This window comes from Coregonus lavaretus (assembly GCF_964263955.1).
Source record: "Coregonus lavaretus genome assembly, chromosome: 30".
In the NCBI taxonomy this organism is placed as follows: Eukaryota; Metazoa; Chordata; class Actinopteri; order Salmoniformes; family Salmonidae; genus Coregonus; species Coregonus lavaretus.
In genome coordinates, this window is record NC_140017.1 from 33,195,604 (window position 1) to 33,339,782 (window position 144,179).

At 43.7% G+C, this 144,179-nt stretch overlaps 7 protein-coding genes and 1 pseudogene across 14 annotated transcripts; 4 read left to right on the forward strand and 4 right to left on the reverse strand.

The window, feature by feature from the left end:
- Nucleotides 1-2,954: 2,954 nt before the first annotated feature.
- Nucleotides 2,955-13,384, forward strand: LOC311106213 (period circadian protein homolog 2-like; annotated as a pseudogene). Its single transcript has 14 exons — nucleotides 2,955-3,279; nucleotides 5,236-5,328; nucleotides 5,713-5,867; nucleotides 6,182-6,291; nucleotides 7,434-7,559; nucleotides 7,736-7,787; nucleotides 10,602-10,744; nucleotides 10,916-11,049; nucleotides 11,147-11,252; nucleotides 11,381-11,532; nucleotides 11,613-11,858; nucleotides 11,965-12,301; nucleotides 12,748-12,851; nucleotides 13,185-13,384. The product of its transcript is annotated as a period circadian protein homolog 2-like (transcript).
- Nucleotides 13,385-24,507: 11,123 nt separating this feature from the next.
- On the reverse strand, nucleotides 24,508-26,255 carry LOC311105543 (transcription cofactor HES-6-like). Its single transcript, XM_084147720.1, has 4 exons — nucleotides 25,947-26,255; nucleotides 25,743-25,829; nucleotides 25,561-25,636; nucleotides 24,508-25,414 (listed from the first exon to the last, which is right to left on the reverse strand). Exons 1-4 carry the CDS (start codon nucleotides 26,028-26,030, stop codon nucleotides 24,951-24,953), a joined length of 711 nt encoding a protein of 236 aa, XP_084003846.1. The 5' UTR covers nucleotides 26,031-26,255; the 3' UTR covers nucleotides 24,508-24,950.
- A 4,263-nt stretch (nucleotides 26,256-30,518) lies between these two features.
- Nucleotides 30,519-31,925, reverse strand: LOC311105437 (transcription cofactor HES-6-like; the record flags this gene model as incomplete). Its single annotated transcript, XM_084147587.1, has 4 exons — nucleotides 30,519-30,916; nucleotides 31,418-31,496; nucleotides 31,614-31,709; nucleotides 31,863-31,925. 4 exons carry the CDS (start codon nucleotides 31,923-31,925, stop codon nucleotides 30,519-30,521), a joined length of 636 nt encoding a protein of 211 aa, XP_084003713.1.
- A 14,347-nt stretch (nucleotides 31,926-46,272) lies between these two features.
- Nucleotides 46,273-60,078, forward strand: LOC311106287 (calcium-binding protein 39-like). 7 transcript variants are annotated; one of them, XM_084148577.1, is made up of 11 exons: nucleotides 46,273-46,420; nucleotides 46,925-46,993; nucleotides 47,234-47,295; nucleotides 51,775-51,935; nucleotides 52,647-52,811; nucleotides 53,469-53,587; nucleotides 56,174-56,342; nucleotides 56,489-56,548; nucleotides 57,009-57,074; nucleotides 57,476-57,619; nucleotides 57,725-60,078. In XM_084148577.1, exons 4-11 carry the CDS (start codon nucleotides 51,822-51,824, stop codon nucleotides 57,911-57,913), a joined length of 1,026 nt encoding a protein of 341 aa, XP_084004703.1. In that variant the 5' UTR covers nucleotides 46,273-46,420; nucleotides 46,925-46,993; nucleotides 47,234-47,295; nucleotides 51,775-51,821; the 3' UTR covers nucleotides 57,914-60,078. The 7 variants fall into 7 exon arrangements, with proteins under 7 accessions (XP_084004703.1, XP_084004702.1, XP_084004704.1 ...); XM_084148576.1 differs by lacking the exon at nucleotides 47,234-47,295; XM_084148578.1 differs by lacking the exon at nucleotides 46,925-46,993.
- Nucleotides 60,079-64,299: 4,221 nt separating this feature from the next.
- On the reverse strand, nucleotides 64,300-65,217 carry LOC311106214 (lysophosphatidic acid receptor 4-like; the record flags this gene model as incomplete). Its single annotated transcript, XM_084148518.1, has 1 exon — nucleotides 64,300-65,217. One exon carries the CDS (start codon nucleotides 65,215-65,217, stop codon nucleotides 64,351-64,353), a length of 867 nt encoding a protein of 288 aa, XP_084004644.1. The 3' UTR covers nucleotides 64,300-64,350.
- Nucleotides 65,218-67,514: 2,297 nt separating this feature from the next.
- On the reverse strand, nucleotides 67,515-71,800 carry LOC311105450 (lysophosphatidic acid receptor 6-like). Its single transcript, XM_084147604.1, has 2 exons — nucleotides 71,637-71,800; nucleotides 67,515-68,742 (listed from the first exon to the last, which is right to left on the reverse strand). The coding sequence occupies exon 2, from the start codon at nucleotides 68,736-68,738 to the stop codon at nucleotides 67,716-67,718; it is 1,023 nt and encodes a 340-aa protein (XP_084003730.1). The 5' UTR covers nucleotides 68,739-68,742; nucleotides 71,637-71,800; the 3' UTR covers nucleotides 67,515-67,715.
- Nucleotides 71,801-114,025: 42,225 nt separating this feature from the next.
- Nucleotides 114,026-114,985, forward strand: LOC311106216 (olfactory receptor 8D1-like; the record flags this gene model as incomplete). The annotated part of the gene is made up of 1 exon (XM_084148520.1): nucleotides 114,026-114,985. The coding sequence occupies one exon, from the start codon at nucleotides 114,026-114,028 to the stop codon at nucleotides 114,983-114,985; it is 960 nt and encodes a 319-aa protein (XP_084004646.1).
- A 2,228-nt stretch (nucleotides 114,986-117,213) lies between these two features.
- LOC311106217 (olfactory receptor 4C11-like) lies at nucleotides 117,214-128,045 on the forward strand (the record flags this gene model as incomplete). Its single annotated transcript, XM_084148521.1, has 2 exons — nucleotides 117,214-117,863; nucleotides 128,006-128,045. 2 exons carry the CDS (start codon nucleotides 117,214-117,216, stop codon nucleotides 128,043-128,045), a joined length of 690 nt encoding a protein of 229 aa, XP_084004647.1.
- Between the last annotated feature and the right edge of the window lie 16,134 nt (nucleotides 128,046-144,179).

A 144,179-nucleotide genomic window follows, 5' to 3' on the forward strand; every position in this document is an offset into this window, starting at 1 on the left:
TGTTGAGAGACTCAGCTCCGTGCTAGTGTGTTGAGTGACTCAGCTCCGTGCTAGTGTGTTGAGAGACTCAGCTCTGTGCTAGTGTGTTGAGAGACTCAGCTCCGTGTTAGTGTGTTGAGTGACTCAGCTCCGTGCTAGTGTGTTGAGTGACTCAGCTCCGTGCTAGTGTGTTGAGTGACTCAGCTCCGTGCTAGTGTGTTGAGAGACTCAGCTCTGTGCTAGTGTGTTGAGTGACTCAGCTCCGTGCTAGTGTGTTGAGTGACTCAGCTCTGTGCTAGTGTGTTGAGAGACTCAGCTCCGTGCTAGTGTGTTGAGAGACTCAGCTCCGTGCTAGTGTGTTGAGAGACTCAGCTCTGCTCTCCATGAAACTCTGCTGGGCCAAGGGAAAGCTCCTATAATCTGATAGGCTTATGTATTGTGTTTTTGTAAAGTGTTTTATGTTTCTCTGTTTTGTAATGTTTCAAAGGTTTATTGTTAAACCGGAATCTACGTGTGCTATGTCTAGCTGGTTAATGTATGTAATGTAAGGTTGAGGTAATTGAACCAAATGTCAGACCAAAATTCTCTTCATGCAGCTATGTCATATTTCACATTCAAATAAAATCTCGGAAATGGGTGTGTGTGTGTGTATGTAACAGGATAGCTGTTGTCTCACCTTTAGGACCTCTCTTTAGAAATGGTTGAACTGGATCGAACCAGTCTGAGACTTAGTCTCGTTGGAAAGGGCAGGGAATGGTAAAAAAAATATACACTGCTCAAAAAAATAAAGGGAACACTTAAACAACACATCCTAGATCTGAATGAATGAAATAATCTTATTAAATACATTTTTATTTACATAGTTGAATGTGCTGACAACAAAATCACACAAAAATTATCAATGGAAATCAAATTTATCAACCCATGGAGGTCTGGATTTGGAGTCACCCTCAAAATTAAAGTGGAAAACCACACTACAGGCTGATCCAACTTTGATGTAATGTCCTTAAAACAAGTCAAAATGAGGCTCAGTAGTGTGTGTGGCCTCCACGTGCCTGTATGACCTCCCTACAATGCCTGGGCATGCTCCTGATGAGGTGGCGGATGGTCTCCTGAGGGATCTCCTCCCAGACCTGGACCAAAGCATCCGCCAACTCCTGGACAGTCTGTGGTGCAACGTGGCGTTGGTGGATGGAGCGAGACATGATGTCCCAGATGTGCTCAATTGGATTCAGGTCTGGGGAACGGGCGGGCCAGTCCATAGCATCAATGCCTTCCTCTTGTAGGAACTGCTGATACACTCCAGCCACATGAGGTCGAGCATTGTCTTGCATTAGGAGGAACCCAGGGCCAACCGCACCAGCATATGGTCTCACAATGGGTCTGAGGATCTCATCTCGGTACCTAATGACAGTCAGGCTACCTCTGACGAGCACATGGAGGGCTGTGCGGCCCCCCAAAGAAATGCCACCCCACACCATGACTGACCCACCGCCAAACCGGTCATGCTGGAGGATGTTGTAGGCAGCAGAACGTTCTCCACGGCGTCTCCAGACTCTGTCACGTCTGTCACATGTGCTCAGTGTGAACCTGCTTTCATCTGTGAAGAGCACATGGCGCCAGTGGCGAATTTGCCAATCTTGGTGTTCTCTGGCAAATGCCAAACGTCCTGCACGGTGTTGGGCTGTAAGCACAACCCCCACCTGTGGACGTCGGGCCCTCATACCACCCTCATGGAGTCTGTTTCTGACTGTTTGAGCAGACACATGCACATTTGTGGCCTGCTGGAGGTCATTTTGCAGGGCTCTGGCAGTGCTCCTCCTGCTCCTCCTTGCACAAAGGCGGCGGTAGCGGTCCTGCTGCTGGGTTGTTGCCCTCCTACGGCCTCCTCCACGTCTCCTGATGTACTGGCCTGTCTCCTGGTAGCGCCTCCATGCTCTGGACACTACGCTGACAGACACAGCAAACCTTGCCACAGCTCGCATTGATGTGCCATCCTGGATGAGCTGCACTACCTGAGCCACTTGTGTGGGTTGTAGACTCCGTCTCATGCTACCACTAGAGTGAAAGCACCGCCAGCATTCAAAAGTGACCAAAACATCAGCCAGGAAGCATAGGAACTGAGAAGTGGTCTGTGGTCACCACCTGCAAAACCAGTCCTTTATTGGGGGTGTCTTGCTAATTGCCTATAATTTCCACCTGTTGTCTATTTTTATTTGCACAACAGCATGTGACATTTATTGTCAATCAGTGTTGCTTCCTAAGTGGACAGTTTGATTTCACAGAAGTGTGATTGGCTTGGAGTTACATTGTGTTGTTTGAGTGTCCCCTTTATTTTTTTGAGCAGTGTATAAAAAAATCATGAATAAGCAAACAGTATGTCATCTTTTCCTTAACTGGAAAGAGCAGGGCCCTTAGATTGTTCAATGGCCTTCAAGGGTAGACTGAGGCTTCGACTGAAAAAGTATTTGTGTGTGTATTGAGTTTTCCTGATCAGGGCAATTTGAATACCTTTCTGACTGATTCTCCTGATCACAGCTCTGGTTTGCAGCTAAAGCTGTTGCTACAGTAGCTGTTAGTTTATGGATGAATCACCCCTGAGAGAGTGTCTCTGTTTGGCTCCATAGAGAAGCTCTAGTGTAACCATTTCGCTGCACTGGGTCAGAGGATCATGTTCCTGAACCTGCTGACCCAGGAGTCAGGTCTCTTCTCTCTCTAGTGGAAATACTTCACTAATTTCATTCCAACTATGTTTTCCTATTCACTTCCAAACCACAACGGCAACAACATGTGGAACATAGCCTAACTTCTCACTTTTAAAGTTTGACCTCACCTGCCCGCACCGATGTCTGAAGACTCCGATCCCAAGCGGTACCTGTACTCGGCCCTGGGGGGAGGGGCGGGAGAGGGATCAAAAGAAGCATGGGTTCCAGGTAGAGGAGGAGGAAGAGGAGGGTGGCTCCCCCTGTGGATCAATGTCCCAACTGCACTGCATGGCCGACTTCAAGGGAGAGGGCAGGGCCGAACTAGAACCTGAGCTGGGATTGGCTTCCGAGGGGAGTGACAGCAGCCACGACCAATCAACCTCTCCCGGCTCGCCCCACAACGACAGGAAGCGACCGCACACAGCGCTGCATGAGGACGTGGAGATGGGGGGGGTTCCGGGAGCGGGACCGAATCCCACGGTAATGAGTCTAATGGCAACGAGTCCCATGGCAACGAGTCGGTGGGCAGCTCCAACGACAATGGCAGTTCTGCAAAAGACTCTGCCCTGATGGAGTCATCTGAGAGCAACAAGAGGTGAGTCCTCGCTGTTCCAGTGCATTATGGTTAATAGAGTGTCACCTAGGGCTGGAAATAGCCAGGGACCTCACGATACAATATTATCACAATGTGATGTTCCAAACATATTGCTCACTATATATCTGCTGCAGAGAGACGAGAGAGCATGAGAAAATTAGTTTTGATCAGTCAGGGGAAATAAAAGTGCTGAAAACATGTTGGTCCACTATTGTTTTGAAAGATGGAGAATAAGCTATAGGATGTACAATACTGGAGTTTTGGTGCCGATACAGCCGACTAGCGCTAGCTTACGCTACCTACAGGAGCGCTATCAAAATTGGATATAATATCGACCATAAATAATATTACGATATGTAACTATCTTATTTTTTTTCATCACTTGTGTCGCCCCACCACCTCCACTGGTGGAAATACCCTGATATATAATGGAACTACGCTTTGTTAGGTAATTAGAGGTAGTACAGTGAGGTGTTCTGCTGGTAATGGAGGGTCATTTTGCTGTGACTAAGTCATTGTTGTAGTCCATTAGAGAGCACCAGACACAGAAGAGCAGGGGCACCACCACTACTTCTCTCCAGGAACAGAGATGTCCATCACACCCAGGCTGTAGCTGTGTCCCCTGGCTGGTCATGGAGGTACCTCTTATCATAGGCACATCTCACAGGGCTCTTATGTGATTGGTTCATGCTACAATTTGTTATACAACAGCCAATTTTGCAGATACATTTTGTCTTTTTGGTCAAGCATGTCGTAATGATCTGTTCAGAACCGCTGGAGCAACTAGATTAACAGATGTAACTGTGGTTTCTCCGTCTTGGCTTATTGGACTGAAAAAATGGAATATCGGCTGTTGTGTAATCGCCTCTCTCTGGCGCCCGTATCCATGGCGATAATGATGACGCTGTAACTTTATCACAAACGTCTGCAAGCTTGGCAGTGGAGTAAACAGAGGTGGTTTACCAGATACATCTCACTGAGCTGGTTGGGTCATTGATTCATTAAATGCAAAGATGGTCTGTGGAGATGGTCTGACAGAACAGAAGGGGTTCAGGAAGTGACCACATAGTAGAGGAAGTTCCTCTACAACGGGAAGTTGACGCCCCTCTCTGGGTGAACAGGAAGCGGAAATTAGTTAGTTACCTCTGGTTTGTTCAGCCATTCCAATGGGAAAAAATGTATGTGGAAAAAATATGGTCTGACGTTAACATTTTACATTTACGTCATTTACATTTTAGTCATTTAGCAGACGCTGTTATACAGAGCAAATAGGGTTAAGTGCCTTGCTCAAGGGCACATAGACAGATTTTTCACCTAGTAGGCTCGGGGATTCAAACCAGCGACATCTGTTACTGGCCCAATGCTCTTAACTGCTAGGCTACCTGCCGTCCTAACACAGGTTTAGGAGATCTTATCAGTCAGCATACATGACCTTTATGAATTATTAAGCCTTTTATATGCTTTATGTGTTTATTTTGATTACATAAATGCTTAATCGTTTGCTATTTTATTGTGTTACTATTTCCTTAGTTGTTTTTTTATTTGCAAAAAAAAACGTTTTAACTCTGCAATGTTGCGAAAGGGCTCGTAAGTAAGCATTTCACAGTAAAGTCTACACCTGTTGTATTCGGCGCATGTGACAAACCATGTGATTACCTCTCATAAAAGGAAAGAGGTTTGTGAGACCCCCCTTAGTCAAACACTGTGCTGTGAAGGTTATGAAACCAGGTGTAATCACTGAAAAACTGTCTGTCCTCAGCTCAACCACATGTTGTTTGTCAACTGAATTGAAGAGAGAATGAATTCATTTGTGGTCTGTTTTGTCATCATGCTATTGCCTTGTTTCTTTATGTCTTGTATGCCTCACTGTCCCTTCTCTTCTCAATTCCTCACTACTGTCTCTCTCCTACCTCTTGGCTAGTTTCTCATCTGTGGCTCGTTGATTTGTCATTGCAGCTCAAACTCTCACAGCCCCTCCCCTCCGAGCAGCTCTAGTGCCTTCAGCCGGGTGAGCTCTGAGCAAGACAACCCGTCTTCCAGCGGCTGCAGGTTAGTACTGTCCCCCAAATCCACTACAGTCCAAAACCTCAACCATAACCCCAAACACCCCTGTAACAGCCCTCACAAACTGTAAATGCATTTATACCCTGCCCCATACATTTGTATTATTCTGCATGTTTGGGGTCTACCTCCATACAATGTAAACAACTCAGCGACCTAGCGAATAACACTACAAATGCAATTCATATCCATCCATCCATTTAAACCCAAACCCTATTATAACTATTGTTAACAGCCCCTCCACTACCCTTCTCCTTACTGCATATCCCACCCGATCCGCCTCTTTAGGTTAAATTGCAGCCCTCCTGGGATGGCTTTAGCGGGGGAGCCGGATGTCTGATGTACAGTGTGTGTTTATGTCGTGCTCTGCAGTAGTGAACAGTCGGCCAAAGCCAAGACGCAGAAAGAGCTCTTCAAGACGTTGAAGGAGCTGAAGATGCACCCGCCGTCAGAGAAGAGGAGCAAGGGGAACGCCAGCACGGTGAACACGCTGAAGTACGCCCTGCGCTGCGTCAAACAGGTCAAAGGTGAGACACGCACCCACACATGCCTATACACACATACTCACGTACACTCACACACCTTCACGCACACCTACACACATTTACGCTTATACACTGATACTGATGTGCGTCAGAATTCTGTTTAAATTCGATAGTGTGGATGATACTGTAGATTGCCATCAATATGACCTACTGTGAAGGATCATCTAGTACACTTGGTAAGATCTCCGCAATTTAGCTGCGAGGTCGGTTCTGCAAACCGCAAGATTTCACTCTGTGTTTAATGTGTATATTAAATTGTACTGTGCTGTATGTATTAATGTGTTGTGTCTTGGCAGCCAACGATGAGTACTACCAGATGTTGATGATCAATGACAGTCAGCCTCCAGGCCTGGACGTGCCTTCTTTCATCAACAGCATCACCTCGGAGTACACCAACAAGAACACTGAGTACAACCTCACTAATGTTTGTGGAAATGCATGAACCAGCACGGAAAATAGTCATATTTATTTTCCGCAGTATCAAACTCCCAAAAGGGATTTAAAACAAAACACACAGCCAAATGAAAAAGTGTACTACATTCCTTTACCAACACATGGCATATGCTGCCTGCAACACATTTGAACAAACAACAGATCGTGCTGTTTGTACAATTGTTCCCACTGGAAAATGATTTTTTTAAATCACTGACTATGACACATTTGTCCCAGTGAGGTCACTTCTCTTAGGGCAAAGTGTGTTGTTGCCAGCCAAAATGTCTTTACCTTCCTTCTCTGGTTCCATAGAACACTTGAACCTCAGCCACTTGAAACCCCACAAAATAATACATCTCCTCTAGTCTGTCCAGGTTGAAGAGCACTGTAGTGAGGGAACATCATGTGTTCTTACACAGACAGACAGTGCGTCTATTTCAAATACAGACAGAGGAGTACCCTTGACCTTTCTGATAGTGACCAAGGTTCAGACCATTCTGATAATGACCAAGGTTCAGACCATTCTGATAATGACCAAGGTTCAGACCATTCTGATAATGACCAAGGTTCAGACCATTCTGATAATGACCAAGGGTCAGACCATTCTGATAAGGACCAAGGTTCAGACCATTCTGATAATGACCAAGGTTCAGACCATTCTGATAATGACCAAGGGTCAGACCATTCTGATAATGACCAAGGTTCAGACCATTCTGATAATGACCAAGGGTCAGACCATTCTGATAATGACCAAGGGTCAGACCATTCTGATAATGACCAAGGTTCAGACCATTCTGATAATGACCAAGGGTCAGACCATTCTGATAATGACCAAGGGTCAGACCATTCTGATAATGACCAAGGGTCAGACCATTCTGATAATGACCAAGGGTCAGACCATTCTGATAATGACCAAGGGTCAGACCATTCTGATAATGACCAAGGGTCAGACCATTCTGAAACAAACTGATTTATCTTTTTTTTTGTTTATTTGTTTGTATGTTTTTTTGTCAATAGCACATTTTTACAATTACAGTACAATTAATGCAATGTTATAACCAGGTTCAGGATATTTTTATTTATTTATATTTAATATGTTTTTGTTTTGTCCAATAGGATATTTTTGCCGTGGCTGTCTCTCTCATCACAGGGAAGATAGTGTACATCTCGGACCAGGCGGCGACAATCTTGCACTGCCAACGGGAGCGGTTCACACCTCCTGGAGCATGTGCACTGGAACAGGTACCTATGACCCTTCTATGCACTCAATGATACAAGCTGTTACTACAGTACACACGCATACGCATGAGGAAGCACATCTACACTCATATCCTGTGGATATTGATGAGCAGCAGGTAGGCTGTTGGAAATAGACTCAACTGGATTCATCTGCTTGGAGATATAGAACTCTCTCTCAGAATCGTCTCCCACGGAGTGCATGCAGGAGAAATCCTTCTTCTGCCACATCAGGTGAGTGGGAGGGAGATAGAGCAGGAAACCATCGACCATAGGGGGGGTGATTAGAGTGGTGGGGAGAGAGGAGGGGTGATTAGAGTGGTGGGGAGAGAGGGGGGGTGATTAGAGTAGTGGGGAGAGAGGGGGGGTGATTAGAGTGGTAGGGAGAGAGGGGGGGTGATTAGAGTGGTGGGGAGAGAGGGGGGGGGTGATTAGAGTGGTGGGGAGAGAGGGGGGGGTGGGATGAGGGAGTCAGCTTTGGACTTTTAACACCAACTAGTGGTCAGTGACTCTACTAAGGAGCTCTGTATGATGTAAAGAATACATTTAGTGTTGAACAGGGGGAGGTAGCGTTGAGAGAATGCCAAGAGTGTGCAAAGCTGTCATCAAGGCAAAGGGTGGCTATTTGAAGAATCTGAAATATAAAATATATTTAGTTTTGTTTAACACTTTTTGGGTTACTACATGATTCCATATGTGTTATTTCATAGTTTTGATGTCTTCACTATTATTCTACAATGTAAAAAATAGTAAAAATAAAGAAAAACCCTTGAATGAGTAGGTGTGTCCAAACTTTTGACTGGTACTGTATATGCATGCACGCTAACACACTATTGATGCGTCGGTTGACTTATAACCCGCAGTCCCTGCAGTTATATACGCGGGGCAGAAGGTTTTAGGGTCATTAAAGGTCAATAAATATTGTGTGGCTGAAGGGCAGGTTGAATAAAGAGAAACAATCTTAAAAATCCATAAATGTAAATGCAATTTATATCTATCTATATGCTACATTGAGATGTTTGTTTAATTATTTTAGGCTATATAGGTATTAGTGCATGAGCCTAAGCTTTAGGACTTAACTGTACACGCGCCAAATAGTCTACACAGCCAATCGCCAAATAATGCTTTTGGGAATGGGCAGAAAAAGTTAACATCAATACACAGACGGCAAAAAGGACATTGTCGAAGTTTAATTCAGTAAGACGAAAGCTGCGAAAGGAGAGTTAAAAATAAAGAGAAGGGAGGGCCAGAAATGTAATGTTTGGAAATGATTTGGTGAAGTATTATAAGAGGATGATAGCAGTGCCGGCTATGTTCTGTACAAATTCAACAGTCACAAGACAGGGACTTCAAATAGGCCTATGGCATGTCAAGGGAACTGTAGCCTACTGTTTAGATGGGTTAAATGGAAACTGAAATCTGGACACTGACTGTAGCTCTAGAACTGCTCACACAGCATTAATATTACCTCCTGCAGAATGAAGCATTTCTTGCAGTAAAATGATACACCAAATGTAGGCAACATTTTAACTTGGGAACAGGAGTGAAGAAATGTGATTTATTTATTTCTGCATCTTGAGAGAATGCAATGCTCAGATACCATCTGTAGAGGTGCTATCTTCATCATAAAAGCTGATAGTACAGTATTTCAACCACATAAAATATGCATCCAAACTGAAATCTTAACAGAAACACATTGGGTCGTTTTCACAGCTTTCTTTTTCCTTACAACGGTCAAATTGAATGTTATTTGGACATTTAGCATTGTTTTGCATGATTGTATTTTCTCCCCAGCCCCTAAACGTCTTTGCTTCGCAAAAATGACTGAACTTTACCGACATCAATTGGTTTGAAGCATTCAATCTATTGATCTATGACATTATTCTGTTGAGCAAGGGTTTATTTAGTCTTCATACAGGTGTTTATTTAGTTCACATATAGTCCAACAGTTGCGGATGGGTTATTAGCAAATGCGGGTGTGGGTGAACAAACAGCTGACCCGCGCACCACTGTTAAACACACACACACACACACACACACAACACACACTAAGTCTCACTTACAAACTCTCTCTCTCACTCACCCATATATGCACATAAGTATACGTGTGTATACACACACACACACAGACACACACAGCGTCATGTTGGCCTGAGGCTGTGTGGGGACAGAGATGGTAGGGGGGTCTATGGAGGTCCTCCAGGCTGCTGGCCAACCAGGCCTGTTCAGAGAGGGAGTCGGTCAGTGATAGTAATTGAAGGAGACTTATCCCATATTGATATTTTCCCTCTTGGCTCCAATTTTGTCAGATGTGATCTGTAAAAGGCTTTTGTCAGTAAGCGGTACTCAAAACAGACCTCAGGCGCTGGCTAGCCACACACCCACACACTGAAAAGCGCACACACACACACACACACACACACACACACACAAAGAAGCAGACACACACTGAGGGAGCACTGGCCAGCCACTCACACAGAGTGGTGGGGAGAGAGGGGGGGTGATTGGAGTGGTGGGGAGAGAGGGGGGGTGATTAGAGAGGAGGGGTGATTAGAGTGGTAGGGAGAGGGGGGGGTGATTAGAGTGGTGGGGAGAGAGGGGGGGTGATTGGAGTGGTGGGGAGAGAGGGGGGGGGGATTAGAGTGGTGGGGAGAGAGGGGGGGTGGGATGAGGGAGTCAGCTTTGGACTTTTATCACCAACTAGTGGTCAGTGACTCTACTAAGGAGCTCTGTATGATGTAAAGAATACATTTAGTGTTGAACAGGGGGAGGTAGCGTTGAGAGAATGCCAAGAGTGTGCAAAGCTGTCATCAAGGCAAAGGGTGGCTACTTTGAAGAATCTGAAATATAAAATATATTTGGATTTGTTTAACACTTTTTTGGTTTCTACATGATTCCATATGTGTTATTTCATAGTTTTGATGTCTTCACTATTATTCTACAATGTAGAAAATAGTAAAAAAAAAAAAAGAAAAACCTGGAATGTGTAGGTGTGTCCAAACTTTTGACTGGTACTGTATGTATGTATGCATGTTGTGACTTATATAGTGGTGGTAAAGGGAGAGGAAGGGACTTGCAGTACTTCCCTTTCCGTATGACCCCCTACCTGATGAAGGTCCAGGACGCTGAGCTGGCTGAGGAACAGTCCTGCTGCCTGCTACTGGCTGAGAGGTTACAGTCGGGCTATGATGGTAAGACACACACAGACTCTCTCTCAGCACTGTCGAACAGAGAGTCTCATATACACACACTAGAATACACATACTTTCAATCCTAATGCCCATTCACACCCTAACACACACTCACTCTACACAACATGTATTTTTCAGATCAATTCTAACTGTTTCTGTTTTCCTCCCCACCCCCCAGGATACCTTCTGACAAGCGCATGTTCACCACGACACACACACCCAGCTGTGTGTTCCAGGACATAGACGAGACGAACAGTCATAAACAATCATTCAGACCACCTCATCTGTTTGAGTGTGAGGCTGATGTGCATCTTTAACTTCTAGTGTCCCTGTTCTTGATCTCTGTAATAATGTGTACTGATGTTGTTTGTGATCAACCGCAACATCTGGTGTCTCCCTCAGGGCTGTTCCATTATTGGGTACCTCCCCCAGGACCTGATCGGAACCCCTGAGTTGCTTCACCTGCACCCCAGTGACCGGCCACTTATGCTGGCCGTCCACCGCAAGAGTGAGACTCTCTTTGATTCAGACCGATCTGATTGGTTGATTTGGTATTACTTTCAAAACAGATACACTATATAACTAAAGTAAGTCTAGATAAGTCAATTTCCACTCAGTGTGTGAATGACTTAGCAGCCCCTAAGAAGCCTCCCTCTGGCGCCGCCCGGTGGTGGGAGGGCCCCTGTCCCTGCCCAGCAAGGCTGAGAGCGTGGTGTCAATCACCAGCCAGTGTAGCTACAGCAGCACCATCGTCCATGTAGGAGACAAGAAACCCCAGCCAGAATCTGGTGAGCGCACACACACACACACACGCACACACACACTGTGTTAGGTTTCATTCTGATTGGCTGTTTCCTGTTATTTCCAGAGATCATTGAGGATGAGGCTGAGAATCCCGCCCCCCCAGCACTACCAGTCAGTGTGGTATCCCCGCCCACTCAGGAGAAGGAGGCCTATAAGAGGCTGGGGCTGACCAAGCAGGTGTTGGCAGTGCACACACACAAGGAGGAGCAAGCCTTCCTTACCCGCTGTTTGGAACTCCGCAACGCCAGAACCTTCCAGAAAGAATGCGCCACCTACCTGCACAGACAGAGAGGTCTGACCAACACGCAGAGTAAGGAAAATGCATAGTTACATACACACAGAAATGTGGCGATTTGGCTTTGGGAACATCTGAGCTAGATGATAACATCCATCTGTGTTGTGTCTTCTCTCCTCAGAAGCCACAGGGACCGGGGGCGTTGCTAAACAGAGTGCGGCCAGGCCCGAGGCCTCTCCCGCTGCAGCCAAGAAGGGCAGTCGAAATAAGAAATTCAAGAAGCCCCATATGAAGCGTCCTGATTCGTCGGACAGCGCTGTCTCTCACCGTAAATCCCGCCCTCCCCTGCAGTGCCTGAACCAGACGTCCTGGTCCCCCTCTGAAACCTCCCAGTCCCAGGCCTTCTCTGTGCCCTACCCTGCCATGGTGCCAGTCTACCCCCTGTCAGGCTACCCTGCTGCCCATACCGCCCCTGCCCAGATCACTCGCCCTGACCCCTCTGTCAGAAGGGGGTCATTGTGGGGATATTTTTGTAATGACCTGGTTTTTGATTGGTCTTTTATAACTGTTCCTATTGAATATTCCTTGAAGATGTTATCAAAGGCTGAAAGGAAGTGAATGTTTACTTGCTCTTTGTTTATAATTACCTCCTTTTTCATTCGTAGCTTGTGACAAAACAATGTTTCACCATGTTGGTCATCAGACAGCAGTTCTTATCAAGCCATACTAACAGAATGACCCCAAACCATAGAGACAATGATTTCTACTGACCTACACTAGTACATGTTATCTTTAGTTTGCTGATAATAATAAGAAGTAATGACATAATAATTATGATCGTACTAAGTAATTGGCTATTAGCTAATAAGGAAAGCCATGATGGTAACACTATGAAGAGTAGCTAAGTAGATGAGAAGCACAGTTGTTAATCATTTCTAACAGAGCTATCTCTCTGTGTGTACAGGGACATCCAGAAGGTTTTGAGGGAGGACCAGTGGAGGGAGCTAGTGAAGGAACAGCCCTGGGTGGGGGGGGGGGGGGGGTCTGCCCAAGGCCATCAATGTCAAGGTACATCAAACGCGTCCGGCTTCACAAACACACCTCTCACACATTTATCTCCCACTCAAACACACATATGTACACACAAGTCTGTCTTCATGTGGGTCAATAGTGTACTAAAATACACGTATCCTTGTATTTCATCAGGAGTGATTGTACTGTAAGGACTCGGCCTCAGCCCCTATTGAGGAGGACCTTTCTAACATGAAGGGGGACAGCCCCCCCCCCCCCCCCCCACCACCCAGAGGAGTCCTTTACCCTCCACCCTGACCCAGCCCCCCCACCAAGACAGAGGAGTCCTCCACCTTCCACCCTGACCCAGCCCCCCCCCCCACCACCCAGAGGAGTCCTCCACCTTCCACCCTGACCCAGCCCCCCCACCAAGACAGAGGACTCCTCCAACCCTGACCCAGCCCCCCCACCACCCAGAGGAGTCCTCCACCTTCCACCCTGACCCAGCCCCCCCACCAAGACAGAGGACTCCTCCAACCCTGACCCAGCCCCCCCACCAAGACAGAGGAGTCCTCCACCTTCCACCCTGACCCAGCCCCCCCACCAAGACAGAGGAGTCCCCCACCTTCCACCCTGACCCAGCCCCCCCACCAAGACAGAGGAGTCCCCCACCTTCCACCCTGACCCAGACTATGACTTGTAACAGATGACACGCTGAGCAGCAGAGGGCGATATTTAGCCACTGACAATGGACCTTTAAAGTGTGGAGCCAGACACACACACACTCACTCACTCTGGGGCTGACTCAAACCAGTCGTGTGCCTAGGGCTGGGACAATTACAATGTAACCGACAGCTATGGATGAAGACCGTTATAAAAATAAAATAACTGTCATAACCGTGCAACGAACAGCTGACTGATGACGGGACGGCCGGGCATTTGTGCGGTTGTGTCCGTTTCTGTGGTAACGTTATGAATCTTTGTTGCTCCTTGCATCTGTCCGGCATCGCAGCACTGAGCTGGGCCATTTTTTGCCCAGTGGGCCTGTCTAACTTGGGTGTTTTTGCTCAACATTTTCATTATCTGGCTAAAAATGGGGGCCTCAATAAAATAAAATGGGCCAATGTGAGGGCCTCACAGGAAAAATTGGGCCGCATGTTATAAAAGGCCAGGGCCGATTTCTGGTCCCAGTCCGCCCCTGGCAGTCATACTTTAACAACAGTGACAATCAGACACATACATCCTCTAGCCTTCAAGGCTACCCCTATCCCTCATTTATATACAGTATAAATATATAATTACTACAGATCTTTTATTTTTCTTTCAACCAAAGCCAAATCAATGAATTCATCCAGCCTGCAGTCTCACGCTGTCTTGCATATGTAAAGTACTACAGGCTGATCCTCATAATTAATCAAAGTTACACCATTATCTTTTTCAGTTTGTGAATGTCCTTTGTAAAAGGCTGTGAATGTAGTAGTCTAGTGTTTTAAGGTTTTACCTATATGAGATTATGTGGACTTGGCTTAGACAATGGACAGTTCTGTTGGTTTGAAGGAATGGATGCCATTTTAAACTAGTAATTTATCGTTTTCCAAGAATAAGGCAGCTCAGTGGATCTTTATAAAACTGAGTTCCTATACCTCTGCCATTGTTAGTTAGCGTATTTCAGTGCTATCCTATGGACACATGCACCGTGCAAATAGCTGGTTGAGAGAATGCCAAGAGTGTGCAAAGCTGTCATCAAGGCAAAGGGTGGCTACTTTGAAGAATCTCAAATGTTTAACACTTTTTTTGTTACTACATGATTCCATATGTGTTATTTCATAGTTTTGATGTCTTCACTATTATTCTACAATGTAGAAAATTGTACAAATAAAGAAAAACCCTGGAATGAGTAGGTGTGTCCAAACTTTTGACTGGTACTGTATTTGGGGATAAAGCAACAGAGTTGAGATACTTCAGTGATTCCAATGAGTACAGTTTCTAATGGTGTTTCTGTCTTAGTAGTGTGAGGGATAGGTGCCATTATTTCCCATAGCCTACTCTGTAGGGAAAATGGCATCCCTGTCTCTGATATGTGACTATAAGAATAAATAGACAGAGACCAACTCTCTGCACCATTTTAGAGACCTCAATCTATTCTCTTCTTTTTGTGCAAAAATATGCTATATATACAAAAGTATGTGGACACTCCTTCAAATTAGTGGATTTGACTATTTCAGCCTCACCCGTTGCTGACAGGTGTATAAATTTGAGCACACGCCATGCATTCTCCATAGGAAAACATTGTCAGTAGACTGGCCTTACTGAGAAGCTCAGTGAATTTCAACGTGGCACAGTCATAGGATTCCACCTTTCCAACAAGTCCGTTTGTCAAAAGTCGGCCCTGCTAGAGCTGCCCCGGTCAACTGTAAGTGCTGTTATTGTGAAGTGGAAACTTCTAGGAGCAACGGCTCAGCCACGAAGTGGTAGGCCACACAAGCTCGCTGAACGGGACCGGCGAGTGCTGAAGCGCATGCCGCATAAAAATCGTCTGTCTTCAGTTGCAACACTCACTACCGAGTTTCAAACTGCCTCTGGAAGCAACGTCAGCACAAGAACTGTTCGTCGGGAGCTTCATGAAATGTGTTTCCATGGCTGAGCAGCCGCACACAAGCCTAAGATCGCCATGCGCAATGCCATGCGTCGGCTGGAGTTGTGTAAAGCTCGCCGCCATTGGACTTTGGAGTAGTGGAAACGCGTTCTCTGGAGTGATGAATCACGCTTCACCCTCTTGCAGTCCGACAAACGAATCTGAGTTTGGCAGATGCCAGGAGAACGCTACCTGCCCGAATGTGTAGTGCCAACTGTAAAGTTTGGTGGAGGAGGAATACTCGTCTGGGACTGTTTTTCATGGTTCGGGCTAGGCCCCTTAGTTCCAGTGAATGGAAATCTTAACGCTACAGCATACAATGACATTCTAGATGATTCTGTGCTTCCAACTTTGTGGCAACAGTTTGGGGAAGGCCCTTTCCTGTTTCAGCATGACAATGCCCCCGTGCACAAAGTAAGGTCCATACAGAAATGGTTTCTCGAGATCGGTGTGGAAGAACTTGACTGGACCACACAGAGCCCTGACCTCAACCCCATTGAACACCCAACATCAGTGCCCAACATCAGTGCCCGACCTCACTAATGCTCTTGTCGCTGAATGGAAGCAAGTCCCCGCAGCAATGTTCCAACATCTAGTGGAAAGCCTTCCCAGAAGAGTGGAGGCTGTTATAGCAGCAAAGGTGGGACCTACTCTATATTAATGCCCATGATTTTGGAATGAGATGTTCGACGAGCAGGTGTCCACATATATTTGGTCATGTAGTGTATATGGGGACACTTCCTATGGACCACCTGTATGTAATGCATTATGAATGCATTCATTGGCATTTAGAGATCTGTATAGGCAGTTACTGGGCGCTATGAGCTGTTACGAATGTTCATAGCAAGTCTTACAATGCACTATACCACCTTTTGTGTAAATGCATTATAAATATTATAAATGCATTTAAAGCGTTTGTGCATTTATCAAGCCTATAACTTGCTTTTATCGTAAGTCTTATGTTGAAAGAAGGCACCGTAAATGCATTCATACCATATTCACAGGTGGTTCACAGAAATGTATACTGGCGCCGAAGAGGATGGCGGCCTCGCGACTAGCTCTTAGGAAACTTTGCGACATTTTGTTTTTTATGTATTATTTCTTACATTATTAGCTCAGAAAGTGTTTTGTATCATTACATACAGCCAGGAAAAACTTTTGGATATCAGAGCGGTGGTAACTCACCAGGAATACGACTTTCCCGAAGCAGATCCTTTGTTTGCTCTCCCCAGGGCAATTGAACTGATTCCAGCGGCTGACCCAAAACATCGCCGGCGGAGGAGAGGCACTCGGAGCGGCCTGCTGGTTCGACTTAGGAGGCGCGCACACCACCCACCGCTTCCAAGTATACTACTCACTAATGTTCAGTCTCTGGTTAACAAGCTCGACGAGCTCCGGGCAAGGATTTCTTTCCAGAGAGACATGTAACATACTTGGTTTCACGGAAACATGGCTCTCTGGGGATTTTCTGTCTCAATCGGTCCAGCCAGATAGGTTCTCAGTTCATCCCGCAGACAGGAATAAATATCTCTCCGGGAAGCAGAAGGGCGGAGGTGTGTGTTTCATGATTAACGACTCATGGTGTAATTGTAGTAACAGACAGGAACTCAAGTCCTTCTGTTCACCCGACCTAGAATACCTCACACTCAAATGCCGACCATATTATCTCCCAAGATAATTTTCTTTGGTTATAGTCACGGCCGTGTATATCCCCCATCAAGCCGATACCACGACGGCCCTCAAAGAACTTCACTGGACTTTATGCAAACTGGAAACCACATATCCTGAGGCTGCATTTATTGTAGCCGGGGATTTTAACAAAGCAAATTTGAGGACTAGGCTGCCGAAGTTCGATCAACATATCGACTGTTGTACTCGCGCTGCTAAAATCCTCGACCATTGCTATTCGAACTTCCGGGATGGTTATAAGGCCCTCCCCCACCCTCCTTTCGGCAAATCTGACCACGACTCCATTTTGCTCCTCCCTTCCTATAGGCAGAAACTCAAACAGGAAGTACCCGTGCTAAGGACTATTCAACGCTGGTCTGACCAATCGGAATCCACACTTCAAGATAGTTTTGATCACGCGAACTGGGATATGTTCCGGGTAGCATGCAAAAAATAATTTAGACAAATACACTGAAATGGAGACTGAGTTTATCAAGAAGTTTATAGGAGATGTTGTGCCCACTGTGACTATTAAAACCTACCCTAACCAGAAACCGTGGATAGATGGCAGCATTCGCGCATAACTGAAAGCACAAACCACCGCATTTAACCATGGCAAGGTGACTGGGAATATGGCAGAATACAAACAGTGTAGCTACTCACTCCGCAAGGCAATTAAACTGGCAAAATATCAATATAGAGACAAAGTGGAGGCACAATTCAACGGCTCAGACACGAGACGTACGTGGCAGGGTCTACAGACACCGACGTCTCGCTTCCAGACAAGCTAAACACCTTCTTCGCCCGCTTTGAGGATAACACAGTGCCACCGACGAGGCCCACTACCAAGGACTGTGGCCTCTCCTTCTCTGTGGCCGACGTGAGTAAGACATTTAAGCATGTTAACCCCCGCAAGGCTGCCGGCCCAGACGGCATCCCTAGCCGCGTCCTCAGAGCATGCGCAGACCAGCTGGCTGGTGTGTTTACGGACATATTCAATCTCTCCCTTTCCCAGTCTGCTGTTCCCACATGCTTCAAGATGGCCACCATTGTTCCTATACCCAAGAAAGCAAAGGTAACTGAACTAAATGACTATCGCCCCGTAGCACTCACCTCTGTCATCATGAAGTGCTTTGAGAGACTAGTCAAGGATCATATCACCTCTGCCTTACCTTTCACCCTAGACCCACTTCAATTTGCTTACTGCCCCAATAGATCCACAGATGATGCAATCGCCATCACACTGCACACTGCCCTATCCCATCTGGACAAGAGGAATACCTATATGTAAGAATGCTGTTAATTGACTATAGCTCAGCATTCAACACCATAGTACCCTCCAAGCTCATTATTAAGCTTGGGGCCCTGGGTCTGAACCCCGCCCTGTGCAATTGGGTCCTGGACTTCCTGACGGGCTGCCCCCATGTGGTGAAGGTAGGAAACAACATCTCCACTTTGCTGATCCTCTACACTGGGGCCCCACAAGGGTGCGTGCTCAGCCCGCTCCTGTACTCCCTGTTCACCAATGACTGAGTGGCCAAGCACGCCTCCAACTCAATCATCAAGTTTGCAGACGACACAACAGTAGTAGGCTTGATTACCAACAATGACGAGACTGCCTATAGGGAGGAGGTGAGGGCTCAGAGTGTGGTGCCAGGAAAATAACCTCTCACTCAACGTCAACAAAACAAAGGAGATGATCGTGGACTTCAGGAAACCGCAGAGGGTGCACCCCCCCTATCCACATCGACGGGACCGCAATGGAGAAGGTGGAAAGCTTCAAGTTCCTTGGCGTACACATCACTGACAAACTGAAATGGTCCACCCACGCAGACAGTGTGGTGAAGAAGGCGCAACAGAGCCTCTTCAACGTCAGGAGGCTGAAGAAATTTGTCTTGGCACCTAAAACCCTCACAAACTTTTACAGATGCACAATTGAGAGCATCCTGTCGGGCTGTAACACCGCCTGGTACGGCAACTGCACTGCCCGCAACTGCAGGGCTCTCCAGAGGGTGGTGCGTTCTGCCGAACGCATTACCAGGGGCAAACTACCCGCCCTCCAAGACACCTACAGCACCTGATGTCACAGGAAGGCCAAAATGATCATCAAGGACATCAACCACCCAAGCCACTGCCTGTTCACCCCGCTATCATCCAGAAGGCGAAGTCAGTACAGGTGCATCAAAGCTGGGACAGAGGGAATGAAAAACAGCTTCTATCTCAAGGCCATCAGACTGTTAAATGGCCATCACTAGCACATTAGAGGCTGCTGCTGCCTATTGAAATCACTGGCCACTTTAAGAAATGGAACACTAGTCACTTTAATAATGTTTACATATCTTGCATTACTCATCTCATATGTACAGTGGGGAGAACAAGTATTTGATACACTGCCGATTTTGCAGGTTTTCCTACTTACAAAGCATGTAGAGGTCTGTAATTGTTATCATAGGTACACTTCAACTGTGAGAGACGGAATCTAAAACAAAAATCCAGAAAATCACATTGTATGATTTTTAAGTAATTAATTTAAATTGTATTGCATGACATAAGTATTTGAAAAGTATCAGAAAAGCAGAACTTAATATTTGGTACAGAAACCTTTGTTTGCAATTACAGAGATCATACGTTTCCTGTAGGTAAAATAATAATAATAATATGCCATTTAGCAGACGCTTTTATCCAAAGCGACTTACAGTCATGCGTGCATACATTTTTACGTATGGGTGGTCCCGGGGATCGAACCCACTACCCTGGCGTTACAAGCGCCATGCTCTACCAATTGAGCTACAGAGGACCACATTGAGCTACAGAGGACCAGGTCTTGACCAGGTTTGCACACACTGCAGCAGGGATTTTGGCCCACTCCTCCATACAGACCTTCTCCAGATCCTTCAGGTTTCGGGGCTGTCGCTGGGCAATATGGACTTTCAGCTCCCTCCTAAGATGTTCTATTGGGCTCAGGTCTGGAGACTGGCTAGGCCACTCCAGGACCTTGAGATGTTTCTTACGGAGCCACTCCTTAGTTGCCCTGGCTGTGTGTTTCAGGTCGTTGTCATGCTGGAAGACCCAGCCACGACCCATCTTCAATGCTCTTACTGAGGGAAGGAGGTTGTTGGCCAAGATCTCGCGATACATGGCCCCATCCATCCTCCCCTCAATATGGTGCAGTCGTCCTGTCCCCTTTGCAGAAAAGCATCCCCAAAGAATGATGTTTCCACCTCCATGCTTCACGGTTGGGATGGTGTTCTTGGGGTTGTACTCAACCTTCTTCTTCCTCCAAACACGGCAAGTGGAGTTTAGACCAAAAAGCTCTATTTTTGTCTCATCAGACCACATAACCTTCTCCCATTCCTCCTCTGGATCATCCAGATGGTCATTGGCAAACTTCAGACGGGCCTGGACATGCGCTGGCTTGATTAGGGGGACCTTGTGTGCGCTGCAGGATTTTAATCCATGACGGCGTAGTCTGTTACTAATGGTTTTCTTTGAGACTGTGGTCCCAGCTCTCTTCAGGTCATTGACCAGGTCCTGCCGTGTAGTTCTGGGCTGATCCCTCACCTTCCTCATGATCATTGATGCCCCACGAGGTGAGATCTTGCATGGAGCCCCAGACCGAGGGTGATTGACCGTCATCTTGAACTTCTTCCATTTTCTAATACTTGAACTTCTTCCATTTTCAGTTGTTGCCTTCTCACCAAGCTGCTTGCCTATTGTCCTGTAGCCCATCCCAGCCTTGTGCAGGTCTACAATTTTATCCCTGATGTCCTTACACAGCTCTCTGGTCTTGACCTTTGTGGAGAGGTTGGAGTATGTTTGATTGAGTGTGTGGACAGGTGTCTTTTATACAGGTAACGAGTTCAAACAGGTGCAGTTAATACAGGTAATGAGTGGAGAACAGGAGGGCTTCTTAAAGAAAAACTAACAGGTCTGTGAGAGCCGGAATTCTTACTGGTTGGTAGGTAATCAAATACTTATGTCATGCAATAAAATGCAAATTAATTACTTAAAAATCATACAATGTGATTTTCTGGATTTTTGTTTTAGATTCCGTCTCTCACAGTTGAAGTGTACCTATGATAAAAATTACAGACCTCTACATGCTTTGTAAGTAGGAAAACCTGCAAAATCGGCAGTGTATCAAATACTTGTTCTCCCCACTGTATATACTGTATTCTATTCTATAATATTCTACTGTATCTTAGTCCATGCCGCTCTGTCATTGCTTGTCCATATATGTATATATTCTTAAATTCCATTCCTTACTAGATTTGTGTGTATTGGGTATATGTTGTGAAATTGTTAGAAATTACTTGTTAGATGTTACTGCACTGTCGGAGCTAGAAGCACAAGCATTTCGCTACACCAGCAATAACACCTGCTAGACACGCGTATGTGACAAATTTAAATTTGATTTGATTTGCCCTCAGAACAGCCTCAATTCGTTGGGGCATGGACTCTACAAGGTTTCAAGCATTCCACGGGGATGCTGGCCCATGTTGACTCCAATGCTTCCCACAGTTGTGTCAAGTTGGCTGGATGTCCTTTGGGTGGTGGACCATTCTTGATACACACGGGAAACTGTTGAGCGTGAAAAACCCAGCAGTATTGAAGTTCTTGATACACTCAAACCGGTGCACATGGCACCTACTACCATACCCCGTTCAAAGGCACTTAAATCTTCAGTTTTGCCCATTCACCCTCTGAATGGCACACATACACAATTCATGTCTCAATTGTCTCGAGTCTTAAAAATCTTTCTTGAACATGTCTCCTCCCCTTTATCTACACTGATTTAAGTGGATTTAACAAGTGACATCAATAAGGGATCATAGCTTTCACCTGGATTCACCTGGTCAGTCTATGTATTCTTAATGTTTAGTACACTCAGTGTATATTTGTCTCATTGCCACTTTGATAACCTGATATTTTAGCACAGTTCATTGCGTTTTTGTAGGTGCATTAAAATGTTAACGTTTCCCTTTCCCCCCAGTGTTAATCTGGACAGGTAAGGGTTTGTTTTGTTGTGATGGTGGTCCATGGGGTTTTCTCCCTATATTTTACTTGAATGTAGGCTATACCATTTGAAGGCTAGAACCTGATGAAGAAGGCCAAAACAGAGATGATAAGATTGTGTGACTATTGTTCAAAAGCAGCAGGCAATTTCAAATATAGGCCTATTGGGATATTGGCTTCCCTGACTCAAATCAGTGTAATCTATGGGAGGGATATCTGTTCATGAGTGTTGTGTGTGAAAGCATCAAACACAGAAGGGAAAGTGCACAAGAAACTGTCAGAGCAGATGAAAGGCTGAAGCTTTCTGTTGTTAGATCAGTGATTCTTCTTCAGATTCAAAGACACTTGAGAGGAGAGACTCATCCAAGGATGGAATGGGAGTCCCAGGGGATCCATTTCAGAACCATATGCTCTCATCCACGTTTGAAAGCCTCATGCCAACTGGCACCAGTCACTAACCTTTAACCCCGGAATTCAAATGTGGATGCTGTGCAATTGTTAATTTGCCTTTATCATTCATAAAACACTAAAACGACTTCTGTAATATCATCGACACGTCATAAAACACCTTAGATTAATGGGGATTATGCGCCATTATGATAAAGATGGGAAACAGGCCCGGAGTCCCTGTATTGATGCAACAGACTGCTTTATGCACATTTTGGACCATGGGTTTACCAAGCAGCAACAGAGTTTGTGAAACTAATGAGGAAAATGGCTCATGATACAGATGTCATCATGACTAAAATCTATGAAATTGTCTTTTAATAAACTATCTATATCATCGTTTTGTTATGGCCTAAATTGTAGATATTTGTTTTCCTATTCTTGAACCTTTATGTCTAAATGTCTCTCCCTCCGAAAATTCCTTTGACAGGTGCAAAGACGAATCAAAGCTATAGGCTACTGTGTCTGTGTCAGTATCTCTCAACTCGCCGGCTTTGTCGCCATTCTGTCAAATGGTAGCCTGCCGATCCAAAGCATTGATCATTGCGTCCTCTGCTTCCATTTCCCACTGTTCACACCTTGTCAAATTTGTGGCCCAGTTGTAAACCGCTACAAGCCCCCTGCGGCTGCTCAACGCTAATCCGACTCGTTAGCCATTAATTCCTTCATCAAAAGATGAAAACAGTCTGTGAATCTATTAATGTGTATTTGACAACCAATTAACATCAGTGATGAAAGTATTTTTCAATAAACTTTATTTTGTATAAGAAATGCCAAAAGTGCCTGTAGTTGCAAAATCCCCCAGCTATTTCAGTGTTTTATCCAGTGGCACTCATTAGGGCACAGTCGGTCTACTGTAATTGTGATTGAAACATGTCTGTCTAAGCAAATCGATGAGCAAAAGATGTTGAACTTGTGCTCATAGTCCACGGTGAGCTATGCATGATAGCCTAGTCTAGCCTATAGGGCCTGTCATGTTCTTATCCGTAGTCTATATGCAGCTAACCCAAGTGCATTTTCATGGCCAAAGGGCCAAGTAGGCTAATGGCTTTGGATAGCTGTGCGAAATTATTATGGTATAGCGCTAATATTCCATTGGAGGCATTGGGAATGGAAAAAAAGCGCGCAATACTTTGCAGGCTACTTTCCGCACACGTTATTTCAAATCAAGATTTGGGCTTATGGTGATTAGAAAACGTACAGCAATGTGCTTTTTAAAATGATGTCAAGTAATGTTGTGGTGGTGCCTGTTTATACGACCGACCTTGGACAGGATCTAACGTTGCTCTGTTGGATATGGCCATTGTACCTGACGTGTTACCAGTAACACTTGGTGCTGCAGGGCCGTCAGAGGTGCGACATTAGTCATCTATTGGCGTCGCTTTCCACGGCATAGCGGTGCCTTTGTACTGTAGGAGAGGACGCCGGTGGGGGAGAGATTAGAAAGTGAAGGTGGCTGAACTGGACTCTACAGAGACTAATAATTTATTCGACTGAAATTAGATGATAGAGCGATTCTGCCAATCACAAATGTATCTTTCAAGATTGACTTCTACATGATTTGTGGACACTGATGTTTCCAGGTGCTTTAAAAATACTGAATGAATAAATGCCTCAAGCAAAGGATTTTGATGATGAGAGTGTGGCACTGGCCTTTCATAGGCCTATCGTTTTGTTTCAATGCGTTGTTGGCAATTGGTTAATTACCTGGCCAGTAAGAGGCCTGAAGTGTTGTTAGTTTATGCTTCAAGCTGCAGTTACTCTTAATTGCTTTGTTTGTCAATTGGGCGATTAAATTGCCTTGTGATATTAGGTACTCTGCCAATCGTTTAAAATGTTATGCAAACGGTGGTCAAGTCATTCTAGTCCGAGATGCCTTTTAATTGGTTTACTTTGAGTCATTCTGTAAGATGGTGTAAACAAAAACAATCAAATTTTACACATGAAGACTGTCATTTTCATTAAATTATTTTATTAATCACATTGACATTTTAAGGACAAAACATTCTACACATTGTTACAGCGTCAAGTGGTTGGGGGAAATATAAGCGTTTATTTTGAAGGTTACAGTGCCAAAAAACTATAGGCTACACCCCCAAGGGCCTTTTTTTTCTGTACGAATCTTCACTGGAAAAAATATTTTATAGCCTATTCAAGACATTGCCGAACTATTTCGGTCTCTAAATGAGCTTTTTCTTATGCAAATCCTCTATACATATTGAGATATTTACAAAAACAAACATTAGCAGTTCTCAACTGCGCAATAGCAGGAAGTGAATTTCCGGCGTCATGCGCTTTCCAGGTAACAGAAGATGTCACAACTTGGGGCCAGGTAGACTCCAAACTATTCTATTAAATCCCAAAGGCAGACAGTTGACTAGTACGGGCCACTACCAGGGCCTCCACATGGATTTGGAGTAGGTGATAGTGGGACTGTTCTGGGCCTCTTGGTTCTCCAGTGGGTCGGTAGCGCTCTGGTTATGCTCGCTGTCTGTCTCGTACAGGTCAGAGCACAGGTCCTCGGTGGAGGTGGTGGAGGCGGCAGGAGAGAGGGCCGAGGAAGAGCCACTGGATTTACTTCTGCATCCGGGTGATGCTAGGGCCGCGCACACCGCCTCGCCGGCTGGCCAGGTGCTGCCGTTGTTGCTGGAAGTGTCCGATACTATATCCATAACCATGTCCTGAAAGTGGTCCTCGTTCAAGGGCATACACTCCAACAGGTGGTTCAGTAGCTCGGCCGCCACCGTCGCGTCTATCCCGGGACAGTTGGACACAAACATATGGACCTCATGCATGCACTGGATGTAGCCTGCTGCAAACCTCTCGCTGGCCTCCCGGTTCATGATGTCAGTCTCTGAGGAAGAAGGGAAATTAGGCCTACATAGATTCAATTGCACTCCCACAGTGGCCGTTATGATAAGCAGCACCTGATATAGGCCTAAATGCACTTTGATGAGTGGAGGAAAGGGTCAATAGTGTGTGCCATTGCTCACAGCTTACCTTGGGAACGATCCTTGAGAATGTGCTCCACTTTTTTCACCGTCATCTCCAGAACCTCTGCGTTCTCCACCTTTGACTGAAACCGATTGGAGAAGAAGTGAAAAATATTAGATTTAATTCGTTTCTATTGTATGACAGGTGCGCCAGGTGAGTCTACAGCGGGGGAGGTGCGCCAAACTCACGTCCGTGTCAGCGAGCAAGGTCCGGAGCTCCTGAAAACTCTCATTGATACGAGCACGCCTCTTCTTCTCCACCAAAGGTTTTCTCGCCTGTAACAATGACACATGGAGCTGTTAGTGCGTTGTAACAATGTAATAACTGCATTACTAGGGTAGGCTACTCTATAGAATGGGATCAGCGACACTACAACCACAGATGCGCCGTACCTTTCTATCCCCTTTATTAATCCCGTAGTAGTCATCCTCATCCATGCCAAATCCGTTCTTGATGTGCAGAGCCGAGGGGGCCATGTTGGTTTTGAGCCCGAGCCGTACAGTCAGTCTGAGATCCCAGTTTGTATTCCACTGCTATTTTCCCGATCCGTGAAAGAGAGCAGCTGGCAAACGGACCCGGTCAGAGAAAATCTATACACGACAGGCGAGACGCCCTGTGATTATTGTACAATCTTCGCTAGACGTACTGCTGGCGCTAAAGAGCTGTTGTAGGTATTTATAAGGACTAATTTGCATATGAATGTGTGGTTTGTCTGCACTAGCCAGGGGACAACAGAGCACACACCCCGAGAGCCAATCAGAGCCCTCTCCTTTGTCTTCCGCCAGCCCTTGCTGCGCGGTGAGGATCAGTAGTGTGTGCTCATCTTTTGGGTCGCGTATCCGGCGTAAGTGTTTTTTGCTGTTGATTTTTGTAGGCTATCCACTTAGGCTACTGTTGAAGAGGCTGCTATCACAAATGATATATCCATTCATTGGGTTTTCAAAGCTCCAATGTGTCCAATGTATTTCACCAGGTATCCCTATAGGACCATGTATGGCATAACACAGAGAGATATTATGCAGATTCCATAAGTAGATAAACATTTTTCCCCCTATATTTTAGAGAGACATTTCTTTAGACGTGGAGTATTTGTAATATATATTTTTTAAATACAAATCCTGACAATATGCTGATTATCTCAAGACATTTTTTCTCTTCTGTTATTTTCTTGCCCTACCCAGTCCCATTTTTCGTATGTCCCTGTTCAAGGCTCTGAAGATTTCCCCAGCGCGGGTTCTCGGGTGTAACGCGATGCCTTCAGTTGGCAGCTGCTGGCGGAGGCCCCTTGGCCTAAACTGAATCAGCCGGGGAATTAAAGGCCCTTCCCCAAAGAAAGCGACAGGTGTTATCCTGCTCCTCATTTGTTCTCTCCCTTCTTTGGTGATTTCTGATTTGGATGCAACTGCACTCTCAGATGCCCCATCCCCTTAAAACGCACAGAACAAATAGGTTCCCAAAACCTGCTAAATAGACCCTACTTAGTTTTAAATATTGATCTTTAGAAGTCATGCATGTTTGTATTTGCTCATCCCTTACAGTTATACCTCCAAAATAGCTTCAGGCTTATGTTCAAGAACAATTGGGTTATTATGGTTGCGTTTACACAGGCAGCCCAATTCTGATCTTTTGCACAATTATTGGCGAAAGAGCTGATCTGGTTGGTCAAAAGACCAATTGGTGTAAAAATATCAGAATTGGGCTGCCTGTGTAAACGCAGCCTATGTTATGTCTAGAAATTGACTCTTATCCATTATCCCAATTTCGTTGTTTGGGTGTGTGCACTAGTTTTCTTTTACGCACAATTGTCTATTTGTTTATGTCTGATAAAAGTGTTCAACCATTTGGCCTCGTTGTGTATGTGTACAGCGCATTGTCATGCAAATGACCAATACACAATAGCGCATTTGTGTCTATCTAAACAAGCACGAAAATGTGTCCTGTCACCAGGTAAACAACATGATACCATTACGAGTGAGTTTTACACACAAGGTTTTCGCTACAGCAATTAGGCACCAGTCATATCTACAACCTAAATGAAGGCCGTGTCCAGAGGCTTTGAAGTGGAGGGGTTTGGCACCTCGCCACCCCCACGCTCCGCTCCAGATCTCCTCTTAATGGTCTGGACTGGGGAGAGAGCAGCTGTCTCGGCCCTCTTTTGTTCGAGAACCCGCAGAGGGACCGGGCGCCCTTCTCCATCTCCTCTCTTCTCTCCCCTCTCTGCCACCACACAGCGGCTTCATTAGCTCTGTGGCCAATTATTATGGGTTTATAGTCAGGAGGAGAGGGACCATGTACTACAGCAACGTTTTCCATTTTCGAATTCAATAATTTATTTAAAATGCACCAAGTAGGCCTATGCATAACGTTAATTTGTCAGGATTTTTTATTTATTCACTATTGTAAACAAATAATGGTTTGCCTATACTGTGATTGAAAATATTTACAGTGGGGGAAAAAAGTATTAAGTCAGCCACCAATTGTGCAAGTTATCCCACTTAAAAAGATGAGAGAGGCCTGTAATTTTCATCATAGGTACACGTCAACTATGACAAACAAAATGAGGGAAAAAAATCCAGAAAATCACATTGTAGGATTTTTTATGAATTTATTTGCAAATTATGGTGGAAAATAAGTATTTGGTCAATAACAAAAGTTTCTCAATACTTTGTTATATACCCTTTGTTGGCAATGACACAGGTCAAACGTTTTCTGTAAGTCTTCACAAGGTTTTCACACACTGTTGCTGGTATTTTGGCCCATTCCTCCATGCAGATCTCCTCTAGAGCAGTGATGTTTTGGGGCTGTCGCTGGGCAACACGGACTTTCAACTCCCTCCAAAGATTTTCTATGGGGTTGAGATCTGGAGACTGGCTAGGCCACTTCAGGACCTTGAAATGCTTCTTACGAAGCCACTCCTTCGTTGCCCGGGCGGTGTGTTTGGGATCATTGTCATGCTGAAAGACCCAGCCACGTTTCATCTTCAATGCCCTTGCTGATGGAAGGAGGTTTTCACTCAAAATCTCACGATACATGGCCCCATTCATTCTTTCCTTTACACGGATCAGTCGTCCTGGTCCCTTTGCAGAAAAACAGCCCCAAAGCATGATGTTTCCACCCCCATGCTTCACAGTAGGTATGGTGTTCTTTGGATGCAACTCAGCATTCTTTGTCCTCCAACCACGACGAGTTGAGTTTTTACCAAAAAGTTCTATTTTGGTTTCATCTGACCATATGACATTCTCCCAATCCTCTTCTGGATCATCCAAATGCACTCTAGCAAACTTCAGACGGGCCTGGACATGTACTGGCTTAAGCAGGTGGACACGTCTGGCACTGCAGGATTTGAGTCCCTGGCGGCGTAGTGTGTTACTGATGGTAGGCTTTGTTACTTTTGTCCCAGCTCTCTGCAGGTCATTCACTACGTCCCCCCGTGTGGTTCTGGGATTTTTGCTCACCGTTCTTGTGATCATTTTGACCCCACAGGGTAAGATCTTGCGTGGAGCCCCAGATCGAGGGAGATTATCAGTGGTCTTGTATGTCTTCCATTTCCTAATAATTGCTCCCACAGTTGATTTCTTCAAACCAAGCTGCTTACCTATTGCAGATTCAGTCTTCCCAGCCTGGTGCAGGTCTACAATGTTGTTTCTGGTGTCCTTTGACAGCTCTTTGGTCTTGGCCATAGTGGAGTTTGGAGTGTGACTGTTTGAGGTTGTGGACAGGTGTCTTTTATACTGATAACAAGTTCAAACAGGTGCCATTAATACAGGTAACGAGTGGAGGACAGAGGAGCCTCTTAAAGAAGAAGTTACAGGTCTGTGAGAGCCAGAAATCTTGCTTGTTTGTAGGTGACCAAGTACTTATTTTCCACCATAATTTGCAAATAAATTCATAAAAAATCCTACAATGTGATTTTCTGGATTTTTTTTCTCAATTTGTCTGTCATAGTCGACGTGTACCTATGATGAAAATTACAGGCCTCTCTCATCTTTTTAAGTGGGAGAACTTGCACAATTGGTGGCTGACTAAATACTTTTTTCCCACACTGTATGAACATGTTTCCTTCTTCTACAAGTCCAGTAGGCCCTACACAAATATGACCAGTGATTAACCAAACACTTGTTGATGTCTCTATGACTGCGTTTAGACAGGCGGACTAATTGGTATTTTTGCCAAAAATATCTGATGAGAAAAGATCTGATGTGATTGTTCAAAATACCAATCAGTGGAAAAAATATCAGAATTGGGCTGCTGGTGTAAACGCAGCCTCAAAACCTGGGCTGCTGGTGTAAACAGCCTCAAAACCATGACCCAATTTCCTCATCATATACAGGTAACTGCCAAAATAAAGGAAACACCAACAAAGTGTCTTATTAGGGCATTGGCCACCAGAACAGCTTCAATGCACCTTTTCATAGATTCTACAAGTGTCTGGAACTATGTTGGAGGGATGTGACACCATTCTTCATTGAGAAATTTCATAATTTTGTGTTTTGTTATTGGTTCATCTCATGATGTTATAGGATCAAAAGGGCCCTCTATATATAAGAGAGAGAGGAAAAATGTGTGTGTGTTCACATAAAGAAAATAGATAACTGTGAAGAAATTGCATACACATTTTTATTAATATTGGTTAATTATATACAACATAGAAGGGAGCAGTACAAAAGCTATTTGTGATGGACTAGAGCTAAGAAGCTAAATGTTTATCTTATTATTCAATAAATAAAGACGTTAATACAATAAATATAAGAAAAAGATTAATAAGCGCCTTCTACAATGCAGGCTACGGAAAGTAGACTTCGGAGTGGAAGTACTGAAAGGTCTGTACATATAGCACACCTAGATCAGAAACACAACCGCCCCACAATCCAACACAATGTCTTCTGAGTAGCATATCTATAAGATACATAACAGAGGAGGGTCTAACATAGAGATCCAGCGCACACCCAGAGGGCCGGTACAGTTTACCAGGGCCTCCACATCTCCAGCATGCCCAGGTGGGGGCTGAGGAGGTGGGGGCTCCCGGGCAGGAGCAGGGGCTTGTCCTGGGGCCCCACCACGTGGCACAGGGGCCCCTCCCTCTGGCCCTGCCTTCCAGACCTGGGGTCCTCTCTGAGTGGTGTAGTGGGGGATCCTGGCCCCTGGCTGGGTGGGTGGGCGTTGGACCTGAGATTGGGGTTGGCCTGAGAGGGGCGCTCTTCACTGGAGCGGGGCAGGGATTTGAGCAGGTGGTTGAGCAGGCGGGAGCCCAGCGTTTTGTCCATCCATTCGCAGTTGAGCAGCATGTTGTGGACTTCGTGCATGCACTGGATGTAGCCTGTGCTGTACTTCTGCTGTGCCTCCAGGCCTAAGGTGGGGTCTGCTGTGAAGGGGAGGAGACACTGGGTCAAACATGGGTCATAGCGCTCCCTGTTGGTGGCAGGATGTATTGCACCCAGACTGGCCTATTGCCCAAAATAAAATAGTATAATGCATTGCAGTGTTTCTTAATGCTGTTCCTGGGCATTCAAAGGGGTGAACATTTTTGTTTTTGCTCCCCTTTGAGTCCCCAGGACCAGGGTTAAGAAACACTTGACTAATCAATTGTTTAAAGTTGAAACCAAGAGAGAATATGGAGAAAAACGAAATTAAATAATACAACTATATGAGTACTAATACTCACAAAGGATTATTTGTATTATTCTTATTGACTGTTATTCAATCACTGATGAATACACCCACCAGTCTCCATAAGTGTGTCTAACTTTCCAACGTGCCGACACCGCCCCTAGCTGCTTATATAGAGTATTACACGCAGGCGCAACTTTGAAAACTCCTGGCACTTGCATGTTTCTTCAGTCAAGTCACTTGATCGGACACTTACCACTGAATTTATGAGTCTGAACATTCTGCAGGTGTTTCACTGTCATCTCTAGAATGTCCGCCTTTTCAAGTTTCGATTGCTGTTGGGGGAAATGGAAAGTTAGGGTCAAATAAATAACTTACATTGTGTATTTCACACTCCATATAATTGAGCATTTACAACAATTAAAATACAATGTGTATATAGGCCTACTCACATCAAGACTGAACGCCCCGACCACCGTTTCTTTCAGCTGATCCAAGCAGTTATTAATCCTCTCTCGTCTTTTCCTCTCAATGAGCGGCTTCCGCAGCTAGAGATGGGAAGTGATAGGTTAATGGCGACCAGATACAGTCACAAACTGGACCAGATAATCACTAAGTGTGAGCATATCCGAAGAAAGACACCTGTTGATGTTTAGGTTTATATATATATATATACACACACACGTGGACAAAGGCAATACCTTTCTCTCCTCCTTGGCACTCGAGTGTTTCCCCACGTTGTGCGCCATGGTGCTGGCTGTCATCTCTCCTTTACGCTCGGTATCGTTGTGTAGTTAGAGTATAGCTCTCCTCTCCCGGCTGAGTCTAGGGTCTGTAAGGCCTTTCGCACCGTGCACCGCTCTTATTTATAGGGCAGAATTAGCATGTGAATGCTCGAGCTCTTTGGCTGAGGTATTTTCCCACACACGGGTCGCTCCCAGTGCCCCGCACCCATCAGTCAGGGATGACAGGTCACTACCTCTTTTCAATAGCCGAGCTACCCGCCCTGGAAAAAAACACAAGAGACAGATGTCCAGCCTGAAACCATGCACGCCTCCCCCTCTCTCTCTCTTACTCTCCATCTCTCTCTCGTGACACAAAGCGCGCGGGTCCCCTCAGGGTTTTAATTCCCAGGGCCGAACAAGAGTGTGTAATTACCGTGGTTACACCAGGGACCCCCTCGACCATTCATGCCAATGAACTGGGACAGCATTAGGCTTACTCGAGAAAAGTGGCCCAGTGTAGCTCAGTTGGTAGAGCATGGCGCTTGCAACGCCAGGGTTGTGGGTTCGTTTTCCACGGGGGGCCAGTATGAAAAAATGTATGCACTCACTAACTGTAAGTCGCTCTGGATAAGAGCGTCTGCTAAATGACTAAAATGTAAAAGGCGAAACTTACCCGCTGAAGTCTCACACAGAAAATATACCATCAACGCCCAGTGGCCATGTGGTCATTGTTATCAGTCTGTATCATTGTCGATACAGGGAAGTGCTGATGATGAGAAACGTTAGTGACTAAATCCTGAGTGAAGAGTAGGCCTAAACAAATTGCTGAGAAATTAAGCCAAAAGCCTATAACGAAAAGTGTCAATATTTTTAATTTAATGTAGCCTATATGCTTTTCCTGAGATTTAGCCTAAATGATGTTCGCGCAATGGCAAGGGATATACTGTATATGTTCATGACTGAAAAACCTATGGCAATTACACTCAAAGTTAATGAAGCTTATTTCAAACTATTTTCAACTCTGCCCTGGTTCAGCAATTCGATAGATCTAGGCTACTCAACGAATTTTCAAAAGGTGGTCAGGTTTCAATCTAATTAATTGATTAAAATTCAATACATCGATTGAAAGTACGTGTTTCATGTTCTGACTTTCCTTGAAATAAAATGAAATCCCATCACCTAATGGTACTGGGCGGATATGAGTGGGGGTAAATAGGCCTAATTACACATGAATTCCGATGCTCTTTGGGTTGGCTAATATCAACAAGGACAAATGACTTGAACATCCTGTCGGATACTGATCATGGCTTATTATTAATCAATAGACGACGTTTTTTTTTTTTACGTACCACTTTGATTAGCCTAAGCCATATAGCGGAAGCGTTTGAAAACTGTAACCTAAACATATGTTGTCCATTTTTTCTAACTCTGAGTCAGGGAGAGCAGATGTCAAAGTGACCACGCGGACAGATGTCCCTCCCGCGAGCTGGCCCTTGGCTAAGGGATTCATGGCGAGGGCTCTGTGTTTGACTTGAGCCACGCGACAGCCAGGCGAACGCAAGAACATGGGAAACTCCACCGAACAATGGGAGGTATTCAGCCGAACCTAATCACCGTGAAGAGAGTAATAACCCTGTGGAGGGACAAGTGGATGGTCCAGCCTGGGAGAAGGCTCTCAGTGAGCCCCGGAGTAGGAGGTGACTAATGGGTAGTTAGGGCAGGTGTGCCCTGACCACTGGTTTTCGGGCAGGTGTGTGACCATCACAATAAAGCGTCATTATGAGCAATAGCTCATGTGTGGTCTTTGACCACTTTTATTTATTATTCATGAGATACATTTTGATATCACATTGTTATGCATGAGAATAGCATTTGGGCCTATTTGTGAAATTAGTGGTCATAACACTTGTTGAATTTGCTAACATGAAACAGTGTAGCCTAATGTGGTCAATTCGAATTGAAGGCAGTCAATTCAGGAAGTGATTTGAATTTATAATACAAAAATAAAAACACTTTTGAAAATAAATAGCTTCTACTTTTCAGTTTATTGAGAAGTCATTGGGGGAAAACATCTATAATTGAATTGGAATTTCAGTTTACTTCCTGATGCCTGAATTGGCTGCCATCAATTCGAATTGACCCAACCCTGAATGGTAGCCTATTAACAATACATGACATGTCCAAACAGGTTACCTGATTTTTGCATAGGCTATGGATGTTTTTATTTTATTGGATAGCTTCCTGTAGGCTAAAAGGAGTGTGGTCCTCAGAGCCTTAATAATTAACGAACCTTCAGTAGGCAGTTGGCACTGACAGGCGACAGGCAAGTGTGCAAGGCTTTGAATGAGTGGACCGGAATGAGTCCACTTTTTAAACCACTTATAAATCCAGACTGTAGGCCTATAGTCACAATGGGTGGCTTTCTGAAGAGGCTGTGGCTGATGAATACACTGAGTGGTGAGGTCTCTTTTGAAACTACAGAAAACTTGGGCGACTTTTGGGGAGGCCTTTGACCATACAAAGCGCAATGGGACATCTGGCCACGCGACCCACGTGCAGTCAGCTGCCTTGTCTCTCGTCACTAGGAAACGTCCTTCAGAGGGTCACACATAAAGACCCCACGGTCGCGGCCCATGCGTCGTCTTCCAGAGAGCAGCGACCACCGACAGATAAACGTGTTACATTCACAGGACTATATCTATATAGCCTAACAAGGCAATACGATTTTCGTGGATCACATTTGTATATAGGCCTACCTAATTGATCCAATTTTCACATAGCCTATCCTAAACTACATGAGTGTATTCTATGTTGGAGTGTCAATTTGTGCCATTTTTGTGGCGGCACTATAATGGGGACTTATAGAAAGTTCCATCTTGTTATGGGGTGGTGGCACAGAACGGCCAAAAATCAACTAATCCGTTAAAATCGTTGAGGCAACAAGGGAGAGAAACTATCAGAGAGCCCGAATTAAAAGGCCAACTTGTAAAGAGGGGCTCGCGCCCTTTCCTGCTGTTCTCTCTTACCATCTGGTCACGCGTCCCAGTGATCAGAATTAGTGTGAGAATGACAATTACACAATAGTTCCCATTCTCAGACGTCCTAAGCGTCTGGCTGCTAATTATTAGGAACACAATCACTCCTGTTGGGCCAGTGTGCCCGTCTACATCTGCTTTTTAAGGTTACTTATTCCGGATCAAGAGGCATATATATATGAGGCGCTTCATGCTTGCAACATCAGAATTTGTGAAATGCGCATTGAAAATGCATATAGAGGGACACGCACTACCACATCAGCGAGATGTATCTTATTTTTGAAGGTATTGTATGAGCCTTTATTATTGGCCACATTGGAATAAATAAATAGGCCTATACTCTCTGCCCGGCTAGTCTCCATCCCTCCAGCCATCCTTCCAATTAAATTATCTATTTTCCCTATTAGACTACTATCACTCTATTTTCTCGAACACTTGCATATCTATTAATTGAAACAAAAACATTATAGCCTTCTAAAGGTAAATATACCTCTTCATAATGTGAGAACATTTAAAACTTTAGTGGTGTATTATCACACTGTTATTTATAGGTATTTTTTATTTATTTGTTGTTATTTATGATTGTAATAAAATAAAATAAAATATATATATATATTTTTTTACTTAACACTTTTTTTATTTTCTTAAAAACTGCATTGTTAGCTAAGGGTTTGTAAGTAAGCATTTCACTGTAAGGTCTACACCTGTTGCATTCGGCACGTGTGGCAAATACAATTTGATTTGATTTGAATTTGGGGTATTATCAACAGTAAAATACTGTGAAACGTTTTACTGCATCATACTGTAAATTATGGTGCATTGTGGGAAAATGTTGTAGGCAGAGAAATAATTGCTGCATTTCAAAAGCTACTGTAATTTCGTCCCACAGGATACACAGTATTTTTGGAATGCCAAAAACATTTGGCCCTCTGGCCCTCTGGCCCTCTGGCCCTCTAGTGGGTGCATGATAGGCTGGCTCATTAACATATTTTGATGCGTGCCTTGTAGGAGGCTATAATTTGTTGCACTCGTTGGTAAGAGTGCTGTAGGCCCACCAATTTAACAGGTATGTCGTAGTAGTGCCCCATCACTTTAAAATGTATAGGGGACAGATTGGAGTGGCAGCAAGCCTTAAACCTTTAATGATTGAGCATTTTGCCATGTTCTTTTGGTCTGTTTTGCCCTGTAGTCGCTGCCAGTTTGGAAGCCTTTGTTAAGGCCTCTTGGAAGTGAAACACCAAATATCCCAGCCATCCATCCATCCATCCAGCCATCCATTAATTAATTCATTAAGACTGCGGTAGTATGTTCTTTTTAAACAAGTATAATACAGTCAATTCTACAGTATTGTACTGTGTCATTACACAGTACTTGCTTTGATACTGTATTTAGATTACATAGGTGTACTGCAATATGAAGTACAGTAACTTAGGCTACTTGCCACTTTGCTACCTGTAGTTACTGTCAAATTCACGGCAACCCCTTTACAGTGTTGCTGCCAGTAGTTCTTCAACTTTTTAAGCATGGTGATGGAATGATGGCAGGGGAATTAGGATCTTGTTTTCCCTAACATGATCCAGGCACATTTTATTTACCTAATGTGCAATAATTGGCGATTACACTTGTTTTCCATAGGCCTAACAATTAAATATGATGGAATGTCCAAGTGAAAATAACGTTGTGTGGGCAGTATTGCATTTGCACTGAAACCTTGCAAGTTTGCAAAGTCTATTGATCAAGTGAATTAGCATAATTGTTGCGATATTGCCAGCACAATCTGAAGATTTGGTGCAGTCGGTGTGTAGACCTAACCCTGCTTCAGTAGCCTGAATTATATGTTGAAACTTTAGACTAATTTGCTAAATTTGGTTTTACAGACAGCCCTTGTTTTGACGGAATAATAATGGGCTAAACCAGTTATAATGTAGACTACTAATTGGTCTTAATTGATAGGCTAGCCTAACCTTGGTATATTTGCCTAAGTTTGTAACAAATGTAGGCTAGATACTTTTCGGTCATTTTCTTGTTGGTCGCATTTGTTTTAAAGGCATTTTCAATAGGTGCTTGAAAATCACTTGACCCTTTGGCACGCACCCCAAGGCACAGCCTTACTGCATAATCGTCACAGATAGCATCTATTCACGACTATTCATTGCGCTGTTTTCTGCATTGAACCCCCAAATATATTTATTTCCCATACCTATTGTAGGTGGTCTCTTTTTATTGATAAATAAATACACATTGAACTTGTAAAGAACCATTAATTTCTGTTGTAATATACAGTGGGGAAAAAAAGTATTTAGTCAGCCACCAATTGTGCAAGTTCTCCCACTTAAAAAGATGAGAGAGGCCTGTAATTTTCATCATAGGTACACGTCAACTATGACAGACAAAATGAGAAAAAAAATCCAGAAAATCACATTGTAGGATTTTTAATGAATTTATTTGCAAATTATGGTGGAAAATAAGTATTTGGTCAATAACAAAAGTTTCTCAATACTTTGTTATATACCCTTTGTTGGCAATGACACAGGTCAAACGTTTTCTGTAAGTCTTCACAAGGTTTTCACACACCGTTGCTGGTATTTTGGCCCATTCCTCCATGCAGATCTCCTCTAGAGCAGTGATGTTTTGGGGCTGTCGCTGGGCAACACGGACTTTCAACTCCCTCCAAAGATTTTCTATGGGGTTGAGATCTGGAGACTGGCTAGGCCACTCCAGGACCTTGAAATGCTTCTTACGAAGCCACTCCTTCGTTGCCCGGGCGGTGTGTTTGGGATCATTGTCATGCTGAAAGACCCAGCCACGTTTCATCTTCAATGCCCTTGCTGATGGAAGGAGGTTTTCACTCAAAATCTCACGATACATGGCCCCATTCATTCTTTCCTTTACACAGATCAGTCGTCCTGGTCCCTTTGCAGAAAAACAGCCCCAAAGCATGATGTTTCCACCCCATGCTTCACAGTAGGTATGGTGTTCTTTGGATGCAACTCAGCATTCTTTGTCCTCCAAACACGACGAGTTGAGTTTTTACCAAAAAGTTCTATTTTGGTTTCATCTGACCATATGACATTCTCCCAATCCTCTTCTGGATCATCCAAATGCACTCTAGCAAACTTCAGACGGGCCTGGACATGTACTGGCTTAAGCAGGGGGACACGTCTGGCACTGCAGGATTCGAGTCCCTGGCGGCGTAGTGTGTTACTGATGGTAGGCTTTGTTACTTTGGTCCCAGCTCTCTGCAGGTCATTCACTAGGTCCCCCCGTGTGGTTCTGGGATTTTTGCTCACCGTTCTTGTGATCATTTTGACCCCACGGGGTGAGATCTTGCGTGGAGCCCCAGATCGAGGGAGATTAGCAGTGGTCTTGTATGTCTTCCATTTCCTAATAATTGCTCCCACAGTTGATTTCTTCAAACCAAGCTGCTTACCTATTGCAGATTCAGTCTTCCCAACCTGGTGCAGGTCTACAATTTTGTTTCTGGTGTCCTTTGACAGCTCTTTGGTCTTGGCCATAGTGGAGTTTGGAGTGTGACTGTTTGAGGTTGTGGACAGGTGTCTTTTATACTGATAACAAGTTCAAACAGGTGCCATTAATACAGGTAACGAGTGGAGGACAGAGGAGCCTCTTAAAGAAGAAGTTACATGTCTGTGAGAGCCAGAAATCTTGCTTGTTTGTAGGTGACCAAATATTTATTTTCCACCATAATTTGCAAATAAATTCATTAAAAATCCTACAATGTGATTTTCTGGAGAAAAAAAAATCTCAATTTGTCTGTCATAGTTGACGTGTACCTATGATGAGAATTACAGGCCTCTCTCATCTTTTTAAGTGGGAGAACTTGCACAATTGGTGGCTGACTAAATACTTTTTTCCCCCACTGTATAGGCAAGCCTAGAACTGCCCTGACCCAGTAAACTTGTAGGCTTACATAATTTGTCCATTAGCCTATCAGAGTCAGCTGTCCATTATTTAGAAAATGCACACAGAAATGTGATACATTGTTGCATGTTGCTATATTGGTCAAAACTCAACCATGTGATGACACTGCATCTGTGCATAATAAATACATTATTTAAGAGCGTCATAATAACAAGTAGAACATTACAAGAGTTCCAGAACACTACATTCTAGGTTACTGTCTTGATTTGTGATGGCAGTAGAGAGGGTACATTTTTAAAGGAAGGCACGTGAATGTATTATTTTTTGCCGAATTTGAACAAAGTGTCTTTAGAGAAATATCAAGTTTAATATCTCACAATATTTAATTAGGCTAATGTTTTTTTTTTTTTTTTCATGAACACATTTCTTCTGTCTGTCTGGAATGTAATTTGGGGCCTAATGATTTGAATAGGCCTTCTTCACTCCAGTGATGCAGACAGACGCAAGTAAGGAAGGGCCCTGTAAGCCCCGTCGTCCCTATATGGTCATTAGGGGCCAAATAACGTGGCATATAGGCCTAAAACAACAGGTTAAATACAGGATCGACTTCAAAATCATCATGCTTGTATTTAAAGCCTTGAATGGATTGAGCCCCACACATGTCAGTGACCTCATCTCAATCAGCGAGCCACCTCGCACGCTCCACTCTAGGCACTCCGTACTGCTACGTCCCCAAGACACGTCTCTTAACTAAGGGGGACCGAGCCTTCTGCTCCCTTGCCCCTCGCCTATGGAATGCTCTCCCTGACCATCTGAGAGCAGCTCCATCACTTGGAACTTTTAAAACTGGCTGTAAAACCCACTTCTACAGGCTATATTTTTCATAGTCCTAGTCCCATTCTAAAATGTATTTAGCACTTAGCCCACTATTGCTATTTTACCTGCCTTGATTCTAAATGTATGTTGTTGTTATTATTGTATATAATTTTTGTAATGTTTTTCCTCAGTAGAGCTTTGAGATAACTCTGTAATGAAAAGTGCTATACAAATTAAATGTAGCCTATTATTAAACATTTGGGATTTACGCATGGATTTCCTTATTGCCCTATCAGGTAAATGGACCTATGCTATGGCTTAAAAACAACAAAATAGCATTCAAATGCTAGATAAATGGATTTAAGTGTAATGTTCTCCTGTCATTGTGCTCCCAGTTAGGTCCTCTGTTCAGGAACCCAGACTTTGAACCCAGACAGTGTGTGTCCAGAAACAGGAACAGGAGACCTCAGGTGAGTATGACACCAACGGGTGTTCTGCAGCCCATCCCTGAGAACCGAGACCCAGTGGAACAGAGCCTGAGACCCCCACCACCTGAGAGGACCATCATCAACCTGCAGTTACACACACAGGTAGGACTCTAGTCCTGCAGCGTGACCTTCTAGTTTGTGTGTGTGTGTGTGTTCCACTGTGTTCGTCAACTATAATGTGGCTATAACTATTTGCATAACACCATAGGAATGTGTATGATTGAGTCTTTTTTAATTCTTATGTTATATCTGAAAAATCTCCAATGTTCTCTCTCGATTAGCTTGACCAACAAGGAGCGTTATCCCACTCTGAAGAGAAGAGAGGGAAAACCAACCCACTCTCTGGGATCCATGACCTGGTAAGTGACCTTTGTTTTAAGTGTAACCTTTTTTCTTAGAAGTGTTGTAGAACAGGGGTAAACAACTAAATTAAGCCACGGGATGATTTTTGTTGGAGCACATGGTCGGGGGTCCGGAACATAATTATAATAATTTGTACACTGCAAATTGACCACAACTAAACTCTAAAAGAGATTGTATTTGAAAATAACAATAATTTCATACAATGATTATATTGAGACACGATCACATCCAGTGCCTTCGGAAAGTTTTCAGACCCCTTGATTTTTTCCACATTTTGTTACGTTACAGCCTTATTCTAACATGTATTCAATCGTTTTTTTCCCTCATCAATCTACACACAATACCCCATAATGACAAAGCAAAAACAGGCTTTTATAAATTTCTGCTAACAACTAAAATATCACATTTACATAAGTATTCAGACCCTTTACTCAGTACTTTGTTGAAGCACCTTTGGCAGCGATTACAGCATCGTCTCTTCTTCGGTATGACGCGACAAGCTTGGCACATCTGTATTTGGGGAATTTCTCCCATTCTTCTCTGCAGATCCTCTCAAGCTCTGTCATGTTGGATGGGGAGCGTTGCTGCACAGCTATTTTCAGGTCTCTCCAGAGATGTTCGATCGGGTTCAAGTCCGGGCTCTGGCTGGGCCTCTCAAGGACATTCAGAGGCTTGTCCCGAAGCCACTCCTGCGTTGTCCTGGCTGTGTGCTTAGGGTCGTTGTCCTGTTGGAAGGTGAACCTTCACCCCAGTCTGAGGTCCTGAACGCTCTGGAGCAGGTTTTCATCAAGGATCTCTCTGTACTTTGCTCCGTTCAGCTTTGACTCGATCCTGACTAGTCTCCCAGTCCCTGCCGCTGAAAAATATCCCCACAGCATGATGCTTCCACAACTATGCTTCACCGTAGGGATGGTGCCAGGTTTCCTCCAGATGTGACGCTTGGCATTCAGGCTAAAGAGTTCAATCTTGGTTTCATCAGACCAGATAATCTTTTTTCTCATGGTCTGAGTCTTTAGGTGCCTTTTGGCAAACTCCAAGAGGGCTGTCATGTGCCTTTTACTGAGGAGTGGCTTCCGTCTGACCACTCTACCATAAAGGCCTGATTGGTGGAGTGCTGCAGAGATGGTTGTCCTTCTGGAAGTTTATCCCATCTCCACAGAGGAACTCTAGAGCTCTGTCAGAGTGACCATCAGGTTCTTGGTCACCTCCTTGACCAAGGCCCTTCTCCCCCGATTGCTCCGTTTGGCAGGGCGGCCAGCTCTAGGAAGAGTGTTGGTGGTTCCAAACTTCTTCCATTTAAGAATGATGGAGGCCACTTTGTTCTTGGGGACCTTCAATGGGGCAGAAATGTTTTGGTACCCTTCCCCAGATCTGTGCCTCGACACAATCCTGTCTCGGAGCTCTACGGACAATTCCTTCGACCTCATGGCTTGGTTTTTGCTCTGACATGCACTGTCAACTGTGGGACCTTATATAGACAGGTGTGTGCCTTTCCAAATCATGTCCCATCAATTAAATGTACCACAGGTGGACTCCAATCAAGGATGATCAATGGAAACAGGAATGCACCTGAGCTCAACTTCGAGTCTCATAGCAAAGGGTCTGAATACTTATGTAAATAAGGTATTTCTGTTTTTAATTTTTTATAAATTAGCAAACATTTCTAAAAACCTGTTTTCGCTTTGCCATTATGGGGTATTGTGTGTAGATTGCTGAGGAATTTTTTTCATTTAATCCATTTTATAATAAGGCTGTAACGTAACAAAAGTAAAGGGGTCTGAATACTTTCAAATTCCCTCAATTAAACTAAAATTTTAGCTGAATTCCTGATGATTTTACAGTCTTTTTTGAGCAAAAACTAAACTGCCTGTTGCCCACCCCTGTCGTAGAAGGAGACAAAGGTAAACACAGATTGTGTGTGTGTGTGTGTGTGTGTGTGTGTGTGTGTGTGTGTGTGTATGTGTGTGTGTGTGTGTGTGTGTGTGTGTGTGTGTGTGAATGATGCAGACAGTCCCCCTGTGTGAGAAAGAGAAGGCCCTGTTGGTTAAAGCCAGAGAGAGGACCATGAGATACTTGAAGGAGGATCTGTCTTACTACCACGAGAAGGTCACCAAAGACCTGGGATCCCTAGGCCAGACCCTGGACAGAGCTCTGGTGCTGAACCAGAACGAAGAGGAAGCTAAGCTGGAGGAGAGGATTGATTTTGAAAGGATGGTTAGGAGGTTTGGGAAGGGGGAGAGATTGATGAAGCCAGCGCTAGAGGTTGCAGGAAGAATAGACAGAAAAAGATCAAGACACCCGAATGTAAAGAAGGTAATGAATGGGAGAAGAGCCGGCCAACTAGTGAAGGTGGCAGAAGAGGAAGAGAGTAAAGGTGGTCAAAGTGCGAAGCCGGTGAAAATTGACAAGGAACCATTGCAGAGTTCATGGACAAGATCCAAAATGTGTTCGAGGGTTTTGAGAAAGTCCAAGACATCGACATGTGTCACATGATCAGAAAGCAGATTAAGCAAGACCAGATGATGTTGGAAGCTCCAGCAGGAGTTAGTAGTGGGCTCTTTCAGAAACTACTGGCGAGAGCGGGAGGAGAGCATTGAACCCATGCTAGACAGAGTGCAGAAAATAGCCGCTGTGGAAGCTGAGGTAACACCACACACCACAGCATGCTGTAGGTCAGCTGGTATAATGGCAGGAACAGGGAGGGAAGAATAGCATTCAGGTTTCTTTACAACTCACATTGTGCACTATAATAGCCTTCAGTATTGCCGCAGTATTTTGGATTGTGTTAACTCACGTTGGAGTCCTGTTAGGTTTTTATAAAAATGCATTGTGCATGTTATGTTTAGCCCAGCCAGGTCACCCATTATACAAGTCAGTATTCGATGTCCATCCAGGTCTGAGGATGTCAGGAGATGACGTGGAAACTGGCCACTAGGGGCAACAGTGAGCACTGTTACATTGAAGTAGGTTTAGGTTTTGCTAGGGCGTTGTTCCCTTCCAGTAGGTTTAGGTTTTGCTAGGGCGTTGTTCCCTTCCAGTAGGTTTAGGTTTTGCTAGGGCGTTGTTCCCTTCCAGTAGGTTTAGGTTTTGCTAGGGCGTTGTTACCTTCCAGTAGGTTTAGGTTTTGCTAGGGCGTTGTTACCTTCCAGTAGGTTTAGGTTTTGCTAGGGCGTTGTGGACGGGAATGGCAGATAGGTGTAAGTATCTGATTCCAAAGGTTTCAAGTTTGAATCCTGCGATAGAAATTAGTTTTTTAGATTTTTGTTTTAAGCCTATCCCAAACCTTACCCTTACATTAACCATTCAGAGTTAATGCCTAACATTAAGAATTTGGAGTTAATGCCTGAACATAACCTTAAAGACTTCAAAATGTGACATTTGAGAAACATGGACGAACGTCTAATTCTAACGTGAGACTGTGAGAGCTGGTAGGTTTAGCCACATGATCTAACCCTGCACCTCTGTCTCGTCTCTCATGCAGAATGACTTCGCTACTCTTGAGTCAGTGGTAAGTTGTTTACTGGATTCATACAGTATTTCTTCCAACATATATTAAATACTGATTAATTACTGCAGTTGAAATGTTCTCCCAGTATGTGAGACCTGTTAGGTTTTGATACATATGTACTCCCACTGGACACACACTGGTTGAATCACTGTTGTTTCCATGTAATTTCAATAAAATCATGTTGAACCAACATGGAGTAGACGTTGAATTGACGTCTGTGCCCAGTGGGCTGTATCTTGTCACTGTGATCTTGTGATTAATAATGTGAACTAATCTTGTACCTCTAATCTTCCCATCAAGAGTCAGAACTACAGTGACTATGACCTCCTTGACCTCTGTCTCTCTGACCACTGCTCCACTGACCGCTACCCTCCAGACCACTGCCACTCCCCCCCTCTCCCTCCCCGTTCGCATCCCTCCCTCTAGCCTCCAGACCACCGCTGCTCCACCCCTGCCTCTCCCCCATCGCCTTCCCCCACTGAAGGTTCCACTGCCGACCCTGGCATGGCCACAGACCATCCATCTGCCACCCATCTCCACCCAGACTGAGGGAGGACTGACAGGCAACTCCGACAGGACTGGAACCCCTGTACTGGTAAGAAGACTGATAAGAACCAGGCTCCCTCTCTCTCTGGCAGTCAGATCCACACATGGTGTCACATAGAGGCAAGCTAGTGTAGATCTGTAAGATTATAGCTGCGCTGGAAAGATGTTTAAATGCTGTATTATGTTTCTCAGACTCTGGACACTAATGGAGATAAGACAGGAGAAACCAATGAGATTGATTATGTTGAGGTAGAGGAGATTATCATCCTGCCTGATGAGATTGATTATGAGGAGGTAGAGGAGATTATCATCCTGCCTGATAAGATTGATTATGAGGAGGTAGAGGAGATTATCATCCTGCCTGATGAGATTGATTATGAGGAGGTGGAGGAGATTATCATCCTGCCTGATGAGATTGATTATGAGGAGGTAGAGGAGATTATCATCCTGCCTGATGAGGAAAGGTTCCAAGTGAAGCAAGAGGAGAAGGAAGAAGTGAAGGTAGAGGAGAAGAAGGAATGCCGAAAGACCCTCAAGAAGAGGTGAGTTTTAAGTAGACAGAAGAGAATGAAATAGTGGAGGGAGGGAAAAGCTAGCAGACAGACGGACACATAAAAGGAGATAGTAAAGGATGGTGTGACCACAGGAGATTGGTGGTAGCTTAATTGGGGAGGACGGGCTTGAGTTAATGGCTGGAGTGGAATAGGTGGAATGGTATCAAAGACATCAAACAAAGGGTTTCCATGTTTTTGATGCCATTCCATTTGCTCCATTCCAGACGTTATTATGAACCTTCCTCCCTTCAGCAACCTCCACTGGGTGTGACTCACAATTTTGAAGTGTTGCAGTAGTGTCCATATTGTTCCATTCATGTCAGTGGTTACTGTCTCCCTCACAGGTTTATCAGATGTCTGAGGAAGATGTGTTGCTGTGGAGGCTGCTCTCAGAAAAGCTGCAACTGAAATCTTCATCACACCGCAACCAGAGACTCCAAAACACACACACACACAGATGTGCGCACACAGACATACACATACACCAGGGGTTTTAATTTGATTTCATCCTATTTTTCAATAAACATAAAATCCCATCCTGTTGTTTGTTTTGTTCAGATTGGCAGGTCTTTAATATTTTGTCCAGGGTTGGTTTTGGGAAGGCTCCAAAGCTAGTAGAATACAGTGGTCCTATTCATTCATTACAACTTTATAAGATTTAGCCTCTTCACTCTGGGAGACCTGTACACATTAGTCTCCCGGAGCCAAGAGGCTTTATAGGGTTGTGCCTCAAGGGGAAGGCAAGAATAAAGAGAAAAAGCATGCATGCAGAATTGCTCACCAAACATACTTTTTGTCTAGGGTGTGCGGATTCAATGTAGCCCTCTTTAGGAGTGTGTGGATTCCAATGATTTATATATACACACCACAGGAGGTTGGTGGCACCTTAATTGGGGAGGATGGGCTTGTGGTCATGGCTGGAGCTGAATGGTATCAAATGCATCAAACACATGGTTTCCATGTGCTTGATGCCATTCCATTAGCGCCGTTCCAGCCATTATTATGAGCCTTCATCCCCTCAGCAGCCTCCTGTGATATACATACAGTATGTTTATATACATAATTGGTGGATTCATTCATGCACTCTTCCTGGTGCATGAGCGCCTCCCTGTGGACACTCACGAGGCCCCATGTGCAGATGCTATAGCGTTATACGAGCAGCGGGTGGCGGTAGACCTCGATGCCCAACCAGTCGCACACATAAAACGACAAGGAAACGAACATTTCAAGGGGAGGCGACAAATAAGGAAAACAAATGAGTTTTTAATCCAACGGGACAAACCGGTACATAGCCGTTAGCTGTTCAGACATCGGTGGAGAGTGAAAATATCGAGTTTGTAAGGTTTGATATTGTATTTGTCATTTTGATAACAATTAGCTGGGCTGCCTACATTGGCCAATGATGTTAGCTAACGCCAGGTAGTTAAATTAGCTGTCTAGCTAACGATGTTAGCCAACTAGCTAACGATGTTAGCCAGCTAGCGGAGGCCTGTCAAAGCGTTCGAGCGTATAACGTTATTTGTTAGCCTAGCTAGCTTCTCAGTAGATATTTAGCTAGCTGCTACACACGAGAAGTTAGCAAGACCTTGAACGCAAAAAAATAGCAAGCTAGTTGGGAGCATCACACAATTATCTTGAACTTAGTAGTTAGTACGGTAACTAGCTAGCTGGTGCTGTTGTGTAGTTAGTTGGCTAGCTAACGTTAGCTAGCAGTTAACGTTGTCGATAGTTGGCCAACTAGGTTTCTAGCTAGTTAGCTGGCCAGACAGCGTTGCCGTTGTGATAGCTAAGTTAGCAAGCGAGCTAACTAACGTTAGTCATATTTTAAGGCCTGTTGTGTATTTAGGCCTCCTGTATGGACCACAATATGAGAACGTCAGTGAAAGGCGGATTGACCACTTGGTGAAGTCGAAAGGTGCGTAGAGATTAATAATATCAAATTAGCCAGGGAAACTCAGTTCAAACCGGGGGCGGGTAGATGTCTGCGTTTATATTTGAATCCGTTAACATGTGACACAACAGATATGTGACCAGGCTAGGTCATGCTTTAGTGCTGGTTGGTTATATTCTTGGCTCCAGTGCTGGGTTCTAATTCTAAATGTAGATGCCATGCTAAGACATAGATCAGAGTCTGAGCCAGAGTTTTTGTTCACAGGTCAGGGGAAGATCCCATCTGGAAACAGGTTGCCAAAGCAGACAGACAGACAGACCGGGCGGGTACATCACCCTTTGTCTCACTCAATATCCACTATATTCTGGGAGTAATTTGACTGGTCTTGACTGTACACATTATAACAGTGCTATTGGAATCCACGCTGTCTTTCGATAGCTGAGGAACGCTCAACTCCGTTCTCTTATACCGAGAAGGAGTAGAGTATTTAATAACAGGTCGCGTGATTTGCTAGCAACAACATTGAGTCACTGTCAATCAATACTTTTATCGAATACATCCACCTACTTTCCTCATTTGTGTTGCTCAACTCAGCGCGAATGCACTTGTGCCAATTGAATCTCAGTTTACGTAATACGTCAAGACTACTACGTCTCCAGTTAAGCAACACAAATTAGGAAAAAGTCGGTTGTATTCAAACTTTTTATTAAAAGTATGAATTTCAGTACCCCGTGGGACCACAGTCGGGTACAAACTTAGGTACATATAGGCATTTTAAGAATTTACATTTTTACAAGTATTGACTAATGGGGACTCAATGTTGTTGCTAGCAAATCACTCGACCAGTTATTAATACTCAACCGCCTTGATATGAGAACGGATTTGAGTGTTCCTCAGCGATCTTTGGACAACCGGCATTGTCATGGCTGTTCGAAAATGGGGGACATTAAGCAAGTCTCCTTTCTGCACCCTTTCCATACAGACAGCGCACCCATCCCTCCATGGTGTGAGTTCAACTCTTCCTTATGTTCTTCTCAAATCAAATCAAGTTTTATTTGTCACATACACGTGTTTAGCAGATGTTATAGCGGGTGTAGCGAAATGCTTGTGCTTCTAGCTCCGACAGCTAACAAGTAATATCTAACAATTTCACAACGTATACCCAATACACACAAAACTAGTAAGGAATGGGATTTAAGAATATATACATATGGACAAGCAATGACAGACCAAGGAAGCCAAATTTAACACCACTGTTGTCAGATTGACACCTTGAACAGCGGTGATACAGCATAGATAACCCCACCTATGTCCCAGTCCCCTACTAGCAGTAGGGAGACCCAGCTAACATGCTGACCAGACCGCATGCACACGCATGTTGATTTTGTCCACCCACACCAGACGCGATCAGGACACACAGGTTGAAATATCAAAATGAACTCTGAACCAACTATATTAACTTCGGGACAGGTCGAAAACCATTAAACATGTATGGCTAGCTAGCTTGCTGTTGCTAGCTAATTTGTCCTGGGATATAAACATTGGGTTGTTATTTTACCTGAAATGCACAAGTTCCTCTACTCTGACAATTCATCCACAGATAAAAGGGTAAACCGAGTGAGTTTCTAGTTCTCTCCTCCTTCAGGCTGCTTCTTCTTTGGACTTTATATGGCGGTTGCCAACCAACTTTAAGGCGCATTACCACCACCAACTGGACTGGAGCGTAGACCTTTGTTCATCTTTCGATCCCCCACGTGGGTATATGCTCCTAAAAACCAATGAGGAGATGGGAGAGGCAGGACTTGCAGCACGTCTAGCGTCACAAATAGAACCATGTTCTATTGTAGTGCCTGGCTACGCTGACGCTCGCGAGCAGTGTGGGTGCAATGATTTAATAACATGTATGGGTACATTTATTTTGCAACGCGGGCGGTCTGGTCATCATGTAAGGCCTGTATAGGCGATATGCACAGGCGAGCATGACGTATTTCCGGTTAAATCTCAGGATGGATGTAAACTTCCGGTTATTGTAGAATGCTGTGTTACCATATGCTAGCATTGAATGCTTGTCGTCAAAAACATCCGAAACGGTAAATTTTCGTCGTTGTTGTTTATCTTAATGTTAATGTTTTTACTTGTAATACTTCGTCTTGACTTATAACACGATGACGTGTAAACGTACGAAAGTACAGGAGGGACGACAGACATGCCACATTCAGAGTAATGCGCAGTCTGATATAGTAATGCAACCAAATGATTGCATATCCCACACCCAGCCACACAGGAACAGTAGCTTTTAACAAGCACAACTGGCTGTGAATCACGCAATGTCATCTGAAATACACAGAAGCATAATTTAATGGGTTTTGAAAGACGAGGGTCTACAGCAGCAGGAGTAGGAGCAAAACTTGTTCTTTCTAATTTTTACTGGTATAAGCAACTTATCCACTGTCTCCTGTCACTTTCGTGCTTTCTGCATCACTTTCCTACTGTCTTGCACCACTTGGCTATACTGTCTCCCACCACTTACCTATTGTCTTGTGCCATTTACCTACCTTCAAACAGTATTGGCAGAGCAGTAGGTGAGTGGTGCAACATTGTAGCCTAGTACCAATAACAACAGTAGAGTGAAGGTTTTGCTCCTAATTCCTCTTGAAAAGTAGAAACATCAAGTACAAAAGCAAGGAAGTTGGGCCATATGTTTATGAGGAAAGAAGTAAAGATGACAGGACAGTTTTGAGTAGAACATCAGCAGTTTGAAGAATAGCTGAGTGGAATATGTTACTGTCATTGCAGTCATCAAGTCAGGAAAAAGTAGTAATCTCATTATTGTTTACATTTCAAACCAAACTCCAATTTGTTTACAACAGACCCAACAACAAAGCATGGCAATTCCCACTCAGCTACCCTGGTCTGTATTAGGCTACCACTGTTCAGCTATCGTGAAAACCACTAAAGTTCTAAAGTGTTCTCTTAGCAATGGCAACCAAAGCTGTGGTATTATTAAACGAGTAAAACATGTGTTGAACGGAACCTTGAACAAGTTCAACAGAACTTTGAACGTGTCACTTAATCTAGTCCTACTCTCAGCTGGTGTGGTGGCTTTAGTTTCTTCATTGAGCGGTAGCAGTGGGCTCTCACAGAGATCTCATTTGTAGCCCTGTTTTTTACCTGATACTTTCATAAAAGTACAAACACATGAAGTGAGAGGTATATACACATGAATAAACTTGATTTAAAGCATGATTAACCTGAAGCAGGATGGAGTCATGACTTAAAACACCAAAGCAAGGCTTCTAGCTCAGGCTAGGAAGCGTTAGCATATTACCTTCAAAGTTGCAAAGATAATAAGAAATGTAAAATTTGAAGCCTTCATCCAGTTTGCTACGTGGTGTCGTACTGGATGTCCGGACGACCCTCCGTATATCATTAACAGATACTTTAGGCAACTCCAGCAAACACCTTGTAAACTTCATCTCTGCCATCATAACGGTCTACTGTCATTGTCTAATGTTTTTGGGCTCTATGCACGCCAATTCGGAAGTGATGCGTGCATAGAGCCTATTGTAAAAAGTGACTGGGTGAGTCATGGAATGTGGCAACTGATGGGGATGGGGGCCACAAAGAATCTAAACTCGGGCTGCAGTTGCTCGCCGGTCTGCGTACCCACATAAAAAAATAATTGTATGTTCACCCCCAGCCCATCCCTTGCCCTAGATAAAAGCTCAGTGAGAGAAGGTCTGACGTCCCACTGAGGGGCTCATGCATTCCCCAGGCTCTCACTGCTCTACGCCATTACTAGATAAGGTTATAAGCACCATACAGTTTGTCTGGGGAGGTGTGTGTGTGTGTGTGAGAGAGTTCATTAAGAGAAAGGATATGTGGCTGAACAGTGGTGTGTTGTTTACACTAGTGGGGAGAGGCTGGAGAAGGGGATAAGTACCGGTAAGTGGAGTTTTCCGTGACCTTAACAACACGAGAAGGGGTCATGTAGAGGCCCCTTTAGAAAAGGGTAGGGCAGAGGACATTCTACCTCTGTAATCATTGACTAACACTGACCAATCAGTCATGTCTCAACGTCGCCTCCCTTTATGGTGCAACTGGTCAGTAAACCAATCGATCAATAGTAATTACCTCGACTTACCTGTACTCCCTCACATTGACTCGGTACCGGTACCCCAAGTATATAGTCTCATTATTGTTATTTTATTGTGTTACTTGTTTTAATTTTTTTACTTTAGTTTATTTTGTAAATATTTCCTTAACTGCCTTGTTGGTTAAGGGCTTGTAAGTAAGCATTTCACGGTAAGGTCCTCACCTGTTGTATTTGGCTCATGTGACAAATCACATTTTATTTGATCCATAGTTACAAAGTAAACACAACTCCTGCAGTTAGCTTCCCCTTTCAACAACCTCACGCACAATTAGAATAATGATTGTAATGCTTAATAGCAAATCTCAGTATGAGGTTGAGAATCAACATTTTCCTTCTTCAGATCGATCTGTTTAGCCTGCCCCTCTACAGCCTGTTGTTTCTTAGCAATATGAATCCTAGTGTCAGCCTACTGACTCACAATTCATAAGTCATACTATGTTGTATCTTGGTATGATTTATGATGAAAAGTGAGTCACATTGTTAGTGCCTTAGTACTGATTGCTCCTCCTCACTGAGCTCTCGGAGTCAGTACCGATGCAGTTTGAACAACTCTTCTGTCACAGTTTGGTTTAGTCTTTCTCTGCATATCCCTTTCTTTCTCTCTTTCATTCATCTCCTTCAGTTGTTTATCTTCCCTTCCTGTGGATAGGTAGGACTGTGCACTCGCTGCTTGGTCGACCACGGTAACTCGCCACCATGCCATTCCCCTTTGGCAAGTCCCACAAGTCGCCGGCGGATATCGTCAAGAACCTGAAGGATAGCATGACGGTGTTGGAGAAACACGACATCTCTGACAAGAAGGCTGAGAAGGTAAACAACCAACACACACACTTATGCTTACACACAGGTAGACACACAAAGGCCGATACAGTTGAGTACCTCCTAGTTACACCTCTCTCTAACTTGACTAGTGACCTCAGAGATTCTATGGAAGCGATGGAGTGGGGAATTTCAAACCCCTCCCTCTAAGAGTTTGATTTGACTACAGTTTAAGGCAGGGCTCTCCAACCCTGTTCCTGGAGAGCTACCCTTCTGTAGGTTTTCGCTCCAACCCTAGCTGTAACTAACCTGATTCAGCTTATCAACCAGCTCATTATTAGAATCAGGTGCGCTAGATTAGGGTTGGAGTGAGAACCTACAGGACGGTAGCTCTCCGGGAACAGGGTTGGAGTGAGAACCTACAGGACGGTAGCTCTCCGGGAACAGGGTTGGAGAGCCCTGGTGTAAGGGGAAGGGGGGGGTACCTGTGTTTCGAGATTTACACCATTTACAAAAATGGTGCCTATCATGTTTGATGTCAAGAGACGTCAGTCACAAAAACCTGTTGAGGGGTTAGTTTCCTTTCATAACAAGCCATCTCTAGACTCTGAAGAGAGTGTATGATGGGATCATTTCAGGACAACATGGGATGGTGGGGGTTAGCTACGTCATAGGAAACAGTATAGTGACTGATGGAGAGCTAGCTAATATTATGTAGAGCGCTAAATTAGTCTGTATTTGTCTTTGTGTGTGTGTGTCCAGGCCACAGAAGAGGTGTCTAAGAGCCTGGTGGCGATGAAGGAGATTCTCTATGGTACCAATGAGAAGGAGCCCCAGACTGAGGCGGTGGCCCAGCTGGCTCAGGAGCTCTACAACAGCGGCCTGCTCAGCACCCTCGTAGCTGACCTGCAGCTCATCGACTTTGAGGTGAGACACTTTACACTGCAGGTTTGTTTGTTTGTCTGTCTGTCTTTGAGACAGATGCAGAGGTATGAGAGATTTATTTTGAGATGCTGACTAGAAGGGTATCTTTGTGACGAGTGAGAGAGACAGATTTAAGTCGACGTATAGAAAGACAAAAGACTGACTGTGTCCTGTCTCTTTTACTGGCACATGGACTTGCTTTCACATGCTTTTTTTGCTCACTGCAATATGTCTGGCCCATGGTGTGGGTGTGTGGTGGTAGTAGTAGGTGTGTGTAGGCTTCACTGAGTCACCTTATCAGCCTGAGTCAGTGTGATTCTCCTCTTCCTCTTTGACCTTCTCCACATCCTTCAGTGGGTCTGTGTCATTCTCACCCATCTGAAGATACATCTGTCTTGGCTATTCCTGCTATAGGGAGGCTGAATTTGATAATAGGTGCAAAAACAACGCAATGATACTCATTTGAAATGTGACAATTCACCAATGGTGCAAATAGGTGAATCTGTTTTATCACCATAACATGTATAAGAACATCGGATTCAGAATTAGAAGTTTAAAATAAGAGAACATTGTTTTGAAACCATGGCTGTTTGGAATCTGACCACTTGTGATTTTCACACCTTTCTAAGATTATTTCATGTCATTTGTGTTCAACATCAGGGTAAGAAGGATGTGGCTCAGATTTTCAACAACATCCTGAGGCGTCAGATCGGGACGCGGACGCCCACGGTGGAGTACCTCTGCACTCAGCAGAACACCCTCTTCATGCTGCTCAAAGGGTGAGGCCTGGGGCACCCAAACCTACACTACACCCTGTCATTTACAATGCTGGGGTGTAGTGTTTTTGTGTTGGGTAATAAGTGGATACCTTTTAAGTCAGTTAAGTTTTATTTGAAGTGAATTACCACATTGTCTCAATACAGAATAATTAAATGCATCGAAATAGAAAGATAAATACTGCAGAAATTGACAAACAGCAGATATTGATAGTAATAACTGGAGACCTTGACAGTGTCCTATATCAGGGATCATCAACTAGATTCAGTCGCGGGCAGATATTTAATTTTTTATTGAGCGGATGGTCAGGGAGCCGGAACATAATTGTGATTGTGGACTACAGGGAAAAAAAGAGGACTGAACACGCCCCCATTCTCATCGACGGGCTGTAGTGGAACAGGTTGAGAGCTTCAAGTTCCTTGATGTCCACATCACGAACAAACTATCATGGACCAAACACACCAAGACAGTTGTGAAGAGGGCACGACAAAGCCTATTCCCCCTCAGGAGACTGAAAAGATTTGACATGGGTCTTCAGATCCTCAAAGTTCTACAGCTGCACCATCGAGAGCATCCTGACTGGTTGCATCACCGCCTGGTATGGCAACTGCTCAGCCTCCGACCGCAAGGCACTACAGAGGGTAGTGCGTACGGCCCACTACATCAATGGGGCCAAGCTTCCTGCCATCCAGGACCTCTATACCAGGCGGTGTCAGAGGAATGCCCAAAAAATGGTCAAAGACTCCAGCCACCCTAGTCATAGACTGTTCTCTCTGCTACCGCACGGCAAGCGGTACCGGAGCGCCAAGTCTAGGTCCAAAAGGCTTCTCAACAGCTTCTACCCCCAAGCCATAAGACTCCTGAACAGCTAATCATGGCTCCCCAGACTATTTAGACTTTTTCTTTAAAAAAACTGCATTGTTGCTTAAGGGCTTGTAAGTAAGCATTTCACTGTAATGTCTACACCTGTTGTATTCGGCGCATGTGGCAAATAAAATTTGATTTGATTTAATTACAAATAATTTGTAGACTGCAAATTGACTGCAAGAAACACAAACAATGTTTGACTAAAACATAATCATTTCAAACCTTGCTTACAGACTATAAAACACAATTTCAAACCTTGCTTACATTTGTATACGATCAGGTGTTTCTCTATTATGCGTGGGAATACTTTGGAACAGATTTCTTAAATTAAAATCAATTGGAGCTGATTTGCTGGTGTTTTTACAGTCTTTTATGTCCCCCCCCAAAAACACTTTGGGGGGGCCAAATAAAACCACCCGTGGGCCAAATTCTGCCCGCAGGCCACCAGTAGGGGAACACCAGTGACGCTCTGAGTAATTAGCCTATTCCTATTTGCTATAGTCTATTTCAATACATTTGTGAGATAGAACGCAAGAGAGGAATGTTGGCCAGACAGAACAGATAATACTTTTTTACATACCGGACTCTCCTGAACTATCTTGTGTTTAGTTGTTTACATTATTTTTTGCCTGTATTCTCTTCTGTCTCCATTTGATTGGCTGTAATCCAGTATAATATATAATAATATGAATATGACTGAAGGCTACGCTTCATTGTTTTATGCATGGATTTCTCCCGATCAAAAAATGAATGTAAATGTTGAGTTTCATCTCAAACATGTATTTTTATAGCCTAAAAACATAAGGTAGCCAGAGGACTAATAGTGAGGGAGAACAAACCATATCAATAGCCTATAGAAACATCTAATGACCAGTTTAAGCTTATTAAGTAAGAAATGATCAATGCAGACCGTGTAATTCCCTTCAAACAAGGCCAAATGGCCGATAACTTATCATTATTCCTCCTACTGGCCGATCATAAAAGCTTTACGGCAACTTAAAGTTAGAAACATTAGCTTATTTCCCAAATATTCTAGCTTACGAAGGTGTTGTCCTAAAGTTATGGCTTTCAAAAATAACACGAATGAACGTCTATAGACTAGGCATAGGCTATTGTCATAGGCTATCACAGATTAATGATAGATAGAACTAACAATATTATTTATTTTTCTATTATTTTATGAGGCTCTTCAGTAAGGGCCATTCTACTGCCAATGTTTGTCTACAGAGATTACAATGGCTGTGTGCTCGATTTTATACACCTGTCAGCAACGGGTGTGGCTGAAATAGCTAAATCCACTAATTTGAAGGGGTGTCCACATACTAGTGTAGCTCACCACAGTAAGACAGCCAGTTCCTCATCAGACAGTCACTGCTCCATCACAGCGTGCCACACACACACACCTGCTGCATGTTAAAGCTCCTCCACAATAAAGGAATATTATAAAAGATTTGCCAGCACTTAGCCTCTGCCCAGGTGTTCAATAACATTATCTTTCGTCATGATTCATCCAGTTGCATTCGATTTCACGCTGTAGCAGGGTTGTCTTTTTTCAACAAAAAACTATTTTTGGGGGGGTTGACCAATAGGGGGCGACGGCATCGTATGTCAAAATGTTTTATGGGTACATAATCACGATAGGACAAAGGTTAACATCGCCCAACCCTACTTGCGGCGTAATAACTGGATACCTCCTTCCTATTCCAATGTTCTCCTGGCAGGTACGAGTCTCCAGAGATCGCTCTGAACTGTGGCATCATGCTGAGGGAGTGTATCAGGCACGAGCCGCTGGCCAAGATCACCCTGGGGGCCGAGCAGTTCTACGACTTCTTCAGATACGTGGAGATGTCCACGTTTGACATCGCCTCAGATGCATTCGCCACTTTTAAAGTGAGTTTTTCAAAATGACCGCTTTAAAAAAAAATCTGAACTGTAATATCTCACACCCATAGGACCATGGGTTTCTTGGGGCCTAGATAGAGGGCCTGTACTATTCAGCTCATTGGTTAAAATACCTGTATGTGTTCCTCTTCCAGGACTTGCTAACGAGACACAAGATTCTGAGTGCTGAGTTCCTGGAGCAGCATTACGACAGGGTAAGCCCTCCACATCGTGTTGAAATATAACCCGGCGAGAACACATCTCCATGATACTTTTCTTCCAATGTTACTTTTTCTGAATAGCAACCTGTCACGGTTAACAGAGCTTTCTAAGACGATCTGAGGTCACACCAGTACAAGCTGAGTTTATTTGCGCTAAACCCCAGCCTGACAACTGAGTATTTCAGAGACATCTCTAAGATCCATGAAAAGTATATCAGGGAATATGGAAATTACCTTGAGACGTGGCAGCACAGTACTCAGCAACGGTTTTTCTCCTAAGATAAAAAACTGGCATCTGACATGTGGCTGTTTTGAATACACGGCAGCTCCCTGTCTATAGGTGTGGGAAGATCACTAGTTGGCTTGTCAACGAGTTTGCAAACAAGCAGATGCACTCTGAAATAGTGGCTTGACATTCACTCAGATGATTAGCTTTCTCCTCCCCTCCCTCCAGTTCTTCAGTGAATATGAGAAGTTACTCCACTCAGAGAACTACGTGACTAAAAGGCAATCCCTCAAGGTAAGAACGTTATTCCTGTTGTAGTAAACATCTGTCATGTAGTATTTGTATATATGCCTGTTTTTGAGGGCTAAGTATAGATGGTCTCTTTACATGGTGTTTGGTTACTGAAAATATCCCCAAGCAGCAAGCTGACTGATGTAGTGCCACCCTGTGGATGGAGTAGGTTTTAGATATGTTTCATCTGCCTTGTAACGTCCTCCCCTATTTTTGCCAATGCATAGCAGTATCTTCACTTTGCCTTGTGTAAACCCAACTATAATGATTTATATCTATTTATATAGTTTTAGCTGAATCTTATGTTTCAAACATGGCATTCAATAAATTATTACTTTTTCACCTTCCACAGACTGTAATTGCAATTAATACTTAATGTTTTTTGTCACTCTGAAACAATCTAGTTGCTGGGAGAGCTTCTTCTCGATCGACACAATTTCACCATCATGACGAAATACATCAGCAAGCCAGAGAACCTCAAGCTAATGATGAACCTTCTTCGAGACAAAAGCCGCAACATCCAGTTTGAGGCCTTCCACGTCTTTAAGGTAAAAGAAAAACGAGAGACTAGCACAAGGCTATAGCAGGCGGTGCAATTTTATATCAGTTTAGTTGGATTGTAAGAATAATTTCTCCTCTTACTTCCCCTCTAGGTGTTTGTGGCCAACCCCAACAAGACACAGCCCATCTTGGACATTCTTCTGAAGAACCAGACCAAACTCATTGAGTTCCTCTCCAAGTTCCAGAACGACAGGACGGAGGACGAACAGTTCAACGATGAAAAGACATACCTGGTCAAACAGATCAGAGATCTGAAGAGGCCGGCCCCCCAGGAGGCCTGAGGGAGGGGCTTAAGTGGTCCAGACAACATCTGGATAACGGACTCATCAGCAGCTGCTGCTGTTCTGGTTTTTCCACCATTTGAGGAAACAAAACAAAAAATATTGCGCCCGTATCAAGTCATCAGGAAGTCTCCAGCTCATTCTGCTGTTCAACGCAACGGACATACAATTTATTTTTATTTAAAGTTTCTCCTTTTAAAAAGAAAAGAGATTAACATAAAATATGCTGCTTCTTTCTTACACATTAAGACGTGGAAGGGTAACATCAACAACACAACAAAGGTCATTCAAACAAATAGTAACAATGAAATCTACTACATTTGAGCGCTATGCAGACTTCTGACGCGCGCACACACAGTGCTATAATATCAGCATAAACCTTGAGATGAAAAGGTACTAACAAAGTGAACATTGGGGTGTTGGTTGCATGCCTTGTCAGATCCATGGCTGTACTTGGGGCTAGACGCTGGCCCTGTCTACTTAGCGTCACAGACGGCAGAAAGCACGTGCATCGCAGTACCAGCTACAACTCTTATCTATGCTTTCATCGTATACAGCAGCAACAGTGATGCATTTTAAAATGGGCTCTCCAACGGCCTCACACCGAACCATGCAGCCTGTGGTGTATTGTGAAACGGCACAGAGCGGATGGTATGGGTAAAATGCTAGATATTATTTCGGTACAGGCCTGACTTGGGTTTCTTTTTTGTTCTGGGACAGGGTGAATGTGTACATATGCCTTGTATTTTTTATTATTTTTGCTTTGTAGATTTTGTTGAAACATTGACACATGAATATATATATATATTACCTTAAATCAAGTTTTTCGTTCATTCTAATCAAATTACTTTTTTTAAGAGGAAAGATATCTGTCATTTTCTGCGTTTCATTTGACTGCCGAATTGAAATGGTGGCTGGTTTTTCTTTGTACATAACTTCCAGCCAGGGCCAGCTCTCACGTTGTTAACCTAGAAGACATTAATAATAATTAGTACAGCTGGGGAATGTCATGGTATTAGCCAGATCTCTTAATCTTCTTTTTTTTGCTGTCTGTATTTGAGTAACTCAGATGACTAAAATGTGCTGGGGTGCCAGGACAGTGGTGTGGAGGGGAGGGGAGGGGAGGGAATGGGATGGGATGGGGCAAGGCGCTAACCGAAACATGAAGCCTGTGTATTTGTGCACTTTGTGCTGAGCAGCCAGCCAATGGCCGTGTTCCCCTGCTCAGACGTTGCATGCATCAACCAATGGTTGCGTGCTACGTCATCCACTGACAGATTGCTATAACATATGTGGTTAGCTGATACGTAAAATATCTATCCAAGCGTTGTAAGCTCTGGCAGGCATCAGCAATGCTGGGCAGAGGAACACGCCCTTCATCTCCTAACTGGAATCTGATCGGGGGGGTTGGTGGGGATTTCAGGGAATCGCAACATTCTCCCCCCACTCATCCACTCTGTGGTTTATTATGAGATTCAATGCTTTCTGATGGTGTAGGGGTGTTGCACCATATCTAGTGAGCTTCAGGAGTTGACCGTTACTTAGCACATTCAACATTTTCTCCCTTTACCCCCCCAGTTTGAGCCTTTTTCATTGGGGTTAAAATTCCAGTACAATTCCAGAGCATTATGTATGTTCTTTGGAGATTGTTTAATTGTTTACTTTACACTGACTGAGCAAATCTGCCATTTTAAAACGCAGTATTTATTTGAGGGATGGAGTTGATTGGATGATAAGAATATCTTGCATATATACCACTCAACAGACATGTTTACTTGCAGTGAAGGATATGGTCAGAGAGTGATGTTGAGCCAAGTGCTTTTGACTGAAAGCTCATCCATATATCCCAATAGACGACTGATCAGCCATTTCATTGTGCTAACCAACAGAGAACAGTACGCTAAAGACCAGTATTCCTCAATGCATATTTAAATTGCATGTTCCTCTACTGGCTGCATGGTACTCTCTACAAACAATGTTGTACTGGAATTTTCTTCCAAAAATAACAAATGAACATTTGAGATAGCGTGAGATTATTTGGCTATGTCTAACCTTTGACTCCAGTCCCAGCACATTGAGTGTGTGGGTGCTTTCAGAAGTGTCAAAAAGGCTTTGGCCTTATAATCTAAACAGAAATAAATGAAAAACATTTGGAATAAATTGAACCTGTGGTCAGTGTTATTTGTCTCTCATTGTCCTTTCCTGTATCTGTCTCAGTGATGAATGTCTGGAAGAGTAAAATAAATAAATCCAGGATTCAAGCACACTCATTTTACACACACACAACACAACACTGAACAGTCCAGGGCTATATAGGGGTGGTGATGAGATGAGGTGCAGCTGCGCTGGAGGTGATTAGGGTGCGTTGGGTTTCCATTCCGGTGTTGCCGAGGTGGTGCGCTCAGACCGGTGGCTCAGTAGACCGGCGAATCAGAGCGCCGGAGGGGAGCAACGGGAGGAGACGTGACACTATGCACCATATTTATCTTCAATGGTTCTCTTGCCGCTACTTGCTATACATATAAATAACACCCCGTATTCAAAAATACCTCGTTATTTTATAGTGGCTGCAGACCACAGACATTTCTTCTAAATGCGTACAGACAACTGTCAGCGGGACTTCCCATGGTACCGTTACGCCCTCTTATATACTGCAGACAAGTCATATTTGCATGATTTAGCTTATTCATAATTAATTCATAATTAACGTTTGCTTCATTCATGTGACCGACCAATACTGGGTCATGCATGTGACAGACCAATACCTCACGAGGCTTCTTTGTAAGCTGAGACCTTGAAACTGAGATATCAAAACAAGGGTCTGGTTGTACCGCAAAATTGCAGATACTGATAGCGAGGGTTAGTTCAATCAGTCACTTGCATGAACACAGAAAGTGGTTTATAGAAAAGCACAAATATAAGAATTTCCATCACACATGAAATCCTGCCTCTGTCAGCAACCACCCGACCTAATGTTGTGTCACATCGCATCGCTCTCAGCTTTATCTCTTGCTCTTTGTCCCACTGTGTTTGTCTGTCACTGCATCCCCCCTGGTACACCTCCTCTTGCTTCTGTCTCTTTCACCTGATCTGTCTTCTTCTTTAGCTCAGTCACCCTATCAGACTAAAGGAAAACATGTGAATGTGAGTTTAAGAACCAGTGTCCCTACAATGTGAAGTAGACAAATTGGCCATTATTAGTCTTTGTGCATGTTTGCACCTGTATGTAAGGCCTCTAAAGTCTAGAATAATCTACAGTGAGGGAAAAAAGTATTTGATCCCCTGCTGATTTTGTACGTTTGCCCACTGACAAAGACATGATCAGTCTATAATTTTAATGGTAGGTTTATTTGAACAGTGAGAGACAGAATAACAACAACAAAATCCAGAAAAACGCATGTCAAAAATGTTATAAATTGATTTGCATTTTAATGAGGGAAATAAGTATTTGACCCCTCTGCAAAACATGACTTAGTACTTGGTGGCAAAACCCTTGTTGGCAATCACAGAGGTCAGACGTTTCTTGTAGTTAGCCACCAGGTTTGCACACATCTCAGGAGGGATTTTGTTCCACTCCTCTTTGCAGATCTTCTCCAAGTCATTAAGGTTTCGAGCCTGACGTTTGGCAACTCAAACCTTCAGCTCCCTCCACAGATTTTCTATGGGATTAAGGTCTGGAGACTGGCTAGGCCACTCCAGGATCTTAATGTGCCTCTTCTTGAGCCACTCCTTTGTTGCCTTGGCCGTGTGTTTTGGGTCATTGTCATGCTGGAATACCCATCCACGACCCATTTTCAATGCCCTGGCTGAGGGAAGGAGGTTCTCACCCAAGATTTGACGGTACATGGCCCCGTCCATCGTCCCTTTGATGCGGTGAAGTTGTCCTGTCCCCTTAGCAGAAAAACACCCCCATAGCATAATGTTTCCACCTCCATGTTTGATGGTGGGGATGGTGTTCTTGGGGTCATAGGCAGCATTCCTCCTCCTCCAAACACGGCGAGTTGAGTTGATGCCAAAGAGCTCGATTTTGGTCTCATCTGACCACAACACTTTCACCCAGTTCTCCTCTGAATCATTCAGATGTTCATTGGCAAACTTCAGATGGGTCTGTATATGTGCTTTCTTGAGCAGGGGGACCTTGCGGGCGCTGCAGGATTTCAGTCCTTCACGGCGTAGTGTGTTACCAATTGTTTTCATGGTGACTATGGTCCCAGCTGCCTTGAGATCATTGACAAGATCCTCCCGTGTAGTTCTGGGCTGATTCCTCACCGTTCTCATGATCATTGCAACTCCACGAGGTGAGATCTTGCATGGAGCCCCAGGCCGAGGGAGATTGACAGTTCTTTTGTGTTTCTTCCATTTGCAAATAATCGCACCAACTGTTGTCACCTTCTCACCAAGCTGCTTGGCGATGGTCTTGTAGCCCATTCCAGCCTTGTGTATGTCTACAATCTTGTCCCTGACATCCTTGGAGAGCTCTTTGGTCTTGGCCATGGTGGAGAGTTTGGAATCTGATTGATTGATTGCTTCTGTGGACAGGTGTCTTTTATACAGGTAACAAACTGAGATTAGGAGCACTCCCTTTAAGAGTGTGCTCCTAATCTCAGCTCGTTACCTGTATAATAGACACCTGGGAGCCAGAAATCTCTCTGATTGAGAGGGGGTCAAATACTTATTTCCCTCATTAAAATGCAAATCAATTTATAACATTTTTGACATGCGTTTTTCTGGATTTTTGTTGTTGTTATTCTGTTCAAATAAACCTACCATTAAAATGATAGACTGATAATTTCTTTGTCAGTGGGCAAACGTACAAAATCAGCAGGGGATCAAATACTTTTTTCCCTCACTGTACATGACACTTACTGTATTGATAAATATGTAATATGATACCAGATTATTTATAGCCAAGCTGCCCTTCTCCCTGTGAAAGCATCAAAGAAAGTTTCTCCCTGTGAAAGCATCAAAGAAAGTTTCTCCCTTCTTTTTGATGCCCCTCTTTTCACCTCTTCATTCTTTGTTTTTCTTTCAGGGATGGCCAAGCCTCTCCCCCTTTGTTTGCACTCTTTATCAATGCTTTATCAAGTCGTTCTAGTACAATTCTGTCTTGATTTTTCCCCCTGCATGTGTGTTTCTCTGTAAGGAACAACCGCACTGTTCGAATCTTTTATAAGACCACGTTTAAAGCCTTGGTCCAGAGTCAGAGACTGGACTAAAGTAAAGACTGCTGTAAGGGAGCTTATTATATCATATGTTAATATATACCTTAGACTGGTCTGTATATTTTGTCTGCTGGTGAAGTCTTTTCTGTGAATAAAGTAGTTAAAAGCACCTGGGGGTTTCTGTTTCTTGTTCTTTTTAAATAACTGATAGTTGTTACTGTATTGTGGGCATCATGGGACATTTCGCTGTCCCGGTTCTCTTTGGCTCTGTGCATGTGCCACCAGCCTTGTTTCAGTGTCTAGAAGTAACGGATCATATTCTTAAGTGTCAGTGGGTGAAAGTGTGAAACTAGGTTGGTTAAAGTGGAGAGTTGTGGTATGCTTCTACATGGTGCTCCCCTTAGCGCAGCACAACACATATAGCCTTTTTAGACAACAAATATGTTACATAGCCTATATCCAGTCAAAACACACTGCTTGATTAGTTTTCTTAGGCCCAAAGGAATTCTTACGTCAGATAGCGGCTTTTCGCAGATAGCGTGACGATTTCCCCTTTACTGGCGGTTGAGGGAAAAGCGTCGCATAGGAGTGACGCCACCTGTCGGAAGACAAAGGCTCGAAGGATGAATTTATTTGCATGCCACCTTTACACTGGCTTTCCGTATTAGACTCCATAGTGACTCCTTATGTACAGACTGTCTGTCATATAGCCTGGACACAGATGTCCCTCCACGTGGCAGGGCTCTGAGCCACAAAGCTGTTGGATGGCTGCTGCTGCCTGCCAGGATCCTCAGCCAGGATCCTCATGAATTATCAAGAAAGTCACATGACTGTCTGATGGTCGAACCACTCAACAACGGGAAATGTTGGGCACCCGGCCCCGCATGTGGATGAAAGCAGGATTGAAAGCCATAGTAATTATCAGTACTTTTGGAAAAATGACAGTGTGGTCGATGTACAGAACCTAGTAAATGTCAATGACTTCAGTCTTATTAACCATCAAAATCACAAAGATAAGAGGTTGTAAAGTGTTTATTGTATAAAACATATTCATTGTATGAGCACATCTTAAAAGTACAGATGAGCGCAATTAAACTTATATAGAAGAAGAGATTAATTGTTACCAAAAAAACAACTCAACTGTAACATGTAAATTGACAAAATATCATTTTACATTTAACTATAAATTGTGGCATATTTAGGAACACATTTTGATGCCTTTACCTCAAACTCTCTCCACTGATAGTGGTTTCTCACTCACTGTGTACTCACCCCTCATCTACTTTCATGTGATCTGGCCAGAGAAACCTCCATGTCAGAACCCTCTTTCTTCTTCCAGAAAGCATCTAAAGAGAAGTAGTACAACAGTGGATCTAGACAGCAGTTGACGCTGGCCAGACAGAACATGGGCATGACAGCCACCCTGTTTTTGAGCGTTAGCACGATGGAGAATGGCAGGAAGAAGACAATAAACATCAGAAGGTTGATGGTGAAGATCAGCATGACGTTCATCTTGTTGTTGACCTTGGCGGCATCGCTGAGGTGCCCGCGTAGCTTCCAGGACACCATGGCGGAGGAGACCACGTTGACCCCCAGCATGGCGAACACCAGCCCAGACTGCACATAACCAACGATCGGCAACCCCACAGCACATCCACTAGTTGTAAACTCAAAGCAGACGTTATTGGCATTACAGCTCTTCATCCGACGGATCTGGTAGAGGCTCTCTGGGATGTTGACCGCCACGATCAGGAGCCAGACGAAGACACAGGCCTTCCAGGCGTTGGTGGTGGTGCGGAGGTGGCGGGACCTCAGAGGGAAGACCACAGCCAGCAGCCTGTCCAGGCCAATGAAGGTGATGAAGATGGCGCTGGAGCGGATGTTGTTGCGGAACAGCATGGTGGTGGCGGTGCAGGCCTGGATGCCCAGGGGCCAGGTGCCCGTGGTGTAGAAGTAGACCCGGGTGGGCAGGGAGAGCACCAGCAGCAGGTCGGACAGAGCCAGGTGGCTCATGAAGACAGCACTGGAGGATTTGAGGCCATGGCGGCGGAGCAGAATCCACAGCGACACGGCGTTGAGCGGCAGTCCCAGCACCAACACGCAACCATACACTGTGGCAGAGGCTGCATACTCATAACTCATAGCTCCGGAACTATTGTTGGTATTGTTCATGGTGTCTGTGCGTGTGATTAGAAAAGAGACAGAAACAACACCAAACCACTCACTCAGTGCTCTGGTTGCCACATCCTACCAGAGCGGTGTGCATAGAGGTCGAGCTGTTCATAACTTTCGGAATAAAAGTGTTGAAATAGGAAGTGAGGGTGATTTTTTTTCTTTTCAGAAAGGACCTCCCATCCTCTCTGCTTATCACGTTGAAGAGTCTTGAACAAATGACATATTTTTGAGTAAGAAACTATCAACAGGAAGTATCTCTGATCTCTCTGATCTATACAGACAGTCTTAACATTTTTTTGCGAAGAGTGAGTTATTCGTAGTGAATACTTACAGTGGGGGAAAAAAGTATTTAGTCAGCCACCAATTGTGCAAATTCTCCGACTTAAAAAGATGAGAGAGGCCTGTAATTTTCATCATAGGTACACGTCAACTATGACAGACAAATTGAGAAAAAGAAATCCAGAAAATCACATTGTAGGATTTTTAATGAATTTATTAGCAAATTATGGTGGAAAATAAGTATTTGGTCACCTACAAACAAGCAAGATTTCTGGCTCTCACAGACATGTAACTTCTTCTTTAAGAGGCTCCTCTGTCCTCCACTCGTTACCTGTATTAATGGCACCTGTTTGAACTTGTTATCAGTATAAAAGACACCTGTCCACAACCTCAAACAGTCACACTCCAAACTCCACTATGGCCAAGACCAAAGAGCTGTCAAAGGACACCAGAAACAAAATTGTAGACCTGCACCAGGCTGGGAAGACTGAATCTGCAATAGGTAAGCAGCTTGGTTTGAAGAAATCAACTGTGGGAGCAATTATTAGGAAATGGAAGACATACAAGACCACTGATAATCTCCCTCGATCTGGGGCTCCACGCAAGATCTCACCCCGTGGGGTCAAAATGATCACAAGAACGGTGAGCAAAAATCCCAGAACCACACGGGGGGACCTAGTGAATGACCTGCAGAGAGCTGGGACCAAAGTAACAAAGCCTACCATCAGTAACACACTACGCCGCCAGGGACTCAAATCCTGCAGTGCCAGACGTGTCCCCCTGCTTAAGCCAGTACATGTCCAGGCCCGTCTGAAATTTGCTAGAGTGCATTTGGATGATCCAGAAGAGGATTGGGAGAATGTCATATGGTCAGATGAAACCAAAATAGAACTTTTTGGTAAAAACTCAACTCATCGTGTTTGGAGGACAAAGAATGCTGAGTTGCATCCAAAGAACACCATACCTACTGTGAAGCATGGGGGTGGAAACATCATGCTTTGGGGCTGTTTTTCTGCAAAGGGACCAGAACGACTGATCCGTGTAAAGGAAAGAATGAATGGGGCCATGTATCGTGAGATTTTGAGTGAAAACCTCCTTCCATCAGCAAGGGCATTGAAGATGAAACGTGGCTGGGTCTTTCAGCATGACAATGATCCCAAACACACCGCCCGGACAACGAAGGAGTGGCTTCGTAAGAAGCATTTCAAGGTCCTGGAGTGGCCTAGCCAGTCTCCAGATCTCAACCCCATAGAAAATCTTTGGAGGGAGTTCAAAGTCCGTGTTGCCCAGCGACAGCCCCAAAACATCACTGCTCTAGAGGAGATCTGCATGGAGGAATGGGCCAAAATACCAGCAACAGTGTGTGAAAACCTTGTGAAGACTTACAGAAAACGTTTGACCTGTGTCATTGCCAACAAAGGGTATATAACAAAGTATTGAGAAACTTTTGTTATTGACCAAATACTTATTTTCCACCATAATTTGCAAATAAATTCATTAAAAATCCTACAATGTGATTTTCTGGATTTTTTTTCTCTCATTTTGGTCTGTCATAGTTGACGTGTACCTATGATGAAAATTACAGGCCTCTCTCATCTTTTTAAGTGGGAGAACTTGCACAATTGGTGGCTGACTAAATACTTTTTTCCCCCTACAAACAGGTGTTGATCAAGAGCAATTGTCTAAAACATTGAAATACCGTTTTAGATTTGAAATGGTCTGGATGTACACATTTGGGCTGGCTAGATTGAGAGTGGGTGGATTACATCTGAACAGTCCATATCTGAACGTGTATTATTATGTAGATACTTCTACTCAGTATGAACAAATTACAAGACTCATTTTGTTGATCAGATCAGATAGTGTTAGATATGCCCTCTGAGATATTCTGTGAAACCTCTTTGGATCTCAGCCTCCTAAAGGTAACACTAGGACCAAAGGCCACAGGTGTGATGAGTGAGAAAACAATGGAAGGCTGGATGATTGATTTGAAAACATTTATTACAAGTGTTGGCCATTCATTCATTCTTAGAGGGACTTGTCTCCTCTCTCTGCTGTGGGGATCTGAGTTTTCCATTTCCCAGATAGAGGTGATAGCCATCCATCTACAAGGGAAGCATCTCCACCCTGCTCTCCACACTGCACGCGCCAAGAGGTGATAAGCCACATCTATCTAGCAAGTCCAATCAATCTCCATTGACCTGGGTGTCTGAGCCTGTCTCTCCAGGTTCCTTGACCTTGATGTTGTCCATTGGATGCTGGTTGATTTCCCTGAGCCTTGCCACTGTGTTTCCTCTAGTGGACATCCTCCTCCTCTCCTGGCTGGCAGTCAGCAGGTTCTCCTTCAGGATGAGGTAGTAGCAGACCCCGTCCGTCAAACAGTTGACAGTGCCCAGACAGGTGCTGATGTGGACGAAATCTCTGAGGGGGTCGATGATGCCCCGGTCCTCCGTGAAGTTCTTGGCCAGGAAGTAGACGACTGCGGCCACGTGGTAGGGGATGAAGCACAGCAGGAAGGCCACCAGGTTGCTCAGGACGATCTTCACAGACTTGTTGTTCCTCAGCTTCTCGTCCAGCGGGTTCCGTCGCCGCATGTCACTCAGGATCTGCATCACGCGCACCGAGAAGAACACCATGGCGACCGTGCTGATCGTGAACACCGTCTCCATGGCGATGATGATCCATTTCTTCTTCCAGGTTTCGCTGGAGAAGTTCTGGAAACACCTGGTTTCGTTGTCATTGTGCAGTCCGCTGTCGTTGTTGTTTTTGTTGTGGAGCTCATAGATGGGCGTGGTGAAAGCGAATACCGTCACCCACACGGCCAGGCATACCAGGGCAGCCTTCCGTGACGAGTGTAGATGCTTGCCGTTGAATGGAAACCGCAGAGAAACATAGCGGTCGCCTGAGATGCACACGATCAGTATGATGCTCCCATAGATGTTGACGAACACCAGGCTCTCCAGGAAGGTGCAGAAGCCCATGCTCAGGCCCCAGATGTGTTCGTAGGCGTATATCTTGAAGGGCAGAGAGAAGATGACCAGGCTGTCGTTGATGATCAGACTGCTGAGGTACACCATGGACTCAGTCCATCGACGCATCCTGAAGAGGAGGAGCCACAGAGCGGCCAGGTTGAGGGGAAGACCCACCACAAACGTGGGGACGTAGACAATCCACTGGATATAGCATACTTTTCTTTCACACAGTGGCATTTTACTGCAAACAGAGAGGGAAATACAATACGCATATAAATGTAATTTCACTTAAAACACAATGCTTTTAAACCAATACAAGAGGCATCAATCAGGATCGTCACTGAGCAAGAGTAAAGAGATTTATAGGGATAGTTCGGGATTTTGGCAGTCTACAGGAACCTCATGCTAGCTGTTCCTGTAGACTTCCAGTCATTGCGCTAATAATAAATTATTTAGCAATTGCGCTAACACAAGTTAGCAACTTCCTTCAAACTGAACACAGAGACATAAAAATTGTATAAACAAGTTAATCTGACTCTGGGGAAGTAGATAAAGAGGCTCATTACCAAAATCATGAACTATCCCTTTAAGCCTCACTGAAATTTGACTGTAGGCTACATGTTATGTCAACTTGAGGGGATATCCTGTAGTAAATAATGAAGCAACTAATCATTTGTATGACTACTGCCATCTCATACACTAGGCATAGTGTTACTACCTAGTAGGCTACTGTAACTGATTTCTCTTAGTGTAACAGGCAGGAGCTTTTTAGAGGTCCACCACTAAGCAGCAGTACTCAATTCCTCTGTAACCCTATAAAAGGGGAAAGGAATTGGCATTCTTGGAAAGCCATCTTACCTGAGATTCTGGGATGATCTTAATTGCACACTCCATGTGTCCACTGTCCTCTCTCCTCAAAACCCATTGGAGGAGAAGGTCAGAGGGGAGGGACATCTGGTTCTCATCCAATGGGTTTTGAAAAGGAGACGAGGAGTGAGCATGTTAGGAGTATGAAATTGAGATCTTCCCTCGTTTGGGCCATGTCAAATATGATCTATTATATTGACAAGATGTCCTCAAAGATGGAAGGCAGGCACGAGGAGGCAAGATCAGGTGGGACCATTCTATCCAATGAGAGGGGCAGATACAGTGAGGGAAAAATGTATTTGATCCCCTGCTGATTTTGTACGTTTGCCCACTGACAAAGACATGATCAGTCCATAATTTTAATGGTAGGTTTATTTGAACAGTGAGAGACAGAATAGCAACAAAAAAATCCAGAAAAAAGCATGTAAAAAATATTAGAAATTGATTTGCATTTTAATGAGGGAAATAAGTATTTGACCCCTCTGCAAAACATGACTTAGTACTTGGTGGCAAAACCCTTGTTGGCAATCACAGAGGTCAGACGTTTCTTGTAGTTAGCCACCAGGTTTGCACACATCTCAGGAGGGATTTTGTTCCACTCCTCTTTGCAGATCTTCTCCAAGTCATTAAGGTTTTGAGCCTGACGTTTGGCAACTCGAACCTTCAGCTCCCTCCACAGTTTTCTATGGGATTAAGGTCTGGAGACTGGCTAGGCCACTCCAGGACCTTAATGTGCTTCTTCTTGAGCCACTCCTTTGTTGCCTTGGCTGTGTGTTTTGTAGTCCCGAAAGGTTTTGTAACTTTCAAAATAAAGAAATTATCCTCTATGATGTAAAATGCAGCATCATAGATTTCTGTATTTTGAAAGTTAAATATCTTGAAAACTTGAGTGCTGACAAGCAAAACATTTTGGGATTATGTCAACAATGGACTAATGAAACAAATAGTAAAGGATCGTTTTTTGGTGGACCTTTAATGCATGGACTGCTATGACTGTTTATTCAACACCATAAGCAAATCATCAAACACATTATGTTTTCTTGCATCATATTAAGATGAAAATGTATATTTAAAGAATAGAGATATGAAAAGGGAGAATTGTTCGTCAACGATTATTCACATTGAAAATAAAGTTGTAGATCAAAACAAAGTTATTGTTAAGTATTATTCAATTATTTTGCCTATTGAACAGTGACTACATTTGCTCAACATCCAAGCTACTACACATTTTCGGGCAACTTGGAGTCAGGGTTAGACATAACATAGTACTCCAATTAGTATGTTAGGTTACGTATGGTATGTATTAATTTGTGGATGTCCATCATCCATTTAGTATGATATGTTACAAATTACAGTTCGTATGATATGTTACGAATATGCAAAGCGTATGATATGTTACGAATTCCAATTAGTTTTGGCTAACGTTAGCTTGGTGGCTAACGTTAGCTAGGCTAGGGGTTAAGGTTAGTGGTTAAGATTACTGTTAGGTGAAGGGTTAGCTAAGATGCTAAGTAGTAGCAAAGTAGCTAAAAAGCAGTAAGTAGTTGCAAATTTGCAAATTAGTTAAAATGCAAAAGTTGTCCTTGATGAGATTCGAACACACTACATTTGGGTTGCTAGACTTCATATGCCTACCCACCCTGACCAACTACCTTACCTTAAAGGAAAACTCCACCCAAAAACTATATTTTGGTATTTGTTTCATTAGTCAATTGTTTATATAGTCCCACATTTTTTTTGCATGTCAGCAATCAAGATTTCAAGATGTATAACTTAAAAAATACAGAATGTTAAAGTTATATATCTTGAAAACTTGATTGCTGACATGAAAAACATTATCTCAACAATGGACTAATGAATGTAAGCTTTTGTCTTATGTAACCATAACAAACATACAAAATTATACTAATTTGAGTGTCCCAGGTTTAAATTCAGTATGTTAAATTTAGTCTGAGACCAAGCTGGTTCGGGATGTTTAGTTAAAAACTGATGTCTGAACCAATGACTGTATAGGTCTGAACAGTGTGATTTCTCCCCTTTGTAGAACGTCCATGAGTTTAAAATGTGTTTCCATTGTTTTAGAGATCATGACATTTCAATTTGTCTAGATGATTTACGATTATATGATACAGTATCTCACAACAGCATGGCAGAAACCTCAGGTGATTGTAAAGATAGGATGCGGTTAATTAATGCATGAACACTGAAGAACTGGGTGCAAAACTCCAGTCCAAAAGTATTACAGTAGGGTACAGAAAAAAAACTCACCGAAGTCGAGTTGTGATAATTATCTCTTCTCAACTGGAATCGAACCTCATGGCTTTGAGTACTGGTTTGGTAAGACGAACTTTAACCTACAGTAAACAGCCTATGTCGTGCCAATATTTATTCCTCTGATCGATAGTGAATCCCGATTGCGCGCTGTTTTACTAGTGGTGCTTTGGTTGACTAGTTTGCATAGTTAAATGAAGCAGTCTAATTCAAATTAACCTAATATAATCAGATATGCACATACAGTAGCTAAAAGAAGACAGTAATCACTTATTGTGTGGATTGCGCACACACATGCCGACCACTTCTGCTTAGGCCACACTCACGTGGTTTAGCATGCTCAGTTTCTTTTTTAAATGCAAAACTTTTCATGACCAATGTTAGATGTGTAGGTTAACAGAAGGCGTTTCCCCTTTGACATATATATGTTTCCCACGCAGGTTTGAGGTTCTCATTTCGTCTTTTGTAGAAGAAACCAAGCTGTATGGGAAAAGTTGTTCAATTGTAAATCTTCCTCTTTTTAATCATGATTATATCAACTGTCATTGCTCATGCACACATTCACATATGAGTGGTCTGGAAAAAGAGTCTGAAACAGTGAAATATAATGTTACTGTTTTGTATAAAGACGCACTAGAGGGAGCCACATGAACAGTTAGGGGACATCTTGAGTACTCTGTCAGGAGCCAACTAGTACAAGTAGACTTTTGACTGAAGTCTGTCTGATACTGTTGCGCAGAGAACAATGTCGTTATGACAGCTTACATCGCCACCACAACCACATCCGCATTTCATTTCCGTCTTAACTTTTCCTGCTTTGAATGAGTGATCTTTATTTTAAATTTTTTAAATTTTAGTCATTTAGCAGACGCTCTTATCCAGAGCGACTTTACAGTTAGTGAGTGCATACATTTATTTTTTTCTTCATACTTCCATCATTGCTAGTCATCATTGCCTGGGCCCACATACTTTTGAATGAATCCTCTACAGATCAGTAATCAATATATTTGGTCTAGAAAAGCGATTAAGGCTTACTCTACATGTCTCAAATCAGAGTAGCATCTACCTGTCCACACTTCCTCTCAGGTTAGTGTACAGTGCATTCGGAAAGTATTCACACCCCTTCCCTTTTTCCACATTTTGTTACTTTACAGCCTTATTCTAAAATGGATGAAATTGTTTTTCCCCCTAATCAATCTACACACAATACCCCGTAATGACAAAGCAAAAACAGGTTTAAAGACATTTTTTGTAAATGTATTAAAAATGAAAAAATAAAATATCACATTTACATAAGTATTCAGACCCTTTACTCATTACTTTGTTGAAGCACCTTTGGCAGTGATTACAGCCTTGAGTCTTCTTGGGTATGACGCTACAATCTTGGCACACCTGTATTTGAGGAGTTTCTCCCATTCTTCTCTGCAGATCCTCTTAAGCTCTGTCAGGTTGGATGGGGAGCGTCTCTGCACAGCTATTTTCAGGTCTCTCCAGAGATGTTCGATCAGGTTCAAGTCCGGTCTCTGGCTGGGCCACTCAAGGACATTCAGAGACTTGTCCCGAAGCCACTCCTTCGTTGTCTTGGCTGAGGGCTTAGGGTCGTTGTCCTGTTGGAAGGTGAACCTCCTGAGCCCTCTGGAGCAGGTTTTCATCAAGGATCTCTCTGTACTTTGCTCTGTTCATCTTTCCCTCGATCCTGACTAGTCTCCCAGTCCCTGCCGCTGAAAAACATCCCCAACAGCATGACGCTGCCACCACCATGCTTCACCATAGGGATGCTATTGGCCAGGTGATGAGCGACGCCTGGTTTCCTCCAGACGTGACGCTTGGCATTCAGGCCAAAGTGTCAATCATGGTTTCATCAGACCAGAGAATCTTGTTTCTCATGATTTGAGAGTCCTTTAGGTGCCTTTTGGCAAACTCCAAGCGGGATGTCATGTCACTTTTACTGAGGAGTGGCTTCCATCTGGCCACTCTACCATAAAGGCCTGATTGGTGGAGTGCTGCAGAGATGGTTGTCCTTCTGGAAGGTTCTCCCATCTCCACAGAGGAACTCTGGAGCTCTGTTAGAGTGACCATCGAGTTCTTGGTCACCTCCCTGACCAAGGCCCTTCTCCCCTGATTGCTCAGTTTGACCGGGCGGCCAGCTCTAGGAAGAGTCTTGGTGGTTCCAAACTTCTTCCATTTAAGAATAAAAAATAAAAAAAATAAAAAAAAGAATGATGGAGGCCACTGTGTTCTTGGGGACCTTCAATGCTGCAGACATTTTTTGGTAAATTCCCCAGATCTGTGCCTTGACACAATCCTGTCTCGGAGCTCTACGGACAATTCCTTCGACCTCATGGCTTGGTTTTTGCTCTGACATGCACTGTGAACTGTGGGACCTTATATAGACAGGTGTGTGCCTTTCCAAATCATGTCCAATCAATTGTTTGTACCACAGGTGGACCAATCAGGTTGTAGAAACATCTCAAGGATGATCAATGGAAACAGGATGGACCTGAGCTCAATTTCGAGTCTCATAGCAAAGGGTCTGAATACTTATGTAAAGAAGTTTATTTTAATATTACATTTTTGCAAGAATTTCTGAAAACCTGTTTTTGCTTTGTCATTATGGGGTATTGTGTGTAGATTGATGAGTAAAAAAATAATTTAATCCATTTTAGAATAAGGTTGTAACGTAACAAAATGTGGAAAAAGTTAAGTGGTCTGAATACCCTCCGAATGCCCTGTATGTGTGCATTGTGCAATAGATGCAATATACTGGATGTGGTAACACATTTGTCAAATTATTGAAACAAGGTGTAAGCCTAAGGTAATATTTCAAGACCATGTACAACACAGACGGTGATCGAGAGACCCACTGAGTTTTTGTCACCTGGGGTGACACTTTTAACCAAACATTTTGTTTGACTAGCTACTGTACATAACCAATTAGGTGACTGTGGGCATTTTGAGTTAACACTCATTGTATCACATTTCCACACAGGCTGCCAAGAATGTGACATTAATAACATGATCCACCTACCTCCTGTTACAGGAGCAATACATGCAGGTGTAAGGTAACCAGTAAGTTAGGCCTACTTATATTTAATTAATTAATTATCACCAGGGTCTTGCCAATATATTACTTCATTAATCTTTTAATGTAATGTAATAGTATCTTATGTTGTTCTTGTCTATAACTGTTCTGTACTCAGTCATGTGGTTGTATATTTTATGTGGACCCCCAGAAGAGTAGCTCCTGCATGTCCAATAGCTAATGGGGATCCTACTAAACTATAGTGAGCTCCAAAAGTATTGGGACAGTGACCTTTTTTGTTGTTTTGGCTCTGTACTCCAACACTTTGTATTCGAAATGATACAATGACTATGAGGTTAAAGTGCAGACTGTCATTTGTGGGTATTGTCATCCATATCAGGTGAACCGTTTAGAAATTACAGCACTTTTTGTGTATCGTCCCTTTATTTTAGGCGACCAAAAGTATTGGGACAGATTCACTTATATGTGTATTAAATAGTCAAAAGTTGGGCATTTGGTCCCATATTCCTAGCACGCAATGATTACATCAAGCTTGTGACTCTACACACTTGTTGGATGCATTTGCTGGTTGTTTTGGTTGTGTTTCAGATTATTTTGTGGCCAGTAGAAATTAATGGTAAATAATGTATTGTGTCATTTTGGAGTCACTTTTATTGTAAATAAGAATAGAATATGTTTCTAAACACTTCTACATTAATGTGGATGCCACCATGATTATGCCAAAACATCAGCTATACGGATGAGGCCAACGCTGGTTAATGCTGTTTAACATTCAACCTGATTGAATCCAGGCCTAAACTAAACCATTAGTAATGAATTAGTAAGTAGTGGTTTGATTGTGACTGCTTTTTGGCTAGTCAATAGCATATGGAAATTGTGGCATTCATCTTTAATGATTGTAAAAAATAGTTTTGCAAAGGGGTAAATTGAGCCAAAGTTGACGAAATGCCACCACAACTAATCTTCTCCTTTCCCCCTTCTGATAACCAGGTGGCGAATCGCATCTCTGCATGTCTGGCAGACATATCAGTATGGATGACGGATCACCACCTCAAGCTGAACCCTGGCAAGACGGAGCTGCTCTTCCTCCCGGGGAAGGACTGCCCGTTCCATGATCTCGCCATCACGGTTGACAACTCCGCTGTGTCCTCCTCCCAGAGTGCGAAGAGCCTAGGCGTGACCCTGGACAACACCCTGTCGTTCTCCGCCAACATCAAGGCGGTGACCCGCTCCTGCAGGTTCATGCTCTACAACATTCGGAGAGTACGACCCTGCCTTACACAGGAAGCGGCACAGGTCCTAATCCAGGCACTTGTCATCTCCCGTCTGGACTACTGCAACTCGCTGTTGGCTGGCCTCCCTGCCTGTGCCATTAAACCCCTACAACTCATCCAGAATGCCGCAGCCCGTCTGGTGTTCAACCTTCCCAAGTTCTCTCACGTCACCCCCCTCCTCCGCACACTCCACTGGCTTCCAGTTGAAGCTCGCATCCGCTACAAGACCATGGTGCTTGCCTATGGAGCAGTGAGGGGAACGGCACCTCTGTACCTTCAGGCTCTGATCAGTCCCTACACCCAAACGAGGGCATTGCGTTCATCCACCTCTGGCCTGCTGGCTCCCCTTCCTCTGCGGAAGCATAGTTCCCGCTCAGCCCAGTCAAAACTGTTCGCTGCTCTGGCACCCCAATGGTGGAACAAGCTCCCTCACGACGCCAGGACAGCGGAGTCACTCACCACCTTCCGGAGACATTTGAAACCCCACCTCTTTAAGGAATACCTGGGATAGGATAAAGTAATCCTTCTACCCCCCCCCCCCCAAATTGTAAAGTGGTTATCCCACTGGCTATAGGGTGAACGCACCAATTTGTGAGTCGCTCTGGCTAAGAGCGTCAGCTAAATGACGTTAATGTGCCCTTGAGCAAGGCACTTAACCCTAATTGCTCCTGTAAGTCGCTCTGGATAAGAGCGTCTGCTAAATGACTAAAATGTAAAATGTAAATGTATATCAGTGCATTTATAACAACCTAACCATTATGAAACTTATTTTTCGATCAATAAGCTTCACATAGCAAATTAGCAATTAAATGTTTTGTTGACCAAATTCTACACTCTCTCATGGACCTCCATTCCTTACTTCGTGGTCTTATTTTTGTTGACAGATTTTGGGATGAGTTAACCTTCTCGCTTCGACTCTTCCTCTCTGGCCATGTGCTGTGTGTATGTTCACTTGCCATGTTGAAGGGGTTGATGGATGCTTTGGGCCAGACTTGAGAACTAGTGTGAAAGTATAGACGGCCTATTTATATAATGGCAACGCCAGCCGCTGTTCTTTGTCCTTTGTTTTATCAGAATAGAGTTGTATTTTAAAATGTTAGAAAAACTATTTCCCATTGCCTGAGACATTAGCTTGTCATTTATTGGGTTAGGCCAATAGTTTACCCTTGTGCAGTGTGACTTATCAAAGACACTTATCACATGCTCAACTGGTATTGGTACTTTATTAGATTTGCAGTGAAATCAGTGTGGCATTCATTAAACTGTGTGCAGTGAACCACTTTTATATAGGCTATCAGTAAGACTTGGCCTCTCTCTCTATTTGCCTGTAGCAACTCATTGTTATCAAGCCATTTGTGGTTTTGTACATTAAATATTTCCCTATCAAAGATCAGCACTGTACCATTGCTCATCAAAATAGTTCAATTCCAAATAAAAGCAATTTTGTTTACTTATATCCTTAATTTGGTAGGCCTGTTGGGAACCATGTCTTAGTTTGGAGATCCTCTTTGCTGCTGTCTAAACCAAGGGGTGATATACCTATTGTCTGTAACTACCATCCCACAGACTCAGGACACAGATGTCAGTTCAACGTCTAGTTTTGATTTACATTTGGTTGAGTTGTCAACTAACATGAATTCAACGTGAAATCAACAAAACATTTCACCATGTCATTGGATTTAGGTTAAAAGTCGGGTGAAAAAAATACGAAATGCCCTTACGTTGATTACTTTTTTCATATCCAATCAGTTTTCCACGTTGATTTAACATCATCACATAGAATTTTGGGGTTGAAATGATGTGGAAATAACATTGATTCAACTAGTTTTGCCCAGTGGGATGTCACATTAGGTTGTAGCCTACCAACTACCTATGCATATAAATATGTCAGTGTATGGTTAGTACCATTTTAACCAACTATGTCCACTGTTGACATGGAAACAAGGAGATCATTGCCCACCAAGAGGTTAAAGGAAAACTCCACCCAAAAACAAAATTTTGGTATTTGTTTCATTAGTCCATTGTTGACATACAGTGAGGGAAAAAAGTATTTGATCCCCTGCTGATTTTGTACTTTTGCCCACTGACAAAGACATGATCAGTCTATAATTTTAATGGTAGGTTTATTTGAACAGTGAGAGACAGAATAACAACAACAAAATCCAGAAAAACGCATGTCAAATATGTTATAAATTGATTTGCATTTTAATGAGGGAAATAAGTATTTGGCCCCTCTGCAAAACATGACATAGTACTTGGTGGCAAAACCCTTGTTGGCAATCACAGAGGTCAGACGTTTCTTGTAGTTGGCCACCAGGTTTGCACACATCTTAGGAGGGATTTTGTCCCACTCCTCTTTGCAGATCTTCTCCAAGTCATTAAGGTTTCGAGGCTGACGTTTGGCTACTCGAACCTTCAGCTCCCTCCACATATTTTCTGTGGGATTAAGGTCTGGAGACTGGCTAGGCCACTCCAGGACCTTAATGTGCTTCTTCTTGACCCACTCCTTTGTTGCCTTGGCTGTGTGTTTTGTAGTCCCAAAAGGTTTTGTAACTTTCAAAATAAAGAAATTATCCTCTATGATGTAAAATGCAGCATCATAGATTTCTGTATTTTGAAAGTTAAATATCTTCAAAACTTGAGTGCTGACAAGCAAAACATTTTGGGATTATGTCAACAATGGACTAATGAAACAAATAGTAAAGGATCGTTTTTGGGTGGACTTATCCTTTAATGCATGGACTGCTATGACTGTTTATTCAACACCATAAGCAAATCATCAAACACATTAAGTTTGCTTGCATCATATTAAGATGAAAATGTATATTTAAAGAATAGAGATATGAAAAGGGAGTATTGTTCGTCAATGATTATTCACATTGAAAATAAAGTTGTAGATCAAAACCAAAGTTATTGTTAACTATTATTAAATCATTTTGCCTATTGAACAGGGACTACATTTGCTCAACATCCAAGCTACTACACATTTTCGGGCAACTTGGAGTCAGGGTTAGACATAACATAGTACTCCAATTAGTATGTTAGGTTACGTATGGTATGTATTAATTTGTGGATGTCCATCATCCATTTAGTATCATATGTTACAAATTACAATTCGTATGATATGTTACGAATATGCAAAGCGTATGATATGTTACGAATTCCAATTAGTTTTGGCTAACGTTAGCTTGGTGGCTAACGTTAGCTAGGCTAGGGGTTAAGGTTAGTGGTTAAGATTACTGTTAGGTGAAGGGTTAGCTAAGATGCTAAGTAGTAGCAAAGTAGCTAAAAAGTAGTAAGTAGTTGCAAATTTGCAAATTAGTTAAAATGCAAAAGTTGTCCTTGATGAGATTCGAACACACTACATTTGGGTTGCTAGACTTCATATGCCTACCCACCCTGACCAACTACCTTACCTTAAAGGAAAACTCCACCCAAAAACTATATTTTGGTATTTGTTTCATTAGTCAATTGTTTATATAGTCCCACATTTTTTTTGCATGTCAGCAATCAAGATTTCAAGATGTATAACTTAAAAAATACAGAATGTTAAAGTTATATATCTTGAAAACTTGATTGCTGACATGAATAACTTTATCTCAACAATGGACTAATGAATGTAAGCTTTTGTCTTATGTAACCATAACAAACATACAAAATTATACTAATTTGAGTGTCCCAGGTTTAAATTCAGTATGTTAAATTTAGTCTGAGACCAAGCTGGTTCGGGATGTTTAGTTAAAAACTGATGTCTGAACCAATGACTGTATAGGTCTGAACAGTGTGATTTCTCCCCTTTGTAGAACGTCCATGAGTTTAAAATGTGTTTCCATTGTTTTAGAGATCATGACATTTCAATTTGTCTAGATGATTTACGATTATATGATACAGTATCTCACAACAGCATGGCAGAAACCTCAGGTGATTGTAAAGATAGGATGCGGTTAATTAATGCATGAACACTGAAGAACTGGGTGCAAAACTCCAGTCCAAAAGTATTACAGTAGGGTACAGAAAAAAAACTCACCGAAGTCGAGTTGTGATAATTATCTCTTCTCAACTGGAATCGAACCTCATGGCTTTGAGTACTGGTTTGGTAAGACGAACTTTAACCTACAGTAAACAGCCTATGTCGTGCCAATATTTATTCCTCTGATCGATAGTGAATCCCGATTGCGCGCTGTTTTACTAGTGGTGCTTTGGTTGACTAGTTTGCATAGTTAAATGAAGCAGTCTAATTCAAATTAACCTAGATTAACCAGATATGCACATACAGTAGCTAAAAGAAGACAGTAATCACTTATTGTGTGGATTGCGCACACACATGCCGACCACTTCTGCTTAGGCCACACTCACGTGGTTTAGCATGCTCAGTTTCTTTTTTAAATGCAAAACTTTTCATGACCAATGTTAGATGTGTAGGTTAACAGAAGGCGTTTCCCCTTTGACATATATACGTTTCCCACGCAGGTTTGAGGTTCTCATTTCGTCTTTTGTAGAAGAAACCAAGCTGTATGGGAAAAGTTGTTCAATTGTAAATCTTCCTCTTTTTAATCATGATTATATCAACTGTCATTGCTCATGCACACATTCACATATGAGTGGTCTGGAAAAAGAGTCTGAAACAGTGAAATATAATGTTACTGTTTTGTATAAAGACGCACTAGAGCAGGGGTGTCAAACTCATTTTAGCTCAGGGGCCACATGGAGGAAAATCTATTCCCAAGTGGGCCGGACCGGTAAAATCATGGTATATATAACTTAAAAACAACAACTTCAGATTGTTTTCTTTGTTTTAATACTATCAACATAAAACATAAAGCTGGAGCCTGAGGACAGTGTGTCCAAAATAGTACAAGCACAACATCACTATTAATCATAAAACACCTCAAGTTTATTTGAAAATTCTAAAGAAAAAGAACACACAAACACACAATGCCTCAGTGATTCACATAACTGTTTCACAGATCACAGAACTATATCAGGGTGTCATTTCTCAGGCAGAAATGTAGATACAAATAATGAAATTCTGTTCCCCAAACAAGTGCAAGAACCACAGAGTCAAGAATAGGTTAAATATACAAATAAAATAAAAACAATTAAAAACAATAGCACATCAACATAAAAACATATAAACATAAAGCTGGAGCCTGAGGACAGTGTGTCCAAAAGCACAACATCACTATTAATCATAAAACACCTCAAGTTATTTGAAATTCTGAGGACAAACAACACACAAACACACAATGCCTCAGTGATTCACAGAAGTATATCACAGATCACAGAACTATATCAGGGTGTCTCATGCAGCACTTTAAGTGGGGTTGCATAGTTTATTTGACTCCTGATACCTGGCATCTTTTAGCTTTCACCAGCGCATCAATATCAGGCGTCACATCCTGAGTGGCAGCCAACTTCAGGATGTGATTCAAGTGCTTGTGCGTGAGCCTTGAGCGCAGCTTTGTTTTATTTATGCTCATTACAGAGAACTTGCTCACAAAGATATGTGGTTCCAAACATGCACAACCGTTTTGCAGCGAGGGCTGTCAAGTTGGGGTAACCTGGCAAGAGATTCTGATAAAATGTGTCCAAGCCAGCTGCGGCAAATTTGCCCTTCAAATCCGAGTCACACTGCAAGTCTATTATTTCAAGTTGGATGCTGACGGGCAGATCAGAGGGATTCACCGTGAATGGCGAACAAAAAACTTTGAAGTCTTTCTCCAGTTCACCAAAAATCTGAAAGCGTTGCTCAAACTCCCTTAACAGTCCCGTTATTTTATCTTTGAACCGCTTCATGTCTGCCACATGTTGGGTCGCGCACACATTTTTCAGACAGGGGAAGTGAGCTGCATCACCACCGGCGAGTTGCGTCTCCCACAATGACAATTTCAACTTGAAAGAACGTATTTTACATTTACATTTTAGTCATTTCGCAGACGCTCTTATCCAGAGCGACTTACAGTTAGTGAATACATATATATTTTTTTTATACTGCCCCCCCGTGGGAATCAAATCCACAACCCTGGCGTTGCAAACGCCATGCTCTACCAACTGAGCTACATCCCTGCCGGCCATTCACTCCGCTACCCTGGACGATGCTGGACCAATTGTGCGCCGCCCATGAGTCTCCCGGTCGCGGCCGGCTGCGACAGAGCCTGGATTCGAACCAGGATCTCTAGTGGCACAGTTAGCACTGCGATGCAGTGCCTTAGACCACTGCGCCACTCAGGAGTATGCGGTCATAATGCTGTCATAATACTGTCATAATACTGCGTGGCAACTTTGTTGCGCCCTTGCAGCTGTTTGTTCAAGTTATTCAGGTGCTCTGTAACATCCACCATAAATGCAAGGTCCTGCATCCATTCTGCGGAATTACATTCTAACACTGGTTTGCAATTTCATCTCGTAAATCAAAGAAACGCCTCAGCACAGCACCTCGGCTTAACCATCTTACCTCTGTGTGGTATGGCAGGCCATAGATGTGGTCTTTCTCTCTGAGAAGGCTGTCAAACTGACGGTGATTCAGGCTTCTGGATCGGATGAAATTAACAGTTTGGATGACCACCTTCATGACGTTATCCATCTTTAATGACTTGCAACACAAAGCCTCCTGGTGCAAAATACAGTGAAAAGTCCAAAAATCACGTCCTCCATTTGCAGATTGCACTTTCTCTCTGAACTTTGTCACAACGCCTGCTTTTTTCCCGATAATTGAGGGCGCACCATCTGTAGCCAGGCTGACAGTGCGGGACCAGTCCACTCCGACCCTGTCCAGCGCGCCGACGAGTGCAGTGAAAATATCAGCTGCTGTCGTTGTATCTGTCATCGGCACCAACTCCACGAACACCTCGGTGACGGTCAATGTGTCATCAACTCCGCGGATGAAAATGGCCAGTTGTGCAACATCTGTAATGTCCGTGCTTTCATCAATTGCAACCGAAAACGCAATAAATGACTTTACTTTTTGCTTCAACTGGCTGTCCAAATCCACTGAAAGATCGGAAATCCTGTCTGCAACTGTGTTTCTTGTCAGGCTGATATTTGCAAAAGCCTGGTGCTTTTCAGGGCACACAATCTCTGCTGCCTTCATCATGCATGTTTTTACAAATTCACCCTCACTAAATGGTTTTGAAGCCACTGCGATTTCATTAGCAATGAGGTAGCTAGCTTTCACTGCAGCGTCACTGATGTCTCGGCTGTGAGTAAACACAGACTGCTGTTTCTTCAGACCCACCAAGATGGCGTAGCACCAAGATGGCGTAGCAGTGCGGTCGCTTTTATTCATCGTCCTTGTGTAAATATCCCGTTTCTTGTTTTTTTGTCTATTTTGTATATATTTCTCAATTTTTACTTTTCATTCTTTAACTAAATATACTTTCCTGCAACCTGCCTCACCCAACGTGGAAAGGATTCTATTATTTCTTTATAACTTTCATCAAGAACCGTAAGCTGAAACTAGTGTAGCCGCAACTGAATGGCTACTTGCTATTAGTCACCGTTAGCGTCTTCACCACTGTCCGTGGCCTACACTATCCACCAGCCAGCTCTAGCTCTAGCCTGGACAATTCGTCGGCCAGTCTGCACAGCGTGCTATCGACCCAGCGTGCTATCGACCCAGAGCTTATTGGACTTTCTGCCGGAATCACTGGACCCTAGCGCTGGATCATCACAACCAGCTTGCTAGCTGCAACCTGTTGTTGGCTGATTACCATTGCCCTATAGCAAGCACCAGTTAGCCTTGAGCTAGCCTCAGGCCCATCTCCCGGCTATCTACCTCTCTGTCAACTGGACGGGACCTCCTAGTGTTGACACTGAGCCCCGCCGATCCAACACGACTGGTTTGCCGACTAAATAGTCTGATGTGGTTTCAACAGGCTTCCCGTTGCGACGACCACGAAGATCCATCTGCCAGCCCCGGCCCGCTAGCACACGCAAACTACAACTGTGCTCCCTGCTAGCTGTGCTGAAGCACCAATTTGAACTGCTCTCGGACTCACATATTGCTGTTTACTGGACCTTATGATCACTCAGCTGCACAGCTGATGCCTGCTGGACTGTTCCTTTACACGGTACCCTGTCCTGTTTATTCTGTTTAGCCTTAGCCCAAACGTTATCACTATTTCCAGTTGTTGTCTTAGCTCTCTCTAATAACACCTGTGACTGCTTTATGCCTCTCTCCCATGTCAATTTTGCCTTGCCTATTGCTGTTTGGGTTAGTTCTTATTATACAATTTCACTGTAGAACCCCTAGTCCCTCTCAAACTGCCTCAAATAGTTCCTTTGTTCCACCCCCCATACACGCCGAGACCGGCTCAATCGGTGCCTCCAATGACGCTATCTCTTTCATTGTTACCCAACGCTTAGGGTTACCTGAACTGTACTCATATCCTTCCATATCCTTTTCTGTACATAATGCCCTGAATCTTTTCTACAACGCCCGGAGAACTGCCCCCTTTATTCTATGTACCCAACGCACTAGAAGACCAGTTCTTAAAGCCTTTAGTCGTATCCTTATTCTAGTCCTCCTCTGTTCCTCTGGTGATGTAGAGGCTAACCCAGGCCCTGCAGCCCCCAGTATCACTCCTACTCCCCAGGAGCTATCATTTGTTGACTTCTGTAACCGTAAAAGTCTTGGTTTTCTGCACATAAATATCAGAAGCCTCCTTCCTAAGTTTGAGTTATTCACTGCGTTAGCACACTCCGCCAACCCTGATGTTCTAGCAGTGTCTGAATCCTGGCTTAGGAAGGCCACCAAAAATTCTGAAATTTCCATCCCCAACTATAACATTTTCCGTCTAGATAGAACTGCCAAAGGGGGTGGAGTTGCAATCTACTGTAGAGATAGCCTGCAGAGCTCTATCATACTATCCAGGTCTGTGCCCAAACAGTTTGAGCTTCTACTTCTAAAAATCCACCTTTCCAGAAATAAATCTCTCACTGTTGCCGCTTGCTACAGACCCCCCTCAGCCCCCAGCTGTGCCCTGGACACCATATGTGAATTGATTGCCCCCCATCTATCCTCAGAGTTCGTACTGCTTGGTGACCTAAATTGGGATATGCTTAACACCCCGGCCATCCTACAATCTAAACTAGATGCCCTCAATCACACACAAATTATCAACGAACCTACCAGGTACAACCCTAAATCCGTAAACATGGGTACCCTCATAGATATCATCCTGACTAACTTACCCTCTAAATACACCTCCGCTGTCTTCAACCAGGATCTCAGCGATCACTGCCTTATTGCCTGCGTCCGTAACGGGTCCGCGGTCAAACGACCACCCCTCATCAGTGTCAAACGCTCCCAAAAACACTTCAGCGAGCAGGCCTTCCTAATTGACCTGGCCCAGGTATCCTGGATGGATATAGATCTCATTCCGTCAGTAGAGGATGCCTGGTTGTTCTTTAAAAGTAATTTCCTCTCAATCTTAAATAGACATGCCCCATTCAAAAAATACAGAACTAAGAACAGATATAGCCCCTGGTTCTCCTCAGACTTGACTGCCCTTGACCAGCACAAAAACATCCTGTGGCGTACTGCATTAGCATCAAATAGCCCCCGCGATATGCAACTTTTCAGGGAAGTTAGGAACCAATATACACAAGCAGTTAGGAAAGCAAAGGCTAACTTTTTCAAACAGAAATTTGCATCCTGTAGCACTAACTCCAAAAAGTTTTGGGACACTGTAAAGTCCATGGAAAATAAGAGCACTTCCTCCCAGCTGCCCACTGCACTGAGGCTAGGAAACACTATCACCACTGATAAATCTACAATAATCGAGAATTTCAACAAGCATTTTGCTACGGCTGGCCATGCTTTCCACCTGGCTACCACTACCCCGGCCACCAGCTCTGCACCCTCTGCTGCAACTTGCCCATGCCCCCCCCGCTTCTCCTTCACACAAATCCAGACAGCTGATGTTCTGAAAGAGCTGCAAAATCTGGACCCCTACAAATCATCTGGGCTAGACAATCTGGACCCTTTCTTTCTAAAACTAGCCGCCGAAATTGTCGCAACCCCTATTACTAGCCTGTTCAACCTCTCTTTCGTAACGTCTGAGATCCCCAGAGATTGGAAAGCTGCCGCGGTCATCCCCCTCTTCAAAGGGGGTGACACTCTAGATCCAAACTGTTACAGACCCATATCCATCCTGCCCTGCCTTTCAAAAGTTTTTGAAAGCCAAGTCAACAAACAGATCACCGACCATTTCGAATCCCACCGTACCTTCTCCGCTATGCAATCCGGTTTCCGAGCTGGTCATGGGTGCACTTCAGCCACGCTCAAGGTCCTAAACGATATTATAACCGCGATCGATAATAGACAGTACTGTGCAGCCGTTTTCATTGACCTGGCCAAGGCTTTCGACTCTGTCAACCACCGCATTCTTATTGGCAGACTAAATAGCCTTGGTTTCTCAAATGACTGCCTCGCCTGGTTCACCAACTACTTCTCAGATAGAGTTCAATGTGTCAAATCGGAGGGCCTGTTGTCTGGACCTATGGCAGTCTCTATGGGGGTGCCACAGGGTTCAATTCTTGGGCCGACTCTTTTCTCTGTGTATATCAATGACGTCGCTCTTGCTGCTGGTGACTCTCAGATCCACCTCTACGCAGACGACACCATTTTGTATACATCTGGCCCTTCATTGGACACTGTGTTAACAAACCTCCAAACGAGCTTCAATTCCATACAACACTCCTTCAGTAGCCTCCAACTGCTCTTAAACACTAGTAAAACTAAATGCATGCTCTTCAACCGAACGCTGCTTGCACCCGCCCACCCGACTAGAATCACTACTCTCGACGGGTCTGACCTAGAGTATGTGGACAACTACAAATATCTAGGTGTCTGGTTAGACTGTAAACTCTCCTTCCAGACTCACATTAAGAATCTCCAATCCAAAGTTAAATCTAGAATCGGTTTCCTATTTCGCAACAAAGCCTCCTTCACTCATGCTGCCAAACATGCCCTCGTAAAACTGACTATCCTACCGATCCTTGACTTCGGCGATGTCATTTACAAAATAGCCTCCAACACTCTACTCAGCAAATTGGATGTAGTCTATCACAGTGCCATCCGTTTTGTCTCCAAAGCCCCATATAATACCCACCACTGTGACCTGTACGCTCTTGTTGGCTGGTCCTCACTACATATTCGTCGCCAAACCCACTGGCTCCAGGCCATCTATAAATCACTGCTAGGCAAATCCCCGCCTTATCTTAGCTCATTGGTCACTATAGCAACACCCACCCGTAGTCTGCGCTCCAGCAGGTATATCTCACTGGTCATCCCCAAAGCCAACACCTCCTTTGGCCGCAATTCCTTCCAGTTCTCTGCTGCCAATGACTGGAACAAATTGCAAAAATCTCTGAAGCTGGAGACACTTATCTCCCTCACTAACTTTAAGCATCAGTTGTCAGAGCACCTTACCGATCACTGCACCTGTACACAGCCCATCTGAAATTAGCCCGCCCAACTACCTCATCCCTATATTGTTATTTATTTTGCTCATTTGTACCCCAGTATCTCTATTTGCACATCATCTCTTGCACATCTATCATTCCAGTGTTAATACTAATTGTAATTATTTTGCACTATAGCCTATTTTATTGCCTTACCTCCATAACTTGCTACATTTGCACACACTGTATATAGATGTATTTCTGTTGTATTTTTGACTTTGTTTTGTTTTACCCCATATGTAACTCTGTGTTGTTGTTTTTATCGCACTGCTTTGCTTTATCTTGGCCAGGTCGCAGTTGTAAATGAGAACTTGTTCTCAACTGGTTTACCTGGTTAAATAAAGGTGAAATAAAAAAAATAAAAAATAAAAAATAGTTCATTCACCTTCTCTCTTCTCCGCTGTCCTTGAAAGTTGTCATATTTGTCGGCATGAAGACTCACATAGTGGCGACGAAGATTATATTCTTTCAGTACTGCAACATGCTGTGAACACACCAAACATACAGCTTTCCCATTCAATTCCGTGAATAAATAGAAGGATGACTATTTTTCTTGGAACACTCTGCACTCTGCGTCCACTTTTCTCTTTTTTGACAGAGACATATTGGGGCAATGAGGGTGCCAAAGCACATAATGTTAAAAGTAGAAGCCGTAATAAATATCGCGGGCAAAACAAAGTAGCTCATCCGGACTGGCTGCACTTGCTTGACCTATTTGCTCTGCCCTGGTATAAACAGTTTGCTTGCTTAACACAAGTGCTATTGCGCCAACCAGTGGACACAATTGGAACAGCAGTTTCTTTTATTGAAAAATTGCAGAAAAATACACCAAAAAAATGTATGCACGCATGACTGTAAGTCGCTTTGGATAAAAGCGTCTGCTAAATGGCATATTATTATTATTAGTCATCATTGCCTGGGCCCACATACTTTTGAATGAATCCTCTACAGATCAGTAATCAATATATTTGGTCTAGAAAGGCGATTAAGGCCTACTCTACATGTCTCAAATCAGAGTAGCATCTACCTGTCCACACTTCCTCTCAGGCTAGTGTACAGTGCATTCGGAAAGTATTCACACCCCTTCCCTTTTTCCACATTTTGTTACTTTACAGCCTTATTCTAAAATGGATGAAATTGTTTTTCCCCCCTAATCAATCTACACACAATACCCCATAATGGCAAAGCAAAAACAGGTTTTTAGACATTTTTTGTAAATGTATTAAAAATGAAAAAATAAAATATCACATTTACATAAGTATTCAGACCCTTTACTCATTACTTTGTTGAAGCATCTTTGGCAGCGATTACAGCCTTGAGTCTTCTTGGGTATGACGCTACAATCTTGGCACACCTGTATTTGAGGAGTTTCTCCCATTCTTCTCTGCAGATCCTCTCAAGTTCTGTCAGGTTGGATGGGGAGCGTCGCTGCACAGCTATTTTCAGGTCTCTCCAGAGATGTTCGATCGGGTTCAAGTCCGGGCTCTGGCTGGGCCACTCAAGGACATTCAGAGACTTGTCCCGAAGCATTTACATTTACATTTACGTCATTTAGCAGACACTCTTATCCAGAGCGACTTACAAATTGGTGCATTCACTTTATGATAGCCAGTGGGACAACTACTTTACAATTTTTTTTACAAATATTTTTCTAATTCATAATTTTTTGAGTATATTTATTATTTTTTCCTTTCTTTTTTTTGTCTTGTTTCTTTATGTCATTTATTTATTTAGGGGGGTAGAAGGATTACTTTTATACTATCCCAGGTATTCCTTAAAGAGGTAGGGTTTCAAGTGTCTCCGGAAGGTGGTCAGGCGTCGTGAGGGAGCTTGTTCCACCATTGGGGTGCCAGAGCAGCGAACAGTTTTGACTGGGCTGAGCGGGAACTGTGCTTCCGCAGAGGTAGGGGGACAAGCAGGCCAGAGGTGGAAGAACGCAATGTCCTAGTTTGGGTGTAGGGACTGATCAGAGCCTGAAGGTAAAGAGGTGTCGTTCCCCTCACAGCTCCGTAGGCAAGCACCATGGTCTTGTAGCAGATGCGAGCTTCAACTGGAAGCCAGTGGAGTGTGCGGAGGAGCGAGGTGACGTGAGAGAACTTGGGAAGGTTGAACACCAGACGGGCTGAAGCATTCTGGATGAGTTGTAGGGGTTTAATGGCACAGGCAGGGAGCCCAGCTCCCACTCCTGTGTTGTCTTGGCTGTGTCTCTAGGGTCGTTGTGCTGTTGGAAGGTGAACCTTCGCCCCAGTCTGAGGTCCTGAGCGCTCTGGAGCAGGTTTTCATCAAGGATCTCTCTGTACTTTTCTCAGATGATCATTCTCTCGATCCTGACTAGTTTCCCTGCTGCTGAAAAACATCCCCACAGCATGATGCTGCCACCACCATGCTTCACCGTAGGGATGGTGCCAGGTTTCCTCCAGACGTGACACTTTGCATTCAGGCCAAAGAGTTCAATCTTGGTTTCATCAACCAGAGAATCTTGTTTCTCATGGTCAGAGTCCTTTAGGTGCCTTTAAGCAAACTGTCATGTGCCTTTTATTGAGGAGTGGCTTCCGTCTGGCCTAAAGGCCTGATTGGTTCAGTGCTGCAGAGATGGTTGTCCTTCTGGAAGGTTCTCCCATCTCCACAACGGAGAAAACTTAGGATGGATCAACAACACATGAGGTTGGTGGCACCTTAATTGGGGAGGACTGGCTCGTGGTAGTGGCTGGAGCTGAATGGTATCAAATACATCAAACACATAGTTTGATGCCATTCCATTCACTCCTTTCCAGCCATTATTAGGAGCAGTCCTCCCCCCAGCATCCTCCACTGATCAACAACATTGTAGTTACTCCACAATACTAACCTAATTGACAGAGTGAAAAGGAAGCCTGTACAGAATACAAAATATTCCAAAACATGCATCCTGTTTGCAACAATGCACTAAAGTAATCCTGTAAAAAATGTGGCAAAGCAATTAACTGTTTGTCTTGAATACAAAGTGTTATGTTTGGGGGCAATTCCAATACAACACATTACTGAGTACCACTCTCCATATTTTCAAGCATAGTGGTGGCTAAATCATGTTATGGGTATGCTTGTAATCTTTAAGGACTGGGGAGTTTTTCAGGATAAAAAATTAACTGAATATTGTTAAGCACAGGTAAAGTCCCAGAGGAAAGCCTGGTTCAGTCTGCTTTCCACCAGACACTGTGAGTTGAATTCACCTTTCAGCAGGACAATAACCTAAAACACAAGGCCAAATCTACACTGGAGTTGCTTACCAAGAAGACAGTGAATGTTCCTGATTTGCCGAGTTACAGTTTTGACTTAAATACACTTGAAAATCTATGGCAAGACCTGAAAATGGTTGTCTAGCAATGATCATCAACCAATTGGACAGAGCTTGAAGAATTTTTAGAAGAATTATGGGCAATAATGTTGCAAAACCCAGGTGTGAAAATCTCTTAGATACTTACCCAGAAAGACTCACAGCTGTAATCACTGCCAAAGGTGTTTCTACAAAGTATTGACTAAGGGGTGTGAATACTTATGTAAATGAGATGTATGTATTTCATTTTCAATACATTTGCAAAAATGTCTAAAACCATGTTCACTTTGTCATTATGGGGCATTGGGGCATTGTGTGTGTATATGGGTTAGCACTGAAGTGGTTTGCCATAGTAGGAATCCCACTCTGTGCAGTTCACCCTGTGTGCAGTTCACATCAGCTCAAACATACATATCACTGTCATGTCTACCTCTGAAAATCCTCCCAGTAAAGCAATAAAAAAAATCAAGAATCTCAGAAAATTGCAAAAAAATTGCTCACATTAACATATGTAGCCTAAGAAACAAAGTTAATAAAATCGATAACTTGCTACTAACAGATAACATTCATATACTATCTCTGAAACTCACTTGGATAATACTTTTGATGATACAGTGCTAGCAATACATGTTATTACATCTACAGTGGCTTGCGAAAGTGTTCATCCCACTTGGCATTTTTCCAATTTTGTTGCCTTACAACCTGGAATTAAAATTGATTTTTTGGGGGTTTGTATCATTTGATTTACACAACACGCCTACCACTTTGAAGATGCAAAAACATTTTTGGTGTGAAACAAACAAGACAATAGAACAGAAAACTTGAGCGTGCATAACTATTCACCCCCCCCAAATCAATACTTTGTAGAGCCACCTTTTGCAGCACTTACAGCTGCAAGTCTCTTGGGGTCTCTATAAGCTTGGCACATCTAGCCACTGGGATTTTTGCCCATTTTACAAGGCAAAACTGCTCCAGCTCCTTCAAATCAAATAAAATCAAGTTGGATGGATTCCGCTGGTGTACAGCCATCTTTAAGACATACCACAGATTCTCAATTGGATTGAGGTCTGGGCTTTGACTAGGCCATTCCAAGACATTTAAATGTTTCCCCTTAAACCACTTGAGTATTGCTTTAGCAGTATGCTTAGGGTCATTGTCCTGCTGGAAGGTGAACCTCCATCCCAGTCTCAAATCTCTGGAAGACTGAAACAGGTTTCCCTCAAGAATTTCCCTGTATTTAGCGCCATCCAGCATTCCTTCAATTCTGACCAGTTTCCCAGTCCCTGCCGATGAAAAACATCCCACAGCATGATGCTGCCACCACCATGCTTCACTGTGGGGATGGTGTTCTCGGGGTGATGAGAGGTGTTGGGTTTGCGCCAGACATAACGTTTTCCTTGATGGCCAAAAAGCTCAATTTTAGTCTTATCTGACCAGAGTACCTTCTTCCATATGTTTGGGGAGTCTCCCACATGCCTTTTGGTGAACACCAAACATGTTTGCTTATTTTTTATTTATGCAATGGCTTTTTCTGGCCACTCTTCTGTAAAGCCCAGCTCTGTGGAGTGTACGGCTTAAAGTGGTTCTATGGACAGATACTCCAATCTCCGCTGTGGAGTTTTGCAGCTCCTTCAGGGTTATCGTTGGTCTCTTTGTTGCCTCTCTGATTAATGCCCTTCTTGCCTGGTCCGTGAGTTCAGGTGGGCGGCCCTCTCTTGGCAGGTTTGCTGTGGTGCCATATTCTTTCCATTTTTTTATAATGGATTCAATGGTGCTCTGTGGGATGTTCAAAGTTTCTGATATTTTTTTATAACCCAACCCTGATCTGTACTTCTCCACAACTTTGTCCCTGACCTGTTTGGAGAGCTCCTTGGTCTTCATGGTGCCGCTTGCTTGGTGATGCCCCTTGCTTAGTGGTGTTGCAGACTCTGGGGCCTTTCAGAACAGGTGTATATATACTGAGATCATGGGACAGATCTTGTGACACTTAGATTGCACACAGGTGGACTTTATTTAACTAATTATGTGACTTCTGAAGGTAATTGGTTGCACCAGATCTTATTTAGGGGCTTCATAGCAAAGGGGGTGAATACATACAGTGGGGAAAAAACGTATTTAGTCAGCCACCAATTGTGCAAGTTCTCCCACTTAAAAAGATGAGAGAGGCCTGTAATTTTTATCATAGGTACACGTCAACTATGACAGACAAAATGAGAAAAAACATTCCAGAAAATCACATTGTAGGATTTTTTATGAATTTATTTGCAAATTATGGTGGAAAATAAGTATTTGGTCAATAACAAAAGTTTCTCAATACTTTGTTATATACCCTTTGTTGGCAATGACACAGGTCAAACATTTTCTGTAAGTCTTCACAAGGTTTTCACACACTGTTGCTGGTATTTTGGCCCATTCCTCCATGCAGATCTCCTCTAGAGCAGTGATGTTTTGGGGCTGTCGCTGGGCAACACGGACTTTCAACTCCCTCCAAAGATTTTCTATGGGGTTGAGATCTGGAGACTGGCTAGGCCACTCCAGGACCTTGAAATGCTTCTTAAGCCACTCCTTCATTGCCCGGGCGGTGTGTTTGGGATCATTGTCATGCTGAAAGACCCAGCCACGTTTCATCTTCAATGCCCTTGCTGATGGAAGGAGGTTTTCACTCAAAATCTCACGATACATGGCCCCAATCATTCTTTCCTTTACACGGATCAGTTGTCCTGGTCCCTTTGCAGAAAAACAGCCCCAAAGCATGATGTTTCCACCCCCATGCTTCACAGTAGGTATGGTGTTCTTTGGATGCAACTCAGCATTCTTTGTCCTCCAAACACGATGAGTTGAGTTTTTACCAAAAAGTTATATTTTGGTTTCATCTGACCATATGACATTCTCCCAATCCTCTTCTGGATCATCCAAATGCACTCTAGCAAACTTCAGACAGGCCTGGACATGTACTGGCTTAAGCAGGGGGACACGTCTGGCACTGCAGTATTTGAGTCCCTGGCGGCGTAGTGTGTTACTGATGGTAGGCTTTGTTACTTTGGTCCCAGCTCTCTGCAGGTCATTCACTAGGTCCCCCCGTGTGGTTCTGGGATTTTTGCTCACCGTTCTTGTGATACTTTTGACCCCACAGGGTGAGATCTTGCGTGGAGCCCCAGATCGAGGGAGATTATCAGTGGTCTTGTATGTCTTCCATTTCCTAATAATTGCTCCCACAGTTGATTTCTTCAAACCAAGCTGCTTACCTATTGCAGATTCAGTCTTCCCAGCCTGGTGCAGGTCTACAATTTTGTTTCTGGTGTCCTTTGACAGCTCTTTGGTCTTGGCCATTGTGGAGTTTGGAGTGTGACTGTTTGAGGTTGTGGACAGGTGTCTTTTATACTGATAACAAGTTCAAACAGGTGCCATTAATACAGGTAACGAGTGGAGGACAGAGGAGCCTCTTAAAGAAGAAGTTACAGGTCTGTGAGAGCCAGAAATCTTGCTTGTTTGTAGGTGACCAAATACTTATTTCCCACCATAATTTGCAAATAAATTCATTAAAAATCCTACAATGTGATTTTCTGGATGTTTTTTTCTCAATTTGTCTGTCATAGTTGACGTGTACCTATGATGAAAATTACAGGCCTCTCTCATCTTTTTAAGTGGGAGAACTTGCACAATTGGTGGCTGACTAAATACATTTTTTCCCCACTGCATGCACGCACCACTTTTCTGTTATTTATTTTATATAATTTTTTGAAACAAGTCACTTTTTTCATTTCACTTCACCAATTTGGACTATTTTGTGTATGTCCATTACATTAAATCCAAATAAAAATCAATTTAAATTACAGGTTGTAATGTATCAAAATAGGAAAAACGCCAAGGGGGATGAATACTTTTGCAAGGCACTGTATAGAAAAGACAGAAATGCCAGTAGGGATGGTGTTGTGGTTTATATTCAGAGTCATATTTCTGTAAAGCTTAGTGGATCTCATATCAAATGTTGTTGAAGTAATACGGCTACAGCTTCACCAACCTCACCTAAACCCATTATTCTGGGAAGTTGCTATAGACCATCAAGTGCTAACAGTCATATCTGGATAATATGTGTGAAATGCGTCATAATGTATGTGATATCAACAGAGAGGTATATTTTCTGTGTGACATACATTTTGACTGGCTTTCATCAAGCTGTCCACTCATGAAAAATGTTCAAACTGTAAGCAGTGCCTGCAACCTGGTTCAGGTTATCAGTCAACCTACCAGGGTATTTACAAACAGCAGAAGAATGAAATCATGCACATGTATTCATCACATCCTTCACTAATTCTGCAGAAATCTGCTCTAAAGCAGTATCCACATCCATCGGATGTAGTGATCATAATATAGTAGCCATGAATAGGAAAACCACATTTCCAAAGGCTGGGCCTAATATAGTGTATAAGAGGTCATACACAATATTTTGTAGTGGTTCCTATGTTGAAGATATAAAGAATATTAGCTGGTCTGTGGTGTGTAATGAAGAGCAACCAAATGCTGCACTTGACACATTTATGAAATTGCTTATTTCAGTTACTAATAAGCATGCAATCATTAAGAACATGACTGTAAAAACTGTTCAATCGCCTGTGGATGGTACAGATGAGAGCGTAACTGACCAAATTATGAAAGACAAGCATTGTAATTTTGAATTCCGTAAAGTCAGCGAATAGCAAAGCACACTTTACTGGCTCAAACAGTTGACCATTCAGCAGGTTACCAACCCTTAGTAAACCTTTCAGACGATGTCCACACCCCCGAGATAATATAATTAGCTTAAAAAAAGAATCCCAAGAAAAGTCAGTCAGCTGTCGTACACGTCAATCCAGAGCGTCCCAAACATGCTCGATGGGTGACATGTCTGATGAGTATGCAGGCCATGTGGTCCTCTGTCCTCTGTAGCTCAATTGGTAGAGCATGGCGCTTGTAACACCAGGGTAGTGGGTTCGATCCCCGGGACCACCCATACGTAAAAATGTATGCACACATGACTGTAAGTTGCTTTGGATAAAAGCTAAATGGCATATTATTATATTATTATGTAAGAACTGGGACATTTTCAGCTTCCAGAAATGGTGTACAGATCCTTGCGACATGGGGCCATGCCAGGCCGTGCATTATCATGCTGAAACATGAGGGGATGGTGGTGGATGAATGGCACGACAATGGGCCTCAGGATCTCGTCACGGTATCTCTGTGCATTCAAATTGCCATTGATAAAATGCTATTGTGTTAGTTGTCAGTAGCTTATGCCTGCCCATACCATAACCCCACCGCCACCATGGGGCACTCTGTTCACAACGTTGACATCAGGAAACCATTTGCCCACACAATGCCATGCACACTGTCTGCCATCTGACCGGTACAGTACAAACCAGGATTAATCCGTGAAGAGCACACTTCTCCAGCGTGCAAGTGGCCATCGAAGGTGAGCGTTTGCCCACTGAAGTCGGTTACGACGCCAAACTGCACTCAGGTCAAGAACCTGGTGAGGACGACGAGGACACAGACGAGCTTCCCTGAGATGGTTTCTGACAGTTTGTGCAGAAATTATTTGGTTATGCAAAACCACAGTTTCATAAGCTGTCCGGGTGGCTGGTATCAGACGATCCCACAGGTGAAGAAGCCAAATGTGGAGGACCTGGGCTGGCATGGTTACACATGGTCTGCGGTTGTGAGGCCGGTTGGACGTACTGATAAATTATCTAAAATGATGTTAGAGGCGGTTTATGGTAGAGAAATGAACATTAAATTAATTGGTAACAGCTCTGTTGGACAATCCTGCAGTCAGCAGGCCAGTTGCATGCTCCCTCAAGACTTGAGATGTCTGTGGCATTGTGTTGTGTGACAAAACTGCACATTTTAAAGTGGCATTTTATTGTCCCCACACAAGGTGCACCTGTGTAATGATCATGCTGTTTAATCAGCTTCTTGATATGCCACACCTGTCAGGTGGATGGATTATCTTGGCAAAGCAAAAATACTCACTAACAGGGCTGTAAACTAATTTGTGCCCAGAATTTGAAAGCAATAAGCTTTTTGTGCATATTGAATATTTCTGGGATCTTTTATTTCAGCTCATGAAACATGGAACAAAAAATGTACATGTTGCGTTTATGTTTTGTTCAGTATATGAAGCTGTTATTCAATGCATTTCTATGGGCTAATAGCAGCATGGCCAAATTCAATGTTTTATCAAATAACTTTGTTATAGTTTTATGATACCTTAACTGGTCCTAAAATTATTAATCAAATAGCTAACAACAGACTTTCAGCACGCTAATAGGGAAGGGCATTCAACATCTACGGCACTTACACAAATTGGTGACTGGCTGAGAGAAATTGATAATAAGAAGATTGTGGGAGCTGTTTTGTTACGACATCAGTGCAGCTTTTGACACAGGTCATAATGCTGGACAAATGAATGTGTTATGGCTTTACATCCCCTGCTTTATTGCGGATCGAGAGTTACCTGTCTAACAGAACACAGAGGATGTTCTTTAATGGAAGTGTCTCTAACATAATCCATGTGATTTACAAAGGAGCATGTCTTTCTTTTATTTTGGAAGGCCTTAAAAACGGTCTAAAGCCCATGTATTATACACATTCATGTATAGTATATTTTCTCATTTAACTGAAGATACATTTCGTTTGTAGAAACCCAGAACATTTTGGCGAATTTCTTTTTTTTTTTACCTTATCTGAGGGGATTCAGAATGGGAGGGAACACCATAACTGATACTACAAAGCCCTTCTCAGAGAAGGAGCTGATTGCTAAAATCGATGAGCTAAAGCAGGTGTTGAACTCTAAGAATAACAACACTACAAGATGTGTACCACATGTCTGAATGGCCTTGCTCCGGGCATCAGACGACTTATAACACAGGTGAGCAGGATCTGGATATATGTAAATATTTACTAAATAAACAAAAGTAAAAAAATTAAGTAACACAATAAAATAACAATAACGAGGCTATGTACAGGGGGTACCGGTACCGAGTCAATGTGCGGGTGTACAGGTTAGTCGAGGTAATTTGTACATGTAGGTAGGGGTAAAGTGACTATGCATAGATAATAAACAGCGAGTAGCAGCAGTGTAAAATCAAAAGGTGGGGGGATGTCAATGCAAATAGTCCAGGTGGACATTTGATTAATTATTCAGCAGTCCTATGGCTTGGGGGTAGAATCTGTTAAGGAGCCTTTTGGACCTAGACTTCACGCTCCGGTACCGCTTGCCGTGCAGTAGCAGAGAGAACAGTCTATGACTTGGGTGACTGGAGTCTTTGACAATTTTTTGGGCTTTTCTCTGACACCGTCTAATATATGGGTCCTGGATGGCAGGATGCTTGGCCCCAGTGATGTACTGGGCCGTACGCACTACAATCTGTAGCGCCTTACTGTCGGATGCCGAGCAGTTGCCGTACCAGGTGGTGATGCAACCGGTCAGGATGCTCTCGATGGTGCAGCTGTAGAACCTTTTGAGGATCTGGGGACCCCTGCCAAATCTTTTCAGTCTCCTAAGGGGGAAAAGGTGTTGTTGTGCCCTCTTCACGACTGTCTTGGTGTGTTTGGACCATGATAGTTTGTTGGTGATGACCCGCTCCACTACAGCCCCGTCGATGTTAATTGGGGCCTGTTTGGCCCTCCTTTTCCTGTAGTCCACGATCAGCTCCTTTGTCTTGCTCAAATTGAGGGAGAGGTTGTTGTCCTGGCACCACACTGCCAGGTCTCTGACCTCTTCCCTATAGGCTGTCTCATCGTTGTCGGTGATCAGGCCTACCACTGTTGTGTCATCAGCAAACGTAATAATGGTGTTGGAGTTGTGCTTGGCCACGCAGTCGTGGGTGAACAGGAAGTACAGAAGTGGACTAAGCACGCACCCCTGAGGGGCCCCAGTGTTGAGGATCAGTGTGGCAGATGTGTTGTTGCTTAACCTTACCACCTGGGGGCGGCCCGTCAGGAAGTCCAGGATCCAGTTGCAGAGGGAGGTGTTTAGTCCCAGGGTCCTTATCTTAGTGATGAGCATTGTGGGCACTATGGTGTTCAACGCTGAGCTGTAGTCAATTAACAGCATTCTCACACAGGTGTCCCTTTTGTGCAGGTGGGAAAGGGCAGTGTGGCGTGTGATTGAGATTGCGTCATCTGTGGATCTGTTGGGGCAGTATGCGAATTGGAGTGGGTCTAGGGTTTCCAGGATGATGGTGTTAATGTGAGTCATGACCAGCCTTTCAAAGCACTTCATGGCTACCGACGTGAGTGCTACAGGGCGGTAGTCATTTGGCAGGTTACCTTCGCTTTCTTGGACAGCAGATATACCTGTCATAAGCCATGGCAGTCAGGATAGTTAAGGAGCCAGCTCCGTACAGGTGGATGAGCAGAGCCTGGAGGTAGCATGTAGGGTAGGAGATAGACCTGTTCTGAGCCAGGATGCTCACCACCAGCTCAGAGAAGAAGGCTGTAGCACCCAGAACTGAGTTTGGGAATCCCTGGTCTAGTTCATGGTAACATTTTAAAACAACTTCATTGCAATATTAACAGTTCCTTCAGAAAGTATTTACACCTCTTGACTTTTTCCACATTTTGTTGTGTTACAAGGTGGGATTAAAATTGATTAAATTTTACATTTTTGTCAACAATCTACACAAAATACTCTGCAATGTCAAAGTGAGAACATTTGTAAACAATTAATGAAAAATAAAACACTAATATATCATGATTACGTAAGTATTCAACCCCCTGAGTCAATACATGTTTTAACTGGGTGGTTTGAGCCCTGAATGCTGATTGGCTGACAGACGTGTTATATCAGACCATATACCACGGGTATGACAAAACATGTATTTTTACTGCTCTAATTACGTTGGTAATCAGTTTATAATAGCAATAAGGCAGCTCAGGAGTTTGTGATATATGGCCAATATACCACGGCAAAGGGCTGTGTCCAGGCACGTGCCTAAGAACAAGCCTTAGCTGTGGTATATTGGCAATATACCACACTCCCTTGGGTCTTATTTCTTTGGCACCTTTCTGGGTAAGTCTATAAGAGCTTTGCACACCTGGATTGTTCAATATTTGCCCATTATTATGTTTTAAATTCTTCAAGTTGGTTGTTGATCATTGCTAGACAGACATTTTCAAGTCTTGCCATAGATTTTCAAGATGATTTAAGTCAAAACTGTAACTAGGCCACTCACGAACATTCAACGTCCTCTTGGTAAGCAACTCCCGTTTATATTTGACCTTTGTGTTTTAGGTTATTGTCCTGCTGAAAGTTGAATTTCCCAGTGTCTGTTGGAAAGCAGACGGAACCAGGTTTTCCTCTAGGATTTTGCCTGTGCTTAGCTTTGTTCAGTTTATTTTTATCCTAAAAAAACTCCCTAATCCTTGCTGATGACAAGCATACCCGTAACATGATGCAGCCACCACCATGCTTGAAAATATATAGAGTCGTACTTAATGATGTGTTGTGTTGAATTTTCACCAAACATAACGCTTTGTATTCAGGACAAAAAGTTAATTTCTTTGTCACATTTTTTGCAGTTTTACTTTAGTGCCTCACGTGTTCTACTGCTTGAGCTCCTGTTCCTCTTATAGAGTATTAGCTCAAAACTATTGTGGAGCTCCTGCACCTAAATATAAACAGTACCGGCACCCAAAATGAGTACCGGCACCTATTTCAGTAAAGGTCAAGCACTGGTTCTACCCCTCCCATTGTTTTGCATTCAATGATGCTAATGATATGTTCTGAGTAGGTAAACTAAGCCCCGTTTTCGGTTGCTGACTATCATGATCCATATACTTGCCAGTTATCTGTACACTTGAAATGTGTGTGAACTATCCCTTTAAAACAGCCCAATGTGTATGAAACCAGTATGCGTATCGGTAGACTAAGCTCAAACTGTCTAAGCTCAAAGTACTGTGGGTAATTCATGATTGATGATAGTCCCAGAGAGTCCAAACATAATTAGTGGTGATTATAGATGCAGCCCAGGACGACAGGTAAGCTTTGACAGAGAGACAAAAGGAAGGCCCCTAGGGTTTCCATGGTGTCCCGGTTGTGGAGTACAGCTGTAGTCACACCTGCCCCCTAAAAGTCACACCTCCTAACCTAACAGTACACAACCACAAGGCCTTCCAAAGGCCTTACTTAAAGGTCCAATGCAGCTGTTATTATCTCAATATCAAATAATTTATGGGTAACAATTAAGTACCATATTGTGTTTGTTTTCAATTAAAATTGTCAAAAAGAAACAAAAACAGCTTCTTAGCAAAGAGCAATTTCTCAATCAAGAATTTTGCTAGAACTTTCTGGGAGTGTTCTTAGTGGGGAGGGGAAAACTGAAAATGAGTTGTTATTGGCAGAGAGGTTTGGAACTCTATTTCTTATTGGTCTATTAACTAATTTACTGCCTGGTGACCAAAACGCCTTCCCACCAAAACAGGCTGAAATTTCTGGTGGTATTTTCAAACAGCTCTTACACTAAAAGGGCATTATCATAATTTTCAAATGTTCACAGTATTATCCCAACCTCAAAGTGTGGAAATATATATAAAACACAGGAAAATCAAGTTTTTGACTACACCGGGCCTTTACGTCATTGGGACTGTGTAACCTAACAGTACACAACCACAAGGCCTTCTAAATTCCTTAGTTAAATCATTGGGACTGGGTAAGAGTACCAATTACACATACAGCTGTCTCATAGTCTCCTCGAGTCCACAGAAAAAATAGGCTTTTATATTCAATTGAATAATAATTTGTAATCATATCTATTAACAATATGTTGTTGAACAGGATTTCTTGGCAGATTGAGCAGTATAATACAATGGCCCCAAGTGGTTCAGTCTGGGGGACTTGGGAAATTGCAGGACTACTTATTCACATGACAGAACTTTCCACGCTGAAGTCATCTTGCAATATACCAATCTATATGAAACAACTTTATATACAGTACCAGTCAAAAGTTTGGACACACCTACTCATTCAAGGGTTTTTCTTTACTTTTACTATTTTCTACATTGTAGAATAATAGTGAAGACATCAAAACTATGCAATAACACATTTGGAATCATGTAGTAACCAAAAAGGTGTTAAACAAATCAAAATATATTTTAGATTTTAGATTCTTCAAAGTAGCCACCCTTTGCCTTGATTACAGCTTTCCACACTTTTGGCTGCAGAATGCTGTGGAAGTCAGAATGCTGTGGAAGTCAGAATGCTACCTGGGCGGCAGGTAGCTTAGTGGTTAAGAGCGTTGTGCCAGTAACCGAAAGGTCGCTGGTTCTAATCCCCGAGCCGACTAGGTGAAAAATCTGTCGATGTGCCCTTGAGCAAGGCACTTAACCCTAATTGCTCCTGTAAGTCGCTCTGGATAAGAGCGTCTGCTAAATGACCAATTATTTATTTATTTTATTATTTAAGTCATGCTGGTTAAGTGTGCCTTGAATTCTATATAAATCACAGACAGTGTCACCAGCAAAGAACCCTCACACCATCACAACTCCTCCTCCATGCTTCACAGTGGGAACCACACATGCGGAGATCATCCGTTCACCTACTCTGCGTATCACAAAGACACGGCGGTTGGAACCAAAAATCTCACATTTGGACTCATCAGACCAAAGGACAGATTTCCACCGGTCTAATGTCCATTGCTCGTGTTTCTTGGCCCAAGCAAGTCTCTTCTTCTTATTGGTGTCCTTTAGTAGCGGTTTCTTTGCAGAAATTAGACCATGAAGGCCTGATTCACGCAATCTCCTCTGAACAGTTGATGTTGAGATGTGTCTGTTACTTGAACTCTGTGAAGCATTTATTTGGGCTGCAATTTCTGAGGCTGGTAACTCTAATGAACTTATCCTCTGCAGCAGAGGTAACTCTGGGTCTTCCTTTCCTGTGGCGGTCCTCATGAGAGCCAGTTTCATCATAGCACTTGATGGTTCTTGCGACTGCACTTGAAGAAACTTTCAAAGTTCTTGACATTTTCCGGATTGACTCAGCTTCATGTCTTAAAGTAATGATGGACTGTTGTTTCTCTTTGCTTATTTGAGCTGTTCTTGCCATGATATGGACTTGGTCTTTTACCAAATAGGAGCTATCTTCTGTTTACCAACCCTACCTTGTCAAAACACAACTGATTGGCTCAAACACATTAAGGAAAGAAATTCCAGAAATTAATTTTTAACAAGGCACACTTATTAATTGAAATGAATTCCAGGTGACTACCTCATGAAGCTGGTTGAGAGAATGCCAAGAGTGTGCAAAGCTGTCATCAAGGCAAAGGGTGGCTACTTTGAAAAATCTCAAATATAACATATATTTAGATTTGTTTAAAAAACAAATCTGGTTGCTACATGATTCCATATGTGTTATTTCATAGTTCTGATGTCTTCACTATTATTCTACAATGTCGAAAATAGTAAAAACAAAGAAGAACCCTGGAATGAGTAGGTTTGTCCAAACTTTTGACTGGTACTGTATATTAAAACTATGACAAAAATATGAAAGAGCAAAACAATCCTTTAAAGAGGCCACTGCCTAACATAACCATTTGATTGAATAATAATATTAAACAAGTCAAGTAAGAAAGGTATTAAACAGATTTTAGGTATGTTACTATGACTGATTATTGATAGGCCTACACCACATCAGCAGAGTAAATTGATGTTGCCACAAAACTGATTCATTTTTCTATTTCCCCCATTGATTAGTGGAGCTAGAGATACAGTGGGGAAAAAAGTATTTAGTCAGCCACCAATTGTGCAAGTTCTCCTACTTAAAAAGATGAGAGAGGCCTGTAATTTTCATCATAGGTACACGTCAACTATGACAGACAAAATGAGGAAAAAAAATCCAGAAAATCACATTGTAGGATTTTAAATGAATTTATTTGCAAATTATGGTGGAAAATAAGTATTTGGTCAATAACAAAAGTTTCTCAATACTTTGTTATATACCCTTTGTTGGCAATGACACAGGTCAAACGTTTTCTGTAAGTCTTCACAAGGTTTTCACACACTGTTGCTGGTATTTTGGCCCATTCCTCCATGCAGATCTCCTCTAGAGCAGTGATGTTTTGGGGCTGTCGCTGGGCAACACAGACTTTCAACTCCCTCCAAAGATTTTCTATGGGGTTGAGATCTGGAGACTGGCTAGGCCACTCCAGGACCTTGAAATGCTTCTTATGAAGCCACTCCTTCATTGCCCGGGCGGTGTGTTTGGGATCATTGTCATGCTGAAAGACCCAGCCACGTTTCATCTTCAATGCCCTTGCTGATGGAAGGAGGTTTTCACTCAAAATCTCACGATACATGGCCCCATTCATTCTTTCCTTTACACGGATCAGTCGTCCTGGTCCCTTTGCAGAAAAACAGCCCCAAAGCATGATGTTTCCACCCCCATGCTTCACAGTAGGTGTCACGATCGTCGTAGGAGTGAGTAGACCAAGGCGCAGCGTGTGAAACAAACATGACTTTAATTAGTTAAAGTATACCAAACAAAACACGACTCGTGAAGTCCACGGTAAAACAAATACCGACACGGAACAAAAACCCACAAACACAAAGTGAAACACAGACAGTTAAATATGGCTCCCAATCAGAGACAACCAGCACACAGCTGACACTCGTTATCTCTGATTGGGAGTCATTCCGTCAAACATAGAAATAACCAACCTAGAACACCCAACAAAGAAACAGAACACATAGAATGAACACACCCTGGCTCAACATATAGAGTCCCAGAGCCAGGGTGTGACAGTACCCCCCCCTAAAGGCGCGGACAGCGACCGCGCCTAAATACGAGCAAAACAGGGGAGGGCTGGGTGGGCATTCCTCCTCGGCGGCGGCTCCGGCTCCGGGCTTGCCCACCACCCTCCAACAAACCCCCCATAGCGCCCCTGGCCCGGTCTGGCCCCGCTGGCTGGAGCTGGACTGGACGTAGCAGGAGCGGTAGGCTTCAGCTCCTTAGTGGAGCAGTAGAGCGGTACCTGAATTGGCACCGATGACCCAGGCACGGGTTGTGCCGGACTGACGACTCGCACCCCTGGCTTGGTGCGAGTGGCAGGAACGGGCCGGGCCGGGCTGGCGACGCGCACCGTAGACTTGGTGCGAGTGGCAGGAACAGGCCGGACCGGGCTGGCGACGCGCACCGTAGACTTGGTGCGTGGAGCAGGGACAGGCCGGGCCGGGCTGGCGACGCACCCCGTAGGCTTGGTGCGTGGAGCAGGGACAGGCCGGACAGGGCTGGCGACGCACACCGCAGGCTTGGTGCGTGGAGCAGGGACAGGCCGGGCTGGGCTGTCGACGCACACCGTAGGCTTGGTGCGTGGAGCAGGAACAGGCCGGGCAGGGCTGGCGACGCACACCGTAGGCTTGGTGCGTGGAGCAGGGACAGGCCGGACAGGGCTGGCGACGCACACCGTAGGCTTGGTGCGTGGAGCAGGAACAGGCCGGGCTGGGCTGTCGACGCACACCGTAGGCTTGGTGCGTGGAGCAGGAACAGGCCGGGCAGGGCTGGCGACGCACACCGTAGGCTTGGTGCGTGGAGCAGGAACAGGCCGGGCTGGGCTGTCGACGCACACCGTAGGCTTGGTGCGTGGAGCAGGGACAGGCCGGACAGGGCTGGCGACGCACCCCGTAGGCTTGGTGCGTGGAGCAGGAACAGGCCGGGCTGGGCTGTCGACGCACACCGTAGGCTTGGTGCGTGGAGCAGGGACAGGCCGGACTGGGCTGGCGACGCACACCGTAGGCTTGGTGCGTGGAGCAGGGACAGGCCGGACTGGGCTGGCGACGCACACCGTAGGCTTGGTGCGTGGAGCAGGAACAGGCCGGACCGTACTGGGAACACACACCACTGGCCTTAAACGGGGATCAGGAACGGGCCGGACCGGACTGGCAATACACCTCAGTACCTCTCGCCGTGCCTCTACAACTTCCTTCCCTCCTCTCGCCAATGGCTCCCGTAACCCGGTGGCCTTCTCTCCTCGTCTCCCATTTCGCCCTGTGGCAGCCTCCTGCTGCCCAGTCGCCCATGCCGTGTGCCCCCCCCTAAAAATTTATTGGGGTTGCCTCTCGCCTGTCCGACGTTGACCCGTTTGGCGCCGCTGCTCCTCTCCTGCCTGGGTCTCCCCCTTTATCGCCTTCCGGTACCGGACGGCCTCCTCCTCAGTAATCTGCCCCCAACCGAGGAGGACATCCACAAGAGTCACCTCCTGCGTGTGTTCCTGGACACGCTGCTTGGTCCTGGTATGGTGGGTTTTTCTGTCACGATCGTCGTAGGAGTGAGTAGACCAAGGCGCAGCGTGTGAAACAAACATGACTTTAATTAGTTAAAGTATACCAAACAAAACACGACTCGTGAAGTCCACGGTAAAACAAATACCGACACGGAACAAAAACCCACAAACACAAAGTGAAACACAGACAGTTAAATATGGCTCCCAATCAGAGACAACCAGCACACAGCTGACACTCGTTGCCTCTGATTGGGAGTCATTCCGTCAAACATAGAAATAACCAACCTAGAACACCCAACAAAGAAACAGAACACATAGAATGAACACACCCTGGCTCAACATATAGAGTCCCAGAGCCAGGGTGTGACAGTAGGTATGGTGTTCTTTGGATGCAACTCAGCATTCTTTGTCCTCCAAACACGACGAGTTGAGTTTTTACCAAAAAGTTATATTTTGGTTTCATCTGACCATATGACATTCTCCCAATCCTCTTCTGGATCATCCAAATGCCCTCTAGCAAACTTCAGACGGGCCTGGACATGTACTGGCTTAAGCAGGGGGACACGTCTGGCACTGCAGGATTTGAGTCCCTGGCGGCATAGTGTGTTACTGATGGTAGGCTTTGTTACTTTGGTCCCAGCTCTCTGCAGGTCATTCACTAGGTCCCCCCGTGTGGTTCTGGGATTTTTGCTCACCGTTCTTGTGATCATTTTGACCCCACGGGGTGAGATCTTGCGTGGAGCCCCAGATCGAGGGAGATTATCAGTGGTCTTGTATGTCTTCCATTTCCTAATAATTGCTCCCACAGTTGATTTCTTCAAACCAAGCTGCTTACCTATTGCAGATTCAGTCTTCCCAGCCTGGTGCAGGTCTACAATTTTGTTTCTGGTGTCCTTTGACAGCTCTTTGGTCTTGGCCATAGTGGAGTTTGGAGTGTGACTGTTTGAGGTTGTGGACAGGTGTCTTTTATACTGATAACAAGTTCAAACAGGTGCCATTAATACAGGTAACGAGTGGAGGACAGAGGAGCCTCTTAAAGAAGAAGTTACAGGTCTGTGAGAGCCAGAAATCTTGCTTGTTTGTAGGTGACCAAATACTTATTTTCCACCATAATCTGCAAATAAATTCATTAAAAATCCTATAATGTGATTTTCTGGATTTTTTTTCTCTCAATTTGTCTGTCATAGTTGACGTGTACCTATGAAGAAAATTACAGGCCTCTCTCATCTTTTTAAGTGGGAGAACTTGCACAATTGGTGGCTGACTAAATACTTTTTTTCCCCACTGTATACACATGAGCCCCAAGACAAACAGGAAACCAGTGTTGAGCTGACATTCATTAAATGTTCACGTGAATGCTATCTTTTTTCTCCTCACCACCATGAAAAATGCTGTTCTGATGTCCCTTGTTTTCATCCCATATATAATTGGATTAATAATTGGCAGGAGAAGGTAGATCATCATACCAAACAGTTTCTGTGCATTAGGAGCTATGTTCTGAAAGCGATATGACAGTATTACAAAGGTGGTAGTAAATTCAAAAAGGAAAAATGTTACTAGCTGAGCGACACAAGTGTTTACAGCCTTGCTCTTGCTCTTGGTGTCAGATTGTCGATTAATTATGCATATTATAAGAATGTTAATATAGGAAAATAGCTGAATACCCGGGGTACCAGTACTTGGTGGTGACTGCGTTCAGCCCCCTGTAGTCAATGCACGGCTTCAGTCCTCTGTCTTTTTTGGCCACGAAGAAGAAGCTGGCGGAGGCAGGAGAGGTAGAGCGTCTGATGAACCCCTGTTTCAGGGTCTCCCCCACAATTCTCAATGGCCTCTGTCTCCGCCATGGAAAGGGAGTAAATGCGACTTGTCGGGGGGTGTTGTCCCTCCAGCAGGTCAATGGCGCAATCCCAGGGCCTGTGAGGAGGGAGACACGTAGCATTTGATGAAGAGAAGACATCGGAGAGATCTGCGTACTCACGTGGAATGTTGGGTGGAATCCGGACTCTCCACTGACGTGGAACAACAACCCACCAGCAGGCAGGTCTTCCATCATGAGGTGGACTAGGCTGTGATCCTCTTGGTCATCCAACTGATGGTGTAGTCTGAGCCAGGGCAATCCCAAGATGATCCGGTGAAGGGGTGACGTGACGATGTGGAATGACAGCTCCTCGTGGTGCTCCGGTAGTGTGGGAATGGTGATGGGGAGAGTGACATGCGTATTGGTGCCTGATCCAAGTGGTTTATTGTCCTGGCGAGGTGACGTGTAGCGGAGAAGGCAGTGGCACGGTGGGCAACCCCATTCAGAGACCAGCTCCCTATCTATAAGGTTCCCCGCTGATCCGGAATCTATCATTGCAGTGGAAAAGGAAGAGAAGGAATAACCAGTCACTGTTATGGGAACTAAAAACAAGGGTTTTGTGATAGGAGATGACGTAACACTCACGGCATGGCGACGGGAGTCATACCGCCTAGATTGGAAGCCACCAGGAGATCTGTGGTCCGTGGTGGTGTATTGGGTGCTGCCCACCTCAATGGGTGAGGACTCGGAGGCAGGGCGGCTACCATAGCTCAGATGGGGTGAGCGTCGAGGCTCCTGGAGGTGTTGGGAACACCGTCTGTCTCTCAACATGTCGTCAAGACGGATGGACGTGGCGATGAGGGTATCAAGGTCCATTTCGTCGTCCCGACATGCGAGTTCCGTCTTGATGTCCTCCCGTAAGCCTCTCCTGAAGGCCGTGCGCAGAGCACGCTCATTCCAGCCGGAAGACGCCGCCACCGTACGAAAGCTCAGAGCGTACTCGGACGCGGGCCCCTCTCCCTGTTGTAGCTGGAGGAGATGCTCACCCCCGTCCTTTCCCTCCGTGGGATGATCAAACACCGCCCTGAACCGAGCGAGGAAGGTGGAGTAGGGAAGCGCCGCGGCCTCACCTTCTTCCCAGACTGTCGTGGCCCAATCCAGCGCCTTTCCTTTAAGTAGCAAAGTCACCAGCTTGGTCAGATGGATATGCCCCAGGCTGACGCGCAGATAAAGTGAAACCTGTAGCAGGAAGCCGCTACATTTAGTACTTTTACCGTCATAGCGCTCCGGTAGGGCGAGTGGTCCCTCAGAAGTTGGTGATAGCACGGGAACAGGTGGACTGGGTGCACTCGCCGCTCCCTGAGGTGGAACCGGAGCGCTGGGCAGATTATGCAGAGTTTGGAGCACTTCCTGCATGGTGGCGTTCAACTGGGCAAGCTGCTGCTGGTGCTGGTCGAGGCAGTGGGAAACTCCTGCTGCATCCATTTTCGTGGTGTGTGATTCTGTGACGAGTACTGAGGATATGAAGAGGCAGGACGCAGACGCAGGAATCAACAAGGTAAATGTTTACTTAACAATGAGAAAGAGAATAACAAGAAGCGAGTAAACGACACGACGCTAACAATTACACACAACAATGATTGAACAGTCCAGGGCTATATAGTGGTGGTGATGTATTGATGAGGTGCAGGTGCGCTGGAGGTGATTAGGGTGCGTTGGGTTTCCATTCCTGTGTTGCCGAGGTGGTGCGCTCAGACCGGTGACTCAGTAGACCGGCGAATCAGAGCGCCGGAGGGGAGCAACGGGAGGAGACAAAAAGTGAATTGCTTTGCCACATTTATTGCAGTATTACTTTAGTGCCTTGTTGCAAATATGATGCATGTTTTGGAATATTTTGTATTGTGTATAGGCTTCATTCTTTTCACTCAGTCAATTAGGTTAGTATTATGGAGTAACTACAATGTTGTTGATCCATCCTCAGTTTTCTCCTATCACAGCCATTAAACTCTGTAACTGTTTTAAAGTCAACATTGGCCTCATGGTGAAATCTCTGAGCCGTTTCCTTCCTCTCCGACAACTGGGTTAGGAAGGACACCTGTATCTTTGTAGTGACTGGGTGTATTGATACATCATCCAAAGTGTAATTAATAACTTCACCATGCTCAAAGGGGTATTCAGTGTCTGCTTTTTTATATTTTTATCCATCTATCAATAGGTGCCCTTCTTTGTGAAGCATTGGAAAACCTCCCTGGTCTTTGTGGTTGAATCTGTGTTTGAAATGCACTGCTCGACTGAGGGATCTTACAGATAATTGTATTTGTGGGATACAGAGATGAGGCAGTCATTCAAAAATCATGTTAAACACTATTATTGCACACAGAGTTAGTCCATACAACTTAATATGTGACTTGTTAAGCAAATTTTTGCTACTGAACTTATTTAGGCTTGCCATAAGAAAATGGTTGAATACTAATTGACTCAAGACATTTCCGTTTTTCATTAATAAAATAAAAAAGAAGAAAAACATAATTCCACTTTGACATTATGGGGTATTGTATGTAGATCAGTGAAAACAAATCTCAATTTAATCTATTTTAAATTCAGGCTGTAACACAACAAAATTTGAAAAAAGTAAAGGGATGTGAATACTTTCTGAAGGCGCTGTATATGTTTTTGAAGACGTAATTTCTCACCAATTCAGTGGGTTTGTGAAGCACGGCTAGCAGTGGGTAAAGTGAGAATAGTCAGTCAGTGGCATGGAGTCTTCCATCCCTTAGGATCCTACAGTCATGAGAGAGGTTCTGGTGGCCTCGCCCTAACTCTTCATCCACTAACAATGACCAGAGCTCGATTTAATTAATGAACCACCTCCCTGTCCAATAGGGCTCTCTCTCCTGGGTGGGATGCTTAACCTCTCCCTTCTGTCCATTCCCCAGTTCTATACGTCACTTTGGTAAAGAGGCCCGCTTGTCCCCACTGCAATCCCATAGGTCAGTGTCCACATATTCCCTTATCCCCTCTAGTTTTAATAGATACTTAATCAATTTTTTACTCTGCGGACATCCTGACACATCAGGAAGGATAGAGATGAGTAGATACAATATTCACTTTTAACATTGTGATTAGATACAGTATCTGTTCTGACGGAGCATGAACATGGATACTCTGGTTAGAGCATGCCTGAGCTACAGGCAGGGAGAATAAAATGTTATGATAGATAGATGCATTTCTCTCTGTTGAAATGCATTGGACATTTGAGATATCATCTATATGATTTATGTAATCAAAATATGTGTAATGCTACCAAACTATAAGGCAGAGGCTTAACTTGAACTTGTGGTTTTTTTTATCAACATGCTTCATTAGCGAGAGGTGAAGACTCTAATAACTGACGAGAGGTTTCTGCTGTCCCAATGGATTAATTACAACAAGAGACAGTTAATGAGACATCATTTAATCATTTCTCTACGGGGCTCATTAATACATGTTTTTTACACCAAGATGACACAGTCTCTTCTAATCATGGAATTAAGTAGCCACAGTGAGCTGTATTAGGGGAATAATGGTCAACACATGGAATACTAGTTGGGGACTTTATAATAAGATAAAAGTTAAAAAGAGACATCCTCACTTGTAACAGAGAGTATTATATTTATAAAACATGTATCAATAACTTTTTATTTTAGATATCAGTGATGTTTGCAAATAAATGAAGTCTTACTATGTTGGATATTGTATATAGTGCCTTCAGAAAGTATTCAGACCCCTTGACTTTTTCCACATTTTGTTACGTTACAGCCTTATTCTAAAGTGGATTACATTGTTGTTTTTTTCTTCATTAATCTATACACAATACCCCATAATGTCAAAGCAAAAACAGGTTTTTAGAAATGTTTGATAATTTATAAAATAAAAAAAATGGAAATATCACATTTACATAAGTATTCAGACCCTTTACTCAGTACTTTGTTGAAGCAACTTTGGCATCAATTACAGCCTCGAGTCTTCTTGGGTATGACACTACAAGCCTGGCACACCTGTATTTGGGGAGTCCCTAAGCCACTCCTGCATTGTCTTGGCTGTGTGCTTAGGGTCTTTGACCTGTTGGAAGGTGAACCTTTGCCCCAGTCTAAGGTCCTGAGCGCTCTGGAGCAGGTTTTCATCAAGGATCTCTCTGTACTTTGCTCCATTAATCTTTGCCTCGATCCTGACTAGTCTCCCAGTCCCTGCCACTGAAATACATCCCCACAGCATGATGCTGCCACCCCCATACTTCACCGTAGGGATGGTGCCAGGTTTCCTCCAGACGTGACGCTTGGCATTCAGGCCGAAGAGTTCAATCTTGGTTTCATCAGACCAGAGAATCTTGTTTCTCATGGTCTGAGAGTCTTTAGGTGCCTTTTGGCAAACTCCAAGCGGGCTGTCATGTGCCTTTTACTGAGAAGTGGCTTCCATATGGCCACTCTACCATAAAGGCCTGATTGGTGGAGTGCTGCAGAGATGGTTGTCCTTCTGGAAGGTTCTCCCATCTCCACAGAGGAACTCTAGAGCTCTGTCAGGGTGACCATTGGGTTCTTGGTCACCTCCCTGACCAAGGCCCTTCCCCCCCGATTGCTCAGTTTGGCCGGGCGTTCAGCTTTAGGAAGAGTCTTGGTGGTTCCAAAATTGATGGTGTCTGTAACAGATGTGTCTTTCCATTCATCAAAGTGCACTGTTAGGAAGCTGGAATTATTTTGGAGTCGGTGAACATGCCCTGGTAGCCTACTTTTGAAGTGATTTGTTTGACAATCAGATGAAAACATCATGACTGGTTGTGTTCCTCCCAGATTAAACAAATATGTTAATTGACATGTCTTTACTATTAGGCCTATAAAATAAATGTGCCCAATAGAGGCCCCCCTGAATGTCACGGTATAATTTTCACTCTGAGTGAATTATGCTGTAAAAAAGTCAATGCTACTGTAATCGTAATGAATGAATGAATGAATAAATTAATGAGTGAATTAATAAATGAATGAATGAATGAATTAAGTAATTAATTAAGGAATAAATAAATGAATGAATGAGTGAATTAGTGAATAAATGAATTTAATCGAGGGGAGATGGGTTTTGTGTTTCACAGTTTACTGTTGATAATACCAATGGTGTAAAATACTTAAGTAAAAATACTTTGAAGTACTACTTAAGTAGTTTTTTGGGGGGTAACTGTACTTTAATATTTATATTTTTGACAACTTTCCCACTACATTCCTGAAGAAAATATGTACTTTTTACTACTATACATTTTCCATGACACCCTAAAGTACTCGTTACATTTTAAATGCTTAGGCAGGACAGCACCATGGCCCAATTCACGCACCTATCAATATAAAGCATTGTCATCCCTACTGCCTCTGATCTGGCGGACTCACTAAAAACAAATACTGTGTTTGTAAATTATGTCTGAGTGTTGGAGTGTGCCCCTGTCTGTCCGTAAAAAATAAATAAAATAAAAACATATTCCTGCCATCTGGTTTGCGTCTGGTTTGCTTTTGATGTAGAGTATAGCTTTTACTTTTTCTCAAGTACCACAATTGAGTACTTTTTCCACCACTCTACTTAAATACATTTAAAACCAGATAGTTTTAGACTTTTACTCAAATAGTAATTTACTGGGTGACTTTCACTTTTACTTGAATAATTTTCTATTAAGGTATCTTTACTTTTACTCAAGTATGACAATTGAGTAATTTTTCCACCACTGGATAATACCAAAAATACTGTATAAATCACATGCATGAGCACCGCCGATCACTCCGCCTGGATAGAATTGCCCCCCACCTTGCTACATTGAAAATGAATGGGCAACCACGCCGCCACTTCCTGTCTGTAAAGCCCTTAACCCTAACCCTGATTCATTTCAATTAATTAATTCATTCTATTTTTTACGTCTAACCCATTCTAAGGTGATCCTCTCAATTTTGCAATCAAAGCTCCACTATCTCATGGGATTCTAAGACTGACGCATAGCAATCAGAAGGCAGCAATAAAAGAACGTTTCAAAGGCCAATATGTACAAAGCAGTGCTCCACCCTGGAGGCACCTACATCTTCTCAGGATTCATGCTCAGCTGTTCGTGGAAGGTGATGTCTTGTATTGTATATTAAACATGTAGACAATTTCATGTACATAGTTCTTAGATTCATTCTCAACTTTGTTCTCTCTAGGTTTTCCAGCACCATTCTGGTGAGCTCTGATGGAGAACGTATCCTTCAGCGTCAGCTTTGAGTTAACTCTGGACCCATTTTTTATTCCACCTGGTGGAAAGTATCCCATCTTTTTCCTGGGCATTGCTATCTATTTATTTGGTGCGTTCTGCAACCTGACCTTGCTGTCCGTCATCGTCATGCAAAGGAACCTCCACAAACCCATGTATTTTATTCTCTTCAGTCTTCCTCTCAACGATCTGATAGGAATCACTGCAATGCTCCCGAAGGTGCTGTCAGACATTGTGACTGGGACAAACACAGTCTTTTATCCTCTCTGTGTTATTCAGGGTTTCTTGCTCCACATGTATGGAGGTGCGGTTCTCTTTATTCTTGCGGCTATGGCCTTTGATCGCTATGTTGCCATCTGCCAGCCGTTAAGGTACAATACTATTATGACACCCAGCAATGTGCTGCTCATTATTGTACTGGTTTGGAGTCTTGATTTTCTCTTGATCCTACTACTGTTCTCTCTGCAGATAAAGCTGCCCCGGTGTAGATCCTCCATAATGAATGTGTTTTGTGACAACCCCTCCCTTCTTAAGCTCACCTGTGGTAATACTACACTGAATAATGTCATAGGCCTGTTTAACACAGCAGTCATGCAGATTATAAGTTTATCTGTTCAGATTTTTTCCTATGTGAAGATTCTGATCACTTGCTTGGTTACAAGGAAGTCTGAAGCTAAGAGTAAGGCTTTGAACACCTGCGTGGCACAGTTGGTCATATTCTTCATATTTGAGGTTGTAGGAACCTTCACCATTTTATCATACAGACTCAAGAATGTCTCAGCTGACTTGCAAAAGATTATGGGCATGCTCATCTTTCTAGTATCTCCACTTCTGAATCCAATTGTTTATGGGCTGAACGCAAGTGAAATACGAATCACTCTATTGAAAGTATTTCTCAACAAAGTATCAGTCAGAACCAATTATAAACATGGTGTGTAATGACAGTTCACAGTCACAATTAGGCCAGATGTGGGGCAAAGTGTATTGTTTCTGCTCTGAAGACATACAACGGAAATAGTTACATAATACTGCCTATCAGTAGTTCATCACTACATCTGTGCTTACAGTGCATTATTAAACAATGCACATTATACCATAGCTTCAAATCATCCATCAAACTATCATTTCAACCTCATGGACTGGCAGTCCCTGAATCTCCAGCCCCATCTCTCAGTTTACCAAACAAAGTGGCTGGGTCAAGCTGTTGAAATTAGAGATTGTGCTTTTGAGTTTAAAGATGTATCCCTTCTCCTTACCTTTATTTAACTTTCAAGTTTTAAAAAAAAGTTTTAAAATAAATGTATTTTCAATTTATTCCCAGCTTTAGAAAGCATTTAGACATGTTTAAACATACAAGGTTAAACAAAAAGGTCCAATATGGGATGAGAAATTATGTTAAAAGGTGCTATCTGTGATTGGTATATAAAACATTTTTAATGTCAAATTAATTATATATACCCATTGGTTCTTGAAGAATGCCTCATTAGCTTAGTTCAAGTGTCTTACCCTGTCACGGATTCAGCCGAGGCTGCTCCTCCTCCTTGCTCGGGCAGGCTTCGGCGTTTGTCGTCACCGGAGTACTAGCTGCTACCGATCGATGTTTCTGTGTTCTACTTGTTTTGTCTTCATTGTACACACCTGGTTCCCGTTATGTCTATGATTTGTTCCCTATTTAACCCTCTGGCTCCCACTGTGTTGTGTGCGTGCTTGTTCTATGTTTGGTGTTATTGACTGGTGAGCGGGATTGTCCTCCCTGCGTGGAGTTATGTTAATTTGTTATTTACGAGCAAAGTACGTTATCTACTAGCTCTGTGTCCTGCGCCTGATTCCGTCCTACCGCTACACACTGACGTCTGACATACCCTCATCAGAACCCAAAATGTACGCTTGTTTCACTCCATTGTAAACAATTTAATTGTAAACAAAACACTCATGCTTAAAACTATAATTTTGATATCATGGACGGTCATGTCTATGTCTATGAATTTGAGAGAGGTTACAGTTATTCAGCCCCTTTTTAGCTCAGTTGGTAGAGCATGGTATTTGTAACGCCAGGATAGTGGGTTCGATTCCTGGGACCACCCATACATAAAATGTATGCAAGCATGAATATAAGTTGCTTTGGATAAAAGCTTCTGCATGTTGGCTGTTTACCAAAACAGTGGCAGGTTGTACCTTTGTTATTGTTTGAACTGCAGATTGCCCCTTAAAATGAAAATAGTGTAAATACTATTTCTGGCCCTTGATTTGTATAGCACGAGGAGTAATTTTGCTGGTATTTTTCCCTATAACATTTTGATTTTACAGTTTTCTAAATGTACAATTTATTTTCTACTTTCGGCTCTATTCAATCTGTAAATCTGAAGCGTTAAAGATTCTGCAATATAAATGTAAAAGTAATATGCAGGCAGAGTTTACTCTGAATGCTGTCTCCGCTAAAGCAGAACCATTACCTTTACATTTCAATCACACAGTAAAGCTGAACTTCCGTGGTACTGATTGAATAGAGCCTTTTGTAATTTTGGGCAATTTTGAAAGTGTTGTAATTAATATGTGCTGATGTTGTGATTTTACAATAAAGCCTTTTCATAGGTCATTACTGGCTTCAGAAAGAAAGTGAAATGTTTATTTCTGTTAACGTTTAAAATATACGTGAGTACTGTCTTGCATGTACAGAATGTCTTCGTAGATCACATAGCCAACGACGTACATACACCGTAATTTACCACAATATAACATCATTATGTATTTAGATACAGTAATTAATACATCATCATGCAATCACCCCAACAACCAATCACTTAGTCTTGAGTTACGTCAGAATGTGTGAGTGATTCTCTGGGATTACTGTCACATGAATCTGTCTCCTTTAAATAAAACTCTACTGCACAAGGAGTTGGGGCTTTATTTCTGCTAGTGCCACAGCTCTCTCCAAACTAGTTTAGAAAGATTGACAACATAATAGCAGGGTATTGTTTGACAGAACGTAACAGACAGGTAAACCCTCAGGTAAGCTATACCACTCATCTGAATAACGTGCCGTATACTTACACATTGCTTTAATGCAGAGTACATGTTAAGTTAAAGACAATATAATATGCCATTTAGCAGACACTTTTATCCAAAGCGACTTAGAGTCATGCGTGCATACATTTTCTTTTTTGTGTATGGGTGGTCGAACCCACTACCTTGCCAGTTTTGACATCCCTACCCCAGTGAACTACCCTGTGTTCACCATGGGTCTCCTGCTCTATCTGTTCTCTGTCTTCTGTAACCTGACCATCATACTGTTGATCATCACACAGAAGACTCTCCACAAGCCCATGTTTTACATCCTCTTCAGTCTCCCCCTGAATGACCTGGTAGGAATCAGCTCTATGCTACCCAGGGTGTTGGCAGACATCGTGACACAGACACACTCTGTGTACTACCCCACATGTGTTTTTCAAGCCTTTCTTTGTCACATGTACGGAGGTGGTGTGCTTTTTGTACTTGCAGCGATGTCAATTGATAGATATTTTGCCATTTGCAAACCACTGCAATACCCCTCAATCATGACACCTTTTACACTATGTGTCATTATATCAGCTGCTTGGGGCCTTGACCTGGCCATGATACTGACCCTGTTTGCTCTTCAGTCCCGAGTTAAGAGGTGCAAGGCTTACATACTAAATATCTATTGTGACAACCCCTCTCTACTTCGCCTCTCATGTGGAGAAGATCTCACAGTTAACAACATTTATGGTTTGGCTATGACAGCGGTTATGCAGATTATCAGTCTGGTTCTGTCGGCCATCGAGCAGCTACGAGGGGCCCGGTACTTTACCAAGTTGGACCTGAGGAGTGCCTACAACCTGATCCGAATCCGGGAACAAGACGAGTGGAAGACGGCATTCAGCACTACCTCAGGCCACTATGAATACTGCATCATTCCCTACGGCCTCGCCAACGCACCTTTTGTGTTCCAGTCCTTCGTCAATGACGTGTTCCGAGACATGCTGAGTAGACAGGTGGTGGTGTACATCGACGATATCTTGATCTACTCGGCTACGTTCGAGGAGCACGTCAGGGACATCCGAGCTGTCCTACTCCGCCTCTGGGAACACAGCCTGTTGGTGAAGGGGGAGAAATGCGAATTCCACCAACAGGCCATCTCCTTCCTGGGATACAGGATCAGTCCTCAGGGGGTGTTCATGGAAAGAGAGAAGACGGACGCCGTCAGGTCATGGCCAGTCCCCACCACCATCAAGGGCCTACAGAGCTTCCTTGGCTTCGGCAATTTCTACCAGCGTTTCATCATGTCCTTCAGCTCCATAGCCGCCCTGCTCACCTCTCTCCTTAAGGGTGGGCCTCAGAAGCTGGCCTGGAACCCTGAGGCTGACGCCGCCTTCAAGAGGCTGAAGGAGAAGTTCGCCACAGCACCCATCCTAAAACACCCAGATCCATCTTGTCCTTTCATCCTGGAGGTGGACGCATCTGAGGAGGACGTGGGTGCGGTCCTCTCCCAGCAGCAAGGTAAGCCAGAGAATATGTATCCCTGTGCCTTTATCTCTAAAAAGCTTACCCCCGCAGAGAGGAACTATGGAGTTGGAGACAGGGAGCTGTTGGCGGTGGTCCTCGCTCTGGAGGAATGGAGACACTGGCTGGAGGGCGCAGTCCATCCATTCTGGATTCTTACTGACCACCGGAATTTGGAGCACATACGGGCAGCGAAACGGAGGAACTCTCGTCAAGCCAGGTGGGCCCAATTTCTTACTCACTTTCAGTTCATTCTGTCCTACCGCCCACTCTCCAGGATGCACCATACCAGAGAAAGGAAGGATCTGGGGGGTCCTATCCAGCCCCCGTCTCTTATCGTTGCACCTGTCATTTGGGATGTGGACGAAGACAACCGCTTGGAAATTCAGGAGGACCCAGCGCCTGCCAACGCCCCTCCGGGGCGCGTGTATGTACCCACCAGTGTCCGTGACCGCCTGCTGATCTGGGCGCACACCACTCTTACGGCAGGGCACTCCGCTATTACGCGCACCCTGCATTCTCTATCACAAAAATACTGGTGGCCCACCTTGGCTACTGATGTCTCTCGCTATGTCAACTCCTGTTCTGTATGTGCACAAACGAAGACACCTCGGAACGCCCCGGCAGGCAAACTAGTTCCTCTACCAGTGCCTCAGAAACCTTGGTCACACCGGTCCATAGACTTTGTCACCGACCTTCCACGTTCTGACGGCTTCACCACAGTCATGGTGGTCGTAGATCGGTTCTCAAAATCATGCCGTTTTTTGCCACTAACTGGTCTTCCTTCTGCTCTCCAGGTTGCTGAGGTCCTGTTCCAACAGGTCTTCCGGCACTATGGACTTCTGGAGGACATCGTCTCGGACCGTGGCCCCCAATTCTCGGACCGTGGCCCCCAGTGTGGAAGGCTTTCCCGGAGAAGATCGGGGCCACTGCCAGCCTCACTTCCGGGTATAGGCCTCAGTCAAATGGGCAGGTGGAGCGCATGAACCAGGAGCTGGGGAGGGCCATTCTTCGGCAGAAGGACCAAGCTGACCACCACCGCAGTGAGGCTACCGTATTCCAGGTGATCGTGTCTGGCTGTCCACTCAAAACCTCCCTCTCTGCCTGCCCTGTAAGAAACTGAACCCCCGGTATGTGGGGCAATTTAAGGTCCTTCGGCGGATTAATGAGGTGTCGTACCGGCTGCTCCTTCCCCCTCACTACCGTGTCTCACCTACTTTTTATGTGTCTCTCCTCAGGCCGGTGGTTCCTGGTCCTCTGGCGGATGCCGTCCCCCGGGGTGTGCCCCCTCCGCCCCTGGACATTGACAGGAGTCTGGCGTATGCTGTGAGGGACCTGCTGGACTCCAGGTTCTGTGGGGGACGGCTCCGTTACCTGGTGGACTGGAAAGGGTATGGCCCTGAGGAGAGGAGCTGGGTTCCGGCTGGGGACGTTCTGGACCTAATTCGGGACTTCCACCGTCGCCGCGCTGACCGGCCCGCTCCTCATCCTCGGGGTCGTCCTCATGGCTGGCGACGTCCTGCGATGGGAGCCGCGCGTCCGGGGGGGGGGGGGGGAGGGGGTAATGTCACGTCTCCTCCCATTGCTCCCCTCCGGCGCTCTGATTCGCCGGTCTACTGAGCCACCGGTCTGAGCGCACCACCTTGGCAACACAGGAATGGAAACCCAACGCACCCTAATCACCTCCAGCGCACCTGCACCTCATCAATACATCACCACCACTATATAGCCCTGGACTGTTCAATCATTGTTGTGTGTAATTGTTAGCGTTGTGTCGGTTACTCGCTTCTTGTTATTGTCTTTCTTATTGTTAAGTAAACCTTTACCTTGTTGATGTCTGCATCCTGCCTCTTCATATCCTCATTACTCGTCACATGAATACAAAGTGTTGTGTTTGGGGCAAATTAAATACGACACATTGCTGAGTACCATTCTCCATATTTTCAAGCATGGTGGTGGCTGCATCATGTTATGGGTATGCTTGTAATCATTAAGGACTAGGGAGTTTTTCAGGATAAAAAAATAAACAAAATGGAGCTAAGCACAGGCAAAATCCTAGAGGAAAATCAGATTCAGTATGTTTTAAACCAGACACTGTGAGATGAATTCACCTTTCAGCAGGACAATAACTTAAAACACAAGACCAAATCTACACTGGAGTTGCTCACCAAGATGACAGTCAATGTTCCTGAGTGGCCGAGTTACAGTTTTGACTTAAATATACTTAAATCTATGGCAAGACCTGAAAATGCTTGTCTAGCAATGATCAACAATCAATTTGATAGAGGTTGAAGAATTCAGGCTGTAACGTAACAAAATGTGGAAGGGGTATAAATACTTTCTCAAGGCACTGTGTGGTCCTCTGTAGCTCAGCTGGTAGAGCACGGCGCTTGTAACGCCAAGGTAGTGGGTTCGATCCCCGGGACCACCAATATACAAAAATTTATGCACGCATGACTGTAAGTCGCTTTGGATAAAAGCGTCTGCTAAAATGGCATATTATTACTGTAAAAAACATTGTTTTATAGGGTTATATAATAAAGATGTTATGTTAAAGGTGACAATGTTCTGATCTTTTACAGAACCATATTCGTTAAAGTAGAAATTCACCCACGAACTGAGAAGAGGATAAAAGGTCTTCAGTCATGCTCAAAAGCAACAATTACCAACATTTTTCAGGAGTTTCATCACATTTTAATGATTGAAAACATGAACACAACTAGATGTAAGGTCTTCTTAATTCATTCTAAAGGACTATCTGCTTTAATGAGTGAAGGTTAAGAATCTGATTTTACAATCCACTTTTATTTTATTGTAGTAAGTTTCCCCACAAAAATTCAAAATAAAATAGCTTCTGGCTGGCTAAATCAAAACTTGGCCCGTGACGACTTGTGGTTTTAAAAATATATATACAAAATTAACCCAGCAGAAGGTTATAAATATGTACTGTATATATATATATATATATATATATATATATATATATAGTATATAAATACAGTACCAGTCAAGAGTTTGGACACCTACTCATTCAAGGGTTTTTCTTGATTTTTACTATTTTCTACATTATAGAATAACATAAAAATAAAGAAAAACCCTTGAATCAGTAGGTGTGTCCAAACTTTTGACTGGCAGTGTATATTTTTTTAGGAACTTAGTCAGGGACTCAACTTACTGTTGAGAGTTAGAAAATTGGAATACATAAGGTGCAATTTTGAAATTTGGTAGTGCATTAGCAGTTTTTCACTCAATTAGCCCATGTCAGCAAAACATTTTTAGATTGCTGGGTAAGGTAGTTGTCGTGTCGTGTCGGCTGCCGGTGGCTATTGCTGTCAAACAAAGAAGTCCGCTTAAGCTGTACCTTGATTAGAAGTCTTTATTCATTATCACAAGCTTACAGCATAAGTTTACAGACTCGCGAGGTCTGGAGAGCAGTGTCCTCCAATTCTAATGGCTGCTCTGCCCTTTCATCGTTTAACCCCTACTTATAAACAATGCAAAAAGATGGGCTCCCTCTTCTGGCCAATCACCAGTCTCCCCTGTCCATAACACACTTCCTGTCTGTTGTATGTGGCGTTACACTAAAACATTCCCTCTTGATACTAAAATTAACGTCCTCTCTGGTTCCACTTAAAACATTAACAACATCATAATCTCAATACACTACATTCCCCCCTTCGAGACGAACTAAAAGTCTCGAAAACAAACAGAATAGGATTATGACAAGTAACAATTTATCCTATTGAGTATCTTTAACATTAAACCAAAAACATTCTCCTCTAGAGTGTAAATACCTTTCTATGAAATATGAATAACTGTTTATGAAGTGTGAATACATTACTATCTTTATGAACAAATCTCTATGGAGTGTAAGAGCGAAAAACTGTCCGGCAACCTTCCATCCATCAATCAAGACAGTAAAATTCTCTCACGGTCCCTCTGCCCCAGGCAACCACCTTCGGTACTCCAGATAAACTCATAAACCATGTAAATGCATTTGAAACTATGATGCAATTAAATACACATGTAAGCCCCTGCAAACAAAATCCTATCCAAAAACATCCACTCTAAGGCTGGTCAACCCATTGGACCCTAAAGTGGAACTCTCCCTGCCTAAATTCCCTGTCCCTAAACATCACCGAAATAAACAAAAACATCTAAGATCCTCACATGTATTCAATAACATCAAATATCATTCTACAAAAATTAATACCTAAGAATATGACACAATTATGTATTACACATGTCTATATTTCATTGCAGACACTGGAATGTAGTCCACTACACTTCATCTCCCCGTAGTCTCCTCTTCCAATGGACTGTTGATGATGGAATCGGAATCTTTCCACACCCTCCTTGTTCCATCTCCTCCAGTCATATTGTCCTTTCATATTGTCCTTGTTTTGAGTATTTCAATCACCACATGTCCCCCAAATGCTTCTGGAAGAAAAGGAAAGACCAAACAGTATCTTTTGCAAAACAACACTTTCAAATTAACCATCAATATCAACTAAGAATATAAAAATGATATATAAATGATGTATGAATCACATTATCCTCTTCCCCCCCTTGATTCATAAAATCATACCAAAATCACCCTAATATTGAAAAAAAAAAAAGAAAAATTATCAAATAATCAAAAATGATATTTATCCATTCAGTTCCACTTGTCCATCTTCATCCAGATCAGGAACAGTCAACACCGGCATCTGAGTGTTGTCTCCAGGCATCACTCTCCAACCTATCTCAATATCATAGCTTTCTCAAAGGTCAGTAACAAATTACAAACATCACACAGTGCTATCAAAGCTGCCATTAAATGTAACCCATCACTGCCCCTACTGGCCTACCTGATCTTGCAACCAAGTCTTCTCAGATCTCCCAAACGCATCCCTTATATTCTTCAATGCATATATAACTATCTGAACTATCTGGACTCAAAGTATACCTAATATTATCAATATGATCTTCCCAAATGTTACACCATACCATGGAAAAAATCCCCCCTTCTCCCTTAGATGTATCCTTCAATGATAGGGTTGAAGACTATGACATGTAGCCATGTCTCTTTTCATCCAATTTCAAATATAGCTTCAGATTTCTGTGTCCGGTGCTACCCCTCTTATAATGGTAGAAACCTCATATGGAAGCTTCAACGTTGACATGTAACAACATCCTGTCCATCCATAGGGTAAGAATATATACTTTATCACCACAAACCCTCCAAATATCTCTAAAATTCTCCATAGTCACATTGTCAGGCAAAAGCTAATCTTTTAACCATCAAAGTCCTGCTGTTCCTACTAACTGGTACATAAAAAGTAACAGATTTCTCATTACTACCCTTAAGGTCATGCATACCCAAAGTTATCATATAACATCACAATCTGATATTCCCATAAACATACCCCTTACCTCATATGTTTTATTAGAACAAAAACAACTTTTAGCCCTCAATGGTTACACCTCAAATGCTTCAGGGTTCGCTGTTACCTGATTTTACTTCACATCTAACAAATGCACACAAGTTAATTCACTTAACCCAATAACACCTAAACCTAGGCTTAAACAAATGTTTTGACAATGACATTATTTTATCTGTTACTGACTGTTGCTGATACCACAGTCATGACAACGCATAAGATTGACACATACTTGATAGAGGTCGAGCGACCGTCTCTTGCTGGAATTCTCAACAGACATGGACCCTCAAGATTCCTCACTGATCTTACAGAATGAGCTGCTGGAACCTGCCCATCTATCTCTAATTTTCACAACAGAAGAATCAAACCCATCCATTTAGTTTCTCTCTTCCCTAACGAGCGGTACTGATCAGATACCTCTCCTTGTCTGTCATTAAAATCAAAGACCTCATCCTGTACTTCCATGATAAATCTATATTCTCTCTACTACTATCTGCTCTCCTATTTTAACCCTATTCGTCTTGCTACCCCCTTTAATTTCAGAAAAGTTGTTGTCAGTGTCATACTTCCTAAATTTGCTATTGCCATCGTATCATTAATCCCTTCCAAAGTTACCATTAAAGTAGTTGATTTAGTTGATGTATTAACACTCTTCACTACCGATATCCTATGTGTATTATCTACTGTTGGAGTGACTACTGTAATCTATTCTTCCTGAACTCCTTCAATGACTGTGGAGGCTACAACAGACCTCAACTCTTCCATTATAAGCGTTACTTTATGAATTACATAGCCTTTTAACCAATAATTCTTAACCGGAACAAATTCTAATGCTTGCACTAGATAAGTACACATATACTCTCCCTGACCTTTCTCTGTAACATTACGCCAAATAAGTGAACAGTCACTCCTAACCTCTTCCACTTCATATCGTTGTACAAACTATCCCTCCTTTGACTAGGGGACACCGCTTCTACATCTGGTCCTGATAACAATACTTATTCTCCATAATTATCTCTCCATATGGGAGGAACGTCCCCATCCTAACCCTAATAAGTATTTTTCCCCTAAAATTAGTGCTGGAGCTATTGGTTCCCTTATAATCAAATGCGATATATTTATGGCTTTAATAACTATCAATGTTGAAAGAGTTAAATTGCTTCTCACTGTTGTTTTAATAGACTGAAGTGTTAATGTCATTATTGTTAATTCATCCATTTTCCCCAAAGAAAAGTTGTCTTTGCTTGTACTTCCATCTATCACCACTAGTGTCACTTTTTCCCAACTCTCAGTCCTATCTCTAATCCCTGACTTTCAAACTTTTGATTATAAAAAATACACCTATAATTACCTTGATCTCCCTGCTGGGACCTGTAACTATAGATACTCAATCACCCTCAATCTTCTCTTATCATTCAGCAACACATACTTTCTCAATGCATCTGCTCCTAACAGATCTAAACTCCTACCATATCTTCCCACTAAACTCTAAAATGTCCTTCACTACTGTTCTCTCTCTCTTACTACTAACTTTGAAACTTAGCTTACTGTCTTAGAGTTCCTTCAACCTAGTTCTCCTAACTTATTTTAATCTAATCTTTTCCTCCTAACCTTTAAAAACCTTTTCCACTGATTTATTCACAAAATCCCTTTACCACCAAATTTTTAGAGTACGTGATTGGGAAAGTCCCCACCTGCTTCTGACTTTTTTACACAGACTTGGCAAACGACTAAACTTGGCAAACGAGCCTGAAATCTCTTGGTGTAAGAATGTAACCCAGAATAACAGTCACCCCTTTTAACTTTATTTTTCAGACGGATTGTCTAATAGGCAGTCTAATAGATTATCATCCTTCCTATGATATTATCTTTTTAAGCAAATATGATTCCCAAAAACCCTACTTTTTAAAATCCTCTACCAGACAGCCGTCTAGTGTACATCTTACTGTACAGTTCAATTTACACAATGCATCTCTTCCCAATAATGCAATAGGTATATGCTCTAATATTAGTATCTTAAGAGTAATTAACTGTTTTACTACCTCCAATCCCTATCCTAATTAGTTAATTTTACATAGTGATATGTTTAACCTCTTTAGGCTGAACACAGATAAGTTTTTCCACTATTCACCATCACTTCTAATGGTCGGTTGTTTTTACTTCAATTGTTGGATATTTTGTCTTCTTCTCTAATCGGTGCTATCAGCTGGCACCCCCCTTTGTATCTTCTAGGCACTAACAGGTGATCTTCACTTGCTCCTTTATCTTCCTCTGTTGTTTTCTCCTGGCGCATTCCCATCACAGGTAAAGTGACCAACCTGTCCATAATTATAACAGTCTTCTGAAAGTTGCTGGAAGTGTAGCTGAAATCTTCCTCCTCCTTCTAAGCCTTCTCGTCCTCTTCCTCTCCAATTCTGTGTCTGTCCAGAAATTGGCTGTGGATATGGAACATTTGGTACCCCCCTTGGCTGGTACAATTGCATTTAATATTGTTCAGTTGAAGCTGTAACAGTGATTGTTGATTTGGTTCACTCTGATTCTTCATAACCAAAGCTTCTCTTCTCCACCAGTTGTATGATTGAGTTTTCTCAGAGTTTCTTCGTCCTGTTCTTTCTTGCTGTTGACATATCAGGATTCTTCAAAAGCTTATATTCTAAGTTCTGTCCTCAAAATATCATCTTCCATCATCTTCTTACTTCTCTTCTGTGCCAGTCCTTGTAGGACAAACTCCTTTTGAATACACAGCACCTTCAGTCTCCTCTTTATCGCTATCTTCATCTGAACTCGAACCTCATTCTTCTCTTAGTTTCCAGATATCTCGGTTTTTCTTCCTTCTGGAGTTTTGGATTCATCTTTCTGGTCGTTTCTGCTTGTCCTCTATCTATTATTCATCTTCATCTCTAATGCAACAATCACCCTCCTGGATGATCACTGGAAGCTGAGGATAAACATCCCTAAGCTCTACTCCCTTCTCGTAAGGTGGGTGTCATTTTGCTGAATCCGTGCGTGAGAAAGGTGTACTAACTTCTGCCATTAGTTTTCCTAACACTACTTTAGTTAAAGGATTACTATTTTTTCCCCTATATCAACCCTTTTATATTCCTTTATTGTTAATAACTTTATTTTAGACTATATAGCCTATGGCTTCCCCCCTCTAATTATTAATATAACCTAAACAACCCGAAAAAAATAGATTATTTTTGTTGTTGTTATAATTCAATTAAAAATCATGAATAATTAAAACCAATTTTTATTCCTATATCCTATGTCACCAATTTATCAATTAGTGGCTATCTTACCACAACCCATCAGGAAAGTAAATGTAAGTTAGTCAACTTCAAAGCAATCCCAAAAACAAAGCCTTCTAACCTTACAACCCTTTGATTTTTATAAATTCCATTGTTTAATATGCACCCAAGTATCTTAATTGCAGAATAATGTCAGTACCTGATTTCCAACCGAACTGTAATCAACCCCAGTGATGCACATAGCCTCCAAAATGCAATTTTTAATGAAATAGTATTTGCCAAGCCTATGTGAAATGGTCATAACATCAAATATTTTGTAAGGGATGATTTTGTGAACTAGCCTGATATCTGATCCTCTGCCTCTGCCGCGTCACGTGATGTCACGTCATCACTTCCTGTATCTCCTCTCTCCCCTCGCTTATCGTATGTCCTATTGCTCCTCTCATATGACAAAAGAACATACACACAGAATAACATTTTAGTAGTTAATGCAATCACTGAGTATTTCCAACCATTCAATATTCATTCGTTCTACATTATTCACTCTAAGACTAAACTCAGAACTAAATAGATCGCTCAAAAACATTTTTATTTTATCTTAATCCGTCATTTAATTATTTAATTCAATTTATTATAATCCGTTACCATATATCTAATTTATAAATTCAATAGGTCACAAAACAAGTTTCATCTTTAACCATACGCCGATGTAACAACTAGAAGATTCGTGTTAAAATCTCACCTCTGTCTGTCTATTTCTCCCCCTGCAGGGTAACCCCAGATGGGACCTATGACCTTTACCCACAATGAAGTGTTTGTAGTTTTAGCAAATAACCTCATGTCGTAGTTTTAGCGCCGTAAAATCATGCACATGCGCACATCCATTCAAAAATACTTTTTCACCGTGGAAGGGAGATTTTCTACTCCCTCCCCAAACAGACAGAATAACAGTCCCGCTTTACCTCCGTTTTCCCCTCATAGTCAAACAACATTTAACAGCGCTCACAAAACATATAACCTGACTTACACACACAGAGACAAGTTTAAGAGACTTTAATCCATCGCAATGGGGTCTCTAAGGATATCCGTTAGCATGTAGCACGCAACACAATTAGCATTTAGCATTAGCATTATCATTAGCCGCTATGTACCATGTAGCATGACACACACTCCAGCATTTAGAATTAGCATTAGCCGCTATGTACCATGTAGCATGACCCACACTCCAGCATTTAGAATTAGCCTTAGCCTTTAGCTAACTGCGGCCTACCACGCCCTAAGTACCCTTGCATTGTGCCCAAATCATTATCCATATATCTCCGTCTAACTTTATGCTGCCTTGAGCCATGAATATCATATCGAGCGGTTACCCCCAACATATCTCCCGTCGGCTATAAGAGGAGTATAACATAGAATATAATCGTTCACGTCATAGTTCCCAGAACCAACCTGACAAAGTCTAATACGTCGCCCAGGATTTGTAGCCCACTCCTGCGAGTCGCCCCCGCTGGGGGTCTTTCCAGATTCACAATGCTCTAAATATGCATACGTATATCTGCCTTTATTCACTACCAATCCATTGTTCTAGACTTCCTATTATTTACCGTTTACCCATCAACCAAATTTAGAATATTTTCAGACTCCTAGTCAACAGCAATCACACCCCACCAGCCCAAAATTCACACTGTACATACTATCCCATTCCCCCTATGAGCAATCGACACAACTAATGCCCAAATTGGGAGAAATCTCACCTTAGCCGGCTTGAGCAGTAGTCAACTCGACACTCAGAAAAGGAACAAAGAACGATGCAATCAGTACCCGTACTGGCCACCATTTGTCGTGTCGCGTCGGCTGCCGGTGGCTATTGCTGTCAAACAAAGAAGTCCGCTTAAGCTGTACCTTGATTAGAAGTCTTTATTCATTATCACAAGCTTACAGCATAAGTTTACAGACTCGCGAGGTCTGGAGAGCAGTGTCCTCCAATTCTAATGGCTGCTCTGCCCTTTCATCGTTTAACCCCTACTTATAAACAATGCAAAAAGATGGGCTCCCTCTTCTGGCCAATCACCAGTCACCCCTGTCCACAACACACTTCCTGTCTGTTGTATGTGGCGTTACACTAAAACATTCCCTCTTGATACTAAAATTAACGTCCTCTCTGGTTCCACTTAAAACATTAACAACATCATAATCTCAATACACTACATAGTCTAGCCAGCTACATGTATCTAAACCTTGTAGTAGGCTAAACATCACCAATTCTGTTAGTCACTCTCACTCAGATATCATATGATCATGGCATAAGTCATGGCAAAATGTGTAGAATTGCGTGAAATTAGTTTTAAAACTGCAACATTTTCTCTACACCCCATGGCAAAATGTGTATAATTTCAGAAAATGTACTTTAACACTGCAAAAGAAAGTATCCACTGTCAAGAGGGGGGCACTATGTCTTGCCCGTGAGGTGGGTGGGGCCCCCCAACCAAATCTCACTTTGGGCCCCCAAAAGGCTAGAGGCGCTTCTGCCTGATGAGCTTCCCTGATGTTTTCCTGAACTTTCCAATACCATTCTGATGTATTTCCATGACTTACTGCTGCAAAGACAAACTGTTACATCTTTCCCATATTCAAGTCATTTTAAACATTTTCAAGTTATTAGACTTATGAACATAGAAACTTGGTTGCAGTTTCTGTGCCACAATGGTTTTTCTTTTTATACATCTTTAAAGATTCTCCGGTACTTTTGAATACTTTTTAGCCAGTAGTTCTGAAAGTACAATTGCATACTACGTCACATTATGTGCAGATATGTGTACCACGTTTTTGCTCTCCCTCTCCTGTGTGTGCTTGATGTGCCTCTTGCTAGCTGTCACTCATATGGCAAGGGGCTGAAGCTCATTGGTCAAACTCGAATAGCTTGGGGGTTGGCCCACGTGGGGGGAAAATTAAGGGAAAATGGCGGAACACAGCTTCCTGAAAAACGGACGCTTTCAAACTAGGGATTTTGTGGCTATTGATGTAAAACAGTAATTCTGCTCAAAGATTATGCATGTTTGAACACAAACCGGGAGGTGTCAAAAACATACTTAATAGTCGCCAAAGTTCCAGAGCATGGCATTAATACTGGTAATAAGATTGTGTTGTTAGGTGTCATGTTATATATCTACAATTTGATCAATGTTTGAAGTGTGATTTTATGAATGCTTACTAAAAAGCTATTGTTTTAAAACCCTAAAAAGCTATTGTTTACCTTTTGATATTTCTAAATACATAATGTCTATTTGTTCGGCCCGCGGCCTACCACTCAGATCATATTTTGGCCCCCCTGTTTTATTGATACAAATGTTTAGATTGAGCACACATACTTTTTTTATTATACAGGAAATGTAGCCATACTAATTTGTTTTGACATCCACTAGTGTTTTCCTCTCCATTGCATCATTCCTCACCCTGGTGGGAATTAGAGTTTAGGGATCCTAGATAATTAGCCCTTTGTTTTTAGCCTGATTTGTTAATGCTACAGTACATAGTGATCATGGCACTCATCAGTTCCTCTAGTCCTTCTACTATAACAGCCTGACCAACAATGGAAAACAAACGTTATAATGTCAGGTCACTATCACCTGACCCCCTGTCAAATATCAAATGTATGCACTTGCTCCACTTGGGTAATTTACGGTGAAATGATGTAATTCAAAGAGGGCTTGCAGACAGGCGGAAACAGGTGTCATTTCACCGACAGAGGGCACAAAATGATAGATCTAAGTCGTTGTTTACAGTATAACAGTAGGCTCCTATGGCACCATCCATAAAATGGTTAGATGTTTATACACATTTATATACATTGAGCATATACTGCATGGTCTAGTTTACTGATAATTAAACAGCATAACTTGGTTTACTGTTGCATATCTACGTACCGTAAAGATTGAACGCAGCAACCAATGTACAGTCTCTCAGACACATGCTGACCTACAGCAGGGTTACTTTTACCCCTTTTATACGATATCCAATTGGTAGTTACAGTCTTGTCCCATCGCTGCAACTCCCGTACGGACTCGGGAGAGGCGAAGGTCGAGAGCCATGCGTCCTCCAAAACACGACCCTGCCAAACTACACTGCTTCTTGACACACTGCTCGCTTAACCCGGAAGCCAGCTGCACCAATGTGTATTGAATGTGTCACTGTCTATCACCTTGATAACACTAATTTTTCTCTTGACCTGTGCACCTACGTTGTAAACTTTCATTCATAGGCTAGGTTGTAGCAACCTTACGATGGGTATAGGGAAAATGTGAGTACATTCTCATCCTCTGTTTCCGCTGCTAAAGCCACTTTCTACCACTCTAAATTTCAAGCCTCTGCCTCTAACCCTAGGAAGCTCTTTGCCACCTTCTCCTCCCTGCTGAATCCCCTTCCTCCTCCCCCTCCCTCATCCCTCTCTGTGGATGACTTCGTCAACCATTTTGAAAAGAAGGTTGACGACATCCGATCCTCATTTATTATGTCAAATGACACCGCTGGTCCTGCTCACACTGCCCTACCCTATGCTTTGACTTCTTTCTCCCCTCTCTCTCCAGATGAAATCTTGCGACTTGTGACGGCCGGCCGCCCAACAACCTGCCCGCTTGACCCTATCCCCTCCTCTCTTCTCCAGACCATTTCCGGAGACCTTCTCCCTTACCCCAACTCGCTCATCAACTCATCCTTGACCGCTGGCCATGTCCCTTCCGTCTTCAAGAGAGCGAGAGTTGCACCCCTCCTCAAAAAACCTACACTCGATCCCTCCGATGTCAACAACTACAGACCAGTATCCCTTCTTTCTTTTCTCTCCAAAACTCTTGAACGTGCCGTCTCTAGCCAACTCTCCTGCTCTCTCTCTCAGAATGACCTTCTTGATCCAAACCAGTCAGGTTTCAAGACTGGTCATTCAACTGAGACTGCTCTTCTCTGTGTCACACACTGCTAAAGCTAACTCTCTCTCCTCTGCTCTTATCCTTCTAGACCTATCTGCTGCCTTTGATACTGTGAACCATCAGATCCTCCTCTCCACCATCTCCGAGTTGGACATCTCCGGCGCTGCTCACTCTTGGATTGCGTCCTACCTGACAGGTCGCTCCTACCAGGTGGCGTGGCGAGAATCTGTCTCCGCACCACATGCTCTCACCACTGGTGTCCCCCAGGGCTCAGTTCTAGGCCCTCTCCTATTCTCTCTATACACCAAGTCACTTGGCTCTGTCATATCCTCACATGGTCTCTCCTATCACTGCTACGCAGACGACACACAATTAATTTTCTCCTTTCCCCCTTCTGATAACCAGGTGGTGATACGCATCTTTGCATGTCTGGCAGACGTATCAGTGTGGATGTCGGATCACCACCTCAAGCTGATCCTCGGCAAGACGGAGCTGCTCTTCCTCCCGGGGAAGAACTGCCCGTTCCATGATCTCGCCATCACGGTTGACAACTCCGTTGTGTCCTCCTCCCAGAGTGCAAAGAACCTTGGCATGACCCTGGACAAAACCCTGTCGTTCTCCGCTAACATCAAAGCGGTGACCCGATCCTGCAGGTTCATGCTCTACAACATTCGCAGAGTACGACCCTACCTTACACAGAAAGCGGCACAGGTCCTAATCCAGGCACTTGTCATCTCCCGTCTGGATTACTGCAACTCGCTGTTGGCTGGGCTCCCTGCCTGTGCCATTAAACCCTTGGGAAGGTTGAATACTTGGGAAGGTTGAACACCAGATGGGTTGCAGCGTTCTGGATAAGTTGTAGAACTTATCCAGAACGCTGCAACCCATCTGGTGTTCAACCTTCCCAAGTTCTCTCATGTCACCCCGCTCCTCCACACACTCCACTGGCTTCCAGTTGAGGCTCGCATCTACTACAAGACCATGGTGCTTGCCTACGGAGCTGTGAGGGGAACGGCACCTCCTTACCTTCAGGCTCTGATCAGACCCTACACCCAAACGAGGGCACTACGTTCATCCACCTCTGGCCTGCTAGCTCCCCTACCTCTACGGAAACACAGTTCCCGCTCAGCCCAGTCAAAGCTATTCGCTGCTCTGGCAACCCAATGGTGGAACAAGCTCCCCCACGACGCCAGAACAGCGGAGTCACTGACCACCTTCCGGAGACACTTGAAACCCTACCTCTTTAAGGAATACCTGGAATAGTATAAAGTAATCCTTCTTCCCCCACCCCCCATAAAAAAAAAGGTGGTTGTCCCACTGGCTATCATAAGTTGAATGCACCAATTTGTAAGTCGCTCTGGATAAGAGCGTCTGCTAAATTATGTAAATGTAAATGTAAATGTAGTAGACTAAACCTATCGCTGTTACATTGAACTGGGTGAATGGAATATGAATGACAGTCATCCAATATGCTGCAATAGAAATAAACGGTACCGACCGCCACTGGTTGATGATCACGTGATCATCTTACCTCATCATAGTTGACATCAAATTAAGGATAATTATGTCAGGCAATAAATGATGGCAGAGTGTTTTAGACAAAAATTATTTGGCCGATACCTGTGGCAGGATTCTCACTCTCTTCGGCAAGGTAAAGGTATGGATTTAGAGGACTACCTCTATACTGATTACATCTGTGGTATTCTTACTCACTCCGCCAAATGTGTTTATTGAGGTATTCAAAATTACTATCAGCGTTCAAAAAAGAGGACACAAACAGCGTGTGTTAAAATTTGCATTTAGACTTATTGCCTATAAAAATCATTTATATTTATGTCTTTTTATATTTCTGTTCTTTTTTTTTTTACAGGTTTGCCCTGCATTCCTAACAGGATGGACAACAACAGGTTTGCCCTGCGTTGCTAACAGGATGAACAACAACAGGTTTGCCCTGCGTTGCTAACACGATGGAAAACAACAGGTTTAACCTGCATTGCTAACAAGATGGACAACAACAGGTGTGCACTGCATTGCTAACACGAAGGACAACAACAAGTTTGCCCTGCGTTGCTAACACGATGGAAAACAACAGGTTTGCCCTGTGTTGCTAAGAGGATGAACAACAAAAAGGTTTGCCCTGCGTTGCTAACACGATGGACAACAACAGGTTTCCCCTGCGTTGCTAACACGATGGAAAACAACAGGTTTAACCTGCATTGCTAACAGGATGGACAACAACATGTTTGCCCTGCGTTGCTAACATGATGAACAACAACAGGTGTGCACTGCATTGCTAACACGAAGGACAACAACAAGTTTGCCCTGCGTTGCTAACACGATGGAAAACAACAGGTTTAACCTGCATTGCTAACAGGATGGACAACAACATGTTTGCCCTGCGTTGCTAACAGGATGGACAACAACAGGTTTGACCTGCGTTGCTAACAGGATGGACAAAAACAGGTTTGACCTGCATTATTAACAGGATGGACAACAACAGGTTTGCCCTGCATTGCTAACAGGATGGAAAACAACAGATTTGCCCTGTGTTGCTAACAGGATGGACAAAAACAGGTTTGCCCTGCATGGCTAACAGGATGGACAACAACAGGTTTGCAATACGTTGCTAACAGGATGGACAACAACAGGTTTAACCTGCGTTGATAACAGGATGGACTACAACAGGTTTGCCCTGCGTTGCTAACAGGATGGACAAAAACAGGTTTGCAATGCGTTGCTAACAGGATGGATAACAACAGGTTTGTCCTGCATTGCTAACAGGATGGACAACAACAGGTTTCCCCTGTTTTGCTAACAGGATGGACATCAACTGGTTTGCCCTGCGTTGCTAACAGGATGGACAAAAACAGGTTTGCCCTGCATTGCTAACAAGATTAACAACAACAGCTTTTCCCTGCATTGCTAACAGGATGGAGAAAAACAGGTTTGCCATGCATTGCTAACAGGATGGACAACAACAGGTTTGATCCTGCATTGCTAACAGGAGGGACAACAACAGGTTTCCCCTGCATTGCTAACAGGATGGACAACATCAGGTTTGCCCTGCATTGCTAACAGGATGGACAACAACAGGTTTGCCCTGCATTGCTAACAGGATGGACAACAACAGGTTTGCCCTGTGTTGCTAACAGGATGGACAACAACAGGTTTGCCATGCTTGCTAACAGGATGGACAACAACAGGTTTGCCCTGCATTGCTAACACGATGGAAAACAAACAGGTTTGACCTGCGTTGCTAACAGGTTGGATAACAACAGGTTTGAAATGCATTGCTAACAGGATGGACAACAACAGGTTTGCCTTGTGTTGCTAACAGGATGGACAACAACAGGTTTGCCCTGCGTTGCTAACAGGAAGGACAACAACAGGCTTGACCTGCGTTGCTAGAAGGATGGACAACACAGGTTTGCCCTGTGTTGTTAACAGGATGGACAACAACAGGATTGCCATGCTTGCTAACAGGATGGACAACAACAGGTTTGCCCTGCATTGCTAACAGAATGGACAACAACAGGTTTGCCCTGCGTTGCTAAAAGGATGGACAACAACAGGTTAAACCTGGGTTGCTAACAGGATGGACAACAACAGGTTTGCCATGCTTGCTAACAGGATGGACAACAACAGGTTTGCCCTGCATTGCAAACAGGATGGACAACAACAGGTTTGCCCTGCGTTGCTAACAGGATGGACAACAATAGGTTTGCCCTGCATTGCAAAAAAGATGGACAACAACATGTTTGCCCTGCGTTGCTAACAGGATGGACAACAACAGGTTTGACCTGCATTGGTAACAGGATGGACAACAACATGTTTGACCTGCATTGCAAACAGGATGGACAACAACAAGTTTGCCCTGCATTGCTAACAGGATAGAAAACAACAGGTTTGCCCTGCGTTGCTAACAGGATGGACAACAACAAATGTGCCCTGCGTTGCTAAAAGGATGGACAACAACAGGTTTGCCCTGCGTTGCTAACAGGATGGACAACAACAGGTTTCCCTGCATAGCTAACAGGATGGACAACAACAGTTTTGCCCTGCGTTGCTAACAAGATGGACAACAACAGGTTTGCCCTGCATTGCTAACAGGATGGACAACAACAGTTTTGCAATGTGTTGCTAACAGGATGGACAACAAACAGGTTTGCCCTGCGTTGCTAACAGGATAGACAACAACATGTTTGCCCTGCGTTGCTAACAGGATGGACAACAACAGGTTTGACCTGCATTGGTAACAGGATGGACAACAACAGGTTTGACCTGCATTGCAAACAGGATGGACAACAACAAGTTTGCCCTGCATTGCTAACAGGATAGAAAACAACAGGTTTGCCCTGCGTTGCTAACAGGATGGACAACAACAGGTTTGACCTGCGTTGCTAAAAGGATGGACAACAACAGGTTTGCCCTGCGTTGTAACAGGATGGACAACAACATGTTTGACCTGCATTGGTAACAGGATGGACAACAACAGGTTTGACCTCCATTGCAAACAGGATGGACAACAACAAGTTTGCCATGCATTGCTAACAGGATGGAAAACAACAGGTTTGCCCTGCGTTGCAAACAGGATGGACAACAACAGGTTTGCCCTGCGTTGCTAACAGGATGGACAACAACAGGTTTGCCCTGCGTTGCTAACAGGATGGACAACAACAGGTTTGCCCTGCATTGCTAACAGGATGGATAAAAACAGGTTTGCCCTGCATTGCCAACAGGATGGACAACAACAGGTTTGCCCTGCATTGCTAACAGAATGGACAACAGCAGGTTTGCCCTGCGTTGCTAACAGGATGACCAACAACAGGTTTGCCCTGCGTTGCTAACAGGATGGACAACAACTGGTTTGCCCTGCATTGCTAACATGATTGACAAAAACAGGTTTGCCCTGCATTGCTAACAAGATTAACAACAACAACTTTTCCCTGCATTGCTAACAGAATGGAGAAAAACAGGTTTGCCATGCATTGCTAACAGGATGGACAACAACAGGTTTGATCCTGCATTGCTATCAGGATGGACAACAACAGGTTTGCCCTGCATTGCTAACAGGATGGACAACAACAGGTTTGCCCTGTGTTGCTAACAGGATGGACAACAACAGGTTTGCCATGCTTGCTAACAGGATGGACAACAACAGGTTTGCCCTGCATTGCTAACAGGATGGAAAACAAACAGGTTTGACCTGCGTTGCTAACAGGTTGGACAACAACAGGTTTGAAATGCATTGCTAACAGGATGGACAACAACAGGTTTGCCTTGTGTTGCTAACAGGATGGACAACAACAGGTTTGCCCTGCGTTGCTAACAGGAAGGACAACAACAGGCTTGACCTGCGTTGCTAACAGGATGGACAACAACAGGTTTGCCCTGTGTTGTTAACAGGATGGACAACAACAGGATTGCCATGCTTGCTAACAGGATGGACAACAACAGGTTTGCCCTGCATTGCTAAAAGGAAGGACAACAACAGGTTAAACCTGGGTTGCTAACAGGATGGACAACAACAGGTTTGCCATGCTTGCTAACAGGATGGACAACAACAGGTTTGCCCTGCATTGCAAACAGGATGGACAACAACAGGTTTGCCCTGCGTTGCTAACAGGATGGACAACTACAGGTTTGCCCTGCATTGCAAAAAAGATGGACAACAACAGGCTTGCCCTGCGTTGCTAACAGGATGGACAACAACAGGCTTGCCCTGCATTGCTAACAGGATGGACAACAACAGTTTTGCCCTGTGTTGATGCTAACAGGATGGACAACAACAGGTTTGCCCTGCGTTGCTAACAGCATGGACAACACCAGGTTTGCCTTGTGTTGCTAACAGGAACGACAACAACAGGTTTGTCCTGCATTGCTAACAGGATGGACAACAACAGGTTTGCAATGCATTGCTAACAGGATGGACAACAACAGGTTTGCCCTGCATTGCTAACAGGATGGACAACAACAGGTTTGCAATGCGTTCCTAACAGGATGGACAACAACAGGATTGCACTGCATTGCTAACAGAATGGACAACAACAGTTTTGCAATGTGTTGCTAACAGGATGGACAACAACGGGTTTGCCCTAAGTTGCTAACAGGATGGACAACAACAAGTTTGCCCTGCGTTGCTAACAGGATGGACAACATGAGGTTTGCCCTGCGTTGCTAACAGGATGGACAACAACAGGTTTGCCCTGCCTTGCTAACAGGTTGGACAACAACAGGTTTGGCCTGCGTTGCTAACAGGATGGACAACAACAGGTTTGCCCTGCGTTGCTAACAGGATGGAAAACAACAAGTTTGCAATGTGTTGCTAACAGGATGGACAACAACAGGTTTACCCTGCATTGATAACAGGATGGACAACAACATGTTTGCCCTGCGTTGCTAACAGGATGGACAACAACAGGTTTGACCTGTATTGGTAACAGGATGGACAACAACAGGTTTGACCTGCATTGCAAACAGGATGGACAACAACAAGTTTGCCCTGCATTGCTAACAGGATAGAAAACAACAGGTTTGCCCTGTGTTGCTAACAGGATGGACAACAACAGGTTTGCCCTGCGTTGCTAAAAGGATGGACAACAACAGGTTTGCCCTGCGTTGCTAACAGGATGGACGACAACAGGTTTCCCTGCATAGCTAACAGGATTGACAACAACAGTTTTGCCCTGCGTTGCTAACAAGATGGACAACAACAGGTTTGCCCTGCATTGCTAACAGGATGGACAACAACAGTTTTGCAATGTGTTGCTAACAGGATGGACAACAACAGGTTTACCCTGCATTGATAACAGGATGTATAAAAACAGGTTTGCCCTGCATTGCTAACAGGATGGACAACAATAGGTTTGCCCTGCATTGCTAACAGAATGGACAACAACAGGTTTGCCCTGCGTTGCTAACAGGATGACCAACAACAGGTTTGCCCTGCGTTGCTAACAGGATGGACAACAACAGGTTTGCCCTGCGTTGCTAACATGATTGACAAAAACAGGTTTGCCTTTAGTTGCTAAGAGGATGGACAACAACAGGTTTGCCCTGCATTGCTAACAGGATGGACAACAACAGTTTTGCAATGTGTTGATAACAGGATGGACAACAACAGGTTTACCCTGCATTGATAACAGGATGGACAACAACATGTTTGCCCTGCGTTGCTAAGAGGATGGACAACAACAGGTTTGACCTGCATTGGTAAAAGGATGGACAACAACAGGTTTGACCTGCATTGCAAACAGGATGGACAACAACAAGTTAGCCCTGCATTGCTAACAGGATAGAAAACAACAGGTTTGCCCTGCGTTGCTAACAGGATGGACAACAACAGGTTTGCCCTGCGTTGCTAAAAGGATGGACAACAACAGGTTTGCCCTGCGTTGCTAACAGGGTGGACAACAACAGGTTTCCCTGCATAGCTAACAGGAAGGACAACAACAGTTTTGCCCTGCGTTGCTAACAAGATGGACAACAACAGGTTTGCCCTGCATTGCTAACAGGATGGACAACAACATGTTTGCAATGTGTTGCTAACAGGATGGACAACAACAGGTTTGCCCTGCGTTGCTAACAGGATGGACAACAACAGGTTTGCCCTGCGTTGCTAACAGGATGGACAACAACAGGTTTGACCTGCATTGGTAACAGGATGGACAACAACAGGTTTGACCTGCATTGCAAACAGGATGGACAAAAACAAGTTTGCCCTGCATTGCTAACAGGATAGAAAACAACAGGTTTGCCCTGCGTTGCTAACAGGATGGACAACAACAGGTTTGCCCTGCGTTGCTAAAAGGATGGACAACAACAGGTTTACCCTGCGTTGCTAACAGGATGGACAACAACATGTTTGACCTGCATTCGTAACAGGATGGACAACAACAGGTTTGACCTGCATTTCAAACAGGATGGACAACAACAAGTTTGCCCTGCATTGCTAACAGGATGGAAAACAACAGGTTTGCCCTGCGTTGCTAACAGGATGGACAACAACAGGTTTGCCCTGCGTTGCTAACAGGATGGACAACAACAGTTTTGCAATGTGTTGCTAACAGGATGGACAACAACAGGTTCACCCTGCATTGATAACAGGATGGACAACAACATGTTTGCCCTGCGTTGCTAACAGGATGGACAACAACAGGTTTGACCTGCATTGGTAACAGGATGGACAACAACAGGTTTGACCTGCATTGCAAACAGGATGGACAACAACAAGTTTGCCCTGCATTGCTAACAGGATAGAAAACAACAGGTTTGCCCTGCGTTGCTAACAGGATGGACAACAACAGGTTTGCCCTGCGTTGCTAAAAGGATGGACAACAACAGGTTTGCCCTGCGTTGCTAACAGGATGGACAACAACAGGTTTCCCTGCATAGCTAACAGGATGGACAACAACAGTTTTGCCCTGCGTTGCTAATAAGATGGACAACAACAGGTTTGCCCTGCATTGCTAACAGGATGGACAACAACAGTTTTGCAATGTGTTGCTAACAGGATGGACAACTACAGGTTTGCCCTGCGTTGCTAACAGGATGGACAACAACAGGTTTGCCCTGCGTTGCTAACAGGATGGACAACAACAGGTTTGCCCTGAGTTGCTAACAGGATGGACAACAACAGGTTTGCCCTTCGTTGCTAACAGGATGGAGAACAACAGGTTTGCCCTGCGTTGCTAACAGGATGGACAACAACAGGTTTGCCCTGCATTGCTAACAGGATGGACAACAACAGGTTTGCCCTGCATTGATAACATGATGGACAAAAACAGGTTTGCCTTAAGTTGCTAACAGGATGGACAACAACAGGTTTGCCCTACATTGCTAACAGGATGGACAACAACAGTTTTGCAATGTGTTGCTAACAGGATGGACAACAACAGGTTTGCCCTGCATTGATAACAGGATGGACAACAACAGGTTTGCCCTAAGTTGCTAACAGGATGGACAACAACAGGTTTGACCTGCATTGGTAACAGGATGGACAACAACAGGTTTGCCCTGCGTTGCTAACAGGATGGACAACAACAGGTTGGCCTGCGTTGCTAACAGGATGGACAACAACAGGTTTGCCCTGCGTTGCTAACAGGATGGACAACAACAGGTTTGCAATGCGTTGCTAACAGGATGGACAACAACAGGTTTGCCCTGCATTGATAACAGAATGGACAACAACATGTTTGCCCTGCGTTGCTAACAGGATTGACAACAACAGGTTTGACCTGCATTGGTAACAGGATGGACAACAACAGGTTTGACCTGCATTGCAAACAGGATGGACAACAACAAGTTTGCCCTGCATTGCTAACAGGATGGAAAACAACAGGTTTGCCCTGCTTTGCTAACAGGATGGACAACAACAGGTTTGCCCTGCGTTGCTAACAGGATGGACAACAACAGGTTTGCCCTGCGTTGCTAACAGGATGGACAACAACAGGTTTGCCCTGCGTTGCTAACATGATTGACAAAAACAGGTTTGCCTTTAGTTGCTAAGAGGATGGACAACAACAGGTTTGCCCTGCATTGCTAACAGGATGGACAACAACAGTTTTGCAATGTGTTGATAACAGGATGGACAACAACAGGTTTACCCTGCATTGATAACAGGATGGACAACAACATGTTTGCCCTGCGTTGCTAAGAGGATGGACAACAACAGGTTTGACCTGCATTGGTAAAAGGATGGACAACAACAGGTTTGACCTGCATTGCAAACAGGATGGACAACAACAAGTTAGCCCTGCATTGCTAACAGGATAGAAAACAACAGGTTTGCCCTGCGTTGCTAACAGGATGGACAACAACAGGTTTGCCCTGCGTTGCTAAAAGGATGGACAACAACAGGTTTGCCCTGCGTTGCTAACAGGGTGGACAACAACAGGTTTCCCTGCATAGCTAACAGGAAGGACAACAACAGTTTTGCCCTGCGTTGCTAACAAGATTGACAACAACAGGTTTGCCCTGCATTGCTAACAGGATGGACAACAACATGTTTGCAATGTGTTGCTAACAGGATGGACAACAACAGGTTTGCCCTGCGTTGCTAACAGGATGGACAACAATAGGTTTGCCCTGCGTTGCTAACAGGATGGACAACAACAGGTTTGACCTGCATTGGTAACAGGATGGACAACAACAGGTTTGACCTGCATTGCAAACAGGATGGACAAAAACAAGTTTGCCCTGCATTGCTAACAGGATAGAAAACAACAGGTTTGCCCTGCGTTGCTAACAGGATGGACAACAACAGGTTTGCCCTGCGTTGCTAAAAGGATGGACAACAACAGGTTTACCCTGCGTTGCTAACAGGATGGACAACAACATGTTTGACCTGCATTGGTAACAGGATGGACAACAACAGGTTTGACCTGCATTTCAAACAGGATGGACAACAACAAGTTTGCCCTGCATTGCTAACAGGATGGAAAACAACAGGTTTGCCCTGCGTTGCTAACAGGATGGACAACAACAGGTTTGCCCTGCGTTGCTAACAGGATGGACAACAACAGGTTTGCCCTGCGTTGCTAAGAGGATGGACAACAACAGGTTTGACCTGCATTGGTAAAAGGATGGACAACAACAGGTTTGACCTGCATTGCAAACAGGATGGACAACAACAAGTTAGCCCTGCATTGCTAACAGGATAGAAAACAACAGGTTTGCCCTGCGTTGCTAACAGGATGGACAACAACAGGTTTGCCCTGCGTTGCTAAAAGGATGGACAACAACAGGTTTGCCCTGCGTTGCTAACAGGGTGGACAACAACAGGTTTCCCTGCATAGCTAACAGGAAGGACAACAACAGTTTTGCCCTGCGTTGCTAACAAGATTGACAACAACAGGTTTGCCCTGCATTGCTAACAGGATGGACAACAACATGTTTGCAATGTGTTGCTAACAGGATGGACAACAACAGGTTTGCCCTGCGTTGCTAACAGGATGGACAACAATAGGTTTGCCCTGCGTTGCTAACAGGATGGACAACAACAGGTTTGACCTGCATTGGTAACAGGATGGACAACAACAGGTTTGACCTGCATTGCAAACAGGATGGACAAAAACAAGTTTGCCCTGCATTGCTAACAGGATAGAAAACAACAGGTTTGCCCTGCGTTGCTAACAGGATGGACAACAACAGGTTTGCCCTGCGTTGCTAAAAGGATGGACAACAACAGGTTTACCCTGCGTTGCTAACAGGATGGACAACAACATGTTTGACCTGCATTGGTAACAGGATGGACAACAACAGGTTTGACCTGCATTTCAAACAGGATGGACAACAACAAGTTTGCCCTGCATTGCTAACAGGATGGAAAACAACAGGTTTGCCCTGCGTTGCTAACAGGATGGACAACAACAGGTTTGCCCTGCGTTGCTAACAGGATGGACAACAACAGGTTTGCCCTGCGTTGCTAACAGGATGGACAACAACAGGTTTGCCCTGCATTGCTAACAGGATTGATAAAAACAGGTTTGCCCTGCATTGCTAACAGGATGGACAACAACAGGTTTGCCCTGCATTGCTAACAGAATGGACAAAAACAGGTTTGCCCTGCGTTGCTAACAGGATGACCAACAACAGGTTTGCCCTGCGTTGCTAACAGGATGGACAACAACAGGTTTGCCCTGCGTTGCTAACATGATTGACAAAAACAGGTTTGCCTTTAGTTGCTAACAGGATGGACAACAACAGGTTTGCCCTGCATTGCTAACAGGATGGACAACAACAGTTTTGCAATGTGTTGCTAACAGGATGGACAACAACAGGTTTACCCTGCATTGATAACAGGATGGACAACAACATGTTTGCCCTGCGTTGCTAACAGGATGGACAACAACAGGTTTGACCTGCATTGGTAACAGGATGGACAACAACAGGTTTGACCTGCATTGCAAACAGGATGGACAACAACAAGTTTGCCCTGCATTGCTAACAGGATAGAAAACAACAGGTTTGCCCTGCGTTGCTAACAGGATGGACAACAACAGGTTTGCCCTGCGTTGCTAAAAGG

Bases quoted from the DNA above. Each gene is read 5' to 3' on its own strand.
- LOC311105543 (XM_084147720.1), bottom strand. From the start codon at position 26,030: ATGGCCCCCTCGGCTCTGCACATCAAGAACGGATTTGGCATGGATGAG. The intron at 25,637-25,742 runs GTGAGTTTGGCG...AATCGGTTTCAG, and splicing joins CCTTGCTCGCTGACACGGAC to TCAAAGGTGGAGAACGCAGA. The intron at 25,415-25,560 runs GTAAGCTGTGAG...CTTCTTCCTCAG, and splicing joins TCTCAAGGATCGTTCCCAAG to AGACTGACATCATGAACCGG.
- LOC311106287 (XM_084148577.1), top strand. From the start codon at position 51,822: ATGCCATTCCCCTTTGGCAAGTCCCACAAGTCGCCGGCGGATATCGTC. The intron at 53,588-56,173 runs GTGAGGCCTGGG...TTCTCCTGGCAG, and splicing joins CTCTTCATGCTGCTCAAAGG to GTACGAGTCTCCAGAGATCG. The intron at 56,549-57,008 runs GTAAGCCCTCCA...CCCTCCCTCCAG, and splicing joins TGGAGCAGCATTACGACAGG to TTCTTCAGTGAATATGAGAA.
- LOC311105450 (XM_084147604.1), bottom strand. From the start codon at position 68,738: ATGCCACTGTGTGAAAGAAAAGTATGCTATATCCAGTGGATTGTCTAC.